The 123,985-nt window shown below is 44.7% G+C and overlaps 1 protein-coding gene and 1 non-coding gene across 5 annotated transcripts; one reads left to right on the forward strand and one right to left on the reverse strand.

Moving 5' to 3' along the window:
* Positions 1-16,705: 16,705 nt before the first annotated feature.
* ERCC6 (ERCC excision repair 6, chromatin remodeling factor) lies at positions 16,706-89,721 on the reverse strand. 4 transcript variants are annotated; one of them, XM_019953715.2, is made up of 21 exons: positions 89,586-89,721; positions 84,529-84,964; positions 82,590-82,710; positions 80,652-80,763; positions 74,884-75,595; positions 58,422-58,550; positions 54,242-54,400; positions 47,117-47,252; positions 36,542-36,712; positions 35,863-36,039; positions 32,395-32,511; positions 31,097-31,192; positions 26,799-27,014; positions 26,203-26,313; positions 25,595-25,714; positions 24,950-25,044; positions 24,455-24,600; positions 23,672-24,370; positions 21,589-21,793; positions 20,899-20,977; positions 16,706-19,801 (listed from the first exon to the last, which is right to left on the reverse strand). In XM_019953715.2, exons 2-21 carry the CDS (start codon positions 84,948-84,950, stop codon positions 19,379-19,381), a joined length of 4,446 nt encoding a protein of 1,481 aa, XP_019809274.2. In that variant the 5' UTR covers positions 84,951-84,964; positions 89,586-89,721; the 3' UTR covers positions 16,706-19,378. The 4 variants fall into 4 exon arrangements, with proteins under 4 accessions (XP_019809274.2, XP_019809275.2, XP_070638072.1 ...); XM_019953716.2 differs by having other exon boundaries at positions 84,529-84,960; positions 89,586-89,706; XM_070781971.1 differs by lacking the exons at positions 82,590-82,710; positions 89,586-89,721 and having other exon boundaries at positions 84,529-84,665.
* Positions 89,722-104,947: 15,226 nt separating this feature from the next.
* LOC139180452 (U6 spliceosomal RNA) lies at positions 104,948-105,054 on the forward strand. The gene has a single exon (XR_011564723.1). It is a non-coding gene; the product is annotated as a U6 spliceosomal RNA (small nuclear RNA).
* The last annotated feature ends 18,931 nt before the right edge of the window (positions 105,055-123,985 follow it).

Here is a 123,985-nt window from a genome sequence, read left to right on the forward strand (position 1 = left end):
TCTTTACACTTGATGTTCACCAGACTCATAATGTTAATTGGCTTCATATACGGATCATCAGTTTAATGAAGAAATAAATCCTGTGTTGCTTTATGTTTTAACAGTGATTGCTTTAATGAGGAATGTGACGTGTTCCAAAATCAAAGCTGCAGGAGACATTAGAGGGGGCTTCTATTAGGACGGGAATGCTTATTTAAAGTTAAAACCACGGGTCATATTTCAACAGATTCTATATCAGCACGGGCCTTCCTCACTCCCACCTGGGTTGCTTCCGTCTCTAGAAGGATGCAATTGTGTGGTTGGTCCTCAAAGGCTCCTTCTCTGTATTTAATACACAGCAGCCGCAGTCTTCATTCTAAGAATCATTTTCTAGTTACTAAACAAGCATGCTACCTTACCTCCTGCCCAGCAGAGCAAAGAGAAGCTGGAACAGAGTAGTGAGTCCAACTTTCAAGGTTGTTCACTTAAAAAAAATAAAATCAAGTGGGAAGACAGTACCACACACCCTAAGATTTGTGTGCAGCTGTTACAGAGTGGTTCCCCTAGCGCAGCGCATCCCTACCACTGAAAATTCAAGCCTCCACTCTTAAAAGACAGACAACTTCATCTTGGGCAGAGTGGGCAGTTGCTGACCCAGGCTCTGGCCCCTGAGAATGTTTACAGGGGACGCGCTGGGCTCCCGGCTGGGTGATGGTAGCTTTCCATCTCTGTATCAATTAATAGGAGAGTAAATCTGCTTTCTCTAATGGGTGTTTGATTTTTCTAATTTTAAGCTTGTTCTCTATGAAGAGAGAACTGTCATCACAAAAATACTGAGAGCAGCAATAAAATGCTGGAAATTGGAACATCTATACCTGGAAGCCCTAAATTGTCCTTCTGTTGAATTATGAGTTATTTTTAATTGATTCCTGGAAAGAATTCCAAATCCTTAAAAAATGTAGGGGGTTGAAACTCCAGGTCAGTGTCTCCAATATCACACATGGTATTTATTTCTTACCATTTGCTCTGTTTTAGGAAAATGGAAAAACATTTGGAGACACCACTGTCAACATCTTTTGAGTCCGGATGCATTGTGTTGGATTTGACACTTCAGCTGTACTCAGAAGAGATGTTTCCAACCTCCCTTTCAAAACCTTCTTTAGCAGAAAAAATTTCAGTAAACGCAGTTTAAAACCATAACAATGGGGTCAAGCAGATAAAAATACTTCAATTTTCAGGGAGGAAAAAAGAACTGAATTCCTGTTTACGAGCTTCCAAAGTGTCCGGATGATCCGTAACGTTGTTTCCCTGTTTAAATCCTTTCAAGCCTCTCAGGGGTAGCTCCCTGCGGCCACACAGCTTTCCCAAGACAGAAAGTGCAGGACGCGCGCGCTCAGCAGGGCCCACACACCCTCTGCAAATGTATTGTCATTTGTAGTTTTGGAAATGGCCAGCCAAGGAAGTTTGGTTTGCCAAACGTGATGGAATATGTGGGGGAAATAGCAGCTAATTGAAATTCCAGACGAATGGGGTACTATGAATAGGATAAACACACACACACCCATACACACACACACACACACCCCCATACACACACACACACCCATATATACACACACACACCCATACACACACACACACACATATATACACACACACACCCATACACACACACACACCCATATATACACACACACACCCATATACACACACACACACACCCATATATACACACACACACCCATACACACACACACACAGCCATATACACACACACACCCGTACACACACACACACCCACACACACACACACCCATACACACACACACACACATATATACACACACACACCCATATACACACACACACACACCCATATATACACACACACCCATACACACACACACACACATATATACACACACACACCCATATACACACACACACACACCCATATATACACACACACACCCATATACACACACACACCCGTACACACACACACACCCACACACACACACACCCATACACACACACACACACACACATATATATATACACACACACCCATACACACACACACACACACACCCATATATACACACACACACCCATATACACACACACACACCCGTACACACACACACACCCATACACACACACACACCCATACACACACACACACACACCCATACACACACACACCCCCCCCCATACACGCACACAAACACACACACACACAACAACAAGGAAAAGACAGGCATTTTATCATCTTGGAAATTTCCCGTCATTCATTAGTTTCACTGTCATGTGAAAGCAAGAGCAGCTGCTTAAGCACAAGCCGGCGTCCAGTAACTCCACCTGCGATGCTGCAGGACAAAGCGTGTCCCGTGTGGCTCTTGGGGCTCTCCTAGCTGGCTCCAGTCTGCCTGATCCTCACGAGGTGAGAAAGCATTGCACCCGAGGCAGGCCCGCTGCCTGAAGAGTCTGTGCGTATTTGTCGTCATTCAAGCAGGCTCCAGTCCTCAGGAGCAAGGTGAGCTTGAGCCGGTCACACGCCCTTTCAAGACCCCCGTGACTTTCTACACAAAGAGGGGATAAAAACGCCTACATCAAGTTCTGGTGGGAAGATTAAACCCAGTGCTAAAGGGCTCAGGGCAGTGAGAATATTCTGTATATCACAGTGATGGACACGTGTCACTATGCTTTTGTTACAACCCAAAGACTGTACAACACCAAGAATGAGCCCTAATATGAACTCCGAGCTCTGGGCGATTATGATGAGTCAGTGTTGGTTCACTGACTGTAACATCTGATGGGGGTGCTGATAATGGGGAGGCTATGCATAGAAAATTGCTCTAAAAACACAAAGGCTATCTTGTTCAATTAAGGGGAGGAGAGAAATACTGAAAACAATGCCCAGCAGGTAACAACCACACATTTGCTACAACGGTTGCACTATGGTTACTGTTGTCTTGCCACTACTGTGATCCACTAGGGGGCCACGTTCCTGGAGAGATGCTCCTCTGAGCTGCTCTGGAACTTAGAGAAGGCACATGCCTCTTCTGGCTGTCTCCAAGATGAGTCCACCTTGGGCTGAAGCAGCACCACGGGGAGAGTCCCTCTTTGGCACCTTCTCCTACCCCATCTGCCAGTCGAACAAGCTTGTTTCCTTACATTTTTCCCTTCACGCTTCTTTGCTTGGTTTGCTGAGTATTACTCAGCACACGCCTATTAGGCTAGAAAACCTAAACCAAGGCCCTTTAAGCTATATCAGAGGTGTTTTACCTGGCCAAGAGAAATCTTTTAGAAATTCAAATTGAGTGCCTTTAGCCTGGGCGTGTCAACTCTACTTGCCTACAGCCCTCACTGTGCCACCCTACTTTCCTCCAGGTCGCCTCTCATATTTGTGTGACCCACCAGGTTCCCGCAGACATTTGACTTTCCTACCTCTGACATAAATTCTGTGAGTCTAGCATAATTTCCAGACTGTTAATGCATTCTTATCAAATATTAGGATAGGAAAGGGGTATATTGAGGAAGACAGAGTCCACAGTCCCTGGAGTTTCAGAATCTAGTTCAGTCCACTTCTGTAAACATTTATCTAGCAACCCCTCTGTGCTAGGCACAGGAGACACAGACCTGATCTCTGGCCACAGGAGCCAATCTCTAGAGGTTTTGGATAGGAAAGGAAATGGGAGGGAGCAGGGAGAAGGGAAACTGGCACCATCTGGTACTGCTCGGAAAGGCACTGGATTCACTGGTCTTCTCTCCTCTGCCCTAGAGAGCTCTCTAGAAGGGCAGCTCTCATGGTATAGCCCACCTCCTGCTGGGGCAGGGGCTCCCAGGATGCTCCTGCATCCTTTTGCAGCTTCAGATGGAGAAGCACCCTCTCTGCCCAGAGTGCACAACCGAGCCTCCCCTTGCTCCTCAGCATCCTGGCAATCACACCGGAGCCCAAGGGTCTTGACAAGGCTCAGTATCAGCCCTCAGCCTCTTGCTTCCCAATTCCTGCTGCAGGGAAAGTCTCAGGGAGCTGGACCATAGTCTGGGATATGTCCTAAAGCTGAACCTACAGGAATCAATTTCTAAGATCCCGACATCCAGGACTACTCTGCTGGATCTACTGAAGTCACTGACTTGGAGCAAAATCATTTTAGCAACATTTAGTTGTTAATTGTATCTGGCTATTATTAAAGACATCATAATAAGTTGCTGAAAATAAAATGAAATCAATCCAAGCCTAAAATAGAAGAAAGATCTGTCTCCAAATCTAAATGATCTCACCAATAAACCTCTAGGACAAATAGCTTTCAAGGTCAACCCTTCAGTATAAAACAGTTCTCCCCATAAGAATAAAATAACAGAGTTGCTGAACGTTAAGGGGAAGTGGGGAAGTGGCGCCTGGATGGACTGGTTGACAACAGAAGCAGGACTGGAGTCCGTCTCCCAGCCACAAGCCCTGCGCTCTTGACTGGCCCTCTTTAACAAGGCATGTTTCTCCTGAAACAAAATACAGTCAATTGTCCATGCTAAGTGTTCAGTAAATGTGTAGAATTTAATTGAAATGACTATTAAAGAAATGAAATGTTTGCCATATGAATATTAGTAAGCACAATAAAAGCTTTCTAATTTCTAATAGACTCGAATTACGTAAACATCTATGGTGCAAAGGGAGTAGGTTTGTAATCACACAGACTTGGGGTTAACTTTGGCTTCTTAAACCCCTTTCTTGTCTATAAAGCAGGATTGACAATGCCTGCCTTTCAGTATCTGGCTGGCCATCAGTACATCAGAACATCAGTACCTTATTCTCTCTTGCTGTTTCTGTCTCTCTCTCTCATACACACACACACACACTCACACACACACACACCCAGTAGGTGCTTCAGAACTGTGACTTCTCTGTGACATCCTTGCAAACCTGGATTTAGAGGTAGCCCCTCCTTCTCTTCTGACCAGCCCACTGCTGTCTGTGGTCAGACCCCGCCTCTTCCAACCTACTGGCCCTGCCCCCACAGCCAATTCACAGTTCCTCTCACACTCTCTGGTTCTGCCTTTGTGACTCAGCTCACCACGATCCTGCCCAGCATGGACACACCCTGGGTGTATGGAGCAGAGCTTCTCTGCTCACTCCAAGAGGAGGGCCCACTTTGCCTTCCTTCCCTCCTGCCGGCCTCACTCAGAGGGAGCCTCTCAGAGCCCATTCAGATTTCAGCATAAATATTCACTGAATGAAACTGACTGATGTCTGAGCAAGGCTGGTGCAGGCAATTCCCCCCACTCTGCCCCATCACCGATCAGCCCACAGCGCCCCACAGGCCAGCCTGGCAAGTGGCAAGCCTCAGCTTGACATACTGATACACACTGGGGACATCCTCCGTGTACCTGTCCATCCATCCGTTTCTTCATTCATTCCACAACATAGCTGTGGAGTCCCAGTCTGTGCCAGGCGCCTTCAGGGGATGCATTTGTACACAAAACCCCCAGGGACTGAGGAGGTTGCTGTGTCAGGAAAGCCTCTCATAACCACTGTAGCAGAGCTCACCAAAGTCCAGGTTCCAGTGACAGGCTGTACCCTGGAAGGACAGACCCCTGTTCCCCAAGGCTGCCCCCTCCCAGACCCCCAGCCGCATGGGCCAGAGTCCAGCCCAGAGAGGCTGAGCCCAGCTGCTGCAGGAGGGCAGCTGAGGCAGCGATGGACAGGCTCAGCTTTGCCGGGAAGCGGGGGCTCCCGCAAAGCTTCCCTGATGCCATGCTGAAGCTCCAGTTTTCCTCTTCTTCCCCTCTCACTCCTCCAGCAGTTGCTCACTGAGAGCCGTGCTGTGCAAGAGATGGCTTTTCCTTCACTATGCTTGAAATCTCTTAATTTTGTTTGTGTGATTTTTTTTCTAATATTACCTCCCCAAGTAGACTAAAACCTTGAAGGTAGAAAACAGGTCCGCGTGGGTCCATCATGCCATTCTCTGCACTTAGCCCGGTGCCTAGCACCTACCCCTAGGCATGCAATGCAGAACACATAGGAATGAGACAAGCTCTATGCTCAGGTTCAGGAGGACAAGGACGTCAGCAGAGCATGTGGCGACCAGTGCCTCTCCCTCCAGGGCTCGGCTGTGTCCTTCAGTGTTCTCTAGGATAAGCCGGGGCACAGATAAGTACCTGAATCAAGGGCCAACCAATTGTCTCCTCTTTCCTGTATCTCTTACTAATTGCTGCAGAGGGCTTTTGAATAGTCACAGGCAGTCGCTTCTGAGACAATCACGAGCAAAGTGGCCACGCCGTGCAGTTTTACAGGAGGAAAGCTCTTCTAGGCTGTTTTGCCCAACTTGACTCAAATCATTTGAGGGCTTTCGCTCTCCCCACTTCACAACCGCAGTACTAGAATGTACATGGTGCCTCGCGTCTGAAATCCCCTGTGCTGCTTTCCAGCTCCTGAACATCATCTCCTCATCCGCAGCAGATAAATGATTCCCATCTCAGAAGAAGTGCCTTATGATGTGGTAAAAGGCTCCATAGATGTGGTGGTGGAGCTTAGCATGTGTGAGGCCCTGGCCCTACAGAGGAGAGGGCTTGGGAATTGGGTAATAGCCTCTCTGCTTTTGCATCTTCCCCATCTTTCTCCCTGTTCCCTCCCTCCCTCCCTCTCCCTCAATGTCCTGTCTGGTCCAGCCCCTAACTGGCAAAGCCTGTGCTAAATTCTGTCCTATCTAAGGGATGCCCTGTATGCCTTAGCTATCCCAAGATTGTCTGTGTGGGCTCTGACCTCTCACCACCTTTGCCCCTTTAAGCAAGAAATAGAGTTCAGATGGGGGGAGGTACCAGTGAAGAAATGGGGGAAGGGGAGAGGATCCTCAATTTTTAATTTCTGAAGGGGTGTCCACTTGGCTATTGTGGAGAAAGTTTTGTTGTTGTTCAACCAGAATCGATATTGGCTTTATTACGTTTGAAATGTGTAAATGATTGTATGGAACACCACTGACCAAGGTCCACACCCTGCCTCTTTGTAACACTGGTCCCTTTACACAAAGATCATTTCTACCTGACATCTGAGGGCATCTGAACTTATAATAGATTATAAGTTTTTTTAAGTGAATAGATTTTTTTGAAGTGATAGGTTCCTTTTATTCTGCTCCTCAGAAAAAGTGTTTAAAGGAAAAATCAATGAATTGAATGTGAAGATTTTTAAAAAGCACATAAGACAATGCAATTTAAAACATCCACAATATTACAACCTAAGAGAACCATTATTAACATTTTATTGTCGAGCTTACAGATGTTTTATATGAATTTGTTTTATGTATACTTTTTAAAGAACAAAAGTGGGACCATAACATTACCTGGTTCTTACTCACTTCACAATATATTGTGAATGTCTTTCTGTGTCATTAAATGTTCTTCCACAATATTCTTAGTGGTTCTACACGCAGTCAGGATGTATGTTCAGTTGTTGGGCTAGAGACCTTTAACAGTGGCTCAAACAAGACAGTGCATTTCCCTCTCGTGTGGATGTCCACTCTGCTTTGATGGCTTCCTCTCTGAAGTGGCAGGGCTCCTTTAACCTGCTTTCTCCACCATCCCTCAGGTGTGGCCCTTGTCCACATGGCCCAGGAGGAGCCCCTCCACATCTGCCTCACAGCCAGCAGGGAGGGTAGAGAAGGAGGGTTGGTGGCACACCCTTCACGGGAGGGCACAGCCCTTCCAGCGTCTGGAAGGCACACGTGCTACTTCTGCTTGTATCCCCGTGGCCAGGAGCATGTCTCCACCCAGCTGGCAGGGAGACGTCCGTGTGCCCAGATGAGCATCACAGGGTCTGTTATCCTGGGAGAAAGGAGAGTAAGCACTGGGGGGACAGCTGTCAGCATCCGCCACAGTGCTGCTTCAGTGAGGGACTGTGGTGGAACATTCGTACAGCCACCGTTTTTCTCCTAAGATAAATTTTCCAGTAGACAAACTCCTTGAACAAGCAATAAACATACTGAAGATTCCTGAGAGTCATTCGTGCGTATTCAGTCACTGAGCTCTGTCCAACTCTCTGTGATCCCATGGTCTGTAGCCCACCAGATCCCTCTGCCCATAGGATTTCCCAGGCAAGGATGCTGGAGTGGGCTGCCGGTTCCTTCTCCAGGGCATCTCCCCGACTCAGGGATCAAACCCACATCTCCTGCAGTGGCAGGAGGATTCTTTTACCACTGAGCCACCTGGAAAGCCCGAGTCTCCTGTACTTGCTCCCAATTCTGTGAAAGCCTATGCTGCTTGGATATTTTTCCTTTTGTCTTCCCTTCTACCTTGAGCAGGCTTCCCTGGTGGCTCAGCTGGTAAAGAATCCGCCTGCAGTGCAGGAAAACTGGCTTCGATCCCTGGGTTGGGAAGATCCCCTGGGGAAGGGAAAGGCTACCCACTCCAGTATTCTGGCCTAGAGGATTCCATGAACTATATAGTCCATGGGGTCGCAAAGAGTCAGGCACGACTGAGCGACTGAACTGAACTAAACTGAGCGCCTTTCACTTTCAATACCTCGAGCCCTCTTCAACCCTCATCCTTTACCAAGGAGACCAGCCCGCATGAGTGGTAGACATCAGTGACCACCACCCCAAACTGAAAACTGTAACACAAATCCCACAAGCCTGCATCAGCCCTCTCTAGTCTTGGGTGGCAACACACAAACCAGACAGGGTCTCATCACAGCCCAGAGAGTCAGATGCAAAGACACTCAGGCCAGGGGACAATCTGGATGAAGACCCTGATCCCCTAAACAGACCCTTGGGAGGCTGGTTGCGGACTCAGTCAGGAAACCCAAAGCCAGGGGACACTGGGGTGGGAGCTGGAAGGTGGTGTAGGCAGGTTCTGGGAGAGGCATGAGGTCAGGGCTTTCTTTCCCAGGCTAAGGAGGAAGATAGTCACAGGTCAAACACCAGGGGAGTCAGGACTCTAGCACTCTAGCCTGCTGGCTAATTTCTCCTAGAGCAGGGGCATAAACAGTGGTCCTCAGGACTCCCCAAATCTCCTCGGCTCCCCCACCACCAGGGCTGCCACCAGCAGATGGGGCTCTGTTCACACGACAGAATGGCCGTACATCCTGGGTCACAGGTCAGCACTAGTGAGTTGATGAAAATGTGAGCTCAGCTTAAAAGGAGAAGAGGGGAAGTGGGAGGAAGGCAGGAAGGACAACCTTGAGCAACCCCATCTTGGGGACCAGAAAAGGGGAAGGGGGAGGGCTCTCTCTGTCCCCAGGTGGCTCAGCCCAGTTTCCTCAGATTGGGCTGGCGAGGAAGTGTTACCCACTGGCTGAGCTTCTGAGAATGCTGCTGTTATCCTGACGTCCCGTGGCGCTGCCCCAGCCCAGAGACGCCCCTATTGAGCCAGAGCCAACAACTTGCCACTAGGTGGCACCAAACTGCAAAGACACTCGCCCCTTCCTCTTCAGCAGGAAGTCCTGTACAGACAGCTTTCCAAGGAAGACTGGAGCCCCGGCTAATTTATCCGGGTGCTGCCTGCTCCCATCAAAGCCCTGGCACAGGGTAGGGGCTCAGAATGTGTGAATGTCTTCTGGCTGCAGGACAGACGGACAGATGGACGGATGGATGCATGGATAGAGCTGATAACCCCGCAAAAGCTGGGCATGTCTTCTCCTCCAGGTGAGCACTGCAGATGAAGCTGGGATCCACCCTGGGCCTCACAGGTAGCTCTAGCTCAAGAACGGGCCTTTCCGGATGCTTCTGCCTCTGGCTCCTCCTGGGCCCACAGACTGGGCAAAGGGTCTTTGTTATACAAATTGGTGGTTTACCTGCTTATGGGGAGGAGGGTGAAGGGGGTGGGAGGTTGAAGAGAAAGAGATCACTGGGAGTGTCCTAATGATCTCACCCAGGGCGATCAGAGAAACCCCTCCTGTACCCAGTCCCCACCCCAGCCTGGCCAGCCGTCTTCCCACCTTCAAAGCTCCGGCCTTCCCATTATTCATTCCCAGCTCAAAGTCATCTCTTCAAGAGAAGACTCCCAGGGCCACCACAGAACTCTCCCCACATCCCCAACTCTCAGCTCTTCTCCTGCTTTAATTGCCTTCTTAGCCATCAACACTGTGCTGTGTTTTTTGGCCCGCCTCCCTGCTAGCATGCAAGCTCAGTGGAGCATCTCAGTGTCTGGAACTGCATGTAGCAGACAGCATTCTGCTAACCAAGCAGACTCCAGCTCTTCCCCTGGCTGGACCAGCTGCCAGCAGCCCCTGGTCCCCTCCCCCACCCCAGCCAGGACTCCCACCCCCAGGGAGAGCTCATTACCCCTAAGAAGTGCACCTTTGCACAACAACAGGCAACTTCCCCTTAACTACTCTGCCGATTTTAGGTCTTACTTACTTGTAAGACGGTAGGCGTTGCGAGAGGGCATCAGAGGGCAGACACACTGAAACCATACTCACAGAAAACTAGTCAATCTAATCACACTAGGACCACAGCCTTGTCTAACTCAATGAAACTAAGCCATGCCCGTGGGGCCACGCAAGACGGGTGGGTCATGGTAGAGAGATCTGACAGAATGCGGTCCACTGGAGAAGGGAATGGCAAACCACTTCAGTATTCTTGCCTTGAGAACCCCATGAACAGTATGAAATGGCAAAATGATAGGATACTGAAAGAGGAACTCCCCAGGTCAGTAGGTGCCCAATATGCTACTGGAGATCAGTGGAGAAATAAGGAATGATGCTAAAGCTGAAACTCCAGTCCTTTGGCCACCTCATGCAAAGAGTTGACTCATTGGAAAAGACTCTGATGCTGGAAGGGATTGGGGGCAGGAGGAGAAGGGGACGACAGAGGATGAGATGGCTGGATGGCATCACTGACTCGATGGACGTGAGTCTGAGTGAACTCCGGGAGTTGGTGATGGACAGAGAGGCCTGGCGTGCTGCGATTCATGGGGTTGCAAAGAGTCAGACATGACTGAGCTACTGAACGAACTGAACTGATTTTAGGTCCTACAGTCCTAGCTCTGCACCAGCACCATTGCAAACTTCATTCCCTTACAAAGTCCAGGATACACAAATCTATTTTGTTTTAATTACTGCTGTTTAATGAGCCATAGTGAGACTACGGTGAGGGTGCACGAAAGGAGATCATTTAGGAGAGGCCAGTGCGGAGGTGTTGGTGGGTGAGAGCCTTACCTGAAGTTTCATCTGCTGTCGCATGGCTGCCTCTGCCTGATGGAGAGCAGTCGCAACCCAGGACCACGGGGACAATGGGAGCTCCCACAGGCCAGGTGCCTGGCTGGCTCCCCATACTCAGAGAGGCTGCAGACAACTTTTTAAATAATTTCTGACAGTCTCAGATAGTCTCAGATAAGCCTCAAACAAAAATGGCATCTTGTTTTCTCTTTTTTTTTCATTTTTGGGTGGTTAAACAGTTTCTTGTACATATATTCTGTTTGTTGCTTGGTGGCTAAGTTATGCCCCACTTTTTGCGATCCTATGGACTGCAGTCCTCAGGGCTCTGCTGTCCCTGGGATTCTCCAGGCAAGAATACGGGAGTGGGTTGTCATTTCCCTCTCCAGGGATTGAACCAGCGTCTCCTGCATTGCAAGCTTGTTCCACTGCTGAGCCCCCAGGAAAGCCTATACTGCTTTACTGTAATGTATTTCTTTGGGGTTTTTAGGGGGGTTCTGAGTATCCCATGCTTACTTTCCTATTGGAAGGCTCACGATTCCTACTGGAGGACTGATGATTTGTAAGAGCTGTAAATGCAGTAAGATTTTCCCCTTCTGCCTGTCATCTTGTTGTATATATTTAGTTTACTGTACGGCAGTGGCTGTCTGTCTACCCAGGACAATCCCACCCGCTCTGGGCTTTCACCTCAGTGAAGCAAGGCTGTCCTCTCACTGCCCTGGCGATGAGTCGGGGGACGCAGAACCCTCGTTCCTCCTCAAGGCATTGCTTCTCTGGCTACCCAGGAAGGGACACCCCTCCTCCCTACCCCGGGAGGACCCCATTCTCACCATCACCTACATCACTTTCTCTCCGCCCTGCACGCCCGCTTCCCTGTTTCGTAGACACTCCCTCTATTCTAGTGTTACATTTAGGCTCCTGGATCCATCAAATGTTTGTTTCTGCTTAGGAGGGAACAGGAGAAGGAAAAGACAGCCCTGGAGCAGCACTGAGAGAATTCAGGGGAAAGGAACTCTCCAGAAAAGCCACACACAGAGGAGCCTGAAGGCTCCCTGCGTGACAGCTTGCCTTACTTGTCGTGTTCACCTTCTAAAGTCAGGGTCCGTCCAGGAGCGGGATGAGTGGGGACTGCTTTCAGCATCTGCCGCCCCCTCAAAGGAGCCTCTGATGGAGGATTCGGGGAGGCATTGTCAGCTGCAGAGAAGGCGGATGGGCCTTGGAAACAGCTGAGGCCTCCCTCAGTGACACTCTGCTCTGCAGAGCCACAACTGCTCACTCACAAACTGCCCCGACCATTGCAAGAGCTGCAGCCCTGGGAGGAAGGCGCAGGTACCCACCTCCTCCCCCTTGCGTGGGGTTTCCTGGCTCAGCCTGACCCTGGTCCTGGTCACACAAAAGCATGGAGGGGAACAGAGGCATGAGAGAGGCTTGTCTGCCCACCACCAACTACAGACAGGGGATTATTTGAAGAAAGTGGGCATGGGTGGGCTTTCATCTATTCAGTCCACAAACTGTTGCCAGGCTAGAAGGGCCCAGACATACCCAGAGGTGTCCTGCATGTCCAGGGGTGTCAAGGCACGTCCATAGCAAAACAGCAGAAGGCTCTGCAGACTTAAAGAATTCTTTCCCATTTGGATCTCCAGACAGCCAGTGTTCCCAAAGACATGTGCCTATGCAGTTGGGTTTTCCTGCACAATGATAAGCTTCTGTCTGTGATGGGGATATTGATGTTTGGGAGCTGGGGGGCTCATGAACCAGGGTCTCTGACTGCCAAGTGGCTCTGCAGGTTCCAGCCCCACAAAAGGTGAGAGAGGAGGATAAAACCTCAGAGCCATGGAGGGACTGAGCTGGGGCACGAGGCGGTGACAGTCCCCCCCAACCTCAACTCCACCACGATGGACTGATGGAAAAACGGCCAGGCAAGACCCTGCAGGGAAAGTGATCAGGAGAGAGGGGAGGGTCAGAGTCCAGCGAGAGCTGGGGAAGGACTCTGAATGCAGCTTCTACTCCATCTGGGCCAGTGGCCAGCATACCCATGCTTTGGTCCTGCTCATTCAGGGTTTTGACTAAATTCTCAGTGTGCAAAGGGCTAGTTCCAGACAGCTTTCATCTCTAATGTCCCCCCTGCCTGTCAGAGGGGCCGTGACACTCAGGGCACTGTCAACAGAGCGCTCCCTCTTTCAGAGTGTGAAGCCTTCCGCATCGTCGGGCAGGGCTGGGTGGTGCCCCAGGGGGATGCTTGCGCCTGTTGGTGTAGATGACACGCAAGGGGCTCCTGTTCTTTCCTGTCCACTTCCAGTTGACCTTGCCGTAGCTGTCCTTCCGCAGCATGCCCACTTTGTTTGCAGTCAGGACCACAAAGAACAGAAAGCTGCTGGCCGAGGCCTTCTTCTAGATCCAGACAGACACCTGGAGATGCCAGGATCTGAACAGCAAACAGGATGGCCCCGCAGCCTTACAGCCTGGGTCCAAACTCTGGGTCTTATTAGCTGAGTGCTTTTTCCCCCAGTGGTTAACATTCTACATGCCAGACACTTGATATTTTGCATTATCTGAAACCAGTCTTCAGAGTAACCCCATAAAGTAGGTGCTGTATTTATTCCTATCTTACATATAAAGAATCAGAGACTTAGAAATAAGCTGTGTCGAGATAAGTAAATTTAATACGGACCAGTTCCCCATAAGACAAACCAAATGAGCAAGTCATGGTTTTCTGCCTGAGCAGACCCAAGCCAGTGCATGCTTTTAATGCATGCCCCTCTCCTATGAGATACTATATTCCTTGACTGGAACCTGAAAGAGGGAACCCCATTTTCTAGGATTACAGATCACCTGGATTATAGAATCTGTCATCACACTGAGACGGGGAGGAAGCACGGAAGGAATAGTCTGTGTCAGAACTCACAGACTTTAGCTGTTCTTACCAATATTTAGCAGATTTCTTGACTGTCTCTTATTTACAATATACCCTCAGGATTATTTCCAGAAACATTACATTTTCCAGGGAGGGGAGAGGTGTTTGTCTTCTGGAATTTCATCCACTTACAGTTCTTTTCTGGATTGCACTTCTGCACAGCCCTTCACACTGCCATTCTAGGAGTCTAAAAGATGTTTTAATGTTGGAAAATTACTGTGAACTTTACAACACTAAGAGATTTAAAGGGGAAAAACAACACAATTAAATCAATAGACGCAGAAAAAGCATTTAATAAAACTCAGCACTGGATTCAGAACTGGAAAGAGCATTTCTTTAACTGATAAAAATCATTTGCCAGGAAATAAAAGCAACCACATGTTTAATGGTAAAACTTTGGAAATTTAATCTTCAGTGTCAGGAATAAGGCAAGGATGCCGATCATTATCAAATATATTCATTATAATATTGGAAATATGTAATCTAAGTATTGAAATGAAAGAAATACAATTGTCATCACTTGTAGCTGTCAAGATTGTCACATACAGGACAATTTATAGACTTACTGGATTTAATAAAAGAGTTCAGCAAGGTTGCTAAATACAAGACCAGTATGTAAAATCCAACAATACTCCAGTTCATAAGCTAAAAAATGGAATATTTAAAATGTCACGATAGCAACCAAAACTGTAGAATTAGGAATAAATGTAAGATGTGCATGACCTTATAAGATGTAAGTGAAAGACACAATGGAATTATGTCTTTATAATATGTATCATAAATAGACTGACGTGTTCTATTTATAGTTGAGAAACTCAGTATCCTAAACAATCCTCCACAAGCAACCTGTACAGTCATTACAATTTCAAAAACAAGATCCAAATGTAACAAGCTGATTCCAAAACTTAGGAACAAAGGTCCAAGAAGTAAGAAATTTCTTAGAAGATGAAGGGAATCATTCTATTATATTATGATTGCCAATTATAAAGCCACAATGATTAAAACAGTGGGTTATTGGCAAAATTAAGTTAGTAGACCAATTTAACATGAGTACAAAGACCAGAAATATTCCCATAATTACATGAAAATCAGATATAATGTAGATGAAGGCTTATAAATCAGGAGGGAAAGGATGAAATATGTTTTTAAAGGTGCTAGAAAAAGTAACTATCCACATGGAGCTTACAAGAGAATTTATGAGAATGTAATCATGGCTTTAGTTAGGAAAAGGGTTCTCAAGGAAAACTAAATGAAACTGAGTTTGACTATATTTAAAAGCTTCTGTATAATACCATAAATTCTCTGTTCTAATTCTCCATTATCTTTATGCAGAAGTAAAAACATCCCTAACACAACACCTAATAAATACCTGCTGCTGCTGCTGCTGAGTCGCTTCAGTCGCGTCCGACTCTGTGCGACCCCAGAGACGGCAGCCCACCAGGCGCCCCCGTCCCTGGGATTCTCCAGGCAAGAACACTGGAGTGGGCTGCCATTGCCTTCTCCAATTAAATAGCTAGGAACATTTTAGGAATAGGAATAGGAATCAACCTAATATGAACTGTGCAAGACCTTTGTGAAGAAAGTTATTAAAATCACTCTAAAAAAATGAAGCCTATCATGATACTAACGGCAAGAAGATGAAGAAGATGAAGATGAAGTCGCTCAGTGGTGTCCGACTCTGCGACCCCAGGCACTGTAGCCTACCAGGCTCCTCCGTCCATGGGATTTTCCAAGCAAGAATACTTGAGTGGGTTGCCATTTCCTTCTCCAGCAGATCTTCCCGACCCAGGGATCGAACCTGGGTCTCCCACATTGTAGGCAGACATTTTACCGTCTGAGCCACACTAACGGCAAAAACTATATTAAGTCTATTATCCTCAAACTCATGTATAAACTAATACAATCTCAATCAAAAGAGCAACACAATTTTAGTGGAACTTAACAAACTGATTCTAAGTTTCACCTGGAACAGAAAATGCCTAAGAATAAGATAACGGCAGTGAGGGAGAAGGAAAGGACGCCAGCCTGCAGACAGCGCAGAGCTGTGCGAGTCAGACGGTGACGCGTGCAGCCGAGGGAGCAGAGTCTGGACCCACTGTCCAGAAACAGGCAGGGGAACGTATGATAAATCTGGCATTCTTCAAATGCTCGGAGAAACGACTGGACTATTCAATAATAGTAGGAACAATGGCCTTTCTGCCTTAGAGGACGTCTAAGACAGAAAAGAACCTATAGTAAAACTAGGTAAACGTAACACGAACGGGTGACTCGTAAAGGAGGATCTACAAATGGAAATGTTTGTTTTATAAGGAATCAGAAAAATTGAAGTTAAAACAAGGTATTTTCAACCAAAACACTGGCTAGGAAAACAAACTCCCGAGACTGACGTGGGCTACTGTTGGCAGAGTGTGGAGGAACAGTCCTTTGATGGGGTGTGAACTGAAGGAGGTAGTTCCACAACATCCATTACATTTAAAAATCCACCTAATTTGAAGTCCAGCGATTCCATGAAGGTAGAATTACACTTAGAGAAATGAAAAGGTGTCTAGCATGTGTTAAATGAGAAGTTAGTTCTTAAATAATGAGGCTGATAATAATTGCATTTTTATAAATCACATGTAAAACAAAACAAGCTGCTGTAACAAAGAGACTCCAAAAGACAGTGGTTTAAACAAGTCAGGAGTTTATTTTGCTCTTAAGTAACAGGTGAAAAGGAAGCAGTTTGAGACTGGCAGGCCAGACTCCCCATCCTCAGCACACAACGCTGACCCTCTTGTGTCACTGCTTAGGCTCCCACAGGCATGTTGGCCAGCACGAGAGGGGAATGTTGAGTGAAGTGGATACACAATTCCTTATTTCAGGGCATAGTCTGGACATTCTCTTCACATCCCACTGCCTGTCACATGGCCACATTTAACCATTCAGCAGAGTGTTAAGTGAGCAGCCTTGGTGTCCAGGTAAAAAGCAGGAGTCTTAGTAGGAAAGGAGAAGGGAAAAACGGATATTATAGCAGCAGCTGCTGCCACATGTATCTGCAAAGGCATGGAAAACAGCTTGCAAGAATACACACCAAATATAGTACTTATCTCCGGAGCAGGAGCAAGAGGAGTGGGAGGCAGAGTATTGCCTGAAATGTTTTAAACAGTGCTCGTGTTTTAACTAAGGAATTTTCCACATTTCACAAAGATTTTACAATCCTTTATTGTAGCTTAATACCAATACAACCATAGTTGTTAAAATTATGATACTTGGAGCATTTTCACCTACGTTATCTCCACCCAGAGGCATGATGACAAAGCTTACCAACGTCCACACTGAGACACAGGCAAGGCAGTGACCAGCCAGGGTCTCCGCTGCTGGTAGGGCTGAGACAGGCTGGGAGTGAAGACCATCGCCCTGTGACTGCATCATAACTTTTGCCAGCATTTTCTACTTGAAGAGAAGGCTACAAGTTCCCTTGCTCAGTAGGCTTTAGATTTCAGACAACAGAAGTATGATGCCCAAGCACTTCATACTAGTGAACAGCATCAGGACTTTAATCTGAGAACAAGAGGGATGCAATTTTCTCATAGGTTAAAGATAACAACAACAAAAAAGAACTTCCCAGAAACAAAATTCATGAGTTTTGACTCCCTTCTGAGCCAAGTAGTCAAGTCTAGGATGTACCGACCCGTTTAAAAGTCTATTATTTCCAATGACGGCAGAATGAAGACGATAGGATCCTCTTCCTCTAATAATAAACCACTCTAAAAATTGAATGAAATGAACAAGCCAGAATCCAGAAAAAGAAGCAGAAAATCCTGCCGGGAATTATGACTCTGACTATGACATTTCCTGTCTAAAGGGAGGGAGTCCATGGAGCAAAGTTAACAAAATCTCAGAAAACAACTAAAACCCAAGTCTTCAGTCAAAGGCTTCACGTTGCCCAGTAGAGCCTCTCCTTGACTCTGAAACCCACAGCCCTCCTCCCTGAGTGGCGGAGAAGAGCACAAAAGAGAGCTGGGCCCCGCTGCTCACCTTCAGTATGAGCTAGACGGGAGGAAGGCAGACGCAATGCAGAGAAATCAGAAAGCGTACAAACAGCAAGCCAGAGAAAACAGCTCTAAGGAAGAAACAAACTGGACCAGGACAGATCTAGAGGACACAGGAAATCTGGTCAGTTTAGAAAACAAGACTTCAGGGCTGAGATGATAAAAGGAACAGTGAGAAGGAAAGAAAAACAAGGGTAAGAAAACACCAAGGATCGAAACGACAGCGTAAAAGAACTCCAAACACACAGGCAACAGCCAGAAACAGCTGCAGATGAAAAGCAGACCTCTACAACAGTAGAGTCATGGTGAACGCAAAGGGGAAAGAGAGACGAAAAGGCCTAGACAGAAGGAGAGCAGCAAAGCCTGACAGAACGCTACCAGCGTCCTCGGAAAGGAAGACCACGAGTCACAGAAACAATGTTCGAGGTTCGCTCCCAGCACGCCAGCGGTCTGGGAGGAGACGGCGGTCACCATGTGGTGACGGCGGTCTCTCTGCGTGTGTCCAGAGTCACATTCCTGTGCACGGGCACGTGTTGGTGGTTTTATCTGTACTAACTTTTGGTTAACCTTGGGCTTTCTGTTTGTTTTTTTTTAAAGATAACACATTTCATTTTCCTAAAACCAAGAGTCAATGTAGGAGGAAAAAGGTGTCCTTTGCTTAAAATAAAGCAACTTTAAACTGAGAAAACTATAACCTTCTGCAAATACACACCTCATCATTTATTACCAAACTATTCCATGTTTTACAAATAAAAAACTTGCCAATTTAACAGTACCTTAATGGAAGATTGTTTAAAGGCAATCGATAGGATTCAAAAGGTAACAAATTTCATCTCTTTTTTGAGTGGCCAATGATCGGTTTAAGCATCGGTATCGAGGTACCCAAACGATACTGTTAATAGCTACTGATGAACTGATTATCTGAACAGGTCTAACTGAATATAAGACATGTTTTTAGCACCAATAACAAGAATTCTTGCAGTTCTGGTCTATAAACTTCCAAGGAGTAGTAAGTAATGTGTTCCCTGATAGCATCTTCTGGGTAAAGGAACAAATGTGTTCCAAGGATTAATGGTTAGGTCCCTGATTTTGTAACATAATTTATTTGGGGGAAAAAAAAAGTCAACCCAGGTATTTTTAAAACAAGTTTTGGAGAAGAATTTCTTCTTCTCTAAAGTTTTGTTTATGAGGTAGCTATCATTCAAAGTAAACGTCAAATACAGCCAGCTTCCACTGACAAACATGATGATTAAATAATTAACGTTTTCACTGGAGAAAGTCAATTAGAAGTCCAGAAAGTAATGCTGCTCAGCAGTATTCTGGCTTGAGTTTCCAAATGCCTTCGCCAGCAGAAGTTCTATGAAAAGTGCACAGACTTCTCAAGAGTTCTCTAAAGACACAAGACTGTGATGCTGATAACTTGGACTCGAACTCCTGCAGAATCTCCCGGGTGCTGGCCTGGCCATCGGCTTGGGCCTGAAAGGCAATGAAGTTTCTCATTTCCACCAGCAGGTCATCGTGTTCTGTGCTGCAGGGCAGCGGAGCAGCGGCTTCTGGGAGGCGCCCACTTTCACTTTCTAATCGCTCTGGCAAAATCAGGTGGTTTCTAGCTCTCATTTTCGCCAACAGTGAGGACGAAGTGAGAGCCCCGGATGAAGACTCTGCATCTTCAGCTTTTCCACTAAAATGCTCCGAAACATGATCTTTTCCCTCCTTCTTCACAGTGCTGTCCTGGAGAAAGAAGACCAGTGCATGGATATATTTAGTCTCCTGTTCATGCTCCCACTTATTTCTCCAAAGGCTCTGAGGGGCCATAAGATAACACACGTGCCCAGGGTGCTGCGGCTGATGGGGGAAGAACGAGACTCCGTCTGACGTAAAGGGAAAGGAGGAGAATTAAGTGTCTAAATTCACCTGCTCTTAGAGAACACTTCCTAAAAAAACCCCAAACTACACTATTTATTTCATCACTATCTTGAGTGATGAGCACAGAGGGAGGGCCAGGATTCCAGAAAACCGTCTCCAGGAGGTACGGGCTCTGCGGGCTTTTCCTGTTCTTCCTCCTAAAGTTTCCCTGATCTGGGCACCATGGGATAAGAAACAGTATCAGAGCTGTACTTCTTTTCCTTCACTTTTAGATCTTTTACTCCTGTATACCTCATGTGAGTTTCCTCAGAACAGCAGCAGAAATCTAGCTTTTCTTCGTATTCCTACTGCTAAAAGAACGTAACGTGGGAAGTCAAAAAAAGCTTCTCTACTTCTAGATGTGTTCAAGTTAATCTAAAAGTAGGAATCTCAACCTTGGAGTTTTCAAATTTCATAAATAACACAACCCTTAAACAGAAAAAAAAAAAAAAGAATTAAACAATACGAACATGGCCTATTATTTACTCTGAGAGAAGCACCCCAGGCCTTTAGGGGTTGCAGGGCAGGGAGAGATGGATGTGATGCTCAGCTTATAAATTACAAGCAACACTCAGGTGATTTTCTAGATCTTTATTCTAGACAGCAGTGGTCCCTCGAGCTTGCACGTCACCTCCGAGTGGGGCAGGCAGTATGGGCAGCAACACCTGTCACCTACCCTGTGTGAACTTCTGGAGGACAAAACAGAGATTCTGCTACGGATCTTGGGTCAAAGGCTTTGTCTTTTCTAGGAAGTTAGCTGGCCCTTTTAAATTCACACAAAAGTGCTTCATAAATGCATGAAAGTGCATGAAATACAAATAGTAGATGTCATTATGCACCTTACATGTGGAATTGAGTGAGATTTCCATGGCCGTTCAATCAAGTAAATCTTGTGAGTGAAAGCAGAAAGGCTATCAGATTACCTGGCATTTCTCCTTTGGAGATGTTGAAGAGGGACGCTGCACGGAGAAACTGGAGTTCCTCTTCTGACCGAACCTGCTCCTAAGGAAACAGAGAGTCATAGTTGATAAAATGTTACTTTGTGAGTTAGAGATGAGAATGCCCTTCCACACCTGAACTCTTCTTGGAGGAATTTTCTTCTGTGTGGTTATTCTCTCATAGCTGTGATGTGTCTGCTCTACCCACCTAGATTCCTATACTTTACTTTTCCGGGAAATTACTACTGCATCCCCAGGTAAGAACCACTCAATACCCTTGCTCAAGTCACAGTGGAAACCACCGTCGAATTCCAGGTAGGAAAACTCCTAGAAGAGCAGAGTAATTACTGATTGCTGAAACACAGCTAATCACCTTACTAAAGTTTAATTGCTATTCTACAACTCTATTTTATAACATCACCTCTTAAATCACCTCAAAAGAGGTTTCTCCTTTCCCCAGAAAATTAGCTCTGGAAAGGAAGGAATGAACGCAAAGAAGGTAAGACGGCAGGTGTATTTCTCTTAAGTTATGCACATCTGGCTGGGCCGATCCCTCCCTGAGGGACTTTCTCCTCCTTCAGGTAAACGGCAGGAGTGTCTCCACCTGTCCCAATTTTATTCCCAGCCCAACCAGTCTGGTCTCCTCACAAGCATGTCAGGGCGGCGACCTCTTACTTTTTTCCTGCTGGTGCACCGGCAAGCGCTCTGTGGCCAGTCCACGTGGGGACACCAGACGCTGCTCCCAGACACTGCTGCCGAGACAGCCTCAGAGCTCTGAGGGCATCCTGAGCCACGCGGTTGGCCTCCGCCTCCACCAGGACATGGTCTGGACTGGCTCCGTCCATGATGGCGTCGTGCTTCATGACGCTGTGCACGCCCGCTGGCAAGAGCAAAGCGCGCCGTGAGCGTGCATTCTCAGCTCACACACGGCCACGCGCGCTCCTCCGTCCAGGCTAGTGTGTTGTGTGTGGAGAAAAAGCCAGGAACATTTTTGGCTGCTACTCACCCACGACCACCAGGACCCACAAACTGTGACAAACGTTGCGGATCTTCACCTGCATCTCTACCCAATGAGGGATGGACTGTCAACTATCACTGCGTTGTATCATCAAAGCATAATGCTTTAATCACCACACTTCCACAAGCTCTTCCCTGCTATCTGGAAAATTTTTAAACCTTCTACTAATCTATCCTTTATTGAAGGGGGAAAATATAAAAGTATAAACAAAAATTACACAATTTCTAAACAGTAATGATCACAGAAACACTACACACCAGAAGAATTCAATAGTCATAACACCAGAAGAATTCAAAAGTCATAGGTGGAAAATTCATAGACCTAAATATTTACATTAATAAAAACGAAAGAACAAAAATAAGTGAACTGAATGCCAAGCCAGTTTTATAAAAATTAGGACCAAAAACATTAAAACAACAACAAAAACAAAAAGGAAGAAAGTACTGAAGATAAAACCAAAAATTACGGAGGCAGAGAACCACCATGGATCTAATTAATTAATCAAACTGGTTTATTGAAAAAAAATCAAGAAACAATCTACTGGTTTAACCTGATCAAGGAACAAGGAGAGAAACAGATAAAAATTGGAAATGACAAGAGGGAAATTATCTTGAAATAGTCAATTTAAAAAAATTATTACAAGAGTATTTTCTACGCCTCCATGCAAATAAACTTGAAAATTAAATGACACATAATTTCTTAAGCAAGCAGATCAGGAACTGTAGGAAAAAACAGAGAAAGTTACCAGTGAACTACCTTACAAGAAAGCACCAAGCCCAGAGGCTTTCCTTCTGAGACATTGTACGTAAGCCTGCTTTCCTGAACAGAGACCCATTCGGAGACCTTTGGTAACTCAAGACCACCACCCTGGGAACACAATGACCTGTGAGATCTGAGCAAGGCAGTCCCAGGGATGATTCAGCTGTGCAGGCTGGCCTGTCCTACAGGGTCCTGAGCAATTGTTAAATCTGCTTTCCTAATTTTTCTCCCTTGATATTAGGTATCAGCTTTCCTCCTTCCAGAATGCCTGCCTCTGGCCACGCCCCTTCCTCTCCCCATGACCTGTCACTTGACCCTCCTGTGGCTGGAAAATCAGACATATAGAGATATATCAGATATAATCAGATACATGCAGAGAAATGTTCTATGAATATTCAGGTGGTGCAAAGCTGTCTCAAGCACTGCAGCCCTCCTGCGTGTGGTCAGAAGTCAGGTCCCACTACTCACCCAAGATTCAAATTCTCCTAGGAAAGAGAGGTGAAAATGATTTTTTTAAATGTCAGCACAGGGCTCCCCTGGTGGCTCAGTGGTAGAGAGTCTGCCTGCTAACCAAGAGACACAGATTCGATCCCTGATCCGGGAATATCCCACATGCCTTGGAGCAACAAAGCCGGTACGCCGTAACTACTGAACCTGTGCTCCGCAGCCCTCGAGCAGCAGCTACAGAAGCCCGTGCGCCTAGAGCCGGTGCTCCTCAACAAGAGAGGCCGCTGCAGTGAGCAGCCTGCACGCCACAACCAGAGAGAAGCCCGCACAGCAAGGAAGGCCCAGCACAGCCAAACATGGATGAGCATGCACAATTATTTCTGAAGTGTCGGAACACTTCAAATCTGACTTCTGGAAGGAAAAACCCTTCCAGTTGAGTGCGCATTCCGCTCTGGCAGGGATGCCTGCCCCACAGAAGCAGCGCCTCGGCTCTCTTCCTAGCACACCCGTGGCAAGTTCGGCAAGAGGAAGTACCTGACTTTCTGAAAAGCTTCTCCAGGACGTAGTCGTCGTGGCTGCGCTCCTTGGCCTCGCTCTCAGCCGCAGGGTCTCGCCTCCGGTACTGCCTCTTCTTCACCAGGTGTGGAATTCGAGTTCCCTCAAACTTGGCGTCTCTGCAGTGCTTAGAGCTCTTCGGCTTCTGATTCGGCCTCAGCTGTTTCTCCATGGGCTCTTCTGCCACGTGATGTTTCATTTTCGACTTGTGCTTATAAAAATTATTTTCCGTTTGCTCATTCTCCCAAAGAGCTTCTCTCTGAACCTGGCAGCTTTCTCTTTTATCAGAAAGACTCTCCTTTTCACTGACGCTTTCCTCACCAGACACCCCGCACGTTCTGCTGACTCTTGGGGAATCTGAACTGTCCCCATTTCCATGGATCACTGAGGACTCCCGTGGTCTGGAGACTGCGTCTGCCTCTTCTCCAAGCCTCTCACTGCTGGTTAGACTATGAGGTGTCTGAACGGCATCATTCAGAGGAATGCCTTGGTCAGAAGTTACTGCATTCACTTCACTGACCGATGCTGCACATACCTCTTCAGATGACATGGCAGCACTTGCAGACGTCTTACAATCAGGGAACTGTTTGTCCACTGGGACACTCTGGTCTGTTCCACAGGCCTGTTGAAGTCTTCTTTTTAAATGGCGTTTGGGTGTCTGAACATCTGAACCAGTTCCTATGAAAGAGAAAAACAAGCTAATGTCATACTGCATAATCCTGACTATTTCATTACTTTAAGTTAAATTATTTCATGGAATACCTGCAAAAATAGCACTTGTTTCAGTGCTCTGGGATGTATCAGGACTGCTCAGAGTGAACAGCTCATAAAGATCATTGGACTTGAAAAATCGTCTTTGCTTTGGATCTTTCAGCACTCTATTTGTCAAAAACTGCTTGAAGATTTGTCTAAAAAGATAAAAATTAAGCTGGTATGAAACAATGTTCGGCTGCACCTCAGGATTCTAAACTTACAGCAACTGTTTATTAATAAGGTTAAAAACAGACTCAGAGACATTAAAAAAAAAAAGCATACACAATAAGCCATCTAAGCTTATTTTAATGAGAAAGAAAAAAAACAAGAAATTATTAAAAAAAAAACATACATCTCTCAGGTTACAGCAACTACTTCAAGATTTCTTGAAGTAATACTTCTTAAAAATCCCCTGCTCCAAACCCTGGCAGCATGTCTCTCCCGCTCACACAACCACAGCCTGGAAAGCAGCTGTGGTCAAGGGGTGCAGCTGTGTGCACTGACCGGTGGTAGATCTTTTCTTCAATGGTGCCTGCGGTTAGAAGCCTGTACACCGTCACTTGCTTCTTCTGGCCAATCCTCCACGCTCGCTCCCGGGCCTACAGCAGAGAAAACCACCAAACAAAGAAAGGGAAGTCGCTCAGTCGTGTCCGACTCTTCGCGACCCCATGGACTGTAGCTTAACAGGCTCCTCTGCCCATGGGATTTTTCAGGCAAGAATACTGGAGTGGGCTGCCATTCCCTTCTCCAGGACACAGCAGAGAAATGTAACTCAACAAGGGCCCTTCTCAGCAACAAGCGCTGACTCAGAGCCCATCACTTCCTTCCACTCCCCAAATTAGAACTTTGGCTAATGAGGCTAAATACACCCAAGGGCTGCTAAGGAACACAAACAGGCAGGCGACAAAACAGACCAAGCCAGCTCTGCCTGAGACACAGTGGTGTCAGTTCCCTCCCACGTCCTTTCTTCACACAGGTCTCGTGCGGATGCTGCGGACACACTGAGAAGACCCTCCCTCCAAGCGGAAGACAAGACATAGCCAGGACGTGAGCTCTAAGCTGAGGCTAACGTGGCGTGGAGGGCTGCTCCTGAGGGTAAGCCATCAGACAGCATGTCACCAACACACTCCTTTCAGAAAATAAACAGACCTGCGTGTCTGTGCTTGGGTTCCAGTCGGGGTCATAGATGATGACGCGGTTTGCCCCCGTCAGGTTGACTCCTAGGCCACCCACCCGAGTGGTCAGAAGAAACACAAATATGGATGTGTCCTGGAGGTGAGACATATGACACTCAGTACACACACAGTCAGCCACAGCTGTTCACCTCGGCCCCACACGCTCTACACACGGAAGCCTGGCTGCAGGGCAAGCGAGGGGCCGTGCCGTAGAGACCTTTGGGAGGGGGCTGAACACCCTGGAGAAGCAGGAAGGGATGAACAATGTGCACCCCTCCCCAGGCCTGAGAGCCTGGCTGCAGGGCAAGCGAGGGGCCATGCCGTAGAGACCTGTGGTCAGTCAAGATGGCAACTCACAGCCTCTGCTTTTCACAGCAATTACATTATCAATGTCTGAAAACTGGATTTTTAAAAAGGAATACACATTCTTTGTTTAAACACATACACACATCCCAGTAACCCAGAAACGCATCTAGTCAACAGCTGCCCAATCCCAGACGTAGGCACCGCGGGCGCAGACCCCTGCTTCCGTCCCCTCCGCACAGCGCCACCGCGGACTTCACGGCTCTGCTCACGTGTTACCTCATTGTATCTTGTAATCAGTGGCTGTCTGGAAGCTATCGCCGTGGTGCCATCCATCTTGAGATAAGAATACTTTTGGGCTCTGAGGAATACTTCAAGGATGTCCAGCATCTGTGTGGGAAAAGTGGTGGAGGATGTAAGAGTTTAAAAATCAAAGGTACGCCTCCGTGAGTATGCGACACTCATGCAAACAGCACCATGCCTTCCCCAAGAGGCTTAAATTAAGAGGGCGGATAAAGAAAATACTACAACGGCATTTTTGGTATTTCGGGGTGGATAAAGAAAATACTACAACGGCATTTTTGGTATTTCCATACTTTTCTTACAAATTTTGTAAAAAGCAGGACATCGGAGTTCAGACAAAACTCAACCACACCCCAAAATCACATGGTATTAAGTCTCTTTAAAAAAGCCAACGTCTGGGCACCAACTCTAGAGAAAGACCCATCTCCTGAAGAGCTTTGCAGCTTCCACTTCAGTATCAGTGGGTGGACGTGCCTTTGGAACCATTTTAAACCATATCCTTTTTTTTTTTTATTATTGATCATAAGTCATAAAGAACCAACTCGCTTCTTGTACGAGGCTTGTACACGCACCTGTCTGGACTGAGAAAACAGCAACACTCGTTGGCCCTGCTTGTGCCATATTTTTAGCAAGGACTCAACAACTATCATTTTCCCAGAACGTTTCCAGTATCCAAACTGATCTTCTCCTAGTTCCTCGTCTGGAATGCCTTTAAGATTCTTGGGGCCTCCGGAAAAGAGATCAGGGTGGTTGCAGATTTTTCTTAGGGCTACGAGTCCAGAGAAAATCTATGGTACAAAAGAATTATGTCCACTCAGATCACCCCATGGAAAATAATATTCACTTGAGAAGGAAAGGAAGGAGGCTGTTCAATACATAACACAGATTAAGAAGTAATCTTTCATCAGCTTTTTAGTTTTCTCCCCAATCACAGCATATTAGGAATGGGAAGAACCTTTACACATCTTTTCCTGACAAAGTTCTCTAAAAACAAAAAGTCCTGTTGGACCAAACATATCTACTGGGGTCATATTCAATTGCTGATGATTCTCCCTCTAAAAAAAAAAAGGTATGCGTATATATTCACAGTATATCAAAAATTGGTTCATATTTTAAACATAAATAAGAAATATCATACCCATTCTCAACAGAAATCTGGGCTTCCCTGGTGGCTCAGATAGTAACGAATCTGCCTGCAATGCAGGAGACCTGGGTTCAATCCCTGGGCTATAGCAAGATTTCCTGGAGAAGGGAACAGTAACTCACTCCAGTATTCTTGCCTGGAGAATTTCATGGACAGAGGAGCCTGGCAGATTCCAGTCCATGGTGTCTCAAGGAGCTGGATATGACTGAGAGGTTCCAAACAGGAAAAGGAGTACATCAAGGCTGTATATTGTCACCTTGTTTATTTAACTTATATGCAGAGTACATCATGAGAAACACTGGGCTGGTTGAAGCACAAGCTGGAATCAAGACTGCTGGGAGAAATATCAATAACCTCAGATATGCAGATGACACCACCCTTATGGCAGAAAGTGAAAGAGGAGAGTGAAAAAGTTGGCTTAAAGCTCAACATTCAGAAAACTAAGACCATGGCATCTGGTCCCATCACTTCATGGGAAATAGATGAGGAAACAGTGGACAAAGTGTCAGACTCTTATTTTTGGGGGCTCCAAAATCACTGCAGATGGTGACTGTAGCCATGAAGTTAAAAGACGCTTACTCCTTGGAAGGAAAGGTATGACCAACCTAGACAGCATATTCAAAAGCAGAGACATTACTTTGCCAACAAAGGTCCGTCTAGTCAAGGCTATGGTTTTTCTAATGGTCATGTATGGATGTGAAAGTTGGACTATAAAGAAAGCTGAGCACTGAAGAATTGACACTTTTGAACTGTGGTGTTGGAGAAGACTCTTGAGAGTCCTTGGACTGCAAGGAGATCCAACCAGTCCATCCTAAAGGAGATCAGTCCTGGGTGTTCATTGGAAGGACTGATGTTGAAGCTGAAACTCCAATACTTTGGCCATCTGATGCAAAGAGCTGACTCATGTGAAAAGTCCCTGATGCTGGGAAAGATTGAAGGCAGGAGGAGAAGGGGACGACAGAGGATGAGGTGGTTGGATGGCATCACCTACTTGATGGATGTGAGTTTGGGTAGATTCCAGAAGTTGGTGATGGACAGGGAGGCCTGGTGTGCTGCGGTCCACGGGGTCACAGAGAGTCGGACATGACTACGCGACTGAACTGAACTGAGTGACTAAAATTTAGGGAAATCTGCCATGTAATTTAGCAAATGCATTTAAGTATTACACTCCTAAGAACCTCACTATAAGTTCTATAGTTTACTACGTGAGTCAGAGGTTGAAGTCTATCAGAAAACATGCCACAGAAAATACACAGATGGAAACAATGTGTGGGATGGCTCACAAGAGGGCTTCAGAGCCCCAGAGTGAGAGCGCCCACCTGGCCACCCGCAAGCAAGCAGGCACCTTCTACAGCTTTCAGCCCGTGACTCAGGTCACACTCATAGTATAAAAGTTCAAATGAAAATGATAAACCACAAATTGAGCAATAATCAAAGAGTACGGTTATTCTAACTAGTAAACAGTTCAATAAATAACACATGATGTGAACAAAGCAGAAACACCGTCAGCACTGATCTTTCTTCCTTGAGATCTCTGCTGTCCAACACAGCAGGCACGAGCCACATGTGGCCACTGAGCACATGAAGTGTGGCAAGTTCAAACTAAGATATGCTAGCAATGTAAAATACCCGATTCTGAAGACTCAGTACAAAAAAAGAAGAGTAAAGTATCTCAGGAATTTAAACTTTGATCACGTACTAAAATGAGATTTTAGATTTGTCAGGTTAAATAAAACACATTATTAAAGCCGACTGCACCTGTTTGCTTCTCACCGTTTTTAATGTGACCATTAGAAAATTTAAAATCACACACATGGCTTGCATTCTCTCTCCACTGGACAGTGCTGATTCTACCCACCTAAGGCTTCACAACTCGGAGGCACGTGAAGGTAAGTCAGGGGAGATACAGGAGAGAGGAATAATGTGAATGGCTTAACACCCCCTACAGATGCCAATGATAGATGAAATAAACTGTTAAGAGATGGTTAAAGAAAAAAATGACTTGATCTGGAAAAAAAAACCATGTAGATGTTATGGGATAAAGAAAAAAATAACTTGATCTGGGAAAAAAAACATGTAGATATTATGGGATAAAGAAAAAAATGACAAAAAAAAAAAAAAAGAAAAAAATGACTTGATCTGGGAAAAAAAAACATGTAGATGTTATGGGATAAAGAAGAAAATGACTTGATCTGGAAAAAAAAAACATGTAGATGTTATGGGATAAAGAAAAAAATGACTTGATCTGGAAAAAAAAACATGTAGATATTATGGGATAAAGAAAAAAATGACTTGATCTGGAAAAAAAACAACATGTAGATATTATGGGATAAAGAAAAAAATGACAAAAAAAAAAAAAGAAAAAAATGACTTGATCTGGGAAAAAAAACCATGCAGATGTTATGGGATAAAGAAGAAAATGACTTGATCTGGGAAAAAAAAACATGTAGATGTTATGGGATAAAGAAAAAAATGACTTGATCTGGAAAAAAAACCATGTAGATGTTATGGGATAAAGAAGAAAATGACTTGATCTGGGAAAAAAAACCATGCAGATGTTATGGGATAAAGAAGAAAATGACTTGATCTGGGAAAAAAAAACATGTAGATGTTATGGGATAAAGAAAAAAATGACTTGATCTGGAAAAAAAAACATGTAGATATTATGGGATAAAGAAAAAAATGACTTGATCTGGAAAAAAAAACCATGTAGATATTATGGGATAAAGAAAAAAATGACTTGATCTGGAAAAAAAAAACATGTAGATATTATGGGATAAAGAAAAAAATGACAAAAAAAAAAAAAAAGAAAAAAATGACTTGATCTGGGAAAAAAAACCATGTAGATGTTATGGGATAAAGAAGAAAATGACTTGATCTGGGAAAAAAAAAACATGTAGATGTTATGGGATAAAGAAAAAAATGACTTGATCTGGAAAAAAAAAACATGTAGATATTATGGGATAAAGAAAAAAATGACAAAAAAAAAAAAAAAAAATGACTTGATCTGGGAAAAAAAACCATGCAGATGTTATGGGACCCAAGCAGTCTTGCCACCCATATTCACGTCCATCGCCTCCATGTCGGGGCGGGACAGTGGATTTCAGAGCGTCCTCTGCTCCTCAGCTGTGCCTCCAACGAGGACGAACCAAAGACTAAGGAATTTTACATGTCAAATAAATAAATAAATAAAATACAGTTCACACTTTAAGATACTGAAGCACAAAGAAGCTGAAGAGTTTACATGGAGCTTCTGACTAAAGCTGATGGTAAAATTACTATGTAGGCTTAATAAAGAGACATTTACCCACATATATTGCTGAGTATGGCCAATAACTAAAACGCTATTACTTATACAAAAATGCATAATAATAATTCTTCCTCCGTGCACCCAGCAGCCCCGGGCTGCTCCCGACATTCTTCATAGGACCAGCAATCGCTGTAGGACCCCCCGTTACAGACCCCGTGGTCTAGTGCATTTTCCCACTAGACCACACAGTACTGGGTTCAAATGTAACAGTGCTGCAGTACAGATAAAAAGGCAGCTTCTCAAACTGTGTGTATCTGACTTCTGGAAGGGCTTCACAGAAGTAAAGGTTCACACGCGAATGCTTTCAAGACGGCAACAACAGTGAATCTCTGAGTAGTACTAGTCTCCTTTCCTCCCCCGTGTCCCTTGGTCCACAGTTCTTTCTCTCCAGCTTCTATTAATACTATTTGGCTGACCTGCATCTCTCCATTGAGAATCCTGTAAACTTCTTTGGAATCAATGAAATTTTGGTAGACTTTATGTTGTTCATCTGTAAGACGGCAAAATAAGACCTAGGGAGAGAATTTAAAAAAAGACTTAAAAAAATTTAACAGTACAAAATAACTAAAATAACAAAATAAACTAATCAAAACAAGCATGATGTATATAATTTTTACAATGTGCTCTTAATAAGAACAAAACAAAACAAAAATACATCTTAGAGCTGAACAACGAACAGGCCCCTCCTTCACAGCCCCTCCATTTCCGTCATCTTTCCACCTGTGATCCCCAGGCCCCATGGTCCCCACCCCACTGTCTCTGAGTCTCTGAAGCCTGGCTTCCTGCTCCCAAGGAAGCTTAGGACCAGGTCCACAGCCCTTCCCCCATGCCAGCCTCCAAGGGCTCAGACCCTCTCAGCTCACAAGCCGCTCACCCAGACTCCGCTTCAGCAAGCCCGACCAGGCTCCAAAACGTTGCTTGGCGCCCTTCTTCCTTCGTTCTAAGCCACACACAAGATTACCAGACTGGTCTCTTGACACCACCACCTACCCTTCCGGCCAACTGCCCCTACTACTCCACGCCACTGCCTGTCTCAACCTCTGATTCATGTTGATGTATGGCAAAAACCATCATAATATTGTAAAGTAATCATCCTCCAATTAAAATAAATAAAAGAATTTTTTTAATCCAACAAAAACAATAAAAATAGAAACTGAACTATCATGCCTGATTTCCTAATCATCAGTCTCAAAAATAATCTATCAATACCTCTTCATCTGCCACATGTGGTTATTTTCCTTTATTTTCAGACCAACAGGTCCCTACGTGAGGTCCAGGACAATCCTTCCATCTTTGCTGCTGCTGCTGCTGCTGAGTCGCTTCAGTCGTGTCCGACTCTGTGCGACCCCATAGACGGCAGCCCACCCGGCTCCCCCGTCCCTGGGATTCTCCAGGCAAGAACCCTTCTATCTTTGCACTAGATCCAAAAACCTACTCGTCCTCATCAGGTCAGTGCTCCATGCCTTAGACGCTCCAAAGTCCAAGGGGAAAAACTCCCTGAAAGAATGTGCACAGTGGCCACCTCTTCTTGCCTTCCAGTCCCTCCTGAGCCCAGAAGGTTCGCCCGTCACAGGCAGGGGCTACAGCAGGCCCACCTGCCCTGCAGCACCAGCAACCACACCCATTAGCCTCACCAATTCTACTGCGAAAAGCAGAAAGAATGACAGGCACATCGTGCTTTAGTAATGTTTTGATAATACCTGGTTTTACAGACCTGTTCGTTTTTATCTGGCAAAGAAAGGCTCATTTTGACATCCGACTTCATTCTCCGCAGTAGGTATGGATTTATGGTATCTCGTAAGACACACGCACACTTATAAGCAGTTTTAACCTTTAGTAAGAGAAAAGGGAAAACAATTACTCTGTCTAAGGAATGCATTTGCTCTTACCTCACAACTGATTCCAAAGTTTAAATTCTTTTTAAAAAAAGGATGATCAATGGTTGTACAAAACTATTGGAAAATGGTTTGGAAAAATTTAAGTTCCATACACTCCAGGATACAATAGCTTTCGTAAGATGATCAGTAAAAACAAATAAACAAAAAAAACTTCTCATTAACCAAAAATGTACAAAAGAGCAACCAGGTAATTTTGTGCCCTCTTCCACCTCTATTTAATTACTGTTATATACTTAAACCCTAAAGTAGAGATTTATTCAGTGCTTGACCCCACCCCCCCGCAGGGAAAAAACTGCTTTCAAACAAATCTCAGTTTATAATCTTATATTCTCCAATGGCCACAAAGGGGCTGCTACTTCACAAAACTGAAGATCAAACGCTAACTCTAGGGAAACGCCGCAGCAAGGGAAACAGCAGATAATAAGCAGAGATTACTGCCCACAGGAGATTCAGAGCGTAAATTCAAGGAAAGCCCTATGATCCCAGAAATGAAAGGTCACTCACTGCAGCCTAAAATGCAGCAGATGGCTCTGTAATGGATCTTGGCCACAGGAGATGGGCATTAACCGCCCAGAGAAAAACAAAGACCCACAGCACAGGAAACCACACCCCTGCCATTTACTTAAAGGCAAACAAAGACTTCAATAAATTATTGATACTTAAAAAAATCTACATAGGCTTAACAATCTACTATATACTAGTTAATGGAACAAGAAAATCTCCAACCAAAGCTTAAACAAGTTACCAGCAAAATGAATAATAAAAAGAGCTTGACCATAATACATTAATACAGAAAAATTCATGTTAAAAAATTAACATGGTAGAAAACACTTCAAAACATCCTAAGAACACCTCACTCAAGTGTGTATGTGTGCTAAATCGATTCAGTCATGTCCAACTCTTAGAACTGCTATGGATTGTAGCCCGCAGGCTCTTCTGTCCATGGGATTCTCCAGGCAAGAATACTGGAGTGGATTACCATACCCTCCTCCAGAAGATCTTCCCGACCCAGGGACCGAACCCGTTTCTCTTATGTCTCCTGCACTGGTAGGTGAGTTGCTTACCGTCTGAGCTACCCAAGAATGGCAACTATGGCATTACCGACTCGATGGACATGAGTTTGAGCAAGCTCCAGGAGTTGGTGATGGACAGGAAGCCTGGCGTGTTGCAGTCCATGGGGTCACAAAGAGTCGGACACGACTGAGTGACCGAACTGAACTGATGATCTTAAACAAAAAGGAGCAAATAATAGCAACACCCTTGCTCCCAAGGACTTTACAATCTAAAAAAGGAAAAAAGACAAGTGCACAGACTTCTGAAACAAAGACTTCAAGGAAGAAACGAGACTATTTACATCATCCCCAAGTGTCCCCCCATGACTTATCAACTATACAGAAGAAGAGGTAACTGCAAAGCGTTTAGAAACGTGGCACGCTCATCACCCTACCCAAGTAATCAGACCACCACCAACGAAGGGAGAAACCCACAGCACGTGCCTCCAGATAGGAATGGAACGCTAAGAAACGTCATTTCTGGGATATTCTTGCCAATAATGTGTAACCTGATTCCAATCATGAAGAACGGAAAGACAAACCCAAGGTAAGGGACATTCCACAAAATAACAAGCCTATAGTCTTCAAAAATGTCAAGTCAAGCAGGCAAAAGAAAGATTAGAGGAACTATGTCAGATGAAAGGAAAGGGAAGAGACACGGGACTTACTGGACAACCGACACAATGTGAATGGCACACAGGTCACATAACAGAACCACGCCCCTGCTGCAGACCGCCTCCTGACTCACACTCCTGCTTACAAGGTGGTGTGACATCTCTGTCCTTAGTGAATACAACTGAAGGACACAGAGGAAGGGGTACAGTGTCTGCAACTTACTCACATGATTCAGAATACAAAAGATAAACTCCGTGTGCGTGTGTGAGAGGTAGGGGAGAGGGTGGGAAGGAGAAATAAAGCAAATATGGCAAAATGTCAGCAAAATGCTAAAAACCAGGGAATCTGGGTGAAGAGTGTATAGGTGTTCTTTTTACAATTCTTGCAACTTTCCCTTAAGTTTGAAATTATCCCAAAATAAAAAGTTAGGAAAAAAAACAAAAATCAGGATACCTAAAGGATAATGGGGGCTCAATGGAGGAAGAGAACTCTTATAAAAGTTAACTGAAGATCAAAACTCATTTAATCTCAAAATTTTAAAGGTATTAAAATGGTTTTCGATAATCTTCCAATTTTAAAGATCTAATATTCTTTTTCTAGTTTTAATATTTCAAAATCTGTGACCACCTCTTTTGGTGGCAGGCTTTATTTCTGTCATAACCTGGCAGGTACAGGCCCCGCCTAAGGCTGTGCAGAGACTCTGCCCCCAAATGCTACAAACTGCCCTCCAGTTGGCCCCATGTTTCTGTGAGTGACAATTCCACTCTGTCAGTCAGCCAGGCCTGAAAGCTCAGGGGTCAGCTGCAGCAGAGCTCGTCGGGCCTCCCCCACCCAATCTCCTTTACCAGCTTCCTTATCCGCCTCCACGTCTTGTCTGTTCTGTCTAGAAAAGGCCACCTGGGACTCTTGCTGTCCACCTTCTCTTCTCAGGACCGCCACCCACAGCCAGGTCCAGGCTCTCTTCACCCTCACTCCCAGCAACTCCAGCAGGTCCCTCAAGGCCAGCCTCTCCCCCACCACTACGTGCAGCCTGAGCAGCCCTCCGAGCACAGCTGTTCCCGGCCCCCTGCTCAGACGCCTTCAGCGGCTCTTCCCTGCCTAAGCATTTCTGCCTCCCTTCACGACCCCACTGCCGGCGTCCACAGCCTTGCTGCAACTCCCCAAGCACCTCCAGTTGCGGCGAGCATGCCTCTCCACTGCCCGGGGCCATACAGAGTAGCTGCATGCAGACAGCTGCTCTAACCTAGAATGCTCCACTCTTTCCAGCCTGTTTTCCCAGCATCAGGTTAAAGGATATATGTCTTCTTAAATCTTTCCTGGTTTCCCCTTTTCTAAGCGTTTACACTACTTTATAAGATGCACTACCCCAATTTGCACCATTATATGCTGTCCAGAACGAATTCACTCGTCTCATAAACCTGACTGCTCTTGAATATTTTACATGATTTTTTAAAAGCTCATCTGGAAAATTATGTGCTTTTGAGCAAAAATAACTGTGATTTTTATAAGCTGGGTCATTGGCCTTACATTCTGAAAGACTTGGCTACAAAGTATAGTACTTAGTAGGACTGTTTTAAGTATTAAAATGACAGAAATGTTACCTGCCCAATACATTACCTGTACCGGGGAGGCGTTTGAATACCCCCCCATGGTGATGGGGACTGAGAACTGCTCCATAAACACAGGCAGTGTGCCCAGCTTTCCCGGGAAGATGAAGTCGAAGAGAGACCACAGCTCTCGCAGGTTATTCTGCATCGGTGAGCCGGACAGGATGATGCGATGAGGCGTGCGGAACTATTACAGGAAAGAAAGGACTTTGCTATTAAATTCATCTTTTAACACATGATCACCAACCCTACCCCAAAACACTCCCATGCAATCCTTTCATTTAACACAACTACATATCATTTTGGTCTCCTCTAAAATGTAGACATTTTACGCAACTTCAATTCTTCAATTACACAGAGAAAAAATATACATATACATAGATAATGTATATATATGGAAGAATTTTTCTTACTGTTCAAGTTGAAGACTATGGACTAGAGTTGGATGTGGTTACACTCTAACAACTGATCTATACAAGAGACATTCAGTAACATCAACAATTAGAATCTGAGGAAACATGATTAAGGGTAAGAACAAAAAGTGTTCAGCATTAAGGCAAAACATGTATTTCAAACTCCTTATGCAAAAGCACGAGGGAAGATTCCCTAAGGGTGTTATTAAAAGCAGAGAGTGTATTCTCAATGAAACACCATCCGCCTGGATACCCCCCTGTTGTAAGAGGTCACACCTGTTTGCAAGCAAGGGTGACGGCAGCATTTGGATTCCGAATTTTGTGTCCCTCGTCCAAGATCACATAGTGCCAGTCATGCCTGCTGATATCATCTTGCATCAGTCGAATGTAGGAGTAAGAAGTGATCAAAATCCCGTGACAACGAGCAATGTCTCGAACTAGTTTCTCCTACAACGATGACAAAACGGCAAAGCCAGTTTTAAATAAGTTAAATGAACGTGACTGTTTTTTTCCATTCTTTTTTTTTTAATTGGAGGATAATTGCTTTACACGTTGTGTTGGTTTGTGCCATACAATGTGAATCCGCCATAATTATATATATATATACATATGTATACACATACACACACACACACACATCCCCTCCTTCTTAAGCCTCCCTCCCCTTCCTAACCCAAGCACGACTCTTAAAATCTACCTTTCAACCATGACACAGTCTAAGGCACTTTATAAACATGTACATAAACATAATACATACAACCTAGTTACGTACTATCACACTGGAAATCTACTTTATGTTTCATTAATCTATAAGCTGTAAATGCTGATAATATATTCACTATTATGGGGGAAGAGAGTCAAAGAAAACCAGAAAAAGATGTAACATGTAAACACTTGCCCAACTTTTATTTTTCCAAAACATCCTTTGTGTTACTCCATATTAAACTTCCTTCCATATTAAACTGGGCTTCCCTGGTGTCTCAGACAGTAAAGAGTCTGCCCATAGTACAGGAGACCTGGGTTCGATCCCTGGGTTGGGAAGATCCCCTGGAAAAGGAAATGGCAAACCACTCCAGTATTCTTGCCTGGAAAATGCCATGGATGGAGGAGCCTGGAAGGCTACCATCCATGGGGTCACAAAGAGTCGGACACGACTGAGCAACTTCACTTTCACTTTTCACTTTCATATTAAACTTAAAACAACAAGGTGGATGAAAAATGATTTTTGATTTTAAAATGAAAGCAAGAAAATGAAGGAAAAGTCAAGGCAATAAGAAGGACAAACCCAGAAGCTCTAACGATGTGTAACATGGATTCAAGGAGGACAGAGCACAAGGGATTACAAGAGGTGACTTTTTAAAATGATACCAAAACCTTCTGAGAAGACTAGAGTCCATGGAGCAAAACACTGCTGAGTGCCAGGCAGACACACTGAAAAAGCCGCACACCCACATATATGCCGACTAGATGTCTGAATTCCAAAAACAAAACCAAACAAGAGAAATGCTGCAGCTTCTAATTAGAACAAAACAGATTTTTAAAAAAGATTCCCTTCAGAAGAAAAGGACTCTACCTGTGTTGAATATCTTTTCTGCAACACTAAAAATGTCAGAGAGCAAAGGGAAAATCTTTCCATAATTCTAAGGAGAAAGCAAAGATTCTGCAATTCTGCACTGATCCAAACTAGCAGTCATGCTTGCCAGAAAAAAAGTAAATTCCACCTTCAGACAGTCAAGGACAAAAAATAAACCAGCAGGAGGTGGCCTTGCAGTGGCGTGCTACATCCAGCTGGTGCGGGGCGCCGCCACTGTGAGAACGCAGTCCCTTTGCCTGGTGGGAGGAGGGAGCTGAGGACTCCACACTCTGCACCAGAGTGGACAGCAGAGCTCCCCACCTGAGGCTCAGCACACACGGGGAGCTCACAGCACCTCTGAGAAAGGACGGAGGTCCTTACCTCAACTTACCGATGACAGAACTGTGGCTTAGAGAGAGTAAATAATATTATCAGGCCACAGAGCTGGGAAGAGGTGGAGTGGGATTTGAGAGTAAAAAAAAGAGGCCAACTCCAGAGCTAGTATTAACTAAGCATTAGGCAACACTGCGGAGAAGGCAATGGCACCCCACTCCAGTACTCTTTGCTGGAAAACCCCATGGACGGAGGAGCCAGGTGGGCTGCAGTCCATGGGGTCGCTAAGAGTCGGACACGACTGAGCGACTTCACTTTCGCTTTTCACTTTCATGCCCTGGAGAAGGAGATGGCAACCCACTCCAGTGTTCTTGCCTGGAGAATCCCAGGGACAGGGGAGCCTGGTGGGCTGCCGTCTATGGGGTCACACAGAGTCGGACACGACTGAAGCGACTTAGCAGCAGCAGCAGCAGCAGGCAACACTGCCTCTTAATAATGAAAGAAAATATTTTTAAGGGACGATTACATGTAATATACTTACCAATCTTAAATTACTACAGCAATAATTAAACATTAAAATAGTTAAATAATTAAATGTTAAAATATTATTTTAAATACTAATGAAACGGCTAAGGATCTAAAATACAGATCCTGTATATATATATATGTATAAAATATATATATAAAGGATGTATTTTTGCATTACTGCAAGTCCAGTATAACAACCAAGAGTGAAAACAGGAGAAAAATAAGAGTGTACTAAAAAAGAAAAATCCCTTCTCCAAGGGTAGAATGGGGTGTACACAGGTAATGAATCCTGTTCAATTCTTTACCGTGACAGAAAACAGGCTAAAGTACATTTGCAAAAAACGCAAGCCCATTTGCTGATTAATAGCTGCTGCTGCCGTTCAGTCACTAAGTCATGTCCAACTCTTTGTGACCCCATGGGCTGCAGCCCATTGGGCTCCTCTGTCCATGGGATTCCCCAAGCAAGAGTATTGGAGTGGCTTGCCGTTTCCTTTTCCAGGAAATCTTCCCAACCCAGGGATAGAACTCGGGTCTCCTACTTGGCACGCAGATTCTTTAACACCGGGAAGCCCTAATAATGGTGGTTCAGTCATGTGTCTTCGGCATAAATATCAGAAAAGAACCAGACTGTAGGACTATCAAACCACTGTAAGGCAAAGAAAGGAACAGGCAACAGACAGGTGGTTTCAGACCTAACTGGAGAAGGCGATGGCACCCAACTCCAGTGCTCTTGCCTGGAGAAATCCCGTCGACGGAGGAGCCTGGTGGCCTACAGTCCATGGGGTCGCGAAGAGTCAGATTCGACTGAGCGACTAAACTTAAAAAAACTAAACTTCAGACCTGACGTTTATTTCGGGGTTGCCATGTGACAGTGGGCTGGCAGCAGTGACATCTTCCACTAGGAGAGCATGGCCAAAGCCCAGACTGGCACTGAGAATCGAGTACACGGACGATTAAAGACATACCAAGGAAATGCAAACAAAAACCTGCGGGACACGCCACTGCTTCTCAGAATTCCACCTCAGGAGACAGAGGAAGACTAAAGGCAACTGAAAGTGCAAAAGTTAGGTACAAAGGAGCCGAGGCTCACCGTCCGTGAGCTCCTTTTGACGACTCTTAGCAGAGCCTCAGCCCACATACAGGCCCTCATTCCTCACACCCCACTGAGGCGGAAATCAAACCTAGCAGCCATAGCATGAGGTGAAAAAGGGAGAGTGAGACAGTGAGATAAAAACAAAAACCAGGGACGCTTAAGGACAAAACTCGCAGAACTGATAGAGAACGCATGTGAACAGCTCTTTGAAAAGACCCCAAAAGAGAGAGACCTCTGTAAAGTCAGCCTGCAGAACGGACTGACCCGGCAACGTGGGGGACGTCAGTTACACAGAGGCAGCACACAGAAGAGCAGCCACGCAGCGTTCGATCTCACGCCACCCGAAACCTGAGAGGATGCGCGCTAAAAATAAATAAGTTACCGAAATGGACCCAAGAGAAACGAAACAAACCCATCAGACCATACTTAAAGACTTGAAAACAATGCTAAACTTTTCCCACCAGAAGTCTACTAGACCCAAGGGTTTTAAAGTGAAGTAGGTATCAACTCTGTGATTTAAATGGCCCCAAAATACAGAACAAGACTAGCAAAATGCTGTCTTCAAAACCAACAGAAGCAACATACTCACATGTACTCCTCACTAGAGATTCATTGCTTTATAAATAAAAATTTAGCACTATATTAAGTGAATAAGGCATCACAGGAGCAGAATCACTAAATATTAGGAAAACCAATACAATTATTCATATAATCATACATCATATAAATTTTATAAATTCAACATTTTCAAAAATATTACCTTAATAAACAAAGAATTAGAATATTTTTTAATTCAATAGAATATAAGGGGTGTAACACTGACCAAGACAACTGTGAAAGAGGAAGAGAGAAACTGTCTTATATGAGACACACCTCAGGGCTCACCTAGAACTTCAGAGGTAAGAGCCATAACGCCTGGTGCTAGTGAAGGTTCGGCAAGTGAGAGCTGCACCACTGACATGACGCTGCTGAACCTCCTCCCCGTTCATGACGTGCAGTCCCTGCACAAGACCGCACAGAGGCCACAGGGAGTTAACCATCTCCTGACTATCTTTTGGTACCTTATGATGAATACACTGCCCGCCTCCACCCACTTCTCCCTGACCACAGTGCTATCCACGGCCTCGGGCCCCACCATGGCAGCGAGTGTCCAGCGAAGACGTGCAAGGTGTCCAGAGATACACTGCTCCACCTTGCACTCATCCCACCAGTGCTGAGATCCCACCTCTGGCTGAGTCAGAAGCCAGAGGTGATTGCAACAGCTCCTGTGCATCTTAATTTTCCACTGGAATTCTGAGCAGGCAGCCATTGCAACTCTACCCCATCTCCCCCTCCTCCTGGGAGAGCAGCGGCTGCTAGAAACCATGAAGCAGGCAGGGTGAGGGACAGCAGCAAATGGACGCACAGCCACGTCCTATGCCGAGTTCCAGGCATGGAGCTGTGTGCACAGAAACGGGAGAGGAGAACAACGACTGTGTGGGGCCTGAAATACGGCAGAAGTGAAATTACCACTCATGTTTCTAAAGTGTCCACTGCATCAGAGCCAAACCCTGCCCGTGTGGGTCCACGTGTTCATGGCTTTGGAACCGCTCGCTGCTGAATTCACCAGCTCAGCACCGTCATCCCACTACACTCCAAGGAACACCACCCTGAACTGGATTCTGGACGTCCCTGTACCCCAGTTAAACAAATGGGATGCTACGCCGCCCAGTTACGCACCACAAGGGCGATGCTTAGCTTCATGGGTATGTCTAAGAGTTGAAATTTATTTGGAAAATTCTGTGATTTAAGCTATAGCTATCGAAATACAAATTTTCTACTATATTCAGAAAGATGTATGATGATGAGGAAGAATCAAACATGCTTTTATAAAAAAGAGGAAGAAATTTGCTGAACGTCTGCCCTGAAAATACAACCTCCATTTAACAGCCTCTGGGTAAAAACACATCTAAGACTATTTGTTTTCACCTGATTCAATCTCAGAATTCTGTAACTGCCTAGACCAGAGTTTCAATAATGGTGAATTGTTGAATATTATGGAGGTCTCTATCCAAACACTTAAGACAAATCATCTCGGGCGGTCTCCAAATTAAAAGCTTGTAAAATATGTAACCTCTCCTAGTTTTTGCAATTAATAGGGTACATCTGCAATTAGCCTGACTTACTGAATGCAGCGCTGCTGTCATTAAAAGATGTCTGTGAAAGTGCTGCTGTTATTATGGAGGCTCAGGAGACCAATCCCTCCTAGAGGGCAAACAGTGGACTGGTGGAAAGCAGCAGCCATAAATCACACTGTCAGGCAGCAAGGGGAGCCGGGAGGAGCACAGGCACGTGAAGGCCATTCACAGCAAACGGCCCGGCGCTGCCCAGGAAGAGTTTACTGCACCTGTAATTAATTAAAATTTCCTTCAAGCCAAATCTTTAATAAACAAGGATTTGTGCTGACAATGAAGAAAAAAGGGCCCCGGCAAGATAATTTTACAATATCCTTTACAGAACAAGCGCAGCATCGATCATCTCTCGTATCAGGTGTGCACGCCGTCTCGAAAGTTAACAGGAACTAACATCGCTTTGTGTTATAATTTGTGTACTTGGAGCGGATCTGAAATATTTAGGATGCCTAAGGGACCACGTGGTCCTTTTCTACTTTTGTTATGTTTTCTCTCGACTCCCAGCTTTTAAAAAGCCAAGTCTTTTCATGCTAGCGTTTCAGAAAACGGGCCTTTTTAAAGAACATGCGATGGCAGTGGTGCCAGACGGCCCATCCTTGTGTGGACTCTTCTCTGGTCACACCCTGCCTTTCCCAAAAAAGAATTTTAACATTCTCTTTCACTGTATCCACTTGGAGCCAATGTACCTAGACACAGGGTGAAAAAGGTAAAGGATTGTGAATATCTTTGATAAAGCGAGTGTGAACTATCTCAAGCATAATCATACTGAATCAGTCAGAAGCATCAGAATGTCTTTTCTCAAGCACTGAGATGAAGAGGCCAGCCACACTCTGTTTTCAACACCAGGAATCACCTGGGTGAACGCTGCACGCTGGGGAGCACACTAAGTTTACTGTGCACCCGTACGAACCCAACACATTCTCAAAAGATTACTAAAAAAAATACCCATTTTCAGGAGTTCAAACAGGGCTGAGAGAAGCTGAGCAGCTTGCCAGGTCACAAAGCTATAAAATGGCAGACCCAAGACCCAAGCCCTGGCCTGGCAATTGTAACATCTAAGCCTTTAGATCTTTATGCCACTGCTGCCTTTCCTAATCCTATGGCTCTAAATACCATGAATGAATCAAAATGATCAGTCTCCTTGAATTATTAACATCAAAACTATTCCACAGTATTACCATGTCCTACAAAGCAGGGAAAGGTGAGAGAGCTTTAAAGTGACAACTGCTTCAGAATATAAGCAAAACATTTCTCACGAGACATCTTCCAACAACTTGAAAAAAGGGTACTTAATAATTAAACAAACTTTACTACACAGTGCTAAAGATGCCACCACCTGCTGTGAGTTAGTAAGTATTATAAAACTGTCTTATTATCTTTTCATGTATTTTCTTTCCCCAAGAAAATGGTTAGTTTTCCAAGCCAGTTAGAAACATAATATCCATTTTTTGCAACTCAAATAACATCACACACCTAAGTATTGTATTTAACATTCAGAAAATGAAGATCATGGCATCCGGTCCCACCACTTCATGGGAAATAGATGGGAAACAGTGGAAACAGTGTCAGACTTTATTTTTCTGGGCTCCAAAATCACTACAGACGGTGACTGCAGCCATGAAATGAAAAGACGCTTACTCCTTGGAAGCAAAGTTATGACCAACCTAGATAGCATATTCAAAAGCAGAGACATTACTTTGCCAACAAGGGTCCGTCTAGTCAAGGCTATGGTTTTTCCTGTGGTCATGTATGGATGTGAGAGTTGGACTGTGAAGAAGGCTGAGCGCTGAAGAATTGATGCTTTTGAACTGTGGTGTTGGAGAAGACTCTTGAGAGTCCCTTGGACTGCAAGGAGATCCAACCAGTCCATTCTGAAGGAGATCAGCCCTGGGATTTCTTTGGAAGGACTGATGCTAAAGCTGAAACTCCAGTACTTTGGCCACCTCATGCAAAGAGTTGACTCATTGGAAGACTCTGATGCTGGGAGGGATTGGGGGCAGGAGGAGAAGGGGACGACAGAGGAGGAGAAGGGGACGACAGAGGATGAGATGGCTGGATAGCATCACTGACTCGATGGACGTGAGTCTCAGTGAACTCCGGGAGTTGGTGATGGACAGGGAGGCCTGGCGTGCTGCGATTCATGGAGTCGCAAAGAGTCGGACACGACTGAGCGACTGATCTGATCTGATCTAATTCAACAAATAAAGATTAATCAACTTACGTATCAAGTTTCTCTCCATTAGAAAAAGGGATCATAAAAGATAATGAGAAAAGGAAAATCCTAGATTCCTAGTAAATGAGATTTCAACTGACCATTAAGGAGATTCAGAGCCTGAAAATGTTCTTATCCGATTTGATCATTTGATTGAAAATATTGGCCACATTTTTTTTTTTGCATGGTTGCTGAATATTCATTTGATAATTCAAAATTATGCTGTCAACCAAAATGAATATTAACAAAGATAATACAGGATTACATGGTGAGAGAGGTGGGAAGCTAAAAGGAATTTAGGGAAGAAAAATGATAGCTAAGCTCCATGAGAAATTGCTTGATCATTTGATATCTATTTTCCAAAGGAAAAACTTTAAAAAATTTCAAAGTTTAACATCTGCAAGTTACAACAAAACTTTAGAAAAATAATAATAATCTACTGAATAATAATTCTGGCATTATTACACTGTTAAGCTTCCCAAAGAGAAATTCTCTTCCCTTCCCTATTTTCTCCAGCACTGAATGTCCCTATACCAGAGTGCTGCCATTTTATTTAGACAGGACAGCCAGTGGCACAGAATGTTTCCCCATGGAAAAGAGGAATTTCAGCCTACAGGATGGAAAGGTAGACATCAAATGCTGGCTTAGCGGACAGAACAGCACTTGCAGGATTTGAAGTGTGATTAAGAACTGTAAACTCTGTTGCAATTTAACACACACCTGTAAGCCAACGAGTGTGCATGGTGGTAACAACACTCTGCACACAACAAAACACACACAAAAGGAAGCAGCAGAGCGATCAGATGCCCCTCAGTGCTTCATCCAGAAGCCAGAGCTCTGACCTCAGAAATGTTCAGAAAAAAGGAATTTTGTTTCCAGAAATGGAAACAAGGCCTGTGTGGAGGAATTAACACATTTTCCATATGCTTTCATCACAAATAATAAACTGATACTAATATTAATAATAAACTGTGTTTCTAAGTGGATAGTATGGTTTGAAAGATACAGAAGAACACCTTTTCAATCTTTTGCATAACAGCTTACATCTTTAGGGACATGAGACGCTTCATAACGGAAAAGGAAGCATACAAAGAGTTAAGGGTCAGAGTAAAAACACAGGCCTCCTTACTTTTCCTCAAAACTTAAGTAAGAAACTTTCAAATTAAAGTCCTCGGTAAACCATTAAGTACTAGAAAAACTATGAACAATTATATGTATGCACGTATCTGTGCATAACCAGACATCTCAGAAGGTGCAGATCACTGTCAAAAAAAAGTGAATAATCTGTTCTTTAAGGTTCTGTTTGCCCTCCAAGCAAGTTAAGGAAGCAAGACTCATCAACAGAGGCACTGACCAATGTCAATTCTATTTCCATTCGTTAGTCAATGCATTTCATTTGCTTGAAGGCTGCTTTTCAGGCTAACAGAGGAAATACAAGTGGGCCATGATATGGTGAAGGTGTAACAGAAAAAGCACAGAAGAAAATAAAAGGATAAAGAGGAACATGTGAAAAATATGCTTTTTAAAGATATGCCATCAACTAAAGAATTCTAGTACAGGATTCTGCAATACAAAACATTAAGAAATGTCAAAAGACAAAGAAGTGAAAAAAGCAATCAAAAATATTTTACAAGGGTGATAACAAGATAGTTATAACAATTTAGTTTGACTAGAAAAATGATTGAAACTTATTCTCATGCTACTAAAAAAACCACTTTTTAAAAACTGCAGCGTTTACCTCACTTCATTAATTATTTCAACTCACTTGTTTTCCATTTATCGTTTAAAATTCAGGGCAAAGTCAGCTGGTTTCAACAACAGCTAGTAAAAGCAAGATTCCACCTCACCAAACTTGAGCTACCAAATTATAGATACTCCTGTTTCACTTCTAACAAAAGCTCTGCTTACTCATCATCATGAACAAATAGGAATTTGGAGGAAAGGGGGTCTTGGCAGAATTACAAAGACATTGGAGCTTAGTGGCTCACATGTACTTAATTCAGCAGGGTGAACACCAGCCCTCTCAGGGGCACTGCTCTCACGGGCATGCAGACCTCACTCGCGAGCTACGACAATCAGCAGAGAAGGCACGAAGACCTCACTCACGAGCTACGACAATCAGCAGAGAAGAGCTCATAACAAACTGCCACTGCTCATCTACAGAGAAACCTGCAAACCCCAGTGAAAATGTGTAATTATCATCTATTCAGCTATAGGGGCACTTGGGGTACAAAAATGATGAAGACATAGTCTCCACTCTGCAGAGTTTACAGTCTAGATGATAGACAGAAATGAGAATTAAAAAAGCATAATACAAGCTATCTATGCTACCCACAGAAGAACAGATGATAAACTTCCTTTTGGATGATGTGGCTAAAACAACAAGTAAGTGAAGAAATGCCACCTTCAAAGAACAGTGATTATACTTAAATGGCAATCAAGGATTCAGAGAACAAAAAGCAACTTAATTAACTAAAAGGCAATAATACAAATAACGAAAATGTCAAAATGGCAGGCTGTTCTTTTGCTCATTAAAAACACATTTTAAAAGCATGTTAACAAATGCCTTTACTGATTAAAATACTAATTGCATTTTGTACCTACTTTCCTAAAACTGTTAAAGCCAGTAATGCCTCAAATCCAGCCAGTTAACTACTGCATAAGGCCCTTGATTTCTGGTCCCACTCAGGGTATCAGGCTTGTGTTTCACTGGACAAGAACATGTCTTGTCATCACCATGGGCTGTTAGAATGATAAAGCCTGCATTCACAACTGTTCTGAAAATACAGAGTTCTAAAATGAATCAAGAACAATCAATGCATGAAAGAAATATCAGAACATACATCTGAGAAATAAATGGATCAAAGCAAAGACTATCAGGTAAAATGGAAGGTTTTAAAACAAAAACAAGCAAAAAGGTGCTGAAGTATTGTAATGTTACCTTCTTGTGGGTAAAGGACCCGGTTTCGTGCAGAACTGCCACTCTGAATGCAGGCCACCACGTGTGAAACTCCTTCACCCACTGATGCATCACCGTTGTCGGACAGACAATGATGGTCGGACCCAACCCCTCGAACCTGCACCCAGAATGTCCAAGAGGAAAAGACAGCCGTGAATGACATATACGGATGATTAACTGCCAAAACATGAAAAAAGAAACAAACAAAACTCTACAGCTCAAAAAGGAAAATCCTACTGAGGATAAGCCCACCTGGTGAAATCCCTACAGCCCCATTCATCAATGAGTGGACGCATGTATTAAGAGGAACCACCAGCTAATGTGTTAAAAATATCATCTACAGTGAAGTAAATCAAACAAAAACTACCTAACAAGCAAACTTTTCTCTCTTCTTCTATTCCAGATTAGCGAAGGCATAAACGGTATATATCAACCTAAGTGAACATAGAATATGTTCTATCAGTTTGAAGCTTTATAGTTTATCAAGAGTTTTCACCCACAGGATTTCACTCAGTCTCACAGCTCAGGGAAGCCAGCAGGATGAGAACCCTGCAGTGTTCAGGCTGCTGAAGACTGGTGTGCCCAAGGTGCCACAGTTACCAGGAGACGGAGCGACGCCTCAAGTCAGTCTTCTGACAGCTGCAGCCCGCTTTTGCACTACAGCATGCTATTCGCTTCTCCACGTGATACAGAACCAGTGGGTGAGCGCCAGTGACCATTTCTCCCAGAAAGCCCCAGTCAACAGAGCTCAAGCGTCACAGTGTTGTGGAAAACAGCCGAACACTACAGAGAAAGAGCCTTAGCAAGAGCCGCATCTGACCAAGCGATCCCAGGCAGACATTTGTGGACGGAGATACAAGAGCCTCAGCAAGAGTCGCTGCTGACCAGACGATCCCAGGCAGATATTTGTGGACCAGATACACGCTGCAGCGTTCTTTGTGCTGCAGAAAGAGTGGGCGCTACCTGAACACCTGCAAATAAGAGACAGGCTAAACAAACCATCCTCTTTCTTTACTACTGCACAGGCAAGTAGCTAGGAGCACTGCCTGGGTCTGAACCCCAGCTCTGCACAGCTCTGGAACTTCAGTTTCTCATCTTAAAATGGGAACAACAGCCAGTTATATGAAGTTTAAATCAGTAACTATAAAGTGCTTAGAATAGTATATACTAAATACTATTAGAGTTTCGAGGTCTTTCTAAAAACCACATAATTTATGGAATCATCCCAATTCATTTACACATAGGGAGCCAGAAAACTGGTCATTGCCACCATGTCAACATTCATCTCTCCCCCTTTTCCTTCTGAACGGAACAACTTTGTGCAGGTGCCCCCTCTTCCTTCCCAGACATGTACTTGATGGGACTCTGACCACCGTCTGGTTACGGCAAAGAGGGAAGAAGCTGGAAACACAGTTCATCTTCAGCCTGTTAGCACACAGCATTCCCCTAGAGAGGCTCGCCAGTCCACTGAGGGGTCTGGGAAGACTGGCTGGCTCATGGTGAGGAAGCACTTAGGCTCTAGGTCAGGGGTCGCGTCATCTCTTGGTCTCTCCTGCTGCATGTGAACGAGGAAACAAGAGCTCAGCAGCCACTGGCAGTTGAGTTCCTGTGCAAAGAGATCTTATGACCACAAGAAGAACTGGCCTCAGGAGAACCTGGGCTGCCTCTGATGACGCTGTGTCTACAATCTGCCTCCTTGGTAGGTTCCTAGATGTAGCACACGTTATGTAAACATTTAACCCACACTGAAGCCAGGATTCTTTCTACTGGCAGTCAAAATATCCTGATCCATAGTATACCGCAGGCACCTGTCAGTCAGTGCCCTTCCGCCCTGCTTCCTGCCTGTCCACATGGAACCAACGCCCTTTTCTTGTCTGAGCCCAGACCCCACTACATCAGTGTTTCTACCACTTCACCTTCAGTCCTGCTGAGAGACGGGTGCCAGTCGGTGCAGAACATGAAACCCAAGCCAGAGTCAAACTAGCGGTGGGAACCTCTTCCATACGAGACTCACACTCGGCCACCAGCGGCAACCAGGAGCTGAGACGGACAGACACTGGGGCCTTCATGGCCTACCTCTCACTCTGCAGCAGAGTCACCGGCGCCTTCAAACTCTCATTCTCTGTCCCCTGCCTATTTCTGCCCACAAGGATGTGGAGTATCTGAAGCTACCCACTGCACACACTCTCCCCATGCTACCATCTCACTAACCCTCACAGTTTCACTCACTCTCTTTACACTGGTAACGTGAATCTAGGTCTTCAGCCCCAGTCTCTTTTCTGAGCTCAGAAGTACCATTCGCCCAGACGTCCAACTGCCGGCTGGTCCCTCCACACAGATGTCCCCACAGCACCACAGGTCACCCTCCCCTGAACTGTCCCTCCTCCCAAATTTCCTGATCCAATGGAAAGAGCTGCCACCCATGCTCCAGGCACCCTCAGTGGAAATCCAGGCCTCTGCCCACTGCTGTTCTTTACCGCATCCAACCGACAGAGTTCATGTCACACACACTTCCTCTCTGAGTCACTCTGTCTCTCCACTGCTAACACTCCCTTCTGGCCACTACCATCTCTTACCCAGGATACTGCACTTTCTAGCACCATCTTTTCAAGAAAGCACAATCAGAATGCCTCATCCCTTTGCTTAAGAGCCTTTTCGTGTTTGTCCCTCACTCTTGAGATAGTCCAAACACCTCACCCTGCTGTCTGAGACCACGAGGACTGGACCTCGGGCCGCCTCTTCAGCATCACCTCTCTCCAGAGCCCTCGTCCTGACCGGCCCCTCACAGGTCCGCACTCCCCTACAAGCCCTCTTTCAGTTCTTACAAAGCGTACACTCCTCTGACCTCTCAGCCTTCACCTTGTCCCTTCCTTCCCTCTTCTTCCAGCCACACTCCACCTGTCCTTCAGCCCTCAACTTCCTCCCTTCCCGTGCCTTTCTCTCCAGGCAGGTTAAGGACCCTTCCTTGGCGCATCCACACGAGTTAGGACTCCACATTAACCCTGTCATAATATATGTCACCCTGGGTGTGTGTGTGTGTGTGTGTGTGCGTGCGCGCGCGTGCATTTGTGTGAAGCTCCTTCACAGTACAGGGATAGCTTCTTCTTTAAATGATCTCAATGTCTAAATCACAGAAGGCAATGAAAGAATATTGGCTTTTTTAATGAAAACTTCTTTTAAAAGGTTGAAAGAAAACTATATTGAAACATTAAAAGAGATTATTTTCGAGTTGGAGATCATGGTTGACTTTTTTTTTTTTTTGCTACAGTTCAATAAATGATTCTCAAACTTAATATTTTTTTTGTAAACTAAGCCACACAGCACTGGAAATATTCATCTGCACAACTGAAAAATACTCTGTAATTTTGTAGAAAAACAAGCCACAACCTAAATAAGGCTGACCTTTTACTCCAATGTAACAAAATACCTCCACCCATTTCTAAATCCTCCCACCTTTAGCTAGTTACTGCCCCTGCCCCTCTGCTCCAGAGAATGGGCTCAGATCACAAGAAGCCAGGAGCTGACAGCTCCTGAAGCAGTCCCAGCAGTGTCTCAGCCTCCCCCCAAGGGCAGGTACCCTCAAACTCCTTGGGGAGAGTACAGCTCTGCCCTGGCCCCTTCTGTGACAACATTCCCTAATAGGATTAAACGCAGCAACTTCTTATATCCTCCAAGAGCAATTAGAGAGCTATCAATATTCACTTACTATCTAAAATATTTAAAAACAAACTCACTTTCAAATAAACATAAGTACGTACATACGCCTTTGCAGGTCACACAGCAGTTATACGCCTTTTATGACATGGTCGCTGTCAACTGCTACAACATTACGTAAGGCCAACATTTTATTCTGGCTTATGGGTCGCAAGGAGTCAGACACGACTGAGCGACTAACTGAACATCTATTTGGCATTATTATGCCCTTCAATCTCTGCCATTCTCCTAGGAAACCATGGAGGTTTTCACAGAGTGGGATCCAGGAGCAGACCTAGACTGCTGCAGAGCCTCAGAAGGGGCAGCCACACCCACTAGCAATCACACCGACTGTCCCACGCTTCTCCAGAAGGGGCAGCCACACCCACTAGTCAGAAGGGGCAGCCACACCCACTAGCAATCACACCGACTGTCCCACCCTTCTCCAGCCCCCATACCAGTGAGACGATCTTAAGAAAGAGCTAAAGGTACTAGAGCAATTAGTACCAATTACTAAACTGGCTACAGTTTCTTTCATCTTTGATTATCATTGATTACCTAGTAAGTTTACAAGTCAATACCTCCGTGGTCAAATATTTCAACCTGCAGGATAGAAATCTGCCCCTCATAGCCTTGAACTTATCAGGAATTACAAAGTAAAAATATTTACCTTTGAAAGTTTATTAACTTTTTCAGTCCATTTATTTGTAATTAGAATTTCCTAAATGATATCCAAGACTTCAGAGTATTAACTAAAGTTTGCAAGGTTAACCATTTATTTCTTCTCCATCATCAAGTTCAGGGGCCTATCTATCACTATAATACGAATGGCAAAGAGAAAAGTATATAGTATATACGTTATGAACCGGGAAAACAGGCAGTATAGATTTTTATTAGCCCAGTAAGTACGCTTTTCCCTCTTTTTAAAAGACATTACATATAAAACACATTAAAGAAACAAAAATTAAAAACTTCTTTTTACCATTAAGTTCCTTCTTGGTATCCCAGAGACATCCATGGTTTCAGGATCATTGACCTTAAAATTACGATACTAAGACCATTCAAATAAAAGCCCCAGAATCTACAGCTTGCAAGAGTTCAGAGGAAATTTACACAGCCCATGAAGCAATGCTGGCTCATGCAGAACTTGGTTTGACTACACATCTGACCACTGCTCTTTAGGACATAAACCTAGAGACGACTCCAAGTTCATCTGATTCCAAAGGAGGACAGACTATAAAACTGTGAGAAAAAACGTTATACAATTTGCCCTGGCACATGCACAGAAGGGACCAAGCTCCTCTGAACACCTCTACGCACAGAGACCAGTTGTTTGGCTGATATATAACTGCATTCTGGGAAGCCACTTCTACCGATACTATCTTAATAAAGATGATCTGGGCTATAACCCAACGTGCCACACTATTTCATTATGGAAAAAGGAGATGCACATCGACAGTTAAGTGATTACAGCTGCTGCTCATTATTAGCCCACAGCTCACTCCTAGCTGGATTGTCACCACTCGAGAGAACATGTTTTAATTTTTCAATCAAAACTACACGGCAGGGATGATTTTAGGTTTCCCAGGCATGGCATATTAGACCCCACGCAAGTTTCATGGTAACAGGAAAGGAAGGGAAGAAAAGAGATGGGAAATAACAAAATCCCAGAAATCATTTAAGAAAAGAAAGATAGTCTTAGAAACTATCTGGAGCAGCTTGGGGCATTCTCGTCAAAACCCAACCAAAGCGAATGAGAAACGCAGAGGCGAGCCGAGCAAACGGCTTGTTTAGAGAAAGCATTTTATAAACGGTGAATTAATGATATGCCTAGGCAAGAAAACACTAAATGCCCATTTTCAACTTTGACTTTTCCATTCAGACGGAATGTTTTCACATGAAATGTAGCAGAATTTCAGTATCGGAAGAAAAAAACTCTGCTTCGACACTTTATTGTAGTAACAACAGAACATTTAATATTTAAAAATCCGCCAATATATTTTCCCCTTCCTACAACTGTGTAAGTATTTCTAAAATATCCTAAAACTTTAAGTACTGCTCATGGGATGTGTTGATCTGCTAAATTAATGAGAAGAGTAAGGAATAAAAGCAAAGCAAAAAACTCTGAAGATTAAAATAAAAAGTTCTTTACTTAACAGTTTATGGTTTGTATTTGACCCACTCCAATATTCTTGCCTGGAGAATCCCGTGGACAGAGGAGCCTGGCGGGCTACCGTCCATAGGATCGCAAAGAATCGGACACGACTGAAGCAACTTAATCCACAACACACACAACATTCCAGAAAACATTTCTCTGTTGATGAACCAGAGTGTAGACAGTCACGTTCTGCTGTGGCCGCCTTCAGGCACACTAACACTCTTGTAAAGGGGTCGTCAAATCGCATCCTGTGACTGCCTGGGGTTTCTACAACCTAAGTGTCTGGTAAATATCTTGCTGTTACTCATTAGGTAAAGCCTATTAGAATCCAAGGAGCTGTTGGATTATCTGGGTTTAAAATTAAATACTCTACATAATTCATCAAGCATTAATTGATTTACATAATTCATCTACCATTACTGATTTACAGAAAAAGTCAACTTACAGCTTAAATATGGAAATGCTCACTGGATTTCAAGATAAACTATTTCAGTCCTACCACAAAGAACAAGCATGTTTAAATGTTTATTCTTTCAGAAGATTAAAGTTTTAATAGTTTATTTGAATTCCTAAAGAAAATAAAGATTACAACCAAAAAATAGTTTTCTATCATTTTATATTTCTATTATTTAGACTTTGACTTTCAAATTTATATAAAATTCTTAAAGACTGGGAGAGTAGGGAGAAAGCATAGTGAGCAGACAAGTATGTAATGTCATTTGAAAAAAAAAAGCACCATCTACAAATGCTATCACGCATAATGATTATAAAAGAAATCCTCCAAAGATTCAACTTTCCCCATGAATAGACTTTGTACTTACTGTAATGCTCACCTGGTCTCCTGCCAGAACAAATATTTTAATGTAAAATTTAATAAATGGAACTAAAGGTATTATGTCTAATTTAAAATTCCATATTGTGTAAACCATTGATATTAACATAATTGAGTTTGTAAACAATCCATTTGCAGAAGCTAACCTTAGACACTGTATTGACCCAAAATATCTAGTGGGGCTCATCTGCAAAACGAAGCATCAATGCCTGGAATTCATTAGCAGTGTTACATGTTTAATTTCTCCTGCCCTACAGCTCCACTGTCTCGTAAAAATTTCCCTTTGATGTCCCCCCTAAAAGAATTAAAGGAATATTGTAATTGAAATGTCATCAATAATTCACAAGACCCTCCTCCACAGCAATACATCTGATGAAATATTAATTGAGCTCCACAGACTGACAGTCTGCAGAGGAGCACTTGCCTGTAATTTGAACCACGAGTCCTGATCTTGCTGTAGCTCAGACCTGCCAAGAAGGCAATTATCTGGATGGTCTTGCCCAATCCCATTTCGTCTCCCAGAATTCCTCCTGCCTGCTGGCAGTGCAATTCCCACAGCCACCTAACACCTGTCTGCTGGTACCTACAACAACAAACACCAACAAGAAAAAGAAAATGGCAAATGGTGGGTAATACAGATCATAACGCAAAGTACTCATGAATTAATCATTTAGCGAGGTTCTAGCACCAGTCAGAGAAGCATGCCGGATGTGTGTTTTACATGAGTATTATATTCATAAGGTCATACATTTTTGATTACCTAAAGCATAAAATCACACATTTTTCTTTACAGAACATTAACACATTTCTAATTAAACTGATAGATAGGGCAATTAGGGACTATTTCATTTCTTTTTCAACATTAGAAATAGCCTGGTAAACAAGCATAAACTTATTATCTTTTATTCAATATCCTCCTGAAAAAAAACTCAAATGTTTTTAGTTATATAAAGTTCTAATAACTTTTCTATGAAAAGATGCATTAACATTTATTTTTCCAATCTGAACAGCATAAAAAAGCAAGACAGAGAAGACTACAATTTACAGTACATACTGTTGAAAAGTCACTTGGTAATCATATTATCTTTTTATAGGAAAAATTAAATTTTAAGGCCATAAACTAGTCTAAAGAATAGGGCTAATCACAAAATTAGTACATAACAGATGAGTCTGTCATATTACTAGCAGAGGCAAGAAAAAAACAAAAACAGTTTAAAGGCTCAAAAACACAAAAGGTCTTTTAATATTCCAAAGTAGAACTTGGTTCAGTGACTTCATCATAGATACAACGGTCAGTGCTATTAAAATTTTAAATAAATAAATTTTAAGCTTGATTTTAAATTTAAATTTTAAATAAAATTTCAAATAGAAATAATACATTCCCCTCTAAAAAGAAAAGAGAGTTGGTATTTGCCCTTTCCCATCAATGGTATGTTTAATTCAATCATCTAAAAGTGAAGTTTAAAAAGGAACAAAGCAAAATGCATTTCTTAGCATGAAAGAAAGATTTAACACTATGCAATGGCATGAAGATTATCTGCCAAGTTTAAAAATCTAAAGGAAAAAGCACTTAAAAGACAATGACAGCTAAAGACCCCCCCAAAGAAAACGCCAAGGCTAGTGAGATGGCTACCCTAAAAGAAGGCGGTTTTGCTGGTTTACTGCCCAAATGTTTACTCTTTGCTGCGTGGTATCTCTACCTAAAATCTCACGGATTTCAGTCCCTGTGAAACTAGTTTTATTTACTCTTCTCTCAGTAAGTATGTCATCATTAACTTTCCCCAGTATTTTGAAAATCAGCTGTGGAAAAAAATCTAGTCCAAAAAGTTCCCCAAAAAACTGATGTACGTTGACAACCCACTACATTCCAGTCAACCAGCCCCCTCTCACTGAGGCACAAAACTAGGGGGCCGACCCCTCTGGGCAGAACAGGGGCCAAGACGTCCAGGCGGTCGTTCCAGTGCTTTCCCACCACACGAAGCCGTCTCCACCCCACACGGCCCCCATCCCTCTCTGTTTGGGGCCAATCAACTGAAAGAACCTGGAGAGGGCAACCGAGAAACAAGGAGAGGAGGAAGGGTGACCAGCGCGGTATCCAGAGGGAGTCAGGTCGTCCGGATTCTAGGTGACCCACAAGAGGACGTCTCCTCATCTACAGATGTAATTTCCAAGGGCGTTCAAACAGCATCTAAAGGATGACTTAAGGAAAAACAGCGACTAGGCAGCCTTGTAAGTCACGTCACCACATGGGAATCCCAACCACACCTGGGGACACCGTGCAAAGGTGGCGGAGAACAGACCCCTTCCCGTGAGGGCCCCGGGCCGCGTCAGCGCGCTGGACGGCAGGCCCGCACCGCTGGACGGGCACTTCCGGGCCTGGGTTCTGATGCCAGCAGTGTCACTGACGGACTCAGGCTGTATTGCCCTAATTTCCTTAATAATAAAACACTGTAAAACAAGTATATACTTTAAAGGAAAGCAGGCTATGGAATTCCGTTTTCAGAACTGTTTTGAAAACATAAAAAGTTACTCTTCAGGAAAAGTTAAAGACTTTTACAAACTGCTGTAAAAGAGTAACAGAATTACTATACTCCGCTTCCCCCATGAGACTGAAGCACCACAGAAGAACCACAGATCACTGTCACACTAAGCTAAGACTGCACTTACTAGTGTGGCTAAAGATTGACTTTTGTCACGTGATTGCTAAATTACAGAGTCAAATATATTTTCTGGGCAAATTTTCAAAATAGAGTTTTAAAAGTTAACCAGGATGGTGCAGAAAATAGCACTTAAATAGGTAACAGTATCTGCTGACTCCTTTGTGTACAAATATATCCTATTAATTTCATTCCACATAGTGTGGTAAATATGGTAAAAATATATCTACAGCTTAAAATTAAATTGGCCTGGCTAAAGCTTAGTCATGAAAGAAAAATGGAGACTCTGCCAATTATAGCAGAATAAAAGAAACAGAAGTTTTGTAACATTTATGAAATATTTAAAATTCTGCTTTTGAGGTGAAAAATGAAAACAAAATACTTTCAAGGAATGTGCAATTGACACAATATTTTTTTAAACATGTATTTACATTAACTACAATAAGGTTAACAGTCAATACACTGAATTTGATACACTCTTAATAGTAAGTTTAGTTCTATTAACTGTGAAATTTCTTTTGCTAGAAACTCCCACATTTAGACAAAAATGCACATTCGACTTCATTCTTGAGGGTATTTGCCAAATCACTTAATACTCATGTAGAAGTATCCCGTCTTCATTAAGTTAATCTGTAACCTGGGTATTCCTTCCGCTAGTACAACACAGATACTATTTGGCCTGTTTCTTAGTAAGAAATCACTTTAGAGAAGATGAAAAGAGTTGCCAATAAATATTATCTCTATTTATCTTTCCATAGTTAATTTTCATTTGGGAAAAGCAACAGCCAAAGTAGCCACTTCTACGGGCTATAAAACACCTCCAAAAATTACTAGAGATTCCCTACAGTTCTTTATAGTTCTGTCCAGTATAGCAACCCCACCAAGATACTTCACATCTTTAGGATTCAGCTGTCTTATATGTTTATTGGGATAAAATAACTACTCCCTCTGTCCCCTCCACCCTCAAGAGAAAAGTTAGAATTATAATAAAAGCTCTTTGAGAGGAAATATAAAAAGCAGACTCTCTTTAAGTAGACCTCTTGCACAAGTTTCAGGCATGGCTATCAGCTCAATCTATGAAGGAGATTAAACCTAAGTGTCTCAAAGAAAGACGTTTACATCCTGCACCCGACCACCAAGTGATGATACGAGAGACAGAAAGAAGCTACCTAACGCTTTAACTTCCTGCGTGCGTCAAGGAAGCGTTCCTAAAGTACCTTGTTAAGTAAATCCCAGGAGGGATGAGACTGCACACCTGGCTCAGGATTTACATTCATCACAGAGACTGTACCGGACCTTGTAGGCTACGGACACGCACCTACCACAGGGCATCCATTTATCTGCAACCCTGGGCCACTTCACACATAAAACACAGTTTCAGGTACAAACTCAGTCCTGAAGGTGTTTGCCTACATCTTGCCTTTTTATATAAGAATAACATTTACAGGAAATACTTAGATACACATTTGGTCAGCTCAAAAGTATTATATCCTTAGGTACAGTACAAGACAGTCAAAAAAATAATCTTTACAAAGTTTTTATTTCAACACAGAAGTATAAGACCTCTGCAATATTGATTTTAATAAGCAATTCTTCTTAATTAATCTGATTTAAGAAATTAGAGATTTGGTCCCTTAAAAATGCTAAAAACAACAACAAAATAACTTGATATAAATAGCTTTTAAAGTGTTGTTTTTAGTCTGCTGATACAGGTCCACATAGATTTGTAAGTTTATAAACACACTGAATGCACACTTCAGTCAATTTATTATCATCTAATTTTAATGAACAGCATGTGGCTAAAATTTCATTTGACAGTAACCGTATTCAAAATAAATTGCTGCGAGTACCTTGAGGGCCCACAGGTAACTGTATGCAGTTCCTAAAATATTAATTTGTAACAATGGCTCGACGACAGATGTAAAGAAAGGAACACATAGCACATACTTAAAAAGCTTTTTGAACAGAAAACCCGGCATTTTAAAACCTTCGTCAAATTCAGCATCGCTTTCCTCAGAATCATCTTCAAGCCTCAGACTCTTCTCTTTGTCCTTCAGTCTCAGTTTATTCCATCTCCTACCATGAAAACAAAAATCGTATTTTCATTACTTTGGTTCCAAATCAGATGTAATACAAAGAAAAAAAAAAAAGACAAAATAGCACAGTCCTTTAGCTTTCTGCTGCCATCATTACCCAAAACACTGATGTTCAAAAGAAAAAAAAAAAGATTATCCTTTCCCTCCTCTTTAATTCAATTCTCATTTGAATTATTATAGCTGCTCTAGAAATATTCCTGTAAGGTCTCATTTCATTATCAAAACTACTTGCTCCTCTCCCGGCATACCCTAAGGGAAAATTTCTCTGCTAGTTCCTAAGATATATGAACTTAATTCTAGAAAAGATTCAGTGGAAATTTCAATATAACTAAATTTATAGATACTAAATGTCATAGCTCCAAAATGACAATGTAAGAAAAAATAAATTTTATTTATAATTACTATTTCTGTGCTAAAGATATGATGGTCATAGGATAAAACAGTACAACATCTTGGAACATAAAGCAAGTTTTTGGTCAAAAGTACTGAGTATCAGATTCACATGTTGATTACTTAATTAGGGAGAGGCATCAACAATATAAAAGTATGGATAATGATACGACTGAGGGAAAAAAAGCGTTCGCTAAATACAATGTAAGTTATAAATTTAGTTATATGATGCTTTTCAGATACGAAATAGGATGAACACTTATGTTTCAGAAGGGTGACCCCATGTATGCATAACGGAAGAAGCGTCTGAAGGTCTGAGAGTATCAGTGACACAGCAAGGCTACTGGCGAGGTGCAGCCGTTTAGTCAGACGGATGTTGCACCCGTGTAACTAAAATGGACGCTGGTGTCGTAGGGGAGGGAAAAAAAGCCAACAGCCTCACATTCTAGTTGCTTCCAAAAATCAGGATAGCTTTTTTAGTATGCATGCAACTGACACTTTGAATCTCACAAAATGGTGGAAATGAAATAGAGCAGTAACAGAGATAAATGCCTTCCAAGTAGAAAGCTCACAGGAAGGGGATGAGAACAGCAACGCATTTAGGAAGTCATTAACCTGCTCTGACCATGCAGGACTAACAGAGAAAGTGTGAGGGAAGGTAGAGGAAAACACGAGAGGATAACACTGCACACGCAGCCCAGGTGGAAGAACGTGCTTCCCAACACCAATCACCAAACCAGCACGGAGGCCAAACACGGGGGCGACAGGCAACCCCGAGCGTAGATGCTGGAAGACCTTAAAAGCATGTCCTCTGATTAATTCCAGCCTGGTGACAATTTCAGCGCTTCAGATAAGGAAAAGAGGGGCTAGCTGAGGCTTACCTGTGATCAGCAAGGAAGAACCAGTTGGTGACCTGAAACTACTTCACAGTGCCTATAAGCAAGCACTGCTGCTGATTTTCAGAAAACAGACAACAGAAGAGGCAGTGCATGGCCAAGCCTAAGAAAACAGCCCCCACATAACCATGAAGTTTAATATGTGACTGTTTTTTATGGGAAATTTTTAATGGCCTTTTTGTGCTTAACCTCTGCAGGCAATCTCTTCCTCTCTTCAATTAGTATTTTTCTTTCTTAAAAGTCAGCACCATGCAATTCAGGAAGTACCTCTAAGTGGCTCTAACAGTCTTAGCTCCTCTTCTGAGTTGCACATTATCTACAAATTTAGGTAAGCGCAACGGCATACAGTAGTGGTTCTCAATACGGGGGGCAACCTGGGCACCCTGAGGGTGACCCCCACCCCCACCCCAGAGTAACTTGACAATGTCTGGAGACAATCTGGTTGTTACAGTGCTGGTGGGAGGGGAGACATACTATTAGTATTTAGTGGGTAGAGGCCAGGATGCTGCTAAACATCCTACCATGTCCAAGACAGTCCTCTACAACAAAATATTATCCGGTCTCAAATGTCAACAGTGCCAGGCTGAGAAAGTCTGATATAAAAGTATCCCTTACAATTAGAACTTAGAAACTAAAATGATGTATATCCATTTTCCTGATATATATGTGGCTCAGACGGTAAAGCGTCTGTCTGCAACGCAGGAGACCCGGGTTCGATCCCTGGGTTGGGAAGATCCCCTGGAGAAGGAAATGGCAGCCCACTCCAGTATTCTTGCCTGGAAAATCCCATGGATCGCGGAGCCTGGTAGGCTACCGTCCATGGGGTCGCAAAGAGTCGGACACGACTGAGCGGCTTCACTTTCACTTTCATACATATCTGAAATTTAGCAATCAAGCAATTTCAGATAATGAGATAGCCCTCAGTACCCAAATTCTTACTATCAGAGCTCAGAACCAAACATCTGCATAATAAAAGATATTTCTTTTTAGCAAATTTGTGGATAATACAAATTTTGAGGGAAAAAAAATCACAAAAACTTAAAAAAAAAAACCACAGCCACTTAAAAATACTTCATTTTGCATCTACTCAAAAATAATGTTACAGGAAGATAAAGAAAGCACCAGATGATGCCAGCTTTGTAAGTCAGGCACAGCAAGGTCATTGAATATTTTGCACACAAGAGTTTCACACCTTAAACTTCACAGACAAATGATAGATAGCTATTTCCTCAGACTAAGCCAGTTAATCTTTGTGGCTATTAAATTTCCCACCACATCACGCTGCTTCAACAGTTTCAGCTTCCTCCCTCTCACTCTTTCTTCTCTGAAATATATAGGCATCATGTTGCCACAGAACACACAGCACCTAGGAAACCACATAAGCCACCACAGAATGATTGCATTCCAGTGCCTTCCGCTTCATAAAGAAAGATGAAAAGAGACAAACATTTATCCAGTTTGGCTAACAGATGACTAAAGGCGGTGAGGAAGAAAATCATTATTGCCTACAAGTATTTGTATCACTGTGGAGACAAATTGCCCCAGTAGAATCGTATGCACATATTAAAGACAGGAACTCCCAGCGTTATAAACACACGCACGTGTGGCTCCAGCTAAGAGACTCTCCCGGTTCACAGAGCGGTACACAGAGCGGCCTTCCTCCCGCGCAAACCACCGGGAGGCCTGACCGCCGCCGCCCCGCCCGCGCCACCAGCGCCGGCAGCACGCACCAGCACGCGGAGCGCTAGGGGGTGGAGGGGAGCCAGACTCACCTCAGCTCCGGGAGAAACACATGTCCTCCCATCCCAGGTGCCGACAGGCTCTAAAACTGCTCTCTTCAGGGTGCTTAACTCGTGGTCCTACAGTCTGGCAGGCTGAGCGGCTGCCCAGTCTGCAGGTTTATATAAAAGGGGCTTCCGTGCTGTGAATAAAGCGGGTCTGACATGTGCCCAATGAGCACAGGCTCAAACCCTCAGGCTCAGATGGTCCAGAACCCAATCCCACTCCCATGCATTACCACCTCAGCCCTCAGCAAGCAACTTAACCTCTCTAGCATCTACATTTCCTCGTCTCTGAGATGCGGGAAGAGGGGCATCTGCGTCACTGGATTTGGGGGGGATTAAATGAGGTGCCACATATAAAGCACTTATCATAAGACAAGGGTATAATAGGTGCTCAATGAATTAATGTATTATATATAACCATATGTACTTACTGAAACCTCACACAACTCTGAGTGAACTGCCAGTGTTCACTTACAGAGGAATAAACAGAGGCATGTACAGTTCGACAAATCTGCACGAACATGCGAGAGGACTCTGCAGCAGGCACCTCTGCTCAAAAACCACGACAATCTGTCAAATGGGTGCTCAGTAAATGACTGTGAAAAGCGTGAGCACCATGAGTAAAGACTCTTAGCCATCAGAAGATATCTGCAGGAAAATGGCGATTTAAAAGTGCTATAACAGATCTGTAAATAGTTAATTGTCATGAAGTGTGGCCACCTTTTTATATGATAGTAACAACTATAGAATAACCTAAAAATGGTTGGGAGTGAGTCAAAATTAAGATCTGGACCCAGAGATGTGAAATCTTAAAAGTGGCCTCAGAAATGTCTAAATTCAATTATCTCAATAAATAAGCTAGATGAAGGATTTTAAAAGTAGAACAGGGCAGTAAATAGTCCAATATTTACATTTTTGAAAAAGTAATCACTTTTCATGTTTTCTATCCCCTCGTTTTAAAAGAGTCACACATGTAAGAGTCACAGCTGCAGCCACATAAAACCAAGCGGGCCTGGTGTTCTCTGGCAGGGTTTCCAACTCCCCACACGGCTGCCATAGTCAGCCCGCTGCTGATGCTGCTGGCAGCTACTTAGAAGAGAACCCAGTAATAAACATAAACTTATAATTCTAATCAGATGCAGGCAGGGCAAATGCTCCTTGGCTTCGCCACATTCTCGCAAGAGTGAGAACCTGGCCCAGGCTGTGGGCCCTGGGGCTGATACTGCAGTAACGATCTGTCAGCAGCAGCTCGGACCCAGGGCCCGACAGACAGCAACGCTGCACAACCAGCTGAACTGCACAGGAACAGTATGTCCTTCAGTTGTAACCTACTGGCATGCCTTGTCGATGGAACCCTGAGGATACACCTGAGAAGTTAATTTCTTTTCAAAGGAGAATTTCCAGCATTTCAAGGATGTTCAAAATGCCAGAGCAGAACACAGCCAGCTGCCACCATGCCGAACCTTGAGCCCACTCACCGCTGAGCATCTGCATGCCCTGTACTGTCCCCAAGCTCCCTCCTGCAACACACACATTCATTCACACGCCTGGGGACCCTTCAGACCTCAGCCCGAGCAGCGCCTCTGGAAGAAGTCTTGCACAACCTGTCAGTGAGCTGTCCAGTCCCCCAGGTGCCTTCCTAACCACGCACCTTGGGCACACCTGATGTCTCCACTACCAGAGTGTGAGCATCTTTTGACATCTGTATCTGTCTCCCCTGTTAGACTGGGAGCCACCTGAGGTCAGAGACGGTCTCAGTCATTTTCATATCTTTAAAGACTAGCATAACGCCCACCTCACCAGAGGCTCGATAAATGCTAAAGAAATGAATCAACAGGGTTCAGAATTGGGTGAGGAAGACCCAGGGGCAGAGAACCATGGCTTGAAAATGGTCATAAAATAGATCCCTCAGCAATGGTTCCAGAAACGTCCTGTTCTAGCTCCTTTGGGCCTGCCTCCTGCCGCACTTCCTGCCCCTTCTACATGCATGACTCTGGGCTGTAGCCACTGCATAAACATGGCTGGGTCCACTGCAAAGAACGGGGCTCGGCCAAGAGCGACTGCAAAGTCAGAGATGTTTAATTTAGAATTTTATAAGGAGGGAAAAAAAAAGAGAGGACGCTCATTACATTGAATGACAAAAATTTTGTAAGGTGTTTTCAATTCCTCGTTTCTGTTTTTCAGGGTTTCCCAGGGGATTCACCTTGCAACAGGACTGGTCTTTGCACACCAGCTGATGGGAAGAAATAAGGAGTCCTGAGTTTGGGTCCAAGGCTCCCAAGGACCAGGTGGGAAAGGCTGGGCAAAAGATTCAACTTTTTATGAAAGGATTCATCTCTTGGCAGAGGAAAAAAGAAGTTTACATAGCCCTAATCTATATTTACATTAACAGAAAGGAAGTAATGTTTCTAGTGTTGACACTTTCATCTTTTCTTTAATCCATACATATACTAGTCACAGCTGCAACCCAACAAAATGAGGTGAGTGTGTTACTCACTGGGAGGTTTTCTAATTCCTCTAGTCCCTCAGACTCCAGTGGCAGCTACCAGAGCAGAACCAGCAAAACACAGATGCAAGCTACCCGCTGAGAAGGGGACACTGGACGTGGGCAGAGAGCGACGCTACAGGTCTGTCATTAGCAAGCGGAGGCCTGAACTTCAGAAACATCGTTTGACAACGCTGCATCTGTCTCCTCGACCACCAAAGGAGCCAAATAACAGGTTCCTACAGGACTAAGTGAAGTAATGTTTACTATATGCTTTGGAAACTATTTTTAATACTGCATACATGTCAGATACTATATCACAATTATTGGCAGATTACACAAAAAAGCAAAACTGAGAAATCTGAATTAATTGTAGGTTAAATGTGAATAGTAACAAATGTCAGGACACTGTGGAACTGCAATCTAGGGTGGGCAGGAGTTAAGCGTACCAAGTCTAGAAGATCATCACGCTACTGTGCCTGTACTATCAGCCAAGATGAAGATTATCATGGTCACTCTGAGCACAATGTCCTACTCGCTGAGTGAAGCGAAGATGTAGAAAACCAAGCCTTACAAGGCACAAGAGAAGGATCTGGAACACTGACCTCTAAACAGAGAAAACTATAAAGAACCAGTGTAATCTTGACCCACCCACACTCGGAGCCAACGAGCAGGCTACTGGTTAGAAGAATGCCCCCTGGGCAGATGTCCAGTGCCCCTAGTGTGTTCAAAGGAGAAATAATGTTTTATTTCTCCCCAACTGTTAATAATGTACTTATATAGATATTTTATCACTAAGTGGACATAATCATATTAATAAGAAATATATGAAAGTTAAGAAAAGCCTAACATTAAACAAAACTAAGTTTATAACAGCATATGCAGTATGAGATGGCAATGCATATTAAACATAATTGTTAATAGCACTTTTTACCCTGGAAAAACGTTATCTTTTTCTCGATATTTATATAAGCTCTTCCTCATGATTCTCATAGACCCTCTTACTGGCTTGATGAAATCTTACTAGAAAATGTTTTATCTAATGGACATACAAATAACAAGACTAGCTAATTTTTGTTGAGTGTCTGATATCTGCCAATGTCTCAGATATATTACCTTTTGTAATATTAACATCACCCTTGAAGAAGGTACTGTCATTTACAGACGTGGAGATACACAGGACCTCATAGCTACTCGGCAAAACTTAGGCATTCTGACTCCATGGCCTGTGATTTGCACCCACTATGCCATATATCCTAAAAGAAATCCAACCTTGAACATTCACCGGAAGGGCAGAAGCTGAAGCCCCAATACTTTGGCCACATAATGTGAAGAGACAACTCTGGAAAAGACTCTGATGCTGGAAAAGATTGAGGGCAGGAGGAGAAGGGGGCGACAGAGGATTAGATGGTTGGATGGCATCACCAATTCAAAGGACGTGAGTTTGAGCAAACTCTGGGAGACAGTGAAGGACAGGGAAGCCTGGTGTGCTACACTCCACTGGGTCACAAAGAGTTGGACACAACTTAGCGACTGAACAACAACCAAAATGCCCCCCTAGCTGTGGACAAGCTATGTTTTGAAATTATATATACATACATATTATGTTTTAATACATAATATATTTTTTAAATTTAGAGGCAGAAAACACCCTAATAATAACAACTAAGAGTAACTGCTTAAGCATGCGGGGTGCTGCTGTAAGTGTTTTCATGTATTAAACAATTTAATCCTTACAACTCTATGAGACAAATAGTATTCTTAATCTCTTTTTCTTAATTAAAGAAAGGTAGGCAGGGACAGGTAAAGCAGCCTGCTCAAGATCACCAATGTGAAGGTCTTAACCTGGAGTCTGTGCCCCTGTTACATAATCTTGAGTTTCAAAAACATTTTCAAACTTGCAAAAAAAATCACCCTTTTTCTCACAGCACCAGCCAAAAAGGTCAATAATCACCTCTCCAAATGCTATACAATGAAAACACTTCTACAAGAGCAAACTAAGCTCTAAAACGTCAATTCAAATTTGTCTCAAGAAACATCAGTGTGAAAGTCTAAGGAGAGGAGAGATGGCCACTGTTTGTGTACAATAACACGATTCCCTCCACACCTTGCTGCTGTGCAGGGTGGGTCAAAACTCACTCTTCACTGGACACCTGCTAACTTACGCAAGTAATAGTGAAATCAATTTAACAGTTCTGATTACAGATAATCTGGGCTGAAAAAACACATCAGTTCAGTTAAGTCACTCCGTCGTGTCTAACTCTTTGTGATCCCCTGGACTGCAGCATGCCAGGATCCCCTGTCCATCATCAACTCCTGGAGCCTACTCAAATTCATGTCCATCGAATTGGTGATGTCATCCAACCATCTCATCCTCTGTCCTCCCCTTCTCCTCCTCCCTTCAATTTTTCTCAGCATCAGGATCTTTTCAAATAAGTCAGTTCTTCACATCAGGTGGCCAAAGTATTGGAGTTTCTGCTTTAGCATCAGTCCTTCCAATGAATATTCAGGACTGATTTCCTTTAGGATGGACTGGTTGGATCTCCTTGCAGTTCAAGGGACTCTCAAGAGTCTTCTCCAACACCACAGTTCAAAAGCATCAATTCCTCGGTGCTCAGCTTTCTTTATCATCCAAATCTCACATCCATACATGACTACTAGCCTTGCCTAGACGGACCTTTGTTGGCAAAGTAATGTCTCTGCTTTCTAATACGCTGCCTAGGTTGGTCATAGCTTTTCTTCCAAAGAGCAAGCATCTTTTAATTTCATGGCTGCAGTCACCATTTGCAGTGATTTTGGAGCCCAAAAAAATAAAGTCTTTCCCTGTTTCCATTGTTTCCCCATCTATTTGCCATGAAGTGATGGGACCGGATGCCATGATCTTAGTTTTCTGAATGTTGAGTTTTAAGTCGTCTTCACTCTCCTCTTTCATCAAGAGGCTCTTCAGTTCTTCTTCACTTTCTGTCATAAGGGTGGTATCATCTGCGTATCTGAGGTTAGTGATGTTTCTCCTGGCAATCTTGATTCCAGCTTGTGCTTCATCCAGCCCGGCATTTTGCATGATGTACTCTGAATATAAGTTAAATAAGCAGGGTGACAATATACAGCCTTGACATATTCCTTTCCCAATTTGGAACCAGTCTGTTGTTCCATGTCCAGTTCTAACCGTTGCTTCTTGACCTGCATACAGTTTGAACATTCTTTGGCATTGCCTTTCCTTGGGATCAGAATGAAAACTGACTTTTTCCAGTCCTGTGGCCACTGCTGAGTTTTCCAAATTTGCTGGCATATTGAATGCAGCACTTTTACAGCATCATCTTTTAGGATCTGAAATAGCTCAACTGGAATTCCATCACGTCCACTAGCTTTGTTCATAGTGATGCTTCCTAAGGCTCACTTGACTTCGCATTCCAGGATGTCTGGCTCTAGGTGAGTGATCACACCATCGTGGTTATCTGGGTCGTGAAGATCTTTTTTTGTGTAGTTCTTCTGTGTATTCTTGTCACCTCTTCTTAACATCTTCTGCTTCTGCTACGTCCATACCATTTCTGTCCTTCACTGTGCCCATCTTTGCATGAAATGTTCCCTTGGTATCTCTAATTTTCTTGAATAGATCTCTAGTCCATGCCTGAAGAACTATGGATGGAGGTTTGTGACACTGTACAGGAGGCAGTGATCAAGACTATCCCCAAGAAAAAGAAAGGCAAAATGGTTGTCTGAGGTCTTACAAATAGCTGAGAAAAGAAGAGACGCTAAAGGCAAAGGGGATAAGGAAAGATATACATATTTGAATGCAGAGTTTCAAAGAATGGCAAGGAGAGGTAAGAAAGCCTTCCTCAGTGATCAATGCAAAGAAATAGAGGAAAACAACAGAACGGGAAAGACTAGAGATCTCTTCAAGAAAAAACACATAACATACTTAATACCAGACACACCAATACACAGGCACACCTTGGAGATATCACAGGTTCGGTTCCAGACCTCCACAACAAAGCAAATATTGCAATAAAGCAAGACACATGAATTCTGTGGTTTCCCAGTACATATAAAAGTTACGTTTACATTATACTGTAGTCCAGTAAGCGTGCAATAGCATTATGTCTAAAAAAGTAATGTACATACCCTAATTAAAAAATGGTTAGTTAAAAAACTGTTACCCATCATCTGAGCCTTTAGAGAGCAAAGGTCACTCATCATAGATCACCATAACAAATACAATAATGAAAGTCTGATATACTGAGAATTATAAATGTGACACAAAGATATGAAGTGAGCAAATGCTACTGGAAAAATGGTAACGGCAGACTTGCCTTGTCTTGCTTAAGGCAAGTCTATCTTCAATCCGTATTGCCTATACTGAGATGCCCATACTAAACTACAGAAAAAGCAGACTATACCTCTTATGGGAACTGTCAAATACTAGGAGGCTGAGATCATAAATTAATAAAATGAATATGCCCGCTCCAAAATTTCCAAGGAAGTCACATATTTTGCTGCTTGAAATTTACAACTGACCTTATTGCTCTGTTTTCAGTTTTAAGTTGCAAGGGCCACTAAGATCTGTAGTGACTGTGAGGGGAAAGTCACGCATCATACAGTTAAATCATTCCTAATATAGGGTGAAATTTCAATATCAGGATCATTCTCCACTTATTGCAATATCCATGGAAGAAATTCTACAACAGAAGCACAGTGCATACAATTTGATTTTTAAAAATATATTCAAGGCACCAAGCTGGGTGTTTAATATAGTTTGCATTTCTGTGGTGCAATAGGTTTTCTATTTCAGACAGCTGAGAATCCCTCACAGATTAGTCTAATTTGCTAAATTGAGACACGCGGTGTTTTACTTTTCTTATCTGCCTTTTTATGGTCTATCTGGGTGGACTTAATTGGCACATCTGAGCAGATGAAATACCCTCAGTTAGGAGTCCAGATCTCACAGAGTAAATTAAGACTGATGCAGACAATTATGCACTGGAGCTGAGGATGAGAGGTGTGTGCGGAGCACAAAGCAGAATTAGTCTTCATTTGTGTCTTAGCTTCGTCATTTAAAAGAAGCCAAGATGCTCTCTATGAAACCTCCTTAAGGGAGTTAACTTTTTCTTCTCTTTAAAATATAGATTACTACAAGAAAAGAAAAAGGAAAAAAAAAGAATAGAAGTTTATTTCTTAAGAAAGCAATTAGCTCCCAGAAACTGATGACAAGAACTGTCAATAAATAATTATAGTCTCTGGGTCAAATCTAGATAAATTTTAACCAAATTCAGATTTTTAGAGATCAAATGATTTGGGGGTTTTTTTGTTCGTTTGCTTGCTTTGTTTTTAAGGCACAAGCAAATCAGGCTCTACAATGTAATTTGGCCTTTGCCTAACTGTGACCTGAATTTAAGTGCAGTGCAAACAAAAATCTAATTGAACGATAAACATGGGACAATCACAATGCAAAGGGATTGGCTCCAGAAAAGAGGAAGAGGCTCTGTGAAGACAATAAAATGGAGACAGAGCAGCTGGGAATGTGGGAGCCACAGACTTTAGCACCATTTCAAGCCAGGGCTGGGACCTGCAGAAGGCTGAAGTTGTCCTCATCAAGCCATGGGAGAAACTGATCACTGAGGCCACACTCTTCTGGGTCCACGGCACCAGTCCACGCTGACAGGCCACTCCCTCCTGACCAAACCACCCGCAGCTCCAGCCCAAACCCAGACTTGTCACTTGCTGCTACCCTGGACAAAAGACCTCAGCTTTCTCGGCTGGGGATCCTATCTCCTAGGGGCCGTGAGGACTACAGCACTGGGCCCACAGAGCCCGCAGCACTGCCAAGCGGTAAGCATGCACTAACGTCAGTCACCTTAGTCCTCATACAACCTCCTCCCCTTCCTCCTGGATGCCCCCCTTGCTCAGGCCTCCAAATTTCGAATCCAAGAGACTTTTTCCAGCATTTATCCTCCTGGCACCTGAAAATAACAACAGCCCTCCCCTTCTAGAACTAGGCATGTATACAGCCAAACCCTGCAAACCAGGGTCCAACTCACCCCTGCCACAAGCCACAGTGCTTGGGGGGGGGCGGTGATGAAGACACCATTTCCCAGACAGTTTAGCCGTGTGGAGGCTGCAGGTATTCTGCAAGATTCACACGATGAATGGAGTCATCTGACTTTTTAACTCCAAGCTATTCACACTAAAATAAAGTTTAAAATGTGATAAAAGAAAAACCTTTAAGATTAAAAATGTATCAGAAACCAGTTTTATCAATGGGCACCATGACTACAGATTCGGGTTACACCACACCATGAGGAAAATTCTTTCCCCATCCACATCAGACCTGTCAAGTTTTCTAGACACCCCAGCAACCTCCCCAAACCTTCAGCCGACTGACCTGGGTTTGGGGTTTGGTTTCAGTCCAGGGAGGCAGGGGTGGCCATGTCCTGCTTCTTGGCACCACCGTGTGGCCGTATACAGACATTGCCCATTTCACCCAACTCCAAGTCCTGGCTTCAAACCCCAGCTCTTAACCAGTGAGATCATGGGCAAGTTGATAACTTGAAAAGGCCAAGATAAAGTGTACACCCTGCTATAATTATAACATGTGACAGATATATACGCACAGGATCAACGACTGGAATGAGGGACTTCCCCTGCAGAAACAATGATGCACTGAAGTTTGAGGGTAAATCTGCCAAGTGTTTTAACCTGCATCCTCAGTCCATATCAACATATCTGCACCACTCCACAGACCAGACCCAGTGCTGGGACCAACTTCCTCCACAAAATCTCCCCTAAAGCCCCTCCAGCTGATGTCATTACACTCTTCACCCTCTAGGTCCCATCTGTGCCCTTGTTCCCTAAAAGACTGCAGATTCCTTGCAGGAATGGCGTCGGGCATTCATGCAGTGAGAATAAAGATGAAGCAACAGAGCTGACCTCACATCTCAACTGGGAAATGAACCGTCTACACTGGGGGAACCAGGACTGATCATCCGGTGGGGAAAGGTGCGTGTATGAAACGTGGTCTTCCAGGCCACTCTGGACTCAACCTGGGACACATCACCCAACACCGAATGCATCTTATTTCTATTAAGTGCTTGGCCCCGGGAGATCCTAGATCCTAAAGCAATGCATTTTACGGAAGCCTTCACAACTGACAGCCATACCCTAATGGATACTTGAGTACCACAAAATTAAAATAAAAAATTATGGATGCTTTGTAAGACCTGTTAGCACTGACTTGAGTAAGAACCAACAGAATAACTGCTTCTAAGAAGTGGCCTATTCATCCCGGTACATAACCAGACCTATGAAAATCAGGGAACACCACTGAGGGGACAGCCTGCAAATGCAACAGGAGAGAAGAAAACAGGATAAAAATGTGGAAAAGGCGAAGTTCACAGACAGTACAAAAGATGGTTAAAACTTCCAAGCCTAGCCTGAAATCTTGGCTAAGTCAGAGAAAGTAGGATTGTAAGTGCTATTACCCAGATCCAGAAAATGTTAAGCTGTAGAAAAGGTGTGACAGGGTATTCCTGCTGAACATCAACTAAAACCAAAGATACCTAGTTAGGACTAACCTAGGGCTAATGAAGACATAAGACTCTCAAGCTGAGAGAACTAGGCGGGTGAGATGTCTAGGAATCATCCACTTTTACTTCCAACAGTTCAAAACAATTAGCATGGTTATAATTTAAGCCCTGTTATATAAATATATATAATTCAACACATACTTAAGTTCAAAAGGTACCTGCCCTGGACATATACTTCTAAATTCTAACCGTCAGGAAAAACTCACTTTCTATGTTGTAAACTGGGTGGTGGTGTTGCTCAGTTGCTAAGTCCTACTCTTTGCAGTCCCCACAGACTGTAGGATTCTCTGTCCGTTGGGTCCTCCTGGCAAGAATTCTCGAGTGGGTTGCCATTTTCCTCTCCAGGGGATCTTCCCAACCCAAGGATGGAACCTGCATTTCCTGCGGTTCCTTTACCACTGAGACACCAGGGAAGCCCCTTGTAAACTATATGGGGCTTTATTCTGATCATCAATCATCAAACCATGCTATTAATAAGATAAGAAATCCTAATCTTTTTCTTCACTCAAGGGGTTACCATTACAATTTCAATCTGTCTACAAAGATCAACAACAAGAAATAACAAAATATAGAGTGACTGGCAGTTTTAAAATATCCTTAATATGCTTCTCAATCCTGAGCATTTTAGTTTCTTTTAACATCCCCCAAGCCCAAGAGTACCAAGGGAGATGCAATGTAAACGTTCTAATGTAGATGTCTACAGGTTAACAATCAGCTGCCTTAATAACCATAGCTATAAAATTTTAAGAGCTATAGTATTTTGGTGGCAATTAGAGTTATTGATATTTCTAAAACTCATTTGAGATTCTACTGTAACTTGAGCAAAAACTGACTTTCTGATATGGCTTTGGATATAACAGTTTTACAATCTTAACATTATTAAGAAAAACTTATTGCCATGAATTTAAACCCATATTTAAAATTCAATCAAAACAAACTGCTCTTGATCAAAATACTGATGTACTTAAAATACATTTAATATTGACTCAATTTAATGGCAAGAATATTCATTCCACTTACAATCAATATGGTGAGATTAACACTTTTATTAATTCTCTACAGCAGTCAAGGAAAAAATATGCCACTCACTGTTCAAGAGTATTGAGCAATACCCCTCAAACAACTTTATAAATATGGAACATGTGAGGTAACTTTAAAGTTGAAATAAGAAATGACAAATATTAAGCCACTCCTCAACCCTGTCTTGCCACGTAAGGTATTACTGCAGTGTTGAGTGTAAGGGCTCCCTTAAAGACCTGGATCTAGGTTGCAGGTACTCAAATCATTTATGAAAAGAACTATGCTCCACCTACTTCTAAAAGGTTAGGTAGGGAATATGGATATGTGGCATATCCATATGTGGCAATAGGAATGGAGAATGTCAGCAGTTCTAAACAAGAAGAAAAGAATATCAGGTTAATCTTCATTCTCCAAGGTTCAGTTCAGTTCAGTTCAGTCACTCAGTCGTGTCCGACTCTTTGCAACCCCATGAATCGCAGCACACCAGGCCTCCCTGTCCATCACCAACTCCCGGAGTTCACCCAGACTCACGTCCATGGAGTCGGTGATGCCATCCAGCCATCTCATCCTCTGTCGTCCCCCTTCTCCTCCTGCCCCCAATCCCTCCCAGCATCAGAGTCTTTTCCAGTGAGTCAGCTCTTCGCATGAGGTGGCCAAAGTACTGGAGTTTCAGCTTCAGCATCAGTCCTTCCAATAAACACCCAGGACTGATCTCCTTTAGTTAGTGGGAAGCTACAAAATTACAATAAACTAGGTCTCCCTACACTGAGGAAAAAGAAAAAACTGTTGAGGATTGAGAAAAAAATATCCTGGGAGCAAATATTTAAAAAGTAATCTGGAAAAAAAAAAAGTTATCTGTTAAGCAGATTCTCACACCACCTTGAGTTTCTCAGTGCTCTTGGCAAGCCAAGTGCTGAGCCCTGAGTCACACAGCGCAGTGCTCCCTGAGACACAGTGGACACTGCAGCGTGCACACTGGTCTTCTTGGTTCGCAAAAAATGTGTGGCAACAGGCAATGCCAACTCCACAGACAAACGTGTCCACCTTCCTTTTATCTTACTTACACCAGATACTGACAAAATCATGGAAATAAGAAGCCAAAGTTAGTCTCTAGCACACACAAAAAAGGCAGTGGGAAGGGTATCTGGACATGTGAAGCCCATTTCGGGCACTAGAAGGTTTAAATTCTTAAACAACGACTTTTTTAAGACAAGGAAGGAGGGATTGAGGAAAGCAATCTTATTCTTTCATACACTAAAACTTAAACTTCAGCTCTCTGGGCTTTCTGGGGGCACTAGTGTTAAAGAACCCACCTGCAAGTCCAGGAGACCTAAGAGGCACAGATTCGATCCCTGGGTAGGGAAGATCCCCTGGAGGAGGGCATGGCAACCACTCCAGTGTTCTTGCCTGGAAAATCCCATGCACAGAGGAGCCTGGTGGGCTACAGTCCACAGGGTCGCACAGAGTCAGACACGACTGAAGTGACTTAGCATGCACACACGTTCTCCTGAAATTACTTCCACCCAGCATACGCCACACAAGCCAACCTCCTCCTCCTCCCCAGCCTCGTGGCAAGGCACCCACTCTCCAAAGGCAGGCACACAGCTCCTACTTTAGTCCTTCGCATGCCTCTTGACCCAGCCTTCCCCTTAAGCTCTTCTTCTTAGACTTGCCCCCAAATCTGAATGATGACCCAGAAGTAGAAACATCTTGGGTCAGCTCCACTGAGGATTCAGGGGTTCTGATGGTTCTATCACCGACCCAATGGACATGAGTTTGGGTCAACTCTGGGAGTTGGTGATGGACAGGGAAGCCTGGAGTGCTGCGGTCCATGGGGTTGCAAACAGTCAGACACGACTAAGTGACTGAACTGAACTGATGTTCTACTGGGCTAAGGCTGCAGGAAGTCCAATCTTTGGATGAATAGGGGTCTAACACACTAAGCTAGGCCAGAACTCTTATTTATTAATAAACCTGCCACCTACAATACATGCATTGAAGAAGGAAATGGCAACCCACTCCAGTGTTCTTGCCTGGAGAATCCCAAGGATGGCGGAACCTGGTGGGCTGCCGTCTATGGGGTCGCACAGAGTCAGACATGACTGGAGCGACTTAGCAGCAGTAGCAGCATAATAAAACACGGCCCCTGTGGACTGACCTTAATCGCTGCTTATAATAATCTTCATCTCCATCGTCTCGGCATCTCACTACTTTCCGGCCTCCTCCGGTGGCTTCAGCTTCTTCCCCAGAACTTGGAAAAAAGTCATCATCGATCTCCTGCACAGTGACTTTCTTCTGCCGTTTCCGGCGATTGAGCACCAGCCTCTGCTCCCAGTCAGAGCCTTCCCCGGGCAGGTCAGCACCCACCGTCTCTTCCAGCTCCTCCTCTGTGGGCAAGTACTCAGACTCTTCATCCTCAGAGTCCCCCTGTGCGTTTGGTCTCACATCACAATCCCAGGGTTTCTTTCCCTTTAGCAATCCGACCTGCCCCTGGAGCTGAAGAGCCCTCTTCTGGAGTTTCTTGATCTGTTTTTTCAGGCGTTTATCTGTTTTCGATACAGCTTTGCCTCTCTCATCTGGTTTGTTTTCATTGAGTGCTGAGCTCGGTTCAGAAGTGGCCGAGGCCGAAGCTTTTTTAGCTGCTCTTTTATTACAAGCTTGCTTCTTTCTTTCAAAGGACAGTTTCGCTTGATCTGCCAAATACTTTTCAAAGCCTGATGCTTCATTGAGCATTAGTTTTCTGGGCTTTTTCTCCTGCTTCTGAGGGATCTTGGTACCAAAAGGTGTCATCTGACCAGTGCGGACGAGCTCTTCCCAAGCGGTCTCCTGAGCGGGCATGAGCATGCTGCCAAGGCAGGAGGGCTCTGCTTCTGAAAAAGGGATGACAATGCATTGGGTACTAACATAAAACTTTCCAGGAGAACAACAGACGTGTGTGCTACTCAACACGGAGACACACACACACACACAAAAAAAATCAGTGAATCAGTGATGTACGATACTATGTATGAAGCACAGAGTGAAACCGACACACTCCAATTCAAAACGGTAACTTCTCAGTAACTTTTCCCAGAATACTGCATTATTAATATGCTTTCCGGGCATCCAAAGACAGACCCAGTCATACGTAACATACAGAGAGGGAAATTTTGCCGTGTTTCCTTATCAAGGAAAGAGTAGTCCTTGAAGAAGCAATCTCCCAAGTTTGCACATCACTGCTAACACCAGCTCTGAGAGGGACTTAAATTCAAGAGACAGCAGGACTGAAAACAGAACTCTAAAGAATTAGCATGCTCCTAAATAGGTTAGACATAAATGGTGGCTCTGCTCCATTCAATAGGATAGCCACCACGTGGCCATTTAAATTTACACTGAGAATTCATTTTTTTCAGTTGTACTTGCCACATTTCAAGAGCTCAGTAGCCACACGTGGCTGAAGGCTACCATGACGACCAACACAGACAGCGTTTCCACTACTGCAACCACGTCTACGGGACGGCACCACATTAGACACGCCAACTGACGGAAGGGACGCGCTGAAACTGGAGTCACGCTGTAGCGACAGGGAGCCGCCCAGAAACCACCGTCTTTCATCGGCTGAGATCGATCTGTAGCAAAATTACTACATCCATAGCCAAAACATCAACGGAAGTAAGGCTTACTGGGAAGGAAACCGTATTCTAAAACCTGTCATCTCTGCAGGCCAACAACGCCAGCACAGTTTTCGTTAAATGGACACTAAAGAAAAACGTGCCTCAGAAAGTGCAGAAATCCTAAGCGTACAGCCCAGTAAGCTTTCAGAAAAATATACCCATACACACCTGAAGAAGGACATAGCAACCCACTCCAGTATTCTTACCTGGAGAATCCCATGGACAGAAGAGCCTGGTGGGCTACAGTCTGCGGGGTGCAAGAGTAGGACACGACCGCGCAACTGGACCACCACATACCTAGACGCTAGCATCCAGGTCAGGAAGCATAAACCGCCTTTGATGGTGTCTCCCAGCTTCTAGTCCACTAGACACTGACCTGTTAACACTGCAGATAAGCTGCACCTGGCACTGAACTTGGAAATGTCTGTGCTTGTGTCTGGCTTCTTATGTTCAAAATTGTGCCTGTGAGTCATGCCTGCTGTTGAATTTGGCTGCAGTCTGTTGGTGCTCACTGCTGTTAGTGCGGTATTCTATTATATAACTCCACCACAATGTCTCCATTCTACTGTTAATGGACATGTGGGTAGTTTCCAGGTTTGGACAACTGAGAATAACGCTGCTACGAGTATTCCAGTACATGTCCTTTGGTAACGCTATGTATACAATTCTTTGGGTATATTAAGCTTTGGTAGACAACACCGAACATTTCCAAAGTGGTTCTGCCGATTTTAAGCTCTACCAGCAGTGTTTCAGAGTTTCAGCAGATCCACACCCTTGCCCTCCCATGTCAGCCATTCTGGTGGGTGTGCGGGAGAGCCGTTCCAAGGCTGTGATGTAGACTTCCCTAAGTGAACGTCTACACAGATCTGCTGATCTTTTGGGTAGCCTCTTGTAAGGAAATGCCCAAATCTTTTGCCAATTTTTGTCACAGGTGGTCTTTAAAAAGAAAAAAAAAGATCTCTAGGAATTCTTCATACATTCTAGACTCAAGTCCCTGGATTAACACAGACACTACAAACATTTATTCCCATTCTGCAGCAGCTTGCCTTTTATGCGATCTTTCAGCAAACACAAGACCTTAGTTGTAATATAGTTCATTTATCAAATCTTTTCCTTTACAGTGAGCATTTTGTGTCTTGTTAAATCTTTGCCCCAAGATCATGGAAATGTTTACTTTGTTATACTATTAAAGCTTTTTTTATCCTTCACATTGGAAGAATCCATCTGGAATTTACTTTAGTGCGCTATATGATGGGCCAATCTTCACTTCATCTTCATGTGGATTAACCCGGCACACTTAACGGAAGGATGATCCTTCTCCACGGCATGCACTGAGACATGTATCATGAACGCAAGTGGCCACATGTGGGTGGGTCTGCTTGCTGGCCCTCTATCCTGCCCACTGGTGTGCTGGTCTGCCTTACGCCACGACTGCACTGCTGTCTTACTTACTGTAGCTTAGTAACGGGTCTGGATAGTTTACTCTTCTTCAAGATCGTTGTGGCTACTCCTGACCCAATGCATTTTCATATAAATGTTACCATCCGCTCACTAGTGTCATTCACCTCAGCCTGCTCTTCCTACCCTACACCCTTCCTACCCTACACCCTCTCCCTCAGAAAACTCCCTGAGGTTCATACTGGGGTGGAATGAAGCTGCAGAAGGACAGAGCTGACATCATTACAATATTGTACCTTCCATCTATAACCATGGTGTATCTCCCTCATTTGTCTTCTCTTAATTTTTCAATGACATTTTGTTGTTTTTAATGTAGAGAGCACCAAAGAAAACTACTTTTTTAAACTAAGAGTTATTGCCAGATATTTTGATTTTGATTATAATTGCCATCTTTACTAAATTTTTATTTTTTACTTTTGCTCATATGCAGAAATATGACTGATTTTTCTATACGGACCTTGTGTTCAATGACACTGCTAAATTCACATAGAACGCCCACTGATTCTTGAAAGATATGACTTTCGATACGATGACCAATCACACATTCCGTAAATAGTGATGGTTTTCTTTCTTTTCTTACATTACTACACTACAGTACAATGTAACAGGAAAGGTGATAGCAGCACCTCATATCATCCCAGATCAGAGGAGCAAAGCCAACCATTGCAAAGTTTATCCCACCGAATTCCAGGGAAGGATTCTTTAATCAGATAATCCTCACAACGATTAAGAAATGGATCATTATGTGGAGAGCAAGGGAAAGGAAATCTCAGAAAAGCATGGGAGCAAAGAAAGGAAGGTCTACTATGCTTATGCCCATCTCAAGACAGACTTGGAAGGTTAAAGAATGTAGCCAAGGTCTATACCTGGGCAATAAAGAGCTGGGGCGCATAAAGCCCGGACGCTCTGCTCTCCTGCCTCCCCAGACAGGGCACAGAGCACCAGGGAGAAGGGACCTGGGCAATAAAGAGCTGGGGTGCATAAAGCCTGGACGCTCTGCTCTCCTGCCTCCGCAGACAGGGCACAGAGCACCAGGGAGAAGGGACCTGGGCAATAAAGAGCTGGGGTGCATAAAGCCCAGACGCTCTGCTCTCCTGCCTCCCCAGACAGGGCACAGAATGCCAGGGAGAAGGGACCTGGGCAATAAAGAGCTGGGGCACATAAAGCCTGGACACTCTGCCCTCCTGCCTCCCCAGACAGGGCACAGAGCGCCAGGGAGAAGGGACCTGGGCAATAAAGAGCTGGGGTGCATAAAGCCCAGATGCTCTGCTCTCCTGCCTCCCCAGACAGGGCACAGAGCGCCAGGGTGAAGGGACCTGGACGATAAAGAGCTGGGGCGCATAAAGCCCAGATGCTCTGCTCTCCCGCCTCCCCAGACAGGGCACAGAGCACCAGGGAGAAGGGAGGGAGCACAGAAAGGATGGACGAGGAACGGTGATAAGAGAGACCAGGAGCCTAAGTGCTGGCTAGAGGCCCAGTGGAAAGAGATAATAAGAAACAGGAGTTCAGAAAAAGGGAGAGGCCGTAAGTGTACAGGTGGCTAGAGAAGCCGTAGGGAAGGGGTAAGATTATTTGGGGTATTATATTATTATTAAAAAAAGAGGGCTCAGCGAGAAATTCTGAGAGTAATTACTATTTAAGATAAGCCTAGAAAATCTGGTCAAAAACAACTAAATAGAAATGGCCAGAAGGCTGAAAGAAAAACCAGCAGAGAGACATGGCTCCTGAGAGGCAGGGAAGTAGCAGCTGCTATAGACAGGCCAAGCGGAGCTCTTGGATTGGGGGAAGCAACAATTACCCCTGGGCCGACTTTTACTGAACAAACAATAGGAAGCAAAAGATAACAGCAAGTTCTAGGCAGCCAGATCAAGAAACGGTTTTTTACTAACGAGAAACAACAGCATTTCAGCAGCAGGAAGCACTGGCCACAGGCCCAGTGGACCCTGTAAGACAACTCTCACAGCACACCTAGTATCTTTTTCCGTCACCTCAGTTGAGTCTTCACAATTCTCTTGTCTTACTGAATGGAGCCAGCACAAAATGTTTGCTTGAAGGGCTTAAATCTGTATTTCAACTAGTAAATAACTGAACAGCTACCAACAATTTCTAAACACGCACACACACACACTGACACTCAAGGCATTTCGTTTCAGAGCTTACGTATCTTCCCAAAAGGTTTTCCAAAAGACACCCATCCAGGGCAGTGATATAAGCAAAATCATGGCCATGAACTAAATAACCTGAATTAAGATGCCTTAACAACAGAATTGATGGTTAGAAAGCCTGTCAAACAGGTTCCAAAAAGATTTGTAAAAGCAATTCTATGAATGCTGACTGATGATACTGGGTCAACAAAACATAATTCAATCAAGATGTTAGGTGTCTTTATGAAGTTAATTATACAAAATGTTAAGATTTCTAATTTATTAAACGTAATACTTACTAAATGGGCACCAGGAGCCTCTATTAGGCTGAGTTAAAAATTTACTTTCATTCTCTGAAGCCCCCAAAGACTTCTAATTCGTTCCATCTCACAGTTTCTCTCTCTCTGAACAGTCTCTATCTAAACATCAAAGAGCTGCTAAAGAAAGATAGGAAAATACAAACGAGTCAGACTGGTAGACCCAGGTTAGGGTTAGAGTTAGGGTTAGGCTAGGTTCTATAGCTGTAGAGAATACAATGGCCTGCGTTTGTTTTGACACTAAGCAAATAAATGTATTTGTCCAAACACCCAGGCTGGGACTGAAGAGACACCCTCCACGGAGCAGAGGCATCAGGCAGCAGTTCGGAACAGAGACCCCACCCAGGACCTCACCAGCATCCTCCTCCTCCAGCCCGCCGAGACCGAGTTCCACTTGCACCTCTGCTCCTCCGAGGACGGCCTGGAGTCGTTTTTGTTTTGCCGTGATCTTCTTCAGCTGTTGTTCCTTAAATGGTAAATGGTGAATACAAAAAAACAGCAGTGAAATGATTAAATACAAAAGGCAGCATCATAAAATTTTAAACACTTTAATCAAGGCCAGAATAAAAATAAAACACAACGGCCATATGTTACTATTACTACAGAGAAACTGATCTGAGTAACTGCTACTTTTCTCGAAGGAAGTAGCGTGTTCCCCCAGGCGGCACCCCGTCCCCGTCCCCCTGACCGGGTGGCACAGTCCACTACTGGTAAGCACCTAAGCCCCACATGCACTGACTGTTGACTTGGGAGGCGGCCCTGCTCTTCTTGGCGTCCCCGTCACACACTGGGTAAATCACTGCATTTGTTTCTGACCTTAGCAGCCAAAGGGCTATGAGGTCAATAGGCTTTACGGCAAAGAAACACATCAGTGTTCAAACAGTGGAAACAGTAACCCCCCTGATAACCTACCACATTTATGACTGTCCTTTATAGCACACTACTCAATCACAACATTGGAAAATAAACTCTATTTTGACAGACCCTCTTACTCTGTCCTTCCTGGGCCCCCCTTTGTTTTGTCTTCCTCCTACATCACCAGAGCTCACTATGTGGCCATTCCTAGGGACTCCCCAGTTAACTAGGCCTATGGTAGGTGGTTCTTCTTTCCAAGGTCAAGAATGTTTAAACAGCAGACATGAGCGTGGGGCGAGGGGACATCCTGATTATGGACACCATGTTGTAACGACTTGTAATTTGTTTTATCTTGCAGGTTTTTTCTCAGCAAATTCTCATTTAAAACAGCCTGTCTCTGAACAGTCTCTCTCTAAACATCAGAGAAGAGCTAAAGAAAGACAGGAGTAGACAAACATGTTAGACTAGTACCTAAGTGCTCCTCACTGCTCTTTGAAACTCCAACCCACCAGAAGCCCTGTATTCACACGCTCCCACAGAGGCCAGACGGTCCCGTCTGCTCTGGGGAGACCCCGGCTGCCTCACTCCACTGTAAGCAATGAGTGAGCTGCTGCTATGGAGTTAAGTGAGGAGTCAGTGTGGTGAAGACCACGAACTGTTGAGTGGAAGGCAGAAGGAGGAGCCAAGGCTAACGAGACCCCCAAAGATAAAGCGCGAACAGGCGTCATGAGGACCCTACTCGCTGCAGGGGATCGACTGCAAGCACAAGGCCATGTGTTAGCCACCCTGGACGGCAGCAATAAGGTGATTAAAACGAGTCATTTCTACCCCCCGCCACATGTTGTCATGGAGTGTACGTAAGTTCTAAAAAATGCTCAGACTTTATAAAAACAATGTCAAAAGTAATAGGCATTTCCCCACCCGTAAGTCCAACAACCCTAAGTGCAGCCCCGTCAGTGTGGCTGGGTGGCAACTAAGGCCAGCCTCTTAGAAGAGCGCGCGGGTGTGGGGTGGGGCTGGCGGGAAACAGTCAGCACAGGCAGGCGCCGGGCAGGGAAAGGGCCAAGTCCACGCGAGACGAGACCAGACGGCGAGAGGCTGGCGGGCCAGAGAGGAACCTCAGCTGGGGGAGAGAGAGCGGCGACGCGAGGGAGCCCGTGCAAGCACGGGAGTGAGGCGAAAAGTCAAAACAGGGGGCTTCCTCTCAGCTGCCAAGGTGCCTGCACATGTGTGCATGTATTTTTAGAAACACTCTTTAAACCGAGGATGTTCAAGGGAAACAGCCAAAAAATTAAATGCATAAAATTTAATTCTCTATTGTAGATCTGCTCCACATCTTACAAGTACTTCTCAGAAATACTTATTTCCTAAATATTACATGAGCTTAAATAATGACTTTTTTTCAAAACCCGAGACTTAAGTGTTTTCTGGAGTCACCTTGTTACACTTCTGTCGTTTTACAGAGTCTAGTTTCCTGTTGATGTCTTTGTCGGTGGCAGCTTGAGGGCCAAGTTGTTCAATAATTTTATCAATCTGTCTTAAGGATGTCGTACATGACCTGAAAAGTAAGAGAAAATCTCTATTTTCCACTCTGGTAACATTTTTTACAGAAGAATATGAAAAGAGGAATGCTAACAACATGTCCCTTTTACTTCTCATTAACTAGACACAAGAGAAACCAAACCAGACTAACATACGCTCTGGCCACTAACAGAACCTGAAGAATTGTTATAAATATAAGACGACCGCTCATGCTTTTTTTTAATCTGGCTAATTTTAATCTGCTTATTCCCACTGGCAAACTGATTCATTCAGCCTATAAGCATTTTAAGTGTCTATTCACTGATTCATTCAGCCTATAAGCATTTTAAGTGTCTATTCAACAGACTATGCAAAAATGATGGGCAATGTTGTCCTTTTATATGAAAAAATGCATACACTTTTCTTTAAGACGATTTTTTAGAGCAGTTTTAGGTACACAGAAAAATTGAGGAGAAGGCAGTGATTTCCCATATACTCCTTGCCCCAAATACGCACAGACTACCCCATTAGCAGCAACCCAAACATGGGTTTTTAAAGCCCATTATGGGAGTTTCCCAAAGTTTGGAAAAGTACTAAACATATTTAAACATTTTTTATATAAATCAGACATCTGTGACAGTATTTTTCTTTTGCATGACTAGAAGACTTACAGCTATATTATTACACTTTGTAGTACAAACAGAAAAAGCCAATTTATAATAGACTGCTCCTAAAATAAGACATAGAATTGCAACTCCCAACTTTCAAAAGACAAATTCAATATTGACACTTGTGTAATTTGCTGTCTGTATACTTTGTGGATTTCAGCAGAAAAGACATTATCAACGCAACTCACTGGTGGTCCTGGCACCACGTGTCACCCTCTGTCTAGCACTGGGCAGCTCATGACTCTGCAGCACCCTGCTCTGTCACCTCTGCAAGCAGTGGACACATTTCCAAGGTCCTCACACCTGAAGGTCAGACTACAACTATTGGAGAACACCTGCTGCTCAAGAGGCTCAAAGAACACACCAGAAAACTGTGAGCAGAGAACAGGCCCTTTGGGTGCCAGGAGTGCACAGCGCCCTCCGCAGGGGCAGCAGCTCCATACTCTCCCCTCCTCCTCCCGCCGCCCCACCTGACGCCGCCCCACCCCTCCACCTGGCCTCCTTCTCTCCCTGCTTGCAGCACGCTCGGCTGAGCACACTGGCTATGGGGGGCAGACTGGCAATGGAGCGCGAGCTCACCTCAATCCTCTGCCCCCTCTTTCAGCCCAGGTCCAGGCCTCTCCACAACCAACGCGTTCTGCTCAGCACAGCCCAGGTCCGTTTCTCCTCTAAAGCCTAAGTGAGCCTCCATGGCACTTCACCTTTCCTTAGAGAGGCAAAAGTACAATGGAAGAAAGGAAAAGCAGGGAGGGATTTCTCACTGTTTCCAGAAATGCAAATCTGAAAAGGTACCAAAAGACTGGTCCTCGGTTCAGGAACAGGAAACTAGAAAGAAACTATAGGATGGGGGAGAGGGCCGGGGGACGTTCCTGCTATCTGGAGTGGACACATCAGATCTTCACAAACACCTCTCCTGAGAACCATCTGTGCACAAGCTTGTGAGATCTGGGCCAGAGAACAGCACTTCTCTCCAGGACATCATGTGTAAACAAGCTGCCAAGAACTGAACTGAGTAACTACTGTTTACAATGCTCCTGAGGGCTGGGGTTTAAACACAGGTCAAGGACTTACTGACTCCATTTTCTGATTAAAGGTTCTATAAATCCCCTCAATTTCTGGACTACCACAGGTATTGTCTACATTTTTCAGTCGTAAGTAAAATCAGAGAGAAGGTGGTCCACACTCACGTGAGGTCGTCCAGGACTGACCGGTACTCCTTCTCCGCCTCAGCGAGCTGGGCCACGCAGCTGGCCTCATGGATGGCGCTACCAACCTGCTGAAGCACCCCTTGCTCCAGCACATCCTGGTCGTAGACATCTACACCCAACCCCTGCAGCTCCAGGGCCTGTGCACCGGGCTCCACGGCCTGGATCTGATGTCTGTCGATGTGCAGCAGGGCTGGCCCTCTCCTGGGAAGTTCCAAGAGACACCCTTCGGTGGAAGTGGAGGGTCCATTAGCAGAGGAACAAGAGGGGAGGCTCTGCCCCAGGTCCATGTCGCCATCCTTCTCCTGCTTGATTGTCCCCTCCTCACTGCCACTGACATCCTGGCTCCGTGAACAGTCTGGCTCCTGAGTCTGACTTGAGTGCGGGATTCTTTCATTTGGCATCCTCTTCAGACTATCTAAAAGGAAAAAATTTTTCAGCAAGCCCATCAGTTATATAGAATTGTATTTATAAAGTTTAGCAAATATTTCATAATTAAAGCAGATTCATTTCTCAAAAGACCAATAATCCTCCAATTACATAAATTCAAGTTTCCAAGTATTATTTCTCTTAAAAGAGCAAAAACTATAGATCTTCTTGAGTTCTGATAATAAGGAAAATTCCCAACAACAGAAAAAGAAATGCAGTATCATCAAGAACCCTGGGGTACCCAGCTGAGAAAGCTGGCAACCAGTATCCCAAGTGATGCCCGCAGTCTTCTCCAAATCACGTGAAGTCACTTCACTGCTGCTTTCCAAGCGAGCCTCTTCACTGCGTTATGGCACAAAGACCCGCATTAGAGCTGCATGATCAACTGGACATCAGACCCAGTGACTTAAGCAGACAGACTGGTAGAGGTTCTCTACACATCCAACACTGGAAACTTTTAGGTTGACTATTTATTCCAATAAGTAGAAACCTCTGAAAAGAGATAATAAATAACACCACTCAAATCAGAACCTCAGTTAATTAAAAGTCTTAAAAATAACTCCATTTCAATGCATGGTATTTCTCACCAACAAGCTGGCAAAAACATGATGACTGATAATATCCACCACACGTAAGAAAGAGCCACCTCCACATAACGTTGGTGGGAATATAAATTAGTAAAATTCTTTTGGAAGGCAGTTTAGCAATATCTACCAAGATTTAAAATGCACATTACTAGGCACTTATTCCAGAGAAATATTCACATATACATAGGCTATTTATTGTAGCATGTATAATGGTCTTAAACCAGCATTAAATACTCTCAACAGTAACAATATGAAAGTCAAATAAAATGAAAAGCCATGTCGTATGAAGGCATTTATATTGGAAAAAAATGTGTACCCACATCTGTGTGCAAGGAATGCATTCAAAATGATGTGAAGATACATACTAAACCTTTAGCGTTGGAAGGGGGGAGACAGAAGGAGAAGGTAGGAATGAAGGGGAACTTTCACATTTTACAACAAGAAATGAGGAACTCCTCGAATGAAAATGAAAATATGTTTGCTATACTGCCTGTATAACTCCATCTAATAAATACTTTTAAATAGATTTAAGTGACAGCTTATCTTTTTACTTAACCGTGAATAAACTCTTTATTTCTATGAAATGTTCACAAGTTCCCCAACAAGCTCCACTCATTCCTCATTAAATAAAGTGATGCCAGTGGCCAAGCACGAGGATACAAAGATGCCAGGAACTTAGTGTCACCCTGTCCCGAGGGGCTCACTCTCCACTGGAGAAGCATGCCAGTGGGGCACGTCGATAAAAGAGGCACAGACAAGAGGCCAGGCGGACACAGAAGAAGGGACAGTGCACTGGATCTGGAGTTCAAAAAACACAGACAAAGTGAGTTCTGCACATGACCCACGATCTGACACACATAAGGTGCTCATACATGTGGAAAGGCAGGCTCAGAGGGGAATCTAAAATAACAAGTCTGGTCTGGACAACTGAGTCACTGGTGAATTCAGTCACGAAATTTGAATCAGAAAGGAAGCAGATGGTAAGCAGCCAAAGCTGTCCGGCCAGAAGGCAGGCAGAAATATGAATCTGGGCTCTAGAGAAAATCTGGAAATATCAGCAGAGTAAACAGCCCCAGGGATCCCAGGGCACTTGACAGGGACCAGAGATTCTTTTAGAGGATAAGAAAGAGGCTAAGGTTGAAAAGGTTAAAAGTGAACAGCAGAGAAAGAAAATTCCTCTACCTGGGGCCCTTCTGATTATTTCCAGAAGAAAGGATCAGACTGGCACTCTATTACTTTCAACAGAGAGGATTCTGGCTCCGAGCCTTCATACTAGCTGGAATTTTTTCATTGTTCTTATTTGTATGTATACAAGGATTTCCTTTTCAGTTCTTAAAACATATACTAATCAATCAAAATATTAAGTAATAACTCTGTAGTGCAAAGACAAGCTTAAAATAACGATGTTTGGAGACAACGTCTAATAAGGAGTTAGGAAGGAATGGTCAAATGTGGGAAATAACAGGGCAAGTTCTAAGGAAACTCCAAAGGTTCCAGTGGATTTGGAAAGCTGATCAGTGGTTATCTTAGTAAAAGAAATCTTAGCAAAGGGGAAAAAAAAAAATCAGACCATAGTGGGATAAGAAATGGGTAGATAAGGAAATAGAGGCCTAAGGATAGGCTATGGCAGAGAGAGATCACTGGAATAATAAAGGAATTAAAGGATGGGGAAGGAAAATTTGGTCAAGAAAAACTATAGGATGAACAGCGAGTGGGGACTAGGGAGATAATCTGCAAAGAAAGCAGTATATGAGACAGCAGCAAGTACAGAAGTGAAGAGGGCACAGCACACCTGTCTCTGACTCTGGCAGGAGGATGACTCCTGATGGACCTGAACGTACAGGTGCAGAGAGCAGCTTAGGTGGACCACAGAGAAAATACTCTATAAGGCAGGAAATTGGGCATTACCTGAGTCACGGGACACAGCTGGGATGGGAGGTGGGGGAGAGTAAGAATCGGAACTAAGTAACCTGTAGAAGAGAAAAGCTGACGGGGAACGAACACTGGTGACAGGTGCGGAGGCCTACCAGAGGCTGGTTCCCCAACCAGGAACTGCCAACAACCCCAGCTTCCTCCTTCAGTAATCAGCAGTCCCAGGGGAAATGCCAATGTTGGGCGTCTTCAGGGTAGAAAAGCAGATGTTGCCTGGGGGTAAAGATGCTGAGAAGACGTGCCAGAAGTCAATACAACATGGTAAAAACAATTACTCTTCAATTAAAAATAACTTTTTTTAAAAGATGCTGAGTATTTCAAGTAACTGACCTTGGGGTCCAAGCTGGGCAGATTAGGGAAAGAAAAAAAAAAAAAACAAGCCAGGAGGCACTGAAGAGCGAGGAAGGAAAAGGCAGGTGAAAAAGAGAAAAGAAGGAAGAAAGGGATCAAGAAGCCACTTGGAGAATACACTAAAGGGCAAGTCTCCTGGGAATAAGAGATGAAAACCAGGAAGTTCCGGTTAGAAGGCAGAATTATTTCAGAAGCGAAATAAATCAGCTGACATTCAATAGATATTTACTGAGTCAATTACACCAGACAATGTACTCTGCCAAAGAGTTTCTGTCTGCATAGAACTTGGAGCTCTTGCGGATGACATGTATTTTAAGAATTATACATATGTATTTACCTACATAAATACATGCACGCTTAGTTGTTCAGTCATGTCTGACTCTTTGCTCCCCCATGGACTGTAGCCAGCCAGCCCCCTCTGTCCACTGAATTTCCCAGGCAAGAATACTGGAGTAGATTCCCATTTCCTTCTCCAACATAAATAAGTATTTATACATAAATTAAACACACACAAATATAACTGTGGTAACTGCTATAGAAAAGTACAGACTTCTTATAACAAAATAACACAGGAGCCTAACTGATATTAGAGAAGTAGATGTGAGGTCAGGGACACCTCTTTGATAAACTGATATGTGAACCAGCATCTGAAGGATGAAATAACAGGCCAAAAGTGAGTATTTTGCAAACAAACAGCATGTGTGATTTCTAAGGCTGGTAAGAGTTGGTGCTATTGAAAAACTGGAAGAAGGCTGGAGCATTCTGACAAATCTTTATTGTACATGAATTACAGAGTTAAAGAAACTGATAATGACTCATTTACAGAACGTCTTCTAACACTCTGCAAGACTTAACCATCTGGAAAAACAGTATCTTCATTGTCCTCCTTTCAGAACTGGGGCGTCTGTGGGAGGCGCTGGATACTGGTTTGGAGGTTTAGTTGTATATATGCAGAACTGGGAAGGGGAAGGGGTGTACTTGAAGATGGAACCATGGGCAAGGACCAGATCACAGGGAGCCTAGGGAAACATGAACTTGGATTTTTCTCCAAGTGTAATGGAGTGACTCTAACAGTTTCAATCAGGGTGATAATGCCATGACCCAATTTATGTTTGTAAAGACCAGCTGGACTACAGTACGGATAATGGATTGGAGGAAACAGCGCAACATGGACATGCTGGGGCCCGTACGGGTGACAAGTGACAGGAGCTTGGAACTGGTGATAGCAGTGAAGATAAGATGCTACGTGGGAAATCTTTATGCTACAGCATTTATATGCGGACTGCTCAATCCTCCTTCACATACTCCCACTTGACTATATCAACTGCCTGACTTGTTTTTACCCCGAATGTCTCGTTCAAATAACAACTCCAGTTTTAACCGAGATCAAACAGGGCCGGGCTGACCCTAATTGCGGGGGGCGGCGGGAGGGGGGGGGGGCAGGACACAGAGCCGGAAAGCTGATGCTTAGTCGCCGGCCCACCTTGCCCTCGGCGGAGCCAGGGGGCCCCCCACCCCCACCGGTCCTCCCAGGTGAGCGCTCCCGAGCAGCACTTCCGGCCGCAGGTGGGAGGGCGCGACAGCCGCGCGCCCAGCCCGAGGGCCCGCTCCTGGCCGCCCGCGCGAAAGGGCTCCATCCCGGCTGCCAGGGGTCCAGGCGGGGCTGCGGCCGCCTGGAGAGTCGGAGCGGGCCCCGGACACGTCCCGTCTGACATTCAACCAGGCCGCCAGAACACTCACCCCAGGGCCGCGCGGCCACCCGTACGGAAACGTACACGCAGCAGCCGCAGTCAGCCGCCGTAGAACTTGGACTAGGACCGGGCGCGGCGCGTGCGTCTTCTACGTCGCCTGCCGCCGTAACCACCGCCCCCAACAGTGACCCGACAGCCGTGCGCGGGCGGGGCCTAGGGCGCATGCGCCGGCTGTAGGGGTGATTTTTGAACCCGGGTGAGGCCACGTGGTTTGAGCTCGTGACACAGCCGTGCTTTTCTACCTGCGAGCCGAGTGCGGAAGTGGTCCTGGTTGCTGATCTCTGGATTGTGGCTAGCGCTTCACGCGTGGTGAAAAATACATCTTTAGTAAAGGGGATTATAAGAATTAAAAGAAGGAATAAGAATGTTTCCAGAAAAGGTAGAGAGGGATACGCAGTGTGCGGAGCGACTGTGCTGACAATTAACCATGAACCCCAAAGAGAAAGTAAGCTTGGGGAAAGGAGCTGTCTTGAGCTCCGCTCGTTTCAGTATCTGGCACGGCTGTTAGTACGTGAGGAATAGGGAGAGGGCTTATTTATCTTTGTTCCCCCTCTTACACACACACACACACGCACCCCGAGTGGTGTGTGTACACAGTGGGCCTACGTCAGTGTCTTGATTGCTTTAGTCAGTCACTTAATATTTGTCCTCAGATCAAAAAGGAGGATTTTTGAGCCGGGTGACAATTCAGCTGGGAACGTTTGAAGAAACAAAAGGGTCACACACAGGTTGAGAACAAAGGGAGAAAATTGAGCTTCACCTGAGGAAGGAGTAGCCCCCTTTGGGTGGCAGCTGTCTCAAACAGCAGCAGCTTCTTTGCCCAGAGATTCCTGCTCTGGGAAAGGGTGGATTTTCCAGGGATCAGCGCCAGAGAGCCTTCTGGGAGTAAGTGACTGTGGGAAGAATCTTCCGGGTCTGAGCAGGAAAAGGGAGTGGCAAGTGTACTTGTAACACTCAGTAATAGCACTGTATCTGTCCTGTTGGCATTGCCAATCTACATATGCCTAGAGCCGTCCCACATCAAAATAACTTGTTTTCTTTTCTCAAAAGGAATAAAGAACTCTGGTCATGTCTTGACCAGACATGAAAATAGTAATGCATTAGTAAGATATTAGTTTGAATGCTTGAATGGGAGAGCAGTTTTTCCCAGGTATACAATGGTTACCACTTTGAGAATGAGGTCCCCTTTCTAATGTGTACTGTTTGGGTGAGCCCCTATAAATCATGCAGAATTTGGACAGGAAGCAAATGGTACACTAAGACTAGGTAGTTGGGGAGAGTTAATAACAGTGTTTACAGAGGTGTGGGCAGGATTTAGGAAAACAACTCAGGATGGGATAGTAACCCTGGGGCTAGTGAGAGGCCAGGAGCCTCTGTTGCCATCTGTTTTGGGCTAGATTGCATCCCTCATTTATTTGAAATTCTAACCCCCAGGACCTCCAAACACAGAACTGTATTTGGAAATAGGGTCTTTAAAAACCCTAAAAACTGTTAAGTTAAACTGAGGTCATTAGGGTGGGCCCTAGTCCAATGTAACTGACGTCCTTATAAGAAGAGGAGGTTAGGACAGAGAGACAGAACGAAGGCCATGGGAAGACACGGGGAGAAGATGACCATCTACAGGCCAAGGAGAGACGACTCTGAAGAAAACAACCCTGCCAACACCTTGATCTCATACTTCTGGCCTCCAGAACTGTACAAAAGTTAATTTCTGTAATTTAACACCTAGTTTGTGATACTTTGTATGGCGGCCCTAACGAACTAATAGATACATCATCCCTGGTCCTCAAGGGATGATGGGAGGACATGGGTTCAGAAGACAGTAGCTGAGTGGAGAAGACCGCTTGACCAGAGAAATGCAACAACCTGTGGTCACTCAGCAAGGGGGAACCGGGGAGGTAAATACCCTGGCCTCACTCTCCTCCATTATTTTACCTGCTGGAGCCTCCCCTGTCAAAACCACTGAGAGGTAATTCCCTGGCAGTTCAGTGGGAAGGACGCCTCGCTTCTACTCTTGGGGGCATGGGTTCGATCCTTGTGGGGAACTGATACCACATGCTGAGTGGCACAGCCGCAAGCAAAACAAAAAACACTGAGAGCCAGAGGGCAAGGAGGCCTGTTGATGCCCGTCCGTACGGACCAGTCTCTTAGAGCACAGGGCAGGGTAGAGAGAGATGCAGAATGAATCTGGAACGTCAAACGAATATGCAACATATCCCATGCAATTATAATTATCCTTTTAATATCCCTTTAATTTAGAAAATGCATGATGATTCAGAGTCACTCTTAATTCAGTAAAGCTTTTTTACATGAATTTGTATTTAGTTAATTAAAGGATCTGTATACTTTCAGTCAAGTTTCCCCTGACCTCTCTAGACAGAGAGTAGTAATAAAGTCCTATTAGAAGCAGATTTTGTTGATTCCTGTGCCCACCTGAACACACAGGACCCTTCTTTTTGTCCACATCCTTAAAAATGAAATAAGTGCACTGTAAAGGAGATATTCCCTCAGCCTTTCCGCCATATGAGGACACCACAAAAAAGGTGGTGGTCCCAGAAGTAGGCTCTCACCAGACACAGAGCCTGTTGGCATTTTGATCTTGAACTTCCCAGCTTCTAAAACTGTGAGAAATTTCTGTTGTTTGTAAGCCACCCAGTCTATGATGTTTTGTTAGCAGCCTACATGGACACAGAATGTAATAGTGGGATTTTTAGTAACTTATTCGTAATACTCATTTACAAACTGAGATATCTAGATGTCAATCAAGACCTCTTCTTTCCTCCATATTCACTCAGTCCCTATTGGTTCTGCATTATTGTTTTGGATTTTAATGCATTTGACTTAACAAGCACTTGTACAGCCCTGACTGGGGGCCAGGTTTTGTCCTGAGTGCTTTACAAATATTAACTCATTTAAATATGACCAGAGTCCCCCTCCCACTCCAGTGTTCTTGCCTGGAGAATCCCAGGGACCGGGGAGCCTGGTGGGCTGCCGTCTATGGGGTCGCACGGAGTTGGACTCGACTGAAGCGACTTAGCAGCAGCAGCAGCAGCAGCAGCAGCAGCAGAGTCCCCCTCCTGCCTTTACTTTCTATTTAGTTATCAGTGTAAGAAACTGTCCCCCTGCCCTTACAAAGCAGAAGAGCTAAGTCGACTCTCTCTGTTAAAAATTTCAGGGTAGTGACGATGCATCAGTTTGGTTCTCCATTCCCCATAACCATGGCAGAAAAAAAATGTACTGGAGGTGCACTGAATACTGCGCAAATTTGATATATCCAAAAACAGAGGTAAAAGCGTATTGTTTAGAATTATCTTGGCAGCCACTGGAAAATACTGTTAAATGTATGTTGAATAAATGAGCTAATAAATTTAAGAACAAAGGCCATATAAAACCATATGCTTCCAATGAAAATGTATGTATATCTATATGTATGTGTGCAGTGTGTACGGTGGGGGAGCATGAGGGATGGTCTCCTTACTTTTGGTCACACCTCCACCACTGTCTCTCTCATTGATAGAGCCTCTGTGTCTCTTAATCTCAGTTTCATATATTCTGTCCAGCTTTGTTATTTTCCTGATTTTTCACAAATCCCTCCCTGATTAGTTTTGGGCATTGCTTGCTTGTTTTCCAAAACATTAGGGTCCTTTTGGTAATCTTCGGCAAACACCTTGCTCTCCAAAGCTGATGTAGAAAGAAGAGAGCCAGATGTGTAAGCAGCTCTTTTACCTAAACTTCAGAAGGACGTACCAGCGTGCCCTGATTTTAGTAGGCTCCACAATTTCAGTGTGATTTTTTCTCGTCGGTAACCAGCATTGTGACTGTTCTCTGTAGCTGTACATTAAGGAGATGTCTAAGGAACTTGTGGTGATTCTGAACACATGAGAAGAAAAGTTATCATTGATCTAGTCTTCGTATCAATGGAAACTGGTGACTGATTAAGAGTGTGAAGAATTTAGCGACTGTAAGAATAACCTGAGGACATGGATGTGTTCACAGAATATAAGACTCCAGCTGAAATTCGTGGAGAGAATAGACTGACATAGACCGTGTGCTGCACTGCTGCTGCTGCTGCTAAGTCGCTTCAGTCGTGTCTGACTCTGTGCGACCCCATAGTCGGAAGCCCACCAGGCTCCCCCGTCCTTGGGATTCTCCAGGCAAGAAGACTGGAGTGGGTTGCCATTTCCTTCTCCAATGCATGAAAGTGAAAGGGAAGTCGCTCAGTTGTGTCCGACTCTTAGCGACCCCATGGACTACAGCCTACCAGGCTCCTCCATCCATGGGATTTTCCAGGCAAGAGTACTGGAGTGGGGTGCCATTGTGGAGCAATTTCACATAGTTGTTCTTTATCAGAATAGCTCCCTCTGAGCAGCCAACTCTCAGAGAACGCTATTACACCAATGGCCACTAGAGGAAGCAGAGCATCAACTCTGGGTTGATTTCAACAGATACATTTGCTTGAGTTGCTACAATAGTAACCAAAAGTGGAAGTCAGGGTGCTCCCTGTTCAAAAGCCAATAAAAATAGGCAAGGTTGGTGGAAAGGAAAGTTTGCTTTATTTTGGATATAGACAGCTGGCAGGGAGGGGAGAGAGGAATGAATGTGGGGGACACAGAGGTGAACAGGGCAGAATCTCTGCTCTCATGAGACTTACATAAAATCAGAGGGAGAAAACCACAAATGCTTTAAGCAAAAATATGAAATAATAAATGCTATAGGAACATGAAATAGGATAATATCTTAAGAGTGATTGGGATGCCCTCCTAGCCAGTGTGGAGTAGTATTCGATAGGAGACATTACAGCTGCAATCTGAATGATAGGAGGAAAGTCACCGTGTGGGATTAGGCAGGAGAGGATCCTTGACAAGAAGTAGAAGAGGACACGTGCACGGCTGGACCACTCAGGACGCCTCTTCTCTGTGCGTCCGCTGCGTGACCAGCGCCTGTTGCACCTACACCCTATTCACGTGCCTGACCTTCCTGCATACTTGCCCCAAGCCCAACCAGTGACTGTTCTTATCGAAAGGGCAGTGGGGAGCCTGCTAGTTTCTCTGGTAACCAATGATGTCACACCACAGATGTCAGTCCCCCCTGTAACTGGCAATTTCCCCTTGCCGGAGTAGAGACTGCTGCCATGACCCGTACAGTGGGGTGCCATTCCAGGACGCTGCTTCAGACGTGTACACTCCCCCCAGCCATTAAACCACTGATGTCCCTGTCACTGACTCAGCTCTTTCTTTGGTCTTAAAGCTGGTCAAGCACAATCCTTGTAGGCCTGTGGGGTGCAGCCCAACAGCAGGGAAACACAAACTTGGCAAATTTACACACTAGAAAATTGGGCACTGTGGCTAAAGCCATGGAAGGCAGGGGCTGGATACCTAGAGCTCTGTCAACCAGGCCTAGAATTTAGATGTTATTCAAAGTGCAAATCAAATCCACTAGAAGTTTAAGGAGGTTACATGATAAGATTTTATTTTAAAATATTTTTGTATACGGGTGGTCACAGGTGAGGGGCTAGTGGTAAAGAACCCACCCGCCAATGCAGGAGATGTAAGAGATGCAGGTTTGATCCCTGGGTTGAGAAGATCCCCTGGAGGAGGGCATGGCAACCCACTCTAGTATTCTTGCCTAGAGAATCCCAGGGACAGAGGAGCCTGATGGACTACAGTCCATAGGGTTGCAAAGAGTCGGACACGCCTGAAGTGACTTAGCACACAGCACAGTCCTAGGTCAACGAAATAAAATTCTGAGTCCAGAAATAAACCCACATATCTATGGTCAGTTGATGTTCAACACTACTGCCAAGACCATTCAGTGGTTATCTCTTCAACAAATGGTACTGGGACTGGATTTTCACATGTAACAGGATAAAGTGGGAAGCTAAAACCAAAGCTCTTAGATGAAGACTCAAGAGGTAAATCTTCATGACCTTGGATTTGGCAATGCATTCTTAACTATGACACCAAAAGCACAGCAATAAAAGAAAAAAATAAATCAATTGTACTTACCAAAATTAGAGATTTTTGTGCATCAAAGGACACTCTCTAGAAAGGAAAAGACCAGCCACAGAATTGGAGGAAATATTTATTTGCAAGTCTTTTATTTGATAAGGGTCTAGTTTTCAGAATAATGAACTCTTCTGAATCAACAACAAAAAGGAAAGAAAAACCAGTTAAAACAAGCAAAGTACTTGAATAAACATTTCTCAGAAAACGTTGGCTAAAGTTATCAGATGTGGTCTGAGTTAATATTGTCTAGAAAGAAAGCCAGTTTTCCTTCCTCCCACATTCGGGAACAGAAGAAGGACCTAAAAAAGCAATGGTAGTGATTTTGAGGGGGATGGGGCTTATATGTACGTTGCAAGATTAAACTGCCATTTCAGCCTATTACATCCTTATTCATTCCCCCCCCCCCCATATTTGGAGCTAGCACTATGTCTGACCCTTGGAAAGTGGAGAAGTAAATGTCTGAGTCTTTGTTCATGTGCTTCTCTCTGGGCTGTGAGTACAGTGATATTCTATAAGTCCTTATTATTTACTTCAAATTCCGGTCCTTTCCTAAAGCTTCCCCATCACCTTCAGGCTGCACCTCCTTGCTCTCTGAGTCCAGCACACTGTTCAGCAGACTGTTGTGTAAATGGCTGGGCCAGTGTCCATTTCCCCCACTGATGAAGAAATGGGCTTTCTGCTGCCCCCACCCGCTCACCCTTCCCCTCCAGGGGCACCAAATGCCACTCCCAGCCCTGTCCCCTTTCCCAGAGCTACAAGGACTATCAAGCACTTCAGATAAGGAGGTCCAGCCACTGCCTCTCAATGCATCAGCCCCTTGGGGACCCGCTGATCTCAGAGCCGTCAGTTATTGTACCAAGGTTGTACCAAGCACTGAAGCTTTAAAAACTTGCCTCCTCCAGCCTGGCATGAGCCTCTACCCACAACCCACCTCATTTCTGCGAGGGCTGTGCTTAGAGACCCACGAATTCCTCAAAATGCTTTTTAAGACTTCCTGTTCTTTGCTGGTAAATTGTTAATCAGTTTGTGGCAGCATAAATAAAATTAGAGGGTTTAATTAAAACTAATGAACAAGTGAGTGGAGACCAGCCTGGCCGCTTTGCTCTCTGAGCCTCAGAGCAGTAAATAATGAAAATGTCACCCAGCAAGTGATATATGGTTTAGCAGAAGTGAAGGGCCAGCAGAAAGGAGGCCTTAGAGAGCTCCTCCACCGGGGTGTAATTTGCAAGGAGGTGGAATCCCCATTTTGGTGTAACCTATTAACTAATTCCACAGGAACTGTTCCAGTTTTCTGGCTCTTCCCCCCTGCCCCGCACCGCCCAAAAAAGAAAGAAAACAGTAGCACGTGGGATGTCCATTCTTTGTGTAACTGTGGCGTGCTTTAATGTTCTGATCCTCCAGAAAGGGAGCAGTAGACACAAAGATGGGGCCGTACTGTGGGCGGTTAGTGGGCAGAGGTCTGGAATTCTGACTTTCTCAATGCGGAGGAAATAAAAGCGAGAAGTGTCCCACATCCTGCTTGCTTTTCTCTTTTTTTAAAAAAATCTTTATTGAATTTGTTGCAATATTGCTTCTGTTTTGCGTTTTGACTTTTTTGGCCAAGAGACATGTGAGATCTTAGCTTCCTGACCAGAGTTGAACCTGCACCCCCTGCATTGGAAGGTGAAGTCCCCACCCCTGAACCACCCGGGAAGTCCATCCCACTTGCCTTTCAAGTGCTTTCCCAGCCATTCATGTAAGTGAAAAGCTGCTCGTGGTCGTTTGGGCTTAGACCTGGACTCCACTTAATCATGAAGTCCTTCTTGCACGGTTTTACTAAGGCATTTTCCAGGTATGCAATGACCATGCAGACAGGAGAAACAACCCTCCTCCCAATATCCACCTCTCTGGTATAAGAGCTGCGTCTACCTGCACTATAGCTGGTCACCTTAGAGGTGGTTCTGTGCACAGATGCAGGCATCTGATGATTCATTTTGTCCCTGAGTGGAGGCCTGCCCAAGCATAAACATGTTCAGACGAATCTGCCTTTATTATGAATTGCTTCCCTTTTATTTTATGCAGCTGGGGCTGAATCCAAACAACTGTGTGCATATGTGCAGGGAGTGGTAAGAAATATCTATTACATAAATGATGCCTCACACGGGATTCTATTTGGTATTTATGAAATGGATGGGAGGTTGACACGTGAGGTTCTGGAATGGTCTACTGGAGAGTTTCCTTCTGCTCCTGGGTCTTCTTAGCTTGGAACAATGTTTCTCCAAGTGGGGACCGATGCATACCTACCTCAGCATCGTGTGCTTATTAAAAACAGGTTCCCAGGCCTCCCCCGGACCACAGAGCTGGAATTCCCAGGAGTGGGCTGGGAACAGGACTATCTTCAGCTCCATGAGACCCGACACATGATGAGAAGAGGCGCCTGGGACTTCTGGACCAGGGGAGGCCCTTTTGACTCCTTTCCCCTCAGGGATTCAGGGAACCTCTTCTCTTCCTTTGTCCTCATCCTCAGGCACCTCCCCCCACCCTGGGATTTAGCCAGCAATTCCTTTCCTTACATTTCCCTCCACCTCCTGTTGTCTCCCTCTGTCAGCTTGGCCTATTTTGCACACCAGTATAACTATTGTGGAGTCTGGTGGTAATGTTTTCTGCAAAGTTACACAGATTTATATTTCCCGCTGGAGAAATGCGGTATCTCATGTGCCCCTGTTCATAGCAGTGCTATGCACAACAGCCGGGACATGGAAACAAAGTAACGTCCACTGACAAATGCGTAGATAGAGACGGTATGGCACATACATCCAAGGGAATACCACTCAGCCACAAGAAAGAGTGGAGCAATGCCTTTTTACAGCCACACGGACCGCTCGAGATTATCGTGGTAAGCAAAATAAGTCAGAAAGAGAATGACAAATGCATGATATCACTTAGATGTGGGATCTAAACTATGACACAAATGAATTTATCTATAAAACAGAAGCAAACACAGGGAGCAGACTTGTGGTTGCCAAAGAGGAGGGTGGGTGGGGGAGGGACGGACTGAGAGTGGAGTCAGCAGATGCAAATTACTATATATAGGATGGATAAACAACAAGACCCTACTGTGTAGCACAGGGAAATCTATCAATATCCTGAGATAAAATGTAACAGAAAAGAATATTAAAAAGAATATATATGTATGTGTAACTGAGTCAGAAATTCCTGTGCAGCAGAAATTAACACTACATTGTAAATCAACGATGCTTCCAATAAAATATTTTTTTAAAAAAGAATTGTGTTACTTTATTTGTAGTTGGCTGTCCTAGCTTGAGCCTGTATCATAAAACTGATACAGGTAGGGATGGAGGAACAAACAAAAATTAGCAGAGGTCCCAGGAAAAATCCTAATTTAACAAAACAATATTCAAGAACAGTCTGCAAAACCCTTTCAAACAATCAGTGGCTTGGGATCACAGCTCTAAAGTTTTAAAAATCCACATTGGAGATGTGAAATGTGTACCGTAGCCAGCGTGGTGTGTATTGTTTTCTGACTGAAAACAACTGAGGCTTTGGTCTAGGAGGGAAAATGTCAGGTTCAGCAAGATGCCAAAGTGGAAGCAATTTGAAAATGGTTTGGAGATCAATTCCCTGCCCAAAAGGCCTAAACAAACCCAAACCAGAGCTTTTTGCACAAACAATTAGAAATAAAAGCAAAAATTTCATCAGAGCAAAGATGTGCGCTCTCAACATATTGGCCCCTTGGTGTCATTTGAGGGAAATTAATGTGGAAGGCCAAAGAGATGGAGTCTGCATTATGCAATGCTCGGGAGACCTGCCTACTATTTTGTTCCTAGTGTAGCAGAAATAAATTCTGCCCGCAAGCCTTCAGGGAGAAATAAGACATGTGCATAAGTGAGATTAATCAGTGAAGCTAGCATCGACCTAATGAGTCATCTTTGACATCATAAAGCTTGAAAACATAAGGCTGTGGGCTGTCAGATATGTGCGTTCTCATAAGAAACCAGACAGGGCTGTGAGGTGCACGGGTGGGCAGCTCGTCAGCGTGTTGGACCCAGCAGAGAGGAAGAGACAGAAAACTGACTGCCTTGAGGCAGTTTTTCTTACAATTGTTACGTATTTATTGGATGTATCAGGTCTTGGCTGCTGTGCCATGGCTTCCTCTAGTTGTGGAAAACCTGGGGGTGGCGGGGATGGGAGGCGCTACACTTTAGCTGCAGGGCACGGGCTTCTCACTGCCGTAGCTTCTCTGGCTGCAGAACACAGGCTCTGGGGCCTTGAGGCTTCGGCAGTTGCAGCACGTGGGCTCAACAGCTGAGGCTTGCAGGCTCAATATTTGTGGCACACGGGCTTCGTTGCTCTGCGGCGTGTGGAATCTCCCCAGACCAGGGATCGAACCCATGTCACCTGCATTGGCAGGCGTGTTCTGGACTACCAGGGAAGCTCCTGCCTTGAAGTTTTGTTGACCTACTGTGGGACTGCTTCTGTGGAGATGTGGGATGGAGTGCTGGGCTGAAGAAAAATGAAGGTTTGGGGCTCCTGTACTTTCTCCCCACAGGAAGCCCCAGCCTTCTGGTCAAATGGAGCTTCCAGGGAGGCTGCATTCCCATCCAAACCACCCACCAGGATTTCCTGGAGTGTAGCAAACGCTTCTGAGAGACTGGGAAGAGAGGGACACAGAGAATGGGCGGGACAAGATGCCCCTGGGGCGGGACCTACAGAAGTTTCCGGGCCTGCAGCAGAGTGTTTGCAGTGGCCTCGTGTCCACCTCTGCCGCCAGCGTCCCACCCGCCTTGTCACCGCTCCTGCTGGCAGTCCAGCGTCCCACCCCCCTTGTCACCAGCTCCTCCTGGAAGTCCAGCGTCCCACCCCTCTTGTCACCAGCTCCTCCTGGAAGTCCAGCGTCCCACCCCTCTGTCACCAGCTCCTCCTGGCAGTCCCCACCTAGACCCGGCCCCTCTTTTTGCTGTGCATCTGCACTTGCTCGCACACAGCCTTTACTTCCTTTGAACCTGACAGTCTCTTCATGTCCATCTCCTTCCACCCCCAATTATCCCCAGACTCTATCCAAGGAAAGGCTGAGGACCATGGTGCTGTCCTCACAAGTCATACTCCCTTTTAGAAGGCGGCATGTTTCATTCGGTGTCTTGGATGTCCCCATACACTTAGCTGTCAAAACGCCAGACCTCTTCCTCACGGAATCCTGGTCACCTGGCAACTCAGACCACGAGTTCTCGACCCTAGCTTTGAGAGATGTCTTTAAGCGCCTCAAAAGCTGAACCCCGTCTTCCTTCTGTTGACTGATTTCATTTAGATGGTAGACAGCACGCCCCAAGGGCCCTAGAGAGTTTCTCTGTGGTTAGAGCTTCCTGAATGGAGAGCCAGGCCCCTCCACTGCCCACAGCCAGGTTCTGTGAGAGCAGCTTTCTCCCTGTAGAGACAGCCAGCATGGCACACCAGTGCTGGCACCTGGCCCACCCCAGCCCCTGGCAGCCACCGCCAGCCCTGCTGCCTGGCTTGTTATACGAGACTCAGCTGCAGCATCCAGCATCCAGGACACACAGCCACACACCTTCCCCAAGTGGCTGGTCCTAAAAGTCCGCAGCAAGGACATCAGATCTGGCCCTCCTTCCTGAGTCATGCGCACATTTTCTGTCTATGCAGGCAACTGGAGGAGAGTTTCTGGGACTCTTGCTCATGACATCCACTGAGTGCCCCAAAGGGCACATGCTTTGGAGCCATGTGGCAACACGACTTCCCTGGTGTCCTGGCTCAGTCGCTGATGTGCATCCTGGCCAGTGAGTTAACAGCTTGGAGCCTTCGTTTCCTCATCTATCACTCATTCAGTGCCTGCTATGTGCCTGCACTGTTCCAGGCACTGAGGATACAGCAGCAAATAGAAAGGATCCGATCTCTACTCTCCTGGAGCCGACACGTTAGTGAAAGACAGGCGGACAATAAATGAGTAACCAAAGAACTAAATGTCAGTGGTACACGCCACACAGGAGGTCCACGTGGCACAGGGGCTGTGGCTAGACAGGCGAGCGGGGACTTGGATAGTGCGGTCAGGGAGGGCCACTCTGAGGAGATGAGCTCTGAGATGACGTCTGATGACCCAGTGGAGGAAAGGTTGCTGAGGTCAGAATAAGTTCCACTTATTCAAGGAGCAGAAGGGCAGTGAGCACAAAGAGTGGAGGGAAGCAGGGTGACAAGTTCCAAGACAAGGGTGGGGCTGGATCACGTAGGGTCTTGTGAGCTACAGGATCCTCTGTTTAACTTTAATTCTTGTTGTAACAGAAATCCACTGGCTGATTTTCCCCAAGAGAAGGATAACAGATTTCAGTTTTCAGAACTTTGTTGTCTGTTTGCGTGTGATGAGTAGATGGTGGTGTTGGGGGGCGGGGATTGGGAGTGGGTGGCATAGAAGTGGGTGACTATTATTGCCCAAGAAAGACTGGGATGGAAATAGTGGAGTATAACAGGGACAAATTTGGAATATGCCTCAGGAGAAAACCCAGCATATCTTGCCAGCAGATTTGATACGAGGGTTGAGGAAATTTGGGATGAGTCTAGGAGCTTTTGCTGGAGCCACTGGTTGGCTGGTGGCGCCACTTGCTGAGATGTGGAAGTCTGGAAGAGCAGCAGATATATGCATTAGGGGACGAAGCAGGGAGAATGTTTTGGCCAGGTTATATTTAAGAGACCTATTATATATGTGAGTGGAAATTCAAAGTATGCAGTTGGAGATAAGAGCCTAGAGTTGAAGAGAGAGGTCCAGGTGGAAACGTAAGTTTGGACGTCTTCAGTACCTGGATGGAACCTAAAGTCATGAGGTCAGATGAGAGCACCTTGAGGCAATATGTAAATAGAAAAGACGGACCAAGCTCTGTAGCCTATAATCTTTAAAACTCAAGCACAAGAAGCCAGTAAAGGAGACTCCCATCCCAAATGGGGTGAGCATAAATTACAGGTGTGCAATACAGTGGTTCGCAGTTTCTAAAGGTCATACATCATTTATAGTTATTATAAAATGTTGGCCGTGTTTCCCATGTTGTTCGATATATACTTACAGCTTATGTTCTGCCTAATAGTCTGTATCTCTATTCCTTTACCCCATCTTGCCCCTCCCCTCATCCCTGTCCCCCTGGTAACTGCTAATTTGTAGTCTATATGTGCGAATCTGCTCCTTTTTTGTTACATTACTATTTTGATCTACTGTTTTAGATTCTACACTTAAGTGGTACCACGCAGCATTTACCTTTTTCCGTCTGACGTTTCACTCGGCATAACGTCCCCTAAGCCCATCCATGCCACTGCGAATGGTGAAGTCTCTTTTTCTGGCTGAGCAGTATCCCACTGTGCATGTGCGCAGCCTCCCTACCTGTTGATAGGCACTCAAGCTGCTTCCATATCTTGGCGATTGTAAAGAACACTACTTGGAACACTGGGATGCATGTGCATTTTCAAATGGTAAGTTTTTAAAAATATATACCCAAAGAGTGGAATTGCTGGGTCATACAGTAATTATACTTTAGTTTTCTGAGAAATCTCCATGCTGCTTCTCACCGCGGCTGCACTAACCGCCTGCGAGAGCTCGGGTCCCCCGTCCTCGCCAGCAGTCGTTGTTTGTATTCTCTTTGACGATAACCGATCCTGGCGGCTCACCTGGACCCTGTTCTGCCTTTAGTCATCTAATTATTCACGAGCCCTTACAAAATACCCCACCCACCTGCCCATCCAATAAGCGTTTGTTGATCACTCACTCTTTTCCAGATTCTATGCTTGATGCTAAGAGGTCAGAAATAATGAGAAACTCAGAATAAAACAAAACAAGATTTTGAGAGGGGATACTAAGACCCATATTTACCCTCCCACATGGAACAATAAAAAATTCAATTAAAATATATGGAACAATGGATTTCAACATATTGGACAGCAGACAAGAAAATACAGGGATTCCTGAGAAATTGAGATAAGCCCTATTATTGCCTTGGCTTGCCACCTGGAGTTTTTCAGCCCACAGTACACAGAGAACCCAAACAGAACCAGAAGACTTTATGATTTGAGAACATGGAGCTGAGAGTCTGGGGGCAACCAAGACAGAGTTCTAAGAACAGAGTACCAGAGAAAAGAGAACTACGGTGACTTACAGTGAGTCCCTCTTGAGTATTTAGCAGAGTATTCACCAGCACCTTTGTGTAAGGAAAGTGCCCAAGTCTGGGAAAGGAGCCATCCAAGACTGTTAGGGGGAACCATACCCAGGGCTCACACAATGCTTGGAATAATGCCTGCTCCCACCAGGCTGACTGGAATACCTCATAATTCACAATAGAAATACTTAGGAAAATCTTGCCTCAATAAAGCAGAATAATTAACCCAAGACTGGGCACTGCTCCAGACTCACCTAACGAATCATAAATCAAAACTTAAAGGATAAAACTGTCTCCAAGTAAATTAACTTCATCCTAGAACAAAGCTCAGGAAGATTTATAATAAAAAAAAATATTCAGCACCTAACAAGTGTGACATCCGGTCAAAGATTATCAGGCATTCAAAGAGACAGGACCCACTCCAGTGTTCTTGCCTGGAGAATCCCAGGGACAGGGGAGCCTGGTGGGCTGCTGTCTATGGAGTCGCACAGAGCTGGACACGACTGAAGCGACTCAGCAGCAGCAGCAGAGAGCCAGGGGCTTCCCAGGTGGGGCTAGTGTAGAGTCTGCCCACGAATGCAGGAGACACAAAAGATTTGGGTTCTATCCCTGAGTTGGGAAGATCCCCTGCAGTAGGACATGGCATCCCACTCCAGTATTCTTGCCTGGAAACTTCTCTGGGCAGAGGAGCCTGGTGGGCTACAGTCCATGCTGCTGTAAGAGTCAGACGTGACTGATCATGCATGACACAAAGAGGCAGGAGAACATGATCCCTGATGAGGATAAAAAGTTATTTTTAGGACTCCCCTGATGGTCCAGTGGATAAGAATCTGCCTGCCATGCAGGGGACACAGGTTCAACCCCTGGTCAAAGAGGGTTCCACAAGCCATGGAGCAACTGAGCCCGTGCATCACAGCTCATGAAGCCCACACGCTCTGGAGCCTGGGCTCACAGCAAAAGAAGCCACCACGATGAGAAGCCGCCGCACAGCAACCAGAGAGGAGCCACAACTGGAGAAAGCCCAAGCGCAGCAACAAAGACCCGGTGAAACCAACAATTGATTAATTAAAAAATAAGAAAAGAGACTTATTTTAAAAAAAGACCCAAGTTAAATTCCTGAGGTGAAAACCATAATGTATAAATTGAAATATACCCTGGATGGGATTAATGGAGGAATAGACATGGTATAAAAGATTAATGAATTTGTGCTCGCTTTGGCGGCACATATATTAAAATTGGAATGATACAGAAAAGGTTAGCATGGCCCCTGCACAAGGATGACACTCAAATTCGTGAAGTGTTTCATATTTTTACATTTCTCCAAAGAAGACATACAGATGGCTAACAAATACATGAAAAGATGCTCAACATCACTCATTATCAGAGAAATGCAAATCAAAACCACAATGAGGTACCATTTCATGCCAGTCAGAATGGCTGCGATCCAAAAGTCTACAAATAATAAATGCTGGAGAGGGTGTGGAGAAAAGGGAACCCTCTTACACTGTTGGTGGGAATGCAAACTAGTACAGCCACTACGGAGAACAGTGTGGAGATTCCTTAAAAAACTGGAAATAGAACTGCCTTATGATCCAGCAATCCCACTGCTGGGCATACACACTAAGGAAACCAGAATTGAAAGAGATACGTGTACCCCAATGTTCATCTCAGCACTGTTTATAATAGCCAGGACATGGAAGCAACCTAGATGTCCATCAGCAGATGAATGGATAAGAAAGCTGTGGTAGATATACACAATGGAATATTACTCATCCATTAAAAAGAATACATTTGAATCAGTTCTAATGAGGTGGATGAAACTGGAGCCTATTATACAGAGTGAAGTAAGCCAGAAAGAAAAACACCAATACAGTATACTAATGCATATATATGGAATTTAGAAAGATGGTAACAATAACCCTGTATGCGAGACCACAAAAGAGACACAGATGTATAGAACAGTCTTTTGGACTCTGTGGGAGAAGGCGAAGGTGGGATGATTTGGGAGAATGGCATTGAAACATGTATATTATCATATGTGAAATGGATCGCCAGTCCAGGTTCGATGCATGATACAGGGTGCTCAGGGCTGGTGCACTGGAATGACCCAGCGGGATGGGGTGGGGAGGGAGGTGGGAGGGGGGTTCAGGATTGGGAACACATGTACACCCATGGCGGATCCATGTCAATATATGGCAAAACCACTACAATATTGTAAAGTAATTAGCCTCCAAAAAATTAATTAATTTTTAAAAAAGATTAATGAATTTGTAAACATTGCAGTAAATTGTACAAAATTTGAATTTTTTGAAAATGAAAACAGCATCAGTGAATTATATGACAATATGAAGTGGTCTAATACATGTATAATTGAAGGAGGAACAGGAAATATTTGAGAAATAATGGCTGAAAATTTTCTAACCTTGATGAAAACTATGAACCCATATGTCTATGAAGTTTAGCAAACCCAAAGCACAAGAAACATGAAGAAATCAGCATATCATAATCAAACTGCTCAAAACCAGTGATTAAGAGCAGATCTTAAAAGCAGTCAGAGGAAAGGGACAGGTTTTATCCAGAGAAACAAAGATGAGGATGCCTGTCGATTTCTCTTTGCAGACAGTGTGGCCAGGAGCACAGCGGAGTCACAGGTTTAAAGTAAAGGCAGGGGAAACACCCATCTAGATGTCTATTCCCCATGAAAAACACCTTTCAAAAATAAAAGTGAAATAAAGACTTTTTCTGACATGAAAACTGAAAGGATTTATCATGAGCAGATCAGCAATACTAGAAATGCTAAAGGAAATCCTTCATACAGAAGTAAAATAACACCAGATAGAAATCTGAGTCTATACAAAGAATACCAAAAATGGTAACTATATGGGTAAGTGTGTAAGATGTTTCTTAATTATTTAAGCTGACTAGGAGAATGGACCTGGAGACACAGGGGTTAAGGAGCTGGAGACGAACGGAGGGAGTTGCATTGCACATATGCATGACCACGTGTAGAATGGATGGCTTCGGGGAAGCTGCTGTCCAACACAGGGAGCTCCGTTCAGTGCTCTGTGATGACCTAGAGGGGTGGGACGGGAGGATGGGAGGAAGCTCACGAGGGAGGGCATATATGTATCAGTTCAGTTCAGTCACTCAGTCGTGTCCGACTCTTTGCAACCCCATGAATCGCAGCACGCCAGGCCTCCCTGTCCATCACCAGCTCCCAGAGTTCACCCAAACTCATGTTCATCAAGTTGGTGATGCCATCCAGTCATCTCATCCTCTGTTGTCCTCTTCTCCTCCTGCCCCCAATCCCTCCCAGCATCAGAGTCTTTTCCAATGAGTCAACTCTTCGCATCAGGTGGCCAAAGTACTGGAGTTTCAGCTTCAGCATCAGTCCTTCCAATGAACACCCAGGACTGGTCTCCTTTAGGATGGACTGGTTGGATCTTCTTGCAGTCCAAGGGACTCTCAAGAGTCTTCTCCAACACCACAGTTCAAAAGCATCAATCCTATACATGTAGCTGATTCACTTTGTTGTACAGCAGAAACTAACACAACTTTGTGGAGCAACTATATTCCAATAGAAATAAATAAAAATAAAAATTTAAAAAGATAATAGTTTAAACAAAAATGAAGACAATACGTTATCAAATTTATAACATATGTAAATGTAAAAAGTGGCAACAACAGAATACAGATTGGAGAGAATACACTCTTATAAGGTTATTATACTTGATGTCAGTATTTCTCCACCACGGTTAGTATTTTGGACTGCATAGTTTTTCATTGTGAGGGACTACTCCATGCATTGCAGGATTTTGGGAAGCATCCCTGTCTTCTGTCCATTAGAGGGCCCTAGTCTCTAGATCATGCTATCTTCTGAAGGACAAAATTGTCCCCAGTAGAAACCCACCTCTGTATACGAAAAAGTCTAATATGACTTGAAAGTAGACTAAGTTAAACATATATACTATAAACCCTAGAGCAACTGCTAAAATAACAAAACAAAGAGTTAATAGGCCAACAGAGAAGATAAAATTGAATATTAGAAAATATTCAACCCAAAGAAAGCATGAAAAGAGTTAAAAGGGAACAAAGAACAGACAGGATACATAGAAAACAAACAGGATGATAGATTTTAACTGAATCACATCAAAAATCATATTAAATGTACATGGTTTAAACACCCAATTAAAGTCAGAGATTGTCAGACTGGATTAAAAAAGCAACACCAAAACTACATGCTGCCTGAAAGAAATGCACTTTAAATATAAATACAGAAATAGATTAAACATTAGGGTGGAAAAAAGCATACGCTATGCTAACACTAGTCAAACGAAAAAGCTGCAGTGGCTGTATCAACATCAGACAAAGAAGATTTCAGAGCAAAAATACTATCAGGGATGAAGAACGGCATTTCATAAAGATAAAGGGTCGACCTATCAGGAGGACATAACACTCAAACGTTTATGACCCTTAACAAGGGAACTTAAAAATATATGAAGTAAAACTGATAGAACTATAATGAAAAACAGGCAAATCTACATTATACTCAGACATTTCAATACTCCTCTCTCCATAATTCATAAACAAGTACACAGAAATTAGCAACATGGCAGATACGAACATTCTCAACAACTTGACCTGTGTGACACCTGTAGAAGGCTCCATGGAAAAGGTCTCATTTTTCTCAAGTACACATGGGACATTCACCAAGATACTCCAGGCTATGAAATACGTCTTTTACACTTATGCATATAGTTTGGAAATCACTGGATAAGCTCATGAAAGTTTCCAAAAAGCTCTGCAGTAAAATAAAACACAGTAAGAACAACAACTAACCCAAACCAAAACTGTTCCACTTTGTTTAATGTGGTTCAGGACCTTGCCCTTCATCCCCAACCTGAAATACCTGCAGAAAATGATGTGCCACTGCCAGAAGTCAAAGAGCTTGGAGGAATTAGAAATTAGGCAAAACAAGGTCAAATTTCAATCACTGAATAGCCTGACATTGGATGTCAGCATTTCCCCGACGCAAATAAAATAATGATGCTACTTGCTATAAGAAGTGAAGTGAAGTCACTCAGTCATGTCTGACTCTGCGATCCCATGGACTGTAGCCTACCAGGCTTCTCTGTCCATGGGATTCTCCAGGCAATAGTCCTGGATTGGATTGCCATTTCCTTCTCCAGGGGATCTTCCCAACCCAGGGATAGAACCCGGGTCTCCCACATTGTAGACAGACACTTTACCGTCTGAGCCACCAGGGAAGCCTTGCTATAAGAGATCCCAGGGAAATGCCTTGTATGTAAATGCCTTATATGTTTCTCATAGTGCTGAACACAGCTGGGAACTTAATTTTCCTCTCCTGGGGACAGATGGACTGTCCGCTTGTTCTTCAGCAACGCATGCCAGACCTCCATGTGTCTTCCAAAAGAAAAGTGGTCTAGGGATCTGCTTTGAGAAAGGTAGACATCTATCTTCTGTCTCAAGTAGATGTTTGAAAGCCACTTTAAAAAAAAAAAAAAATTATAGTTGATTTGGGGCATCCCTGGTGGCTCAGACAGTAATGAATCTGTCTAAAATGTAGGTGACCAGGGTTCTATTCCTGGGTTGGGAAGATCTCCTGGAGAAGGCAATGGCAACCCACTCCAGTATTCCTGCCTGGAAAATCCCATGGACAGAGAAGAGGCTGGTAGGCTACAGTTCAAGGGTTGCAAACAGTTGGACACAACTGAGTGACTAACACTTTCACTTTCCCTTTCCCTGTGCTGTATAGTAAGTCCTTATTAGTTATCTATTTTATATATCAGTTCAGTTTAGTTCAGTCACTCAGTCGTGTCCGACTCTTTGCGACCCCATGAATTGCAGCATGCCAGGCCTCCTTGTCCATCACCAACTCCCGGAGTTCACTCACTCTGTGATGCCATCCAGCCATTCCATCCTCTGCCGTCCCCTCCTCCTCCTGCCTCCAATCCCTCCCAGCATCAGGGTCTTTTCCAATGAGTCAACTCTTCGCATCAGGTGGCCAAAGTACTGGAGTTTCAGCTTTAGCATCATTCCTTCCAAAGAACACCCAGGACTGATCTCTTCAGAATGGACTGGTTGGATCTCTTTGCAGTCCAAGGACTCTCAAGAGTCTTCTCCAACACCACAGTTCAAAAGCATCAATTCTTCAGCGCTCAGCTTTCTTCACAGTCCAACACTCATATTCATACAAGACCACTGGAAAAACCATAGCCTTGACTAGACGGACCTTTGTTGGAAAAGTAATGTCTCTGCTTTTGAATATGCTATCTAGGTTGGTCATAACTTTCCTTCCAAGGAGTAAGCATCTTTTAATTTCATGGCTGCAGTCACCATCTGCAGTGATTTTGGAGCCCCCAAAAATAAAGTCTGACACTGTTTCCACAGTTTCCCCATCTATTTCCCCGTATAGTAGTGTGCGTATGTTAATCCCAAACTCCTAAATTATACCCTCCTCTTTCTCCTTTGGTCACCATCAATTTGTTTCCTGTGTCTGTAGGTCTGTTTCTGTTTTATAAATAAGTTTCGTTTGTATCATGTTTTTTTATATGCCACATATAATGAAATCCTCTTTCTTTAAAAATTCTGCTTGTTTTATTTATGGAATACTTTGAATGAATTATATATGGTAAAGCATGCGTAAGTCAGTTTAGAAATCCCGCTTGCATGCTCTCTTGCTATATGCCTCAATAGATAAATTGGGGGAAATCTTTGTCTCTTTCTGCCCCAAATGTGCGATGTGTGTGCTGTGCTTAGTGCTCCAAAGAGGACGAAGGCGATGTTTCGTGACTGTCACTGTAGACACAGTGCTGCCCGGGAGAAGGTGACAGAGGTCAGCACATTCCCAGCTTTTGTTGAAACAGTTGTCCAAGAATGTTGATACCATGAGAGGGAGAACATGTCATTCTCAAGAGCAGCCAGACAGTGGCACCAAAGGCCAGTAATGGAATCATCCAGGCCAGTGTGGTCTCTGGACCAGACGCCTGTTTAGGGAACAGAGCAAAGCCCAGCTAAGACCTTGTTAGAAATACAATCCCAAACCCAGTGAATCAGAAACTGCTGGTGGTAGGGCCCAGGACTCTGCACTTTATCAAGCTTTCCAGGAGATTCTGGTACCTGCTCAGGACACCCTGCATCCAAGCCCAGCTCAGTTTTCTCTGAAATTGGCAGGTACTATTACAGGAGTTGATTTCATGTTTATTTCACCAAACAGCTTCTGCCTAGCCAATAAACGGCTTTTTTTACTTTAAAAACATTTTTATTGAAGCACAGTTGACTTACAATGTGTTAGTTTCAAGTATATAGCAGTGATTCAGTTACATAGAATCGTTTAGAAACATTACATATGTTTTTCATTATCTGCCTTCATGGTTCTTCCTTCCTAGTGGATTTTTTTTTTACTTCTTTTTAAATTTTTTTAAATTACAAAGATATGATAACACATTTACAGGAGACCTGGAAAATACGGAACAAACTTACATATAGTTCCACTATATATTACAATTTTTTATGTAGATAAATTAAGACTTTTTAAACTGTTTATTTTTAAAGGAAATAAAAAGCGACTGACTCTATGTCAGACCTGGAAGCCTGCCGCTTTAAACCTTGTCTCCAGCTTTGACACAGGGATGGACAGGTCACAGCCTTGTGTCTACAGGAACAGCTCCCAGGCTGGCCACCTTCATCCCCTTGTCCTCCCAGCCTGGGAACGGTGACTGTCCTGTCTGCAGCTTAACCTCCTTCTCTCACCTCAATGCTTCTCACATTGATGACCCGCAGATAGCAACTTCCCTGAATCTTGGTTCTCCTCTTGGAAAAGTACCCTGTGATCAACCCCAGGAAGCAGGATCTGCATTCCTGGGTCCTGGCCCCTCCGCACCCTGGTGCTGGCAGTCAGACCTTATACACCCTGCACCTCTCTCTTTCCATGGTCTCCCAGTTAGTAAATTAGAGGGAACATCCTGATCTGACCAGCCCTGGTTTCTCTTGTGAAAGCCCGGGCAGCATTCACAGTCACACCCCACGGGGATATCACACCAGCAGTGAGTGGAGGGAGGTGATGAGATGGAGATGATACTGTCCACAGAGCCTTGGAACGAGCTCTGGGCGCAGCAGCTGAAAGAGCAGGGGCTTCAGAAGAAGACAGGCTGGAACAGTCTGGTCTTGGTGACCCCACATTCTGCAGGATCTACACAAATCACCAAGTCTTGCCAAGCCTCAATTTCTACATCTGTGAAATGGAAGAGCTAAAACTGCATTTCTCTCAGGCTTACTGCACTATCAAGCAATCTCTAGCATGATGTATAGTACCCACATGGCTCTCTGCATGTCTTCCCTTCCCTTAGGAAGCAATGAGCTTTCTGTGCCAAGAAGTATGTAAAAGAAGATCGCTGTCCATTTTGCCAGAGACGTTTGTCAGAAGCAGAGATGACAAGCTCAGATGCTCACGGTATGCAGCGGACTAACAGAAGTTAGTGCAGTAGCCAGATGGGGCCTGTGAGAGGCTGGGGACCGCATGGCCTGTCTATATGGGGATGCTGCTGCTTGGCTAAGCGGGCTGCTGCAGGGAGAAAAAGAGGGCCCTGAGTGGTCAGTTTCTTATTTTTCGAGAGAAACCCAGTTTGACCTGCCTCCTGAGGGTAGAGAGGAGGGGCTCCACGTGCTGAGTGAGTGACAAGCTGACGCCATCAGCCTCGGAGGCCTTCCCCCTGGAACACGGAGGAGGGAAGAGCATGGTTCCCAGTCAGAGACACGACTTTGCATCTTGGCTCCAGCGCTTTCTGACCATGAGATCTTGTAGCCCACCATGTACCCCAACACAAGCCTCCTCTTCTTCATCTGTAAAATGGGGGCAGGTAATAACACCTGATTCACCAGTCTGTAATGGGGGTTGAATAAAACTGCATGTGGGAAAGGGCTTTGAGACTTTTCTGTTAATCAGTGATAACAAAGCCCATGGGATAAAGACCACGAGGGATGCACAATCATAGCCCAATAAAATTAGGATGGTTAACTAGGGAGGCTGCCCGCCATGGGTAGGGAACCATGGGCATGCTACCAGGGGAGTAGCAGGGCTCCTGGGGGTTTAGGGGAAGGAAGAGCATAGGAGCACATCTAGACAAAGCAGTGTTTGACACAACCAAGTCACAGAAAGGCTGTGAGTAGCGGGCTCCTCTCTGAGAGGTGGAACCTAGGGTCCCATTTTCTTAGAAATCATAAAGGTAAGATCATGTGGGATGCTGTGTCTGATAATCCCTCTCTTGGGGCCCCAACTTGGGTTGGAGATGGGACTGATTCTGAATCATAGCCACCCTCTGACCTGGGTCCTCCTGTGTCTACCAGGATGTCCCGTTCTTGCTCAGGATTCCAAACAGCCAAGTGTCTGGCCATATGGGATTTTAGGAGTCAGTTTCTTAGCATCACCTCCTCAGTGGCCTTGCAGACATGCTGTTAAGAACAACAGTAGGTGCCCCTCCACTGCTGCGCAGGTTCAGAGACTGTTACTGGAATTAGAGAGCCTGCCCCCGCGTCCCAGATCTGCCACTTCCTACTTCTGCCGTCACGATACCTCTCAGAACCTCAGTTTGGGGATGAGTAGACCCACAATCTCTAATCTGCCATTTCAAAATCTAAGAACTAAATGCCAAGAGATGGCTTGAAACTCACGTGGCTGCAAAATCTGTCTTGACCTAACTCTGCTGCTAAGTCACGTCAGTCATGTCCGATTCTATGCAACCCCATGGACGGCAGCCCACCAGGCTCCCCCGTCCCTGGGATTCTCCAGGCAAGAACACTGGAGTGGGTTGCCATTTCCTTCTCCAGTGCATGAAAGTGAAAAGTGAAAGTGAAGTCGCTCAGTCATGTCTGACTCTTCAAAACCCCATGGACTGTAGCACACCAGGCTCCTCTGTCCATGGGATTTCCCACGCAAGAGTACTGGAGTGGGGTGCCATTGCTAACTCAGTGGGTGGCAAAACCTGTCTGAACTGACATGAGCCTTTTTTCTGTTTCTTATGGTCTCTATTGATGCACCAAAATGTTGGCTGTTCACACATTTCCCTGCAGAAAATACTGATGCATTAGATTATAGGGGGCTTTTCCGGGGTGGAGGGGCTGGAAACTTAGAAAACATGCAGTATATGCATTATCTTTTTTTTGCTAAAATAAGAAAGATTTTCAATTCCAAAACCCCCAAGGCTTTGCGGTTCAGACAAGAATTTGTGGATCACAGAGTGGCTGGGGAGTAAATGTTGCAGCTATGGGAAGTTGCTCTGGGTACAGCATGTGGCAAGTGCTGGGTGAGGGAGCCATCAGGATTGTGGCTGCATGTTGGTCGCACCCTCCTCCTCCTGCACCGCTCCCCACTCCCCTTCCCCTGGTTTCACCTACTTTCTTAGGGCACCTTTGGCTCCTTGTCCTCTCCCCAGCCTCGATGTCCCCTCTGGCCTTGCCAGTTCTGCAGCTATTCACGGGGTGAGCCCCCCTCCCAAGATAGACCAGTTATGGCCCTCCTGTCCATAAATATGCCCCAGAGCCCACCCTTCATTCACCTCAAGCCCTCAGTCAGGCCTTCCAGATTCAGAGCGAGGCCAAAGCAGCTCTGCTGGCAGCTTTCTCCCTGCTTTTGCCTCCCAAAGATCGCCACATCCCGCCTCTGATGCTGAAGAACCAACTAAAAGGGGGGACCTCCCAAAGAATTCACGGTGTCACCTGTCTTTCCATCAGTCAAGAGCAGAATCCGCTTGTCCAGTTCCACGGAGCTTGATGCCTGGGTTACTCAGAACACTGGGAGGCTAGAGGCTTCTCGGCAGCTCCTCCGGTCTCCTGGGGTTTCCAGGCCTCTGGAACGAGCCATTCAGAGACTGTCTGGGCTCCTTCACTCAGGTCTGGCTGCTGGAGAACACGGCCTTGCCTTCCCAGTGAGTGAAACTGGGATGCACGTCTCCCAGCCTGGGGCCAACTGCTAAGGGAGTGTCTCCACTCGCAAGGTGTGAGCTCTGATTTTCACTAAGACAGAGCCTACCCAGGCTTCACCCTGGCAGCTCTCATTTCTGCTCAGGCCTGGTTTTGACCTACTCTCTTCTAAAGAGCTGTGGCCAGCTCTCTGCTGATGCAGCCTTCCAGCCCAGTTGTCTTGAGCAGGGGAGGAGGAACTCAGGAATCAAGGCCTGAGAGCCAGAGGCTCTGAGACAGAAGGACACATACCCCCCAGGCAAAAGGGCCAGGTGACAATCTCAGTGATGGCTTGTCCCTGGATAGGCTGAAGGGCAGTCTGGACCACCAGCAACTGGGGGGACAGAGGTTAGTTAAGGTCACAGCTCAGGACACTTGGGCTGTGTCTCAGCACTTTCATAATCCCAGCAGCAGGTAGATGCCATTAACCCTCTCCCCTCCTGCTTCGCTTCTCAAAGTCACAAGTCGTTGGCTCAGCATAGCCCTTCCTTCACTACCTGGTTCTTGGATGAATCCTCCATTATGCTTCCCTTAAATACCCGCTCCACCTCTGGGCTTTACTGAAGCCTGGCTTTCTCCTGGGACAATCTCCTTCCCACCCTTCCCTTGGATTACTTCAACAGCCCCTCAAGGTGCCAGTGCCTATCACCTCCAGTGCCCCACCCAGGCCACTTCCCCTCTGACACGTCCCTGTCAGAGGTACTGTGTACTCAACCCCATGCATTGTCACTCAAACTGCAGCTGAGGCAGAGAATGTCCCGGAGGTCTCCCTTGCATTAACACTCTGCTGGGGGACGGGGTGAGTGAGATGCTCCCAGACCCCCCAAAGAGCAGAAGAGACGTCAGGCCCCAAGAGGCACCCCATTCTTCACCACCCTCAGCTCCTCCCTCCACTCCAGCTGAGCAGTCGTTGCTGGGTCCCAGGGTCTGGGGGGCCAGGGGTAGGTTCTGGTGGGGGAGGGCATGACTTCTCTCTTTCTAGCTTACATTCAGCTCTGCACCCTCTCCTTCTTTCCCTTTCCATGTGTCTTCCTGGAACATCCATCCTAGGGAAGGGAGACAGACAGTCAACATAATCTATAAACTGTGCCTATGGTGACAGGCACATTGGAAAAAATAAAGTAACCAGGGAGAGATGAGAAGTACTCAGGTGCAATTTTAAGCAAGGTGGTCTGGGAAGGCTTCGTCATTAAGTGCAGATGGGAAGAAGACAAGGGAATAAGCACGCAGATGGACCACTTTCCAGGCAGCGAGGAGAGCAGGTGCGAAGGGCCTGAGGCAGGTGAAGCAGGCACTCGGAGGACAGGCCAGCTTTGGCCAGGATGGGGTCTAGACCAGAAGGCAGGGTGCTCACATCTAATTATCAAGGACATTAATTAAACAAGACGGCATAGTTCCCAGGTAGCTTGCTCGTTTTTTAAGGTAATAACCCTGGGTGCTGTCAGGGTGGAAAGAAGCACCCTCACAGTGGGAATGGGATCCACATCTTGCTTTTAGAAAGCCGTTGGTTATACAAATTAAAGCACATAAAAATGATCTTACCGTTTGAACCAGTCATTCCACATCTGTGACTGTATCCTTAAGAGAAATCCCAAACACAGGGATCCTTATATTGCTCCGTTCAATTAGCCATGAAAAGCCAATTGGCTCCCTGGAGCCCTGGCACACTACCCTCTGCTGAAGACCCAGGCCTCGGGACTCCAGCGCCCCACTCCCTCCGCCAGTCCCCTTGCCTGGACTCCCATCTGGAACATCTGCCTTAGAGCATGACCTTGGTCTCCTCCTCCCACTGCACAGGTTGGGGTGTGCCTGCCCCACCCCCTTTTTCCGTCACTAGAAGGACAGAGGCTTTGTGAGCCCTTCAACTATGCAGACGAAACCTCCACAAGGGAGGCTGGAATTTGCTCAATCTCTGGGATCAGACAAGAAGAACGTTCCAGGTCACACCGTCTGCTACCAGATGGCATCTGAGATGTTCAAGTGAGGAAATGGCATTGGTCCACCTGTCATTTATTCATTTACAAACCCACGGACAGTCCACTCTGTGCCAGCCAATGGCTTGGCCCCCAGCTGAGCCATTACAGCCCAGAGGAGATAAGGACAATCCTTATGAGGGGTGTGCTCATGTGTCATAAAGAATTAGTTTGAAACTAGCTTTAAAATGGGAGTTTAATTAATAGCATCTTAATTACCTGGGAAAACAATGCTCTGGTTAGTTTCTTGATGCTCAAAGCTGATCATGCTTTTAACTGAGTCAGATGATATTCCCCACAGCCTCCGGGTACCCACATCCACATAGGGAGAGGTCCCCACACAACTGCGTTTATGTCTCTGGCTATGAAGTCTCTTTGTCCCTGCCAGTGTCACCATCCACAGTTACAGGGCTATGCAGGGGATTCCCCTCCCCTACTCAGACCACCCTAAGTCAGGACTCGCTATGGGACTTGACCCGAGTGATCAGTATGGCTGGAGTTACTGTCAGTCAGAGGTGTTTTGGGCCACCTGTCTGTGCCCCAAGTGGGCAGCTCTTTCCACCAAGATAGAAGCTTTTTATGGAAAACCTCCCAAGACATCACCAGGAGTTTGGGCCCAACTTAGTGGCCTAGACTTTCTCCCCTTCAGGACCCCATCTTATCACCTGTCTGCAGTACAGGCTCCCTAAGCTCTTCAGTTGTATTTTAAGGTCTTTGTGCTTCAACAAGAAAGGGTTGAACTACTCTCACTTTCCTCCCACAAATGTCTCCCCCAGAAAGCCACTCTCTGTTCCACAGTCATGGTGCCAGGTGCTGGGGACCCGGTGGGGACAGATCTGAGAGAGTCACCGCCCATGCATGAGATACACTGGCTGAATAAGTGAGCCAGTGTCAAGTTTTCAACCTGCGAGTCACCAACCACTATTTTTCTGGTTGTAAAACCAGGTTAGTGGATTGTGACCAGAGTTTAACACAGAGCAGAAACAAGAGTGTGCCTCGCTTTGGAGGCTTTGGTGCACATCTGCATGTGGATGTGGCACCGACCATCCCCAGATATTTTTCTGCCTATGAGGCAACATTGTGGGCTTGGGAGACATTAGATGGATTAAATACAGGCCAAGCTGGGGGAAGACATGCAACCAAAGCCTGGAATCCATCTTCCAAGTGCTAGGCTCAAGGTGTGTGCACACGGACCAAGGTATTCCCTGTGGTGAGGACCCTGTTTCTCAGCCTACTCTGTTGGGAAAGAAAACATGGGTGGCAGGCATCGTGGCATGTCAGGACCCTGGTGTCCAGGACAGGCAGCTCTGCGTGTGTGGCAAACAGCGCCAAGAGAAACAGCAAGAAGAGGACATGAAGTCATATACTGAGGGCCTTGAAAGTCAAGGTTACCTTTTGAACTTGGCCCTAGGAAACAGGAATTTAAAGCAGGATGACCCATTTAACAAATATCTGTTGAGTGCCTACTATAGGGAAGATTCATGTTGTAAAGAGTTGACTGTGAGAGCAGTTTGGGGGCCCGGGACCTACTGGCAATACTGAAGAGAGAGGGATCTGCTATGAGGCTACTGCAACAGTCCTAGCATGAGATAATAAGGCCAGAGGTCAGAATGTCTGGAGAAGGAGGAGACAGGTGCAGCCTCTGTATCTGGCTGGCTGGTCCCCGGTGCCCAGGGAAGGATGGTGGCCATGACTCTGCACATATGTCAAGGGCAACGAGCAGGGCTTTGGAGGTCACAGAAAAATTTCCGCACCCCCCAAAAAGCACGGAAGTCACATGGTCAGATGGATAAACCCACGGGCATGAGTCAGACGGCCTTGTGACCTTGGCACATTACTCAAGCCCCTGCATTGCCAATTTATAAAATGGGGCTGGCCTAGAAGAACACTTAGCTCACAAGGGTGTTATGATATTGGAAGCTAATAACGGTAAAAGCCTTCTACTGTGTCTGGCACAGGGCCAGGGATCACACTAGGACTCCTTGCTGACCTCTCTTACATCACAGATATGCCTGGAGAAGGTGCTGGCAGACAGCCTGAGAAAGGACCAACTTCTGGCCACTCACAAGTCAGGAAAACCGGGCTGATTTTATAATACTGCTGCCCTCTCCAGCCCCCTGTTCACAACTCAGGCCCATCCCTCCCCAGTGACTTGGAGCCTCAGGGTATGTAGTATGCAAGCCTTGTGTGGTTGGCTCTCTCACCTGAGGAGGGCCCCACCATCCACACCAGAGGTCTCCAAGAGGGGAATCCATTTTCAAAGGCTTTAAGACAGATGATCTTGAAAGTGTGGCCACATTACCTGAGCACAGGGAATTTCCCTGGTTCTCTGTAAAGATGGTCACTGCATACCCATTCAGAACAATTTGCTCCAAAGCAGGTATCACCTTTGGGTTTTCACTGAGATTTTCTGTGTGCAGAGAGTGTGCTGGGTGTTGGGTGCACTCGAGCAGGCTGTGGCCCTGTGCAGCACACACCTGCAAGGAACATCCTTCCGGGGTAATCCTCCACCTTCCCTCCATGCTGATTGCCAAGACTTCTCTGCCTTAAACCTACACATCTCACGTCTGACAATGGACTGATCAATGCTCCCTTTTTGGATCAAGACAAGCCTCCAAACCCAAGAGAGATGGCTGGCAGTCTTCATTGATCTTCTTGGTTTTCTCAACAGAGCCACTCAGAATATAAAACACAGAGTTTCCCTTGAATATCTTTTGCCTGCCTGACTGTTCAATCAGGGGAGATTTTCAGTGAGGCTGCATTGTCAATATGCCTTAAAGCAAATCCGTTTCCTGGCTTTCCCCAGGGTATATCTGGAGTATTTTTCAGGAACACTTAAGCTTTTCTCTGTGTCCCTCTATCCACTCCAGGCTCAACAGAATTTTGGCACAATGAGAAAGCCTATCCTTTTTCAAAAGTGATAAACAGTTTTATTCTTCCACTGCATAGTCATCTACTGAGGGTGTTGTGTACCAAGTGCTGAGCACAACCCAGCCACCTCAGACTCATCCCACAGGGACCCACACCTTGGTAGAGAAAACAGACGTGTGAACACATCCTCATGATACAATATGACAGATACAGTGATAGAAACCTAATACTGGCCCAAGGGAAGAAGAAATCAGCTTTATTTGGAAGGTGGGACAAAGTGGCTTGATTTTGATCATAAAAGATGAGCAGAAGTCATCTAGGAAGCTAGGGAGAGGTATAAATAACAACAGCATCAACTCACTTCACAAGGAATCTCATTCCAAGAATACAAAACCCTGTGAGGCATTGTCAAGCCACCCATTTTACAGATGGTGTAAGTAGGGTTGGAGAGGTTACACAATTTGCACAAGGTTAGAGAGTCAGGAACTTGCAGAGGACAGACAACTCTGTACAGTTTTTTAAATGATGGAAACTAGATCCAGAGCATTTAAGTAAATTTACTTAAGGTTGGATAGGTGATGGAATAAGGAATCAAACCTAGGCATCATATTGAGACCACAGAGGTAGATGAATTATAGAGGACCTTTTATGTCAAGCTAAACAATTTGGACTCTTTCTCATTAAGATGAAGATGCTATGAAGGGTTTTAATTGGTGTGGCACTTTGCCACACCCACTCTGATTTATCCTGCCCAATAACTACAACTGATCATTTCTAGTAGTGAAGAAGTAGTATCAGTTACAGCCACAATGGACCTGTCCAGAATAAAGAGATATTACTTAATGAGGCTATTCTATTGAATGATGATGTTCTATTTAATCAGAACTACTACAGCTCAGGAAGAAAAAAAGACGAGGACTCTAATAGATGGGGAAGAAAACTAACAGGAAATTTACAAAAAAAAGAAAATACAAATGCTCAATAAACACATGAAAAGATGTCAATTAAAACAACTATATAATTAAAACAATAACGAACACCATTTTTATCCCCCATGAGACTGATAGAATGGAGAAAGAAAAGAGTGACTGTTAGCGAGGGTGTCGAAGGCTGTGTCCTCTGCTTCGTGAGGGTCTACGCTTCTACAGTCATTTTGGGGGGCAATTTGGAAATTTCTTTTCAAATCTAAAAAGCACACAGATTGCTCATACCTACCAAGTTGGTTTACCTCTGGGGAAAGCGCCTCCAATAGAAACCCAAGGAGGTTCAATACAACATTGTCACATGTAAAAATTAAACATAACCCCAATGTCTGCCTAAGGAAAGAGCTATAAACACTGGTGTATGCTGTGCAGCAGCTAAGAAACTCATGCTATTTCTGTGTAGACTAAAGTGGATACATTGTTGAGTGGAAAAGGAGAGAACTGCAGAATGATACATATATAACAGCATTTATGTAAAAATATGTTTATTTAAATATAGAGGCTGTTTATATTACATTTTATATGAGTTCATGGATATGTATAGAAAGGGTTTAGAAAGGGCTTGGAAAATACATATTAAAAACAGTAACAGTGGTAGTATCTGTGAGGTAATAGAACAAACCAGGGTTGGGAGCCAGAAAGAAACATTTATAATGCCCTAATTTCTATGAGCCATCTCTACAAGCAATTTCTATTTATGTACTATTTATGTGATTAATTTTCATTTTAATAAATGTAGAGATGGATTAATAAACCACTGACCCATCAGTTCCTATGCAAAGTCCTATGACCAGCACTCTGCTGAATGTGTACAAAGCAAAATCTTGTTATTAGATACCCAGACTCAGATCTTGCCTTCAAGAAGCTTCCAGCTGGGTGTTGGGGAAGAAGTCCAACACCATGTGTGATAAATTCATGAAGAGGAGTAGAAGACACAACAGAATTCAAGGTGAGAGGAAAAAGAGGTCATTCACATTAATTCAGGACTCAGGGAAGTATAAAAACGAACGAGAGGCAGAGCTGGGCTGGGCCAAGAGAACGTCCCGTTCAAAGTGCAGAGGTGGGAGCTCCTGTGGCCATCCGGGAAGACAGGAAGGATAGGGGCTGGGGGAACGTGGTGGGAAGTCACGAGGCTGGGAGAAGAAGCTGGACTGTAGTCCTGGGCAGCAGGGGCCCTGCAAGGTCTGCTGGTCCCTGAGAATGTGCCAGAAACTTTACAGAGAAAAGAAGTTTGGCATCCATGCAGGAGTGAGTAGGCCGGGTTAGGAGGGAAGGGACAGGTTAGCGGGTAGCTGGCTGCCCCAGTGCAGGAGAAGATATGGTGTCTGGGCCAGGAGAAGGGGTGATCTTGATGGAGGAGGGAGATAAACCTGAGAAACTCATCGGATTGGGGTGAGAAGTGAGTGGAAGGGGCAGAGACAAAGGGGATTTTGAGGCTCTGCTTCCACTCAATGATTTACAGGAAAGCAGGCCGGGGCAGCCCCCTCTCTGGGAGCTGTACAGAGGAGTTACGAGTCCCACACGCAGCGCAGGAACTACAACCCCTTTCTTTTCCCATTGGAGCCTAGCTATGCTGTGCACAGGCAGGTCTGGCCCCTAAGGATGGGCTGGCCAAGGGCAGGCGGGCACGTAGTCCTTCTGGCTTCCAGCCACCAGACTCACAGGCTTCCGGGAAAGGCTGACAGGGCCGCTCTGTTCCTTTGAATCTGAAAATATGTGGCTAGGGAAGCCTAAATTAATTAAGTGATGCCGAGGCCCTGAGGCCCTCCTGAGGAAGCACACAAGGGAGGGGATAGCGAGGGCAGGGTAAACTGCACCCCCACTCCCAGTACTGGAATCCAGAGAGCTCATGAGCATCACTGGAACTAAGCCTTAAGTGCTTTCTGGAGACAAAGAAATAATAAATCAGGAGCAGGTGCCCCGCCCACACGCTGCCACCACCATCAACCTGCTTCTCCACAGAAACATGGCCGTTTCACATCTCCGGGAACAGATGTCTCCATGAAGCAACAAATGGCAAGGCCCTGGAAGTGACTTGGTCCATGACCTTCTCAGAAAAGAGTCCAGGACGGACTGATGCCTGCCTCCAAAGCAGCACCCTCCACACATCATTCCCTCAGGACTCCCCTGCCCCAAACACACACACACACACACACACACACACACACACCAGACATCACCTGGGCACAGGTGCATTATGGCTTTCCTTTCACTTTCTCCCCAAGCTGCCATATTCCAGGACCCCCCAAGTCCCTAACAAGCTCCACTATGGCTCTAGTACAGAGTGGAAAGGACTCTTTTTCCTAGCAGAATGAGGTCACAACTATAAACAATGGATAAAATGAGAAGAAAGATCGTCAGTAAGAAGGCACCAATCCATACAAAGCAACAATAATTAAGCTCTCACTAAGTGTCACGCATTGAGCTAGGCCATCTCATAATCTTCATTCATCCTGGAGCAGGACAGCATGGTTGCTGAGAGCTGGATGCTGGCACTAGCCTGCATTTGAATTCTATCTTCACAACTTCTGAGCTTTCCGGCTGTGAATGAATTTCTATACCTCGGTGTCCCTACCTGTAAAAAGTTATTATGAAGGTTGACTAAAAAAGATTAAATGAATTAATGTTTGTAAAGTGCTTGAAACAGTGCCTAGCACTATATAAACACATTTATGTATCTTATAAGTAAGTTTCTTCCTTTAGTCATTCCACTTATATATCAAGTACCAGATATGTACTCTGTAGCAACAGTTACTATATCTGGTTGAGAAAAAAAGAGGGGAAAAAAACGCTTCCATTTTCTCCTACAGAACTGGTTGGGAAGTTCCCTTTCGACTGCAAATCATGCTCAGATAGAGGAGTCTCTGGGAAGGAATTTACTAAGAGTTCTAGTGAAGAAGCAGTCACAGGTGCAGGAAGATGGAGGGCTGGGGCCATTGTGGGAGGCTGGTTGGCGAATTGTAAAGCCAGCGCCAGCACCCTGGACAGCTCCCTGCAGGCCAGGGCCAGAATGGAGATTGCTCCCTTCCTGCCAAACCTCAGCCTCTTGCTGAGGCAAGGTGTCTTAGCCTCCCTGCTAACTCCTCCATCCTAGCCCTTGGGGCTGCTGATACATGGGTGGGGAGCCCTTCTAAGCTGGAAGCTGGGTGAGGGAGTTTGGTGTCCCTGGAGTTTCCTTAAGGAGCTTCCCTCTTCCTTCCATGGATCTTCATCTGCCCCTCTCCTTAGCGTTGCCAGGGAGAGTGTGTTTGCCTTGCACAACGAGCAGCAGAGGTGCTTTGGAAGCAGCATGAGGATCAGAAGCCTGGACCCATGGCCCCAGTTTAAATCCAGGCTCTGCTGCTGGACTCTCAGGCACATGGTCCAGCTTCGCCAAGCCCAACGTCCTCATCAATAAGACAGGCGGAATAGCACCCACACTGAACCAGGGTTGAGTAAG

The sequence above is a fragment of the Bos indicus genome, chromosome 28 (genome assembly GCF_029378745.1).
Source record: "Bos indicus isolate NIAB-ARS_2022 breed Sahiwal x Tharparkar chromosome 28, NIAB-ARS_B.indTharparkar_mat_pri_1.0, whole genome shotgun sequence".
NCBI classification, from domain to species: Eukaryota; Metazoa; Chordata; class Mammalia; order Artiodactyla; family Bovidae; genus Bos; species Bos indicus.

Coding starts and splice junctions, on each gene's coding strand:
- ERCC6 (XM_019953715.2), bottom strand. CDS start 84,950: ATGCCAAATGAAAGAATCCCGCACTCAAGTCAGACTCAGGAGCCAGAC. Junction 36,713..47,116: donor GGTCCTTTACCCACAAGAAG/GTAACATTACAA, acceptor TCATCGTTGTAG/GAGAAACTAGTTCGAGACAT. Junction 25,045..25,594: donor ACCCAAGCACAGACACGCAG/GTCTGTTTATTT, acceptor TCTCTGCTGTAG/GCCCGGGAGCGAGCGTGGAG.